At 36.5% G+C, this 144,179-nt stretch overlaps 2 protein-coding genes across 2 annotated transcripts; both read right to left on the reverse strand.

The window, feature by feature from the left end:
- Positions 1-15,771: 15,771 nt before the first annotated feature.
- Positions 15,772-111,562, reverse strand: LOC124364303 (T-box transcription factor TBX20-like). The gene is made up of 6 exons (XM_046819674.1): positions 111,349-111,562; positions 97,718-98,084; positions 42,335-42,608; positions 34,761-34,919; positions 33,066-33,142; positions 15,772-17,694 (listed from the first exon to the last, which is right to left on the reverse strand). Exons 1-6 carry the CDS (start codon positions 111,470-111,472, stop codon positions 17,247-17,249), a joined length of 1,449 nt encoding a protein of 482 aa, XP_046675630.1. The 5' UTR covers positions 111,473-111,562; the 3' UTR covers positions 15,772-17,246.
- A 3,658-nt stretch (positions 111,563-115,220) lies between these two features.
- Positions 115,221-116,194, reverse strand: LOC124365348. The gene has a single exon (XM_046821323.1). The coding sequence runs from the start codon at positions 116,103-116,105 to the stop codon at positions 115,221-115,223; it is 885 nt and encodes a 294-aa protein (XP_046677279.1). The 5' UTR covers positions 116,106-116,194.
- Between the last annotated feature and the right edge of the window lie 27,985 nt (positions 116,195-144,179).

Genomic DNA, 144,179 nt, shown 5'->3' on the forward strand with positions numbered 1-144,179 from the left:
ATTGTGCAACATGTGCAACAAAGGCTCAGCGAAAAAAGTAACCACGTGAAGTCAACGTTTAAGAAACAAAACTGAAACTTGGGGCCGTTTAACTACTAATTAAAAGTTGGGAATAAATAACTTTTGGCTTTGGTTCTTTTCTTAGAATGTCGCTCTTGTTGGTAGTGCAAATCTGTTTAACATGTTCATATCGAAAATATCATTAAAAGACTTACACACTGATTTATATAACTGAAACTACACTTATTTCCATACAAAAAGTTTGAACCAACTCAGAACTATCATGCATGAATGTGAACAGCACATTGACCTCCACAACTTCTATCAGTGACGCTACACAAATGGAATAGAACAGATAATCACTTTTAGACAGAAAAATATTCTTGAACCTAACTCTGAAACTACCATGCATGAACGTGAGAAGCAATTTGATATCTATGGCTTATATAAATGGAACAGCAGAGATAATCACTTCTAGACTGTACATTACGTTTGAACCTAACTCAGAAAATACAATACATGAAAGAGAACAACACATTAACTTCCACGTTTTCTATATCAGTAATTCTCTATCAGACACTACCAAACTTGAACGAGACCAGTACCTTAGCTTCCACTATTTATATAAATGAAACAGCACACATAATCACTTCTAGACGCAACATTACGTTTACGTTTAACACTAAATCAGAAACTACCACGCATGACCGAGACCAGCACGTTGACTTACACGACTTCTATAAATGGAACAGCACAGATAATCACTTCTAGGCGCAACATTACGTTTACGTTTAAAACTAAATCAGAAATTACCACGCATGAACGAGACCAGCACATTGACTTACACGACTTCTATAAATGGAACAGCACACATAATCACTTCTAGACTCAGCATTACGTTTACGTTTAAAACTAAATCAGAAACTACCACGCATGACCGAGACCAGCACGTTGACTTACACGACTTCTATAAATGGAACAGCAAAGATAATCACTTCTAGACGCAACATTACGTTTACGTTTAACACTAAATCAGAAACTACCACGCATGAACGAGACCAGCTCATTGACTTACACGACTTCTATAAATGGAACAGCACAGATAATCACTTCTAGATGCAACATTACGTTTACGTTTAAAACTAAATCAGAAACTACCACGCATAACCGAGACCAGCTCATTGACTTACACGACTTCTATAAATGGAACAGCAAAGATAATCACTTCTAGACGCAACATTACGTTTACGTTTAAAACTAAATCAGAAATTACCACGCATGAACGAGACCAGCACATTGACTTACACGACTTCTATAAATGGAACAGCACACATAATCACTTCTAGACTCAGCATTACGTTTACGTTTAAAACTAAATCAGAAACTACCACGCATGACCGAGACCAGCACGTTGACTTACACGACTTCTATAAATGGAACAGCACACATAATCACTTCTAGACTCAGCATTACGTTTACGTTTAAAACTAAATCAGAAACTACCACGCATGAACCGAGACCAGCACGTTGACTTACACGACTTCTATAAATGGAACAGCACAAGATAATCACTTCTAGACGCAACATTACGTTTACGTTTAACACTAAATCAGAAACTACCACGCATGAACGAGACCAGCTAATTGACTTACACGACTTCTATAAATGGAACAGCACAGATAATCACTTGTAGATGCAACATTACGTTTACGTTTAAAACTAAATCAGAAACTACAACGCATGACCGAGACCAGCACGATGACTTACACGACTTCTATAAATGGAACAGCACAGATAATCACTTCTAGATGCAACATTACGTTTACGTTAAAAACTAAATCAGAAACTACCACGCATGAACGAGACCAGCTCATTGACTTACACGACTTCTATAAATGGAACAGCACAGATAATCACTTCTAGACGCAACATTACGTTTACGTTTAAAACTAAATCAGAAACTACCACGCATGAACGAGACCAGCACATTGACTTACACGACTTCTATAAATGGAACAGCACAGATAATCACTTCTAGACGCAACATTACGTTTACGTTTAACACTAAATCAGAAACTACCACGCATGAACGAGACCAGCTCATTGACTTACACGACTTCTATAAATGGATCAGCACAGATAATTACTTCTAGACGCAACATTACGTTTACGTTTAACACTAAATCAGAAACTACCACGCATGAACGAGACCAGCTCATTGACTTACACGACTTCTATAAATGGATCAGCACAGATAATCACTTCTAGACGCAACATTACGTTTACGTTTAACACTAAATCAGAAACTACCACGCATGAACGAGACTAGCTCATTGACTTACACGACTTCTATAAATGGAACAGCACAGATAATCACTTTTAGACGCAACATTACGTTTACATTTAACACTAAAACCAGAAACTACAACGCATGAACGAGACCAGCTCATTGACTTCCACTATTTAATTCAATAAGACAGCTGAGATAATAATTTCTAAACTGAACATTACGTTTGAAACTAACACTGAAACTACAATGCATAAACGAGACCAGGACATTGACTTCCATGATCTCTGTAAATGAAACAGCACAGATAATCACTTTTAGACAAAAAATTAAGTTTGAAACTAACTAAGAAACTACAATGCATAAACGAGACCAGCACATTGACTTCTACGGCTTCTATAAATGCAACAGCACAGATAATCACTTTTATACTGAAGATTACGTTAGAACTTAACTAGAGAAATACGATTTCTCTTACTGAAAGGAGTAGATTCTGCACAAAAAACATTGAGCTTGCTGCAAAACGATTATCGTCAATAATCTACTGCTTTCTTGGTAAACCTACCACTTAATGCATGAACACTATCGTAACGGTGCCGGGTTTACGGTATCCCTCATCCGTCTCCAAGAATTGAGCTTGTGCCAAATTCCAGCTATTATCAGATAAAGCTTCTGCTATATATGACCAGCACGCGGTCTCGAGCTACAGCTGGCGGAAGAGTCGTTCTCGGTCACCTGTCACCTGCTGCATGTCCTGGCGTGTTTACAAATTGTAAAGCACTGAATTATACTTGACGATAAATACAAAGTAGAACTTGTGACCGTCTCTGCTGGCTACACTTTAAGCTTCTTCTCATCTTTGTCTGTCTTTTGCCTCTCTGGCCGACTGTATCGCATTTAAAGTTTATAGGGAAGCCCATTGTTTTATGAAAAAAAAGAAATGTAATATACAACTATACATTTGTCATGTGTACACAATAGTCTCAATTGGTCAGAAATTGAATTTTCAACGTTTTCAGAATTGTATCAATTTATACTTCGTTTACGATATGAATTTGTTATAGATGGAAGCCGTAACGTTACTCTGTTATCTCAGTTTGTTTACGATGGACGTTACAACTCTGCTCCATAGCCTCATTTTCTACAATGGAAGTTGGGGGAAGTTTTCAAAAATATATTATTGAGTACGTTTTTTTTTATAATACCATTAGGGCATCAATGAAAATATATACATTGCACCATTAATTTTGTTTTTAAGTTACGATTTAAACCATATGACTATCACTTCTGTCTGGATTATACCTTCCAATAGCATCTATACTGGGTACAGCAAACGTCTTTTTGTCACTTACATCTGGGCATCCCCATGGATATCCAAGAACGGAACATCACTTCGTTCCATTATTACTGTTTGTAAGTTATGATTTGTACTAAACTGTATGCTACAGTAATGAGATATTATGGAGTAACATTTTGTATTTAGCGATACAACAAGGCATACACTACATTATACTAAGCAGTAACTGGATGCTACAGTAATGAGATATTATGGAGTAACATTTTGTATTTAGCGATACAACAAGGCATACACTACATTATACTAAGCAGTAACTGGATGCTACAGTAATGAGATATTATGGAGTAACATTTTGTATTTAGCGATACAACAAGGCATACACTACATTATACTAAGCAGTAACTGGATGCTACAGTAATGAGATATTATGGAGTAACATTTTGTATTTAGCGATACAACAAGGCATACACTACATTATACTAAGCAGTAACTGGATGCTACAGTAATGAGATATTATGGAGTAACATTTTGTATTTAGCGATACAACAAGGCATACACTACATTATACTAAGCAGTAACTGGATGCTACAGTAATGAGATATTATGGAGTAACATTTTGTATTTAGCGATACAACAAGGCATACACTACATTATACTAAGCAGTAACTGGATGCTACAGTAATGAGATATTATGGAGTAACATTTTGTATTTAGCGATACAACAAGGCATACACTACATTATACTAAGCAGTAACTGGATGCTACAGTAATGAGATATTATGGAGTAACATTTTGTATTTAGCGATACAACAAGGCATACACTACATTATATACTAAGCAGTAACTGGATGCTACAGTAATGAGATATTATGGAGTAACATTTTGTATTTAGCGATACAACAAGGCATACACTACATTATACTAAGCAGTAACTGCATGCTACAGTAACGGATTAGGATGCAGTAACATTCTGTATTCAGCGATGCATGCAGTAGTCATGCATGTAGTGATGCAGGAATAGTACGCATCAGTTGCATGTCCAGACGTCTCAGTATTAAGCCATTCAATTTCTTGTTCGAGAAGGGTAGCCTCTCATAAAGCCTAGAGAGGGCAAGATTGGTCTGAGCTCATCATCTCTCAGATTGGTACGTTACAGCATGGAGAATCGGTCTGATGAGTAAATAAGAGCGAAAAACACTCGAGATGTAAATAGAAAAGAACTCATTGGCGATAACTTCTTTTACACAGAACTTCAAACGCGTTGGGTCGGCGGCGGCGCGGCGGGGTGGTGCTGAACGCTGAGCGGCTCTGCTCAAAATCGATTAGCTGGTGATAATGTGATGCCCTTTTGAACCCCCCCCCCGCCCCGCCACTCCACCGAGCAACACCACCACAATCCCACTCAACACCCGTGACAGTGTGAACCGGTAATATTCATTCCTGTGCTTTAGTGCTCAATTATTACCTTCCCGGCTACATTCTAAGGATGTCATTTCCCAAGCATTGCAAGACTGTATTTCAAATAAATCCAAAATCTGTTTTACTATATTTTGCTATAAAGATTGATCTTAATAGCATTATTGTCAATTAACCATTTTACAGGGTATTAGAATGTTCAATAACGATTGATACTTATTGCATTCATAAAGTCCACCAGTGCAAGAATAATTCTCAATGCTAAACATCTAAAATTTTTATATTCAAACCTTATGCCTTATGTTCCCGAAGGAAATTTTCCCTCTTCAATGGAAGCACAACACTAGAAAGAACATAGGGAACGTAGAGTAACAAGACTTTCTTCAAACATTTCTCTTTGAAGCCAGATTTAATTAGGTCCATGAAATATTACGTTCTATTCAAATTTGGGAAACTTTAAATAGGGGTCCAGTACCTTGAAACGTAAACCTTGACAGCCTCTGGTAGTTGATGAGCAGTACACCTCTGGCTATGGGTTCCTCTGGAACCCAAGGGCCTATATAAGCCATACTTTGAACTATCTCCACTTGGTTCTTTTGAATCTCTTATACTTTGGCCACTACTAGAAAGCCTTCAAGGGATCATTGAGTTAATTTGTTTCTTACAGTTCTCTGTCTCTGGGCAAATATAGCTTGCAACTAGTTCCTTTAGATCTCTAGGATCTTCTTCAACCTCTATTGTATAAACATTAAAGCAGCTTTCCTACGTCTAGAAGCTGCCAAGTTATGGCCTACGGGGTATCCAACCTTAGGAGATCCTGTCTTTGAGTTGTACGCCATATAGAATTGTTTATTATGTGTTCGATTAGTTATTTCACCTAAGGAAGATATCAGATTGCAGAATTTCTAAACGTAGTGTTACTGATGTTTTGTTTAACTGAACGATGGCAAACAATCTTTACATCTCATCAAAAACAAGCCATGTGTGGAATTGTAAGTCGATGAAAGATTTCTTAAGAGCTTCCAGAACATTGAAAACTACTGCGGCCAATAGTAATATTCTCATTTCTAGAACTTTTTTCAAAGGTAGCCTTTGAGAATCCTAGCCTAGCATAAGCCCAATGTTAGCTACCAACTCCAATGAGCTTCCTTCCTCTTGAAACATCCGATCTGAATTTTCTATGCGAGCTTTCAAGGAGACTTTACTTAGATTGTAACTCTTGGATCTTCTTGGCTTCCACAGGCTAAATTTTTAGTTAATTAGAAATAGACTGCTCGGTAACGTTTCACTATTTAAATCGTTTAAAGACTCGTATGAATGTGTAAAAAAAATTGGTAAACAAATTTAAATGGTATTCTAATAGCATTTTACAAAGCTTTATATTTCTTATTATAACCTCAGTTGTACGAAGTAATCGGTTATATATTTTTAACATTATCTAATGTAAAAATTCAACTAATTAATTGAAATTTTCTGCAGTATGTATACCATGTTATTTACACATAACTTCTAACCAAAATAAAGCGAAAAATACGTTCAATCATTCTCACGTATTATCCCGTTGTATCATAGATATTCTACAGTAATGGAACATGATGCAGTAACACTTTGTATTCAGCGATCCAACAAGACATACACTATGCTATTACGAAACAGCAACTGCATGCTACAGTAATGGAATATGAATGAATATGATGAAGTAAACATTCATTCATATTCCATGAAAATACTTAATTTGTAATGTATCTCCGGGGAATGTTGTATATTTAACACTTTCCCAGTTTTCTGGTTTAGGAATATATTTGTCTCATATGAGTTTAGTACTTCATGAATATATCTCACCTTGATCAAAGAGACGTATGTTTCAGGAATACGATTATCCAGCTTGATGAGGACAGATGCTTCAGGAATATAACTCAACTAGCTGTTTGAGTCAGTGTGTGTAGTTTAGAAATATATCTAAACGTTTTTTTAAGATTTACACTACGGTTTCTTTGCAATATGTCATCTTATCATGTATTGTTAAATTGTATTATTATTGTTTTTGACCAAATATACAGTCTTTAACAGTCTGAAATTACAGTTTTTGCTTTATACGAGATTTATGGAAACCGATATTAAAATACCAGTAACTAACGCATATTGTTAATTATTTATTATTGGTGTTGTTTATTGTTGTTGTTGTTGTTGTTCATTGCAATGTTTTAAATATATTTGCTAACTAATTAATTCTTTACAGAAATGTTTGTAATCTCTGTATCAATATGAAAATTGTGGAAATAAACTTAAATTTCATCATTTTATTGTTAGCATTATTTTAACAGTAAACCCAAAAACCATCTGAAATAAAGGGAAACTGCCTAATGGCCCGTTTTAATACAATTTTTTAGACAAATTTGTTAATTTAAATTTTTTTTTTCGAGAGGACATCTTTTTGCAAACTCATAGCAAACTATTGTCCATAAAAATTTATATTCAACGAATCTACACAGTTTCGTTCAGAACGAATCATTCAGAAGTTTCCCGCAAAACTAACTTAAGGAAGTTATTGCTACCAGCAAAATAAATATGAATAGAGAGTGCAAATTATAATAATGCGTAATAACAATATTGTGTTACAAAGTTTCTCAATAATGGAAAAATTTGGCCGCCTGCGTTTTCTGAATTGCCACCATGTTGTTCCTGCTGTGACAATCGATTTTTTGAGCAGTTCTTTGTTCTTTAGTAAAGTTTATGATATTAGTGTCATTATAAATTGTATGTTTTAAGATTATTTGCATTGAGTTGACACACATTTGCTTTGATTAGTTAGTTTAATCTAGTTTGTTGTATATATAAGGAAGTTAATTATCCACCTGAAGAAGAGATAAGATGGTAAATTTTGAAACGTTATGCCAAAATGTGTTGTATTATTTAACGATGACATATTTTCACAATTAACACTGCTACAGTGTATTACTTCAAGAATATATTTCACCCCATTCGACTAGAAAGATCCTCCAGGAATTTTTGTATTTTAGCAACATGTTTGTCCTATATCAATGAGATCGTTCAATGCTTCATGAGTATGCGTCACCCTGGGATATATGTTTCTGGGATATTTCTCCCAGCTCTGTAAGTAAGTTGTTCCAGGAATTTCGTGTTTTAGCAATGTCTGTCCTACATCAATGAGATGGTTCATGAATAAGTGTCACCCTAGACCTATGAGACAAATATTTCAAGGTTATTTTCATCCAATGTCGTTTTCAAAGACAGATGCTTCAGGAAACTGTCTGAATGAATCAGATTTGAAGTTCAGGAATATGCCTGCCCTTGCTCAATGAGACAGTGTTGCCTACCGGGGACATGTCTCACCTAGGTCGATAAGGCAGTTTGGGTCAATTGACAAGCAATTATCTCTGATACGTTGGTACAGCTGAGCAAGCAGATGGCGAGTGGCAACAATGCGTCAAACCGGAAACATAAACTGAGTTTACGGACTTCAAACTGATACTAGCGCTTCCGGTGACACCTAGCCCATCAACGGTGTCAAATCAGTCATAAACTGGACACAGCCCCCGCCCCCGCACACACCCCGCAACTCTACGCCCGAGCCGTTAAGTCATAAATAACTGTTAACGGTTGTGCCAACTTTGACAAGCTAACACTTGGTGGATCTTGACCGGACTTGTTTACTCTATAAGGGTGTAATTCATGTATACTGTACATGATTCCCATAAAATCGAAAACACTAAAAAATAATTAATTTACAATACTGATACATGATTTGTTTTATGATCTTGTATACGAGGAAACCGTTTTGAATTTGCATTTGAGATAAGAAATGTCAGTCAACACCGAGCGTGGTGTCTACTTCTCAAATCGGCTAAGACGCTGTTCTTCCAGCCTGTCTTTTGCGGTGCTTAAGATAGTAGGGAATATCACTGTGCCAAGTGATGTACCTTGCGGATACCCGAGAGAAAAAGGGGAACCATCGTACTTCCTCAACATCTCGCTATTCATAGTATAATCAAGTTCAGAGAATTAAAATAGAAAAAAGATCCAATGGAACATATGACAGTAAATGATTTCTTTTCCGTATGTCTGGTTGTACGTATTACGTTAAAATTTTCATTTATTTAAACAAGTTAAGTTGCAACATTCGTCATTGGTATACCTGTACAGTGTATCTGCATCTAAAATCATGACATGCAATTTTGTGTTATTTAAAGTTTTAGGGTTTGTAACAGCAAGAATAAAATTTTAAGGAAACTGAAGTTATTAATTATTAAAAAAAAAACTAACCTTTAGGTGTTAGTTGTTCACGAAAATATATTTATCTATTGTGTATAGATAAAAAAGGTCAGTGTCGACGATTCTGAGGCGCAAGGGTAATTTGATAGGTCTGTCTGCTGCGGAAGATGACTGATGCTGGTAGGTTTCGTTCTCTAAGAGTCATAGTTTCTTGCCAGCCTAAACATAAGGGTATGCTACCTCCTGCTTGCTTTGACTCGAGAGGATGGTTCAGAGCTGGCTTTCCCTTCTTCAGAGGGGGCATAACTTAAGATTAGTATCCTAAATCTTTCATCATGAATCTTAACAGGAGGCGTCCCTACCTACAACCTAACCCATCCAGAATATCCTGTCACTCCGGAAGCAGTGCCAAGGTCCTTATAGCACTAGGAGCAATTTTTTAAGCTTCTTGTCCTAAGAGAGCAAAAAAGATAATAATCTTCTTAAGCTTCTATTAAAATTTAATTGCAATTCGATAATGAGTTTTAAAGGAATGGGTGAACGCATTGCTACAAGAACGCTAAAGACGCTGAAGGTGTGGGAAGTGCAGACTAAGGGTGGCCTCTGGTTTCAAGTGTTCCCTAGAACAGTTTTTGAATCATCTGTCTGCAGTTGTGACGACTACACAACACTTTCGAGTGAATGTGGGTTTACGAGGATGGTAGCTTAGCCTGAAGCCTGAGGACCCATCTGGGAGTTCAGGCAACAGCGATGACAGCAGACAAAGGTTCGTTTGACAACCAGAACGATTGGAGACCTTAGTGAAAGAAGGAATGGACCTTTCTTTATCCAGTGCCACATAACCTATGGCGATTTCGAGCTAAACTGTTCTAGACAACTTTGGGAACCCGGAGTACCCTTATAGGAACTCTGAGAAGTACGAGACCCACTATGGTTACTCTCTTGCAGAAGATAGAAAGAAAAGTGCACTAGGTACGATTAGTAAATTCTTGCTGGAACTCAGGCAATCAAAAATGTTTATTTATCTGTGTCCTAAGGGTTGGCCTAGTCCCATAGATCCAAGGGAAGAAGATATACGACAGTACTAGAGATGCTAAGAGGACAGTCCTAATGTTGGAGCTTGTGTTGGCTACTGTTAACTTATTTACATTTTAACACATAAACCAATATTTAAAACTTTTATTTTTGTGAGGCCTTTCGATAGCAAGGCTATCTTCGTCAGACTCATCACAAAAGTAAATTTGATTTGTAATAGTAGTTAAACATATGTGATTTTAGTATTAATTTGTCCTGTGTGACGTAGTGTGTAAATACAATTAAATCATTACTGGAATTATACTATATACATTTGTAATGTTATTTTTGTGACCTTTGTGAAAGTAATATTGAATTTTGTATTGGTACATCTTCTTGATTTAATAAATCTTCTGTGTTTGTTTGATTTATGTAATATGACTCCCATGCATTAAATACCTGGTGTGTTAACGTGTTTTAATAGTTTTAGGGTTTCCTTTGATATAGTGTGTCCAGTATTGATACAGTGGTGTGCGATAGCCGATTTTTCTTTTCTGTTGAATTTAATGTGGGAGCAATGTTGTTTATATCTTGTATGAATATTTCTTCTTGTCTGTCCAATGTATTTTTTGTTGCAGTCATCACATTTGATTTGGTATATTTCTGATTTATTAATAATTTCTTCGTCAACTTTTGGATTTTTCAATTTATTCATCAAGTTACTTGTTGTTTTATAAGTGACATCCCTTGAGCCCAAATCTCCCACTAGAACAGTACACAAAAATGTAATTGGGTTCTGCAAAATCCTCACAGCCGAGGGTTAAATACATGTTAAGGAAGAGGTAACATTTTAGGACTTTTTGGACCCTAGACTCTTCTATCACACAGAACATTGTTGGATTTTGCCAGGCTTGGTCTAGAAAGGGTTTGCCAAAACCATAACGGCAAAAGAAACTTAACGCCACATCAACATTACCCTGTGCGTTACAACAAAAAAACCTCACTATGCATGAGTTCTTTGAAGCACTCTTTTTCAGTACCCGGGGAAGCTACCCGAGGAGATAATCAATAGCTGACTCGGGGAGACTTTTTATTGGACGAAGTTCCTAATAAACACCCGTCTACTCTGAGAGAGTACATTAGCATTTGCTTATCGTTAAAGAAACAATAAAGAAAAAACTACTTTGTAATAGTCACGCTACGGGGATTTGCATAAGCCGCTGCGTCCTACGATCTTTGTTGTTATTCATACATACACCCCAACTAATTATTCATAATCCTTCACAACATTAGCATTCAAATTTACTCGCAAGAGATTAATTAAAGGTTTCTAATTTCAAAATGATCGAGATCAGGCTTTACATCATGTTTGATGCAATCTAGAGACACGTTTTTCGACAATCTGTTTGCAAGGTATGTAATATTTTTCACACTTTATCTGTGTCCCGTTTAAGGACGTAAAAATTTAGGGTTTCCTCAGTCGCTGTTATTCGTGTGGTCTGCTAATTAATGACAATAGCTGTGGGCTAATAAGTCAAATACTGCTATTAATCAATTAAATTCATCACATACATACAGTACTTTATTCGCTCTTCGCTTAAAGGAAAAACTTGAGATAATCGGATTCGTCCGCTCTTAATATTATATTATAACTAAGAAAGCATGTGGATATGTTTCGCTACCACGCACTCCGCAGTTATGGTCCATGTGGGGATATTTCCATAACAGAGTACGTTAAAGAGTAAATATGTTGTATACTGAATTTTATTTATGCCTTTCACGGTACGCTTTGCCGTTTCATAAAGATCGCAAATGGCGTAAAAGGTTAGTAAATAATATTTAATTTATCACAAAATCTACTGACTTCCGCAATCTTTTTTTAAAGATCGCAAATGGCGTATAAGGTTAATAAATAATATTTAATCTATCACGAAATATACTGACTTCCGCAATCTTTTTTTAAAGATCGCAAATGGCGTATAGGGTTAATACGTAAATAATATTTAATCTATCACAAAATATACTGACTTCTTCCGACTGAGCTGGAAGGACCATTTTTGTAGATTTTTATTTGGTGTATCAATGGTATATATTTATTGTTATAATAATCCAGATGTAAATTATACATGTAATACTGATCAACAGATAAAGAAATTGATAGTTTTTATTAGACAGTTTTTGCGCAATCGATTGTTACATATTTTATTCGGTTGTATGAAGGACCTAAACGTATATTCGGTCGTTATGAAATTTGGACAATTTTTGAATATGTACTGATTGTAACATTCTGTTAAGCATGTATTTGAGTGATAAAAACAATTTGCGACAAAAAGAAATATTAATAGACATAATAATATGCTAAATTCGAGTGCAAAATGTTGTTATAATAATAAAGATTCTAGATCTACGTACACGTACACCCTAGATCGGTTTATTTTAGAATATTAAGAACTCAAGTTATCAAGTACCTACGCCAGGCCCGTACTCAAACCAGTTTTTTCGGACTATTTTACCGGGTTCTGGCCCCTAGGGGGCGGACCCGACCGAATATATTTCCCGGGGCCCGCCAAAGTTGAGTACGCCCCTGACCTACGCTCATTCCGTTTCTATTTTTATATCATATAAAAGTATTGTATAAAACTGTTATTACAGTATCTGGCTTAAAAATAGGCTCAATTCTAGAAACGTACTAAATACCAGAAACATATTGTAAAGCTACAGAAATAACGGGAAAACACTAATATATTATTTCACTAACCAACTGCAGTAATAGCAGCCCAAAATAATAAAATTGGAGCAATAAAAACTAATAATTTTTAATTAAACATGTTTAAACACAGACTTTTACTATTCATATTGCATTTTTTAGTTTCCTTTATGAGACGCAATTTCGCTCCTGACATCTACAGTAACAACACTAAGTTTTTCGACAAGGGTAGCCTACATGTAACTTTTGTATTATTTAAATTCCTATTTGTTATAAATTTGATTTACTTAATATTATTATCTCTTCTTTAAGAAAATAATCTTTAAGTATTATATGCATTCCAATTTGTATATACCTGTGATGGAATTAGGCATATAAGTAATATTTCAGCGTTAGAGCCAACATTTAAATGACATCAATGATTATAATACTGCTAGATAGATCAATTATTTCTGTAAAAGGTTAGTTTCATATATGGTGTGCTCCATGTTGTATGCACACTGAAGATCTTGGAGATTATAAGAGATACAGCAAAGATTAAATGGACAAAGTAGTGCGTAATAACAAGACCAACAAATTAATTAATGTGGTTGGGTCGTTCACTTGCTCCGCTCAAAAAACTGAGTTTGGTCAAAATTTTCAAACTGTTACTACGCTCTAATTAGTGCCTATATTGAAACGGTTTTTACGTAAATCTGCATGAAATTACTTATAGTTTTATTATAGTTAAAAAATATCAAGACCATCAACCAGGAGGTGTAGGGTTCCAGTAAATTTTGAATGCAACGACCCTTTTTTACCAAATCGAAAGATTTTTGCTGATTAAAAAAATACCTCATATGTTATACTTTCCGTTTTCATAATAAAATCAAATATCCTTTTTTACATGGTTGTTTTAAGCGAATTTTTATCTACTATTTGGATAGTTGGTAAACCTGACTGATATTTTACTTTACACAATGTTGGAATCAGCTGTTTAGTAAAACAGCAATTATCAGACAAGGTCTGTCTAAGAATGACTGTTACTGAAATTTGTGTAATAAGCAAAATAGCATGATGGTTTCAAATTGTAGCATAATTTATAATTTTATAAAATACGTTTACTACTAGTAGTAAAGGGTATTTTCCTTTAGAAGGTTTAAACAGTAGTCTACTTCATTATTTAAAAATAACTGGAATTGCACTATTCAAGCCCCATGCATTTAAAAATTGTTTACCACCATAAGAAAAAGTCCACGTTAAGACAATTAGTGAAGTTTAAATTTGAACGTATAAAATGGGAAAGTGGCTAGACGTTGTATTTAAAATATATAATACACTAGTATAATTAAGAATTTGTTGGTTTTGTATATTTAAATAGCTCTTTAATACTAATCTTTAACCTACTTAAATGCTGTTATTTAGTTAAAAAAATCACTTTCCAAATTAAATAAAGTTAGATTTTGGGTCTCGCAATCGACAATATTCACGTTGCACAAAAATCGCAAAATAAAACTTTGCTAGCAACTTATGCACTAAAATTCTCTTTGCTAAGTTGCTGTGACTGTTATCATAAAAACTGTTATCATAAATTAATACACATTACAAGATGACACCAATGGGTAACTGAAATAATAAAAACAAAAGTTTATAAACATTTTTTTATTTACGTCTTTTTCATTCACATGTGGTCAATAATGGATTAACTATAAACAATAAAAACCATAATCACATAAAAATCATATTATACAGCTATAGTACAAATTACCTGTATTCTCTTTAATGAATAATCACTAAGGAAATATGAAAATACCGTTTTGTTTTATTGTTCGTGGTCTATTGTAAATACATAAGATGTTGCCTAGTTAAACTTTTTTTGTTTGAAGTTCTTATTGGTGATATTTTGATCTGAAAAGAATAATACGGAAAACACATTTTTGTATTTTTGGATCTGTCCTCTTGTGTCAAAAACATTCAAGGCACAAGTATAAATATAAAAAATTAAGAGTTTCAAGATAAACAAGACCTTTGAATATTTTATAACATATTTTTTTTTATTTTTCCTTATTAATTCATCATGTTTGTATTCATTGGAAATGGATAGCCTTGTTTGGTAGCAAATAACGATTAACATTTTTTGGACCTATTTCATTGTTTTCAAAATTAAATTATACGAAAATATTAATGTTATGTAATTGTGTTATGTATTAAAAAAGATGGGTAATAATTTGCCTTTACCCCATAGTGTGTCTTTCGTGCAGGATCAATTATTTGGTGACCAGAAATCTAACTGGTATTTAGATTTCATGTTAGAGGCAGATGTTGTTTTAAAGTGGGAAATCAAATAAATAAACAAATATTAAATAAAATCAAGAAGGTCTTATCACTATCAGTGGGTTTTCATTTTGTTTTATTAAAGCTTCAACAATGATCAGTTAAATCAATTTTTGTTCTAGACAAGCTTCATCAATGATCGATTAAACCAATTTTTGTTCTAGACAAGATCATCAATGATCAATTAAATCACAATTTTTGTTCTAGACAAGCTTCATCAATGATCAATAAATTAAATTTGTTCTACTCAAGCTTCATCAATGATCAATTTTTGTTCTAGACAAGCTTCATCAATGATCAATAAATTAATTTTGTTGTAGGCAAGCTTCATAAATGATCAACCAAATTGACTTTTGATCTATTCAAGTTTTATCAACGATCAATCAAATAAACATTACTTTAATTTCCTTCATCAAAGCGTCTGCTCTAAAAATTTCTAGGTCGGTCCCCTTAATTTGATCATACACTAAACTACTAAAAGTTAGGCATTGAAGAAAACACATATTCGCATATTTCACAAATGTATATATTTAATAAATACACCACATACAGGTCGTATGTACATTACAACATTTTATATACAACTTACAACAAATAACAAAACTATTTCAGCTGTGTGAGATGGTAGACTAAATCGATTCTAGGAAAACTGTGTGAATGGTACATCGGAATAAACAACAAAAACATATTCTACGTCTACATAACTTATGTGAGTTAAGACTAAGGAAATTAATTGGCAGTCATAATTCACTAAAACATTAACGACGAACTGTGGTCGCCCGAAAATTACTTTTAACGTTAATTGATTGCTAACGGAATGCCGAATTGAATACACTGATATTAGGAATCCCTAATTTTCATCACATTCTGTATAGTTGTCACATTTTTCTTTATTAGTGGTATATTGCAAACACATATTAACAAATATTTTCCTAAAATAAATGAATGCCTTTCTTTTACATTATTTGCATATAGTTTGGTATAAAAACTAACAGATGTCGACATAAACTTGACATTTTCTCTGAAATTGACCTTGAAACTGTTACATACATTCTAAGACAAATATTAATCACTATAATGACCGGGCAATTAGATCTAAACTTATAGGAAACGACATAAAAATACCTAAACAAATTTAGATACAATATATACACTCAAATTTCTTTGGCTTTGTAGGGTTCACGATGAAATTCACACACTTCGTACACAAATAGTTGACATTAACTACAGTATATACATACACCATTCAATACACATTGATAGTAATCTAAATATGTACATTAAAGTTCTATAATGATCACGGGGAAGAGGGAGGGGGGTTTCTAATTTACGTAAACCTTTAAAGCTAAGTTTCTCTCTTAACACTTTAACTTATCATAGTAACACGTGTTTGCAAGGATGTTATTCGTATGGGAAATTCTCGGTTTTGGAACGGTAACGAATATCACTTTGAGGTTTTGTTGTAAAGTGTAACAAACCTATAAAGTAGGAAAATTGCACTCAATTTTAATCGATTTCTCTAAAATAGCTACAAAAACAATATTTTGATATAAGAATATCATTATTGTTCACTAAAATTAGAATGAATAAATTACTTTTTACTTAACATTTCACGAAAAATGATCATAGTTTAACGAGTATTCCAATTCAAGATCTGATCTTGTCACCAACATGGTTGGTCAAATTTCGACACACGATTAAATTGTGAAGTGTTGAATTTTTAGTCACAGACCGAATAAGTGTTCCTTTAAAAAGTGTAAAATACTTTTTCTGATTATGAAAAGTTAAATTTTATAAAGGGCCTGAAATGGGGAGTTTTAACATTAAAACCGTTTCTAAAATTCTTAAAGTACATTTAATTTGGAGTTTTATAGTATTGATGTTCAGTTGTAAAGATCAAATCTATGTGTTAAGATTTCACAAACACACTACTACGATAGTCTGTTTACGTCTTGCAGGTGTTATCACAACTAGGACAGCTAGTTCCTGGTAGGTACTGTCTCCCGACCCTTGGGGACGAGCTGGTATGGGCTGAAGCGATGCTGAGGGAACACTGCAGCGGGTCTGGGTAGTTTGTCGGAAGGCGAGGGCGACCCTGAGGAGCTGGAGGGCGTGGAGGCGGCGGAGACGTTAGGAGGGGGCGGCGTCTGCTGCGGAGGCGGCACGGGGGGCGGCAACAGCAGGCCTGGGTACTGGTACAGACTCGGAGTCACGTGGACTCTGGCTCCTTGTACTCCGTACGGCAACATGATCTCGCCGGGCGGGTATCCGGGGCCTCGCCCCCACAGCTGCAGCTGGGCCCGGGCCTTCTCCACCATCGCCGCCGAAAACAGACTTCCGGAGTTGTTGTTCTCCTCCATGTCCGAGTATAACCTCAGGGGAGACCGCAAGAAGTGTTGTTCCATGAACATCATGTCCATCGGATCCCTGGAACATACAATGGAGATTATTCATAACTGTCAAATACATAGGAACAACGTAATGCACTGCATGACCTGTAAAGGACAGAAAAGAATGAAAAATAATCGTGCTGATTAATCAGGTAGTGATTAAACCTTTTTTTAGTGAGGTTGGAGACATAACGAGATACGGAAATTAGTTACCGTCAGGTGTTACAATGGTAGAAACACAACGTTTTTAGGGCCAAAATCTGCTCTCTTCTTCAGGCGTAAAAGTATTACTTGGTTACTGTTCACTTTTAGAATTTGCTGTGTTGGTATGCTTACTTTTCTTCATGCCTAAACTCATATTTCAGCATTTGACGCCTGGAAAAGTGATTTCACTCCTCGAAAGTAGTTTTTTTTTCATTTGCCCATAAAATCATCTATTGTCAACAATGAATATTAAAACATAACCATAAGTTCGTCAAGGCGCTAAGACTCTTTCAATTTGATTACATGCGTTCTAATACTATACAAAAGCTATGAAACGTACGGAGTCTATACAGGTATCAGGAGAACAGAACACAACAGAGGGATCGCTAATTTGCAATCTGTCGCCGCACGCCGCCTGCCGCCCGGGTCGGGTGGGTCCTAATCCTTCAATTCGGTGCGCGGGATTACCGCCTAGTCCCGGCTGACAGGTGATTACAGTGTTGCCAACCTGCAAATTGTGTACCAACTTTGCATTCTCGCAGTTTATTGCCAACATAAGGCTTAACCGGGCTCTCTACCTAATTTCCCTCCATCATCCCGCTCGCACCCGAGCATGTGAAACCCATTTCCATAAAGCTTGTTCGTTGTCGCCTACCAATTTTATCGTGTAAAGGGCAATTTGAAGTTTTCATGCGTTTGGTGCTTGTGTACTCGCACATTTTGGACAAAATTTTAACCGATCAGGATGAAAACCTTAGATCATGAGTCAGTAAATAACGCTACATTGAAAATAAATAATCCAAATGGATTTTTGGATTATTTGAAAGTAGGCTAAGTATCTTGCACTTCATTTTTTACCCAAATCTTAAATTTCTTTTGTCATACTTAAACTACTGAAGTGGTAATGCACTCTTTATAATATATTGAACAAGAATATAGTGCATATATCTATATAGATTGAACGAATTTGTAGTTTTCAAACAGTTTAGTACTAATTGCTATTATTGCGGGCGAGGAACGAAAATATCCCTGAGTTAATGTCTATCACGAAGCAGAATAAATTTTAGAGGGTTTGAACACAAATTCTTGAGAGAGCTATCAATATAAATTCATTTCCATAGAGGTATTTTAATAGGAAAAAGTTTGAGTTCCAAGAACAGATGACCAGATTTAAGTCCGTTATCTATATAGCGATACAACTTTCGTTTAGTTTCTTAGATAACGCCGCGGTACTTCTCGGTAGTCGTTGACAATGTAGAATAATATCCAAAATTGGTTCAGCAACCGAATGGAAGAAATTCAAGATTTAGGTAACTGAGGGAATTTGACCTTGTTTTGCACGTAAGGCTACAATGGATGTACACAATTTATACAAGAAGACAACCGACAGAGTAGTGTCAATTGAACAAACTCCAGTTGCTGAACAAAATTTATCATTGGCATCCTCAACTTCTTAACATACATATTGTTTTGTCTTAGGTTTAAAGATGCTTAGGGAGCAAAGACCTCTCACTAGGAAATTTCTATAGTTTTTGCAACTTCATCATCGACTCGACGTGGTGGACCAGCCCCTACAAGGCGACTCCATCAAGAGAATTGCCCGTAATTGGCCCTAATTACCATGATATAAACTAGCAACTTGTCGTTGTAGAGGGGCTGTGAAGAAAGAGAAGTTATATAAATCAACTATCTAGAGTCTACCAATCCTAGAACCACACGCCCGGTATGATATACTTCTAATTAATATAATGCATATAGTGACCATGTGCAGAGCAAGTAATTTATTTCGCACATTAAACCTTTTATAGGCACTAAACGAAGGGTATAAAGCGCCTAGTGGACTTCCGCTGTCAGTTATAACATTAAACCCCGAGCTGTGCTGGAGTGTAAGCGATCTGTTAGACGTACGCGTAATGATTCTGTTAAGCGAGAAGATTAAACAATGAGGAATCAATCTCCAGAGTGTGCAATCATTGTTTTGAGCGACGGATGCGGATCCGCTGCAGTTTTCATTGCCGGTTACGCTCTACAAGGAAGAGACAAAAGAAACTTTCTCCCATAAGTGCGACAGGAGAACGAAATGCAGCTCTTAACCTTCGTGTTCAACCGCGAAAATTGCAAGTAGTTGTCTAGCAGATCTTCAGTGAGAACTCCCTAAGTAACCGCGATACCTAAACTTATCAAGAACTTCACGAAAAGGAGATGGAATAGCCGGTGTGGACATGGTGATGAAATATACTGAACCAAATTCAAAGACTGGTTATTCTTAAAATACCTCGCTCACCTTCTAATTATGGGTAGACCATGAAAGGCTACTCACTATACATTACCAGTGAATGACTTGTCTCTACGACAAGGTTTACTGATCTTTTCTAATCCAGAGTCTACGACGAAGACCAAATCTCCAAAGCAGAAAGGTAAGACACACTGATCCAACTGTCTTCTAATCCCGAGTTCACGACGAAGACCAAATCTCCACGGCAAGAAGTGAAGTCTGATCCCAGTCTCTGCTACTCCTAAGCCACGATGATGACCAAATCTCCACGGCAAAATGTAAGACTCACTGACCCCACTCTATTCTAATCCATTTCCGAGTCCACGATGATGCCCAATTCTGTACGACAATAAATGTAGCCTGATCCCAGTCTCTGCTACTCCCAAGCCGTGATGAAGACCAAATCTTCACGGCAGAAAGGTAAGGCCCACTGATCCCACTCTGTTCTAATCCCGAATCCACGACGAAGCCCAAATCTCTACGATAAGAAATGAAGTCTGATCCAAGACTCTGCTACTCCCATGCCGTGATGAAGGCCAAATCTTTATGGCAGAAAGCTAAGACTCACTGATCCCACTCTCTTCTAATCCCGAGTCCACGACGAAGACCAAGTCTCTACGACAAGAAATAAAGTCTGATCCAAGTCTCTGCTACTCCCAAGCCGTGATGAAGACCAAATCTTCACGGCAGGAAGGTAAGGCCCACTGATCCACTTGGACCTATAATCATCTCGCCGACGTGTTGTATTGTAGCTTCCCATCTCCATTTTAATAACACGAATTTCGACCGCCACCAGATTCGGACGGGCCACGATCGAATCAAAATGGGTCCGGAATGATCATGATCACGGTCTCGCGTCCGACGCACCTGCCATTTTATTTTGATCGCGTCCCGTCGCGCCGCCGTGCCGACCGGCCGTGCGGTGCGGAGCCGCGACAACGGTATCCGGTATTCAATTAGAGGGGTGGTCCGTGGGGGGGGGGGGAGATCGCCCCGCCCAATGGCTTTCTAATTGTGGATAAGGTTAATGGAGGATAGATGGGCGTTGGGCGCTGTCACTCTTGTCGCTCCTGTGTTGTCTACGGCCAACGACAATAAGAGCTGTTGAGTGATAAACTCCTCAATTCTTTACCCGAGTTGAATAACCGGTCACCATTGTCAAACGACAAGCTACATGGTTTTTCCGCTCTGTCACTTTGACGATCAAGCCTGACAGAATATCATAACAGATGCTACAGACATTAGGATTTAAGAAATTATGGTCGCCCATAGGGAAAAATAATCGTATTGCATATATATTTACAAAAATTTCTTAGTAGGTATACAATTTTAAATTTTACTAACCACAGAGATCAGAATGATAACTAGTGGTTGTTAAAATTATGTTATTTAAAACTCGTGAGTTTTAAGCACTTGGAGCTTGAGTTTTACTATTATTTACACGACAATTCATTTTATCCTCCTTCATATTATTTCTTCCTCTCATTCTTAAAGGATAAACTTTTTAGTATCATCATTCTCGTTAGGCTTAGCGAGTATTTTTGTCTTTGGTAAATGTAAAAAAATAGATTAATTGTATTGATATTGACCTGCAGCTGTAAAAATAAAACCATCTCAGACTGATGGCTGAGCATTAGCAAAGGCACAACTGAACAGCTGACAAAATCTCTTCTTTACGGTTGACTGTCATTCTTACAGGGTATCTCGAGAATGAATCGAACTATGCATGGATCTTCATTTCTACATAGGCAGGATTGAGTTTCAATGTGGCGCATTTCTCTTCATGGTATGGCACTCATTTCATCCTTCAGGGATCAGGGAGGGAGCCCTGTAGGACTGCTGTAGGCTATAAGTAGAGGGTGAACCTAAATTCAATCATCGTTCTTAGTCTAAAGTTTGTTATTGGTGATGGATGATTTGTAATGATAACAGAATTTAAGATATTCGTTGTGTTTTATTTCTTGTAACATAAGACGATGGTAAATGTCCGAAATGGTATTGCCATAATACCTTCCATTTGTAATTATGATAATAAAGGGAGTGTCGATTGCCGAGCGGTCTAAGACGTCGGACTCTGTACATGATTTCAAATCCTGTCTTTGACAGTAGCACCTTATATCAGTACCATCAACCATGTACTGTATCAACCCTCTCCCTTATTCTGATTGACAAGATCCTAGGACAGGCCAGTGGGCCATAAAACATTTTTTTAAAGTAATTTTATCACAATTGTGCACGGAAAGGTACGTAAAACCCGCAAAAACTGGGGTACCCAAGTGGATGTAACAATGAAGTCCGGGGTGGGAAGTTAACCCGGTGGGGAGGGTAGTGTACGGAGGGGGGGGAGAAGACAGAGTTGACTGACAAATCTGTTCCATAAGAGGCTTGGCGGCACTGAGCCATTGTTGGCCGCTTATCATAATGTTATGATCCCGTGTTAGACGCAATTTGGTCCGGTAATGACGTATGTGGCGGTGTGGCGGCCGGCTAATAACAGGGCCGGGCCCCTGGTAGCGCTGGCACCTGGCTCACCGCGCGCTGGCTACAGTGAATCCACCGTCAGATGGAACCCGGGGAGGGGGAGGACCTTTGTATGGTTCGCTGATGTAGGACGTGGTAAGAGACATTTTTATCACCTTAGGGCTAGCAGGACTTCGGACGTTATATGTTACAAAAAGTGTAACACGACGTTTCGAGGATAGAAATCCACCCTCTTCTTCGGGTGCAAAACAACAAATGATAAAAAAATAAACTAAGTTTTTATTTAAGGCATTTGCCAATGGCGCAGTTATCGCGAAATAACCGAACCTACAACGTCGAGCGTGGCTGCTGCTTGAATTGGTAACCACTGAGTGATCCTGTCCTTGCAAGAAATCCGCCTGCCTGGATATTGGTGGTGGTTTGGAAGTCACCTTTAAGCTGTTGATCCCCAGACTGATAAGTTATTCTTGACTTTACTTTGCTTTAAACTAAATAGTGCGGTAATGGACTGACATTCATAAGATGATGAAGTCCAGCCTGAAGACAATGGACTTATGCGTTGTCCCTGGAGCGAAGTGCAAAAACACGTCACACCTGAACTAATGATGGTGAGACACTGACGGAACACTGTCAAGCCAAATATACTTTGAGTGGCAGTCTATTGCCACTAAATCTCAATCCATTACAAAATGGCAGATAGAAAATTCTAGTTCTTTTCTTTTGTCAAGACCTTTCAAATGAGGTGTCACTTAATGAGTCTTTAAATTTAAAAATTATGAGCCACCCCTCTTCTTCCCCCAAAATCCCATTTTGGGAAAATGGGCAAGGCTGTAACAAGGCTATTTCCTAGAAAGGTGTCCCGAGTTCCATTCCTCCATCTTTATCCATTAAAAACCAAACACAGTGTATCCATACTTTTAACTCACACTGTATATAAACTAAAACTGTTGAACTTGTATCAGAGTAAATTATTGAACAATGCAAATGTCAACGAAAGGACACACGAATGATAAAAAGCCTATCTATCATAATAACTGTAGTAAATAACCTTGAATAATGTTTATCAAAAGCCTTTGACTAAAGCAATGGTAGTACTGTTCTTAGAACAATAAACTTAATTCTCCATAAGGACCGAAGGAAAACATTTTCTTGGGCGATTTACTGTTAAAATGTGATGATAAAGGCCAACAATTCAGCTGGCAGATTTTTGCTTGAATAGTCTCAGTATTTTGATACAGAAAAGTTAAATTTGCTTTATTAATACTCAAGTAATGGTTAAAAACAAATTCCGCTTTCTCGGAAGGAAAAAAGACACCAAGACTCGAATCAAATTGTGCAAAACCCCGGCGGAAGGACTGAAATGCAAAATAACCGCCCGTAATGGGCAAAAACCACATGGTTAAATTACATCCATCACGCGTGCAATTATAGCGAGTCCTCTGTTTTCAGCAAATGATTAACTGTTTAGTAATAACCCTGCTAGGCCGGGCCCTCCCCCCGCGAACAGCCTCTAGAGCGAAGAGCGGCGCTGCGGCAGCGGTACCTAATTACAGGGCAGTTCGTCTCCATTTTATTTACAACAAAAAATAACTGCCCGAGGCTAATTGTTAAGCAAAACTAATTCCTATTGACATTTATTTACTGTAGCGCTACCCGCGGAAGGGTCTCCGACTTGCTGAGATGTGGAGATGCGCTACACTGGCCGAGTGTCTTGGTCCGTGACAGGAAACGTACAAACAGGTCTTCCATCGTGTCACGATATGTGCCACTCGCAAACATCGTGACTTTGACCGCAACATTCCAAACTTCGCAGGATCCACTCAAAAAATATTACATCTTATGCGAAATGTTAGGCTGAACAGTTGAAGCTTTTGGAAAGACGATAAGAAACTATATTACTAATTTGGTGGAAATACTTCATAATTTTAAGAAAGTAATAAAGTAGAAATCGAGGAACAGAGTTATTCCAAAAAAATCATCATATATCTCCAAAATCACAAGTACAAATATTTGGATCTTAGAAATAATTAGCCTATAGACAATATATCAGGCAAAATTGATTAAATTACATGCCTGAGTGGAAAAACTATTTCAATTGCACGATACGATGTTCTTAAATAAAGAATAAGAATAAGTAAAAGAGTAAATTCCAATTTGATTGAATAAGGCAGTCAACGTTGTCAGTAGCAGAATCATCAATAGGGCCACTAGGCCCGGGCCTAAGGCGGGAAACTAAAAAAAAATTAGAAAATTAGAAATTAGAAAATCTGGCTTGTCAATGCAAACACAGAAATCCTATCTTACCTAAACTTGTACGACGCTATTAGTGAATATTCGTCAAAGAATTTTTCTACGTAATAACAATTTCTTCATCGTTTGATAATTTTATCATCGACTACTTTCAACGCATATTCAGAAATCCTGTATGACCTAAGGTTTTACGACGTTATTAAAGGGATATTCGTCAACGATAGTTACAAAAGATAATATTGTTTATTTTACAACGCGTTGATGATTTTCTCATCATTCTGTTGCGCAAAAGATGTGTATAAATATTTCTCGTGCTTTAAATTCTATAAAAATATCTTTGGCCTTCTTTGGTGGAATCCACAATTGTATCTAGTAGCAAAATGCAGTGAAAAATTAAAATAATGCTGAAGGACCAACTATATATACACTAGTGTATATTTTATATTGAAACAACTCATAGCTTTTATCAATGGAGAAGTGTATCGGCAACCTAAAAGGGAGAAACGTCAAATTTGAACCATAAAAATTGTTAGTACCCACTGTGGGTTTAACAATCCGCGTCATTTCGGCTCTCAATCCGCGCCATTTCGCCTCTCAAACCGCAGTGTTGTGTTACGGCAGCGTAGCGTGGTAAAAATATTAATTTTCCGCTCTGATAGAGGGGGGGGGGCGGGCGCAGTTTACGGACGCGGCGGCAGAGGGCGTGTGGTCCCAGGGCCCCGTGTCCCGCTTAAGTATTAAGACATAAAAAGTAACGCTTAACTTTGTCGTAAAAGAATAAGTGAAAACGTAAGCGGCGGGCGGCGAGATGATGACAGAGTGCGGCTGACCGCGGAAAACCAATTCCCAAGTGTAAATTTGTGTAATAAAGTGGCCGTGGGCGCTTCATTTCTCGGATATGCCTACAGATTTGAGTTTCACAACAACTGTGCAGCGACCCCTAGTGGAGATTTTCGAAAGCGACTTTCAGCCATAAACGTTTGTCACGAAGTGGGTTTTATTCCTCCGATATCCATTGAGATTTGCCAACGATGCGGTGTACCGGTAAGGTTATCGCGAGATAACAGCGTGAAGTAACGCAACGTCGAGCGTGGCTGCTGCTTGGATGGGTGACGCTGAACGATCCTGTCCTTGCAAGCAGCCTGGCTGCTTATAACGTTAGATGTTACAGCTAGAGGGGCTGCTCAGCTCTAACTTTGCCTAGTAAAATAAGACATTCTTAAACTTAAAGTTAGACAGTGATGGCACAAATTTTAAAACAAATTTCCAGCCATACATATTTTATAACGAAAAATACGTTTGTTTCAATCACCGACATCTGCACATATTTCTGACTTGCCGCTATCTTCCTAGGCGTGAAAGGAATTCTCCAGTATTTTCACATAAAATAGAGATTTTCAAAACCAATTTACAAGTGTATATGTTTATAACGAAGAATGTCAAATGAGTTTCAATGAGCCGATATTCCTACTGAATATAGGATTGCCTCTGCTTTTCAGGAATTCTGCGTCTCTAAGAAATATTTTGGAAACAAATTCCTAAAATATATTTGTGCAATGAAGTACACCCTTCTCACTTTAACTGATTCACAGAATATTGGTGTGACATTTTATTCCTAAGTATATAAGAAATGTTTTTCTCTTTGAATAAGGATGTTGGGCTTTATAATTCCAAATTGTACGATTTATGTTTATAAAGAATAAGCAGAACTTAATTTTAAGTTCTTAATAATTTGTTGATTAGTTCGAACGTGAAGATTCTATTGATTAAGACAAAGTTAGAGAATCAGTAAGATATTGGCAGTACATTGGAGCACTTTTTGATTTTTAATTGCAAGTTCATATATTAATGTTTCTTACGCCTCGAATCGTAGTGTTATAAATGGTTTAACATATAACGATGGCAAATATCCGAAATCCTGTAATCATTTCAAATCATTCATCATCAATATTTATTTTAAACAAAGAATGAATTTTTAATCCACAACAGAAATTATTTTAGTGATTTTTGCGTAGAATTTTACCGGTCGAGTAGGACATCATGCAACAGAGTGAAGCTTATTGTAATGCTTTATTTAGTGGAGACTTTTTCTTACTCTTATTTTTATTAACAAGACAAGGAAATATTTAGTAAAATGTTTATGTAAATTTGAATTATTAAAAGTATTAGATGCAAAAATAACAGTTTTACTAGGTAGACACACTACTATTTATTTATAAATTAAGTTGTGTTTGCATATAACGAGACTGGTTTTTAGAACTGTTACGAGTTTAATTCTCTCTGTAAGGTATAGAGGTATATGTGCTTTTGTTCTTAACACCAGCTTCGTTTCCTTGAGAAACGGCATAACATTTACTCCTTTAAAATTCATTAATATTTTATTTCATGTAATAAATTATTTATATAAAAATGTAATTTTGCCAGCTCCACCCAATAAACACCATACCGTTAATGATAAACTATAGAGGAACTCCTTAATTATACGGCCACTGTAATTACAACGGTAATAAATTAACAACTATCTACTTCCCCATTAAACTAATTAAACTAACAAGTCTTCACTTATATAACAACGCTACTGTCTACGGTCGACAAGTTGAAAATAAACAAATCATAAATAATTGGAACTGATTGGATTCCAAACCAATTACAAACAAAAAGATAATCTCAAACACGGTAAATGTGGTGTGAAAATTATTATGAAAATAAAATGTTTTTGTCTTTAATACCGGATTTAAGGTAATTTGGGAATATTATATGACAAAATACATTCACAAATAACATTTTATCTTCTAAGATCAATGTATCATTCGAATGGTAATTCAATAGACTAGTGAGCCAGTGGCGTACATTTTAATGTGGGTTTAGAACCACGTAATTATTAGTCTCGATGAATTAATATTTACTCATTATTATTATTATACATTTTTATACTTTGCACGTGAAGTAATACTTTACTTTATTTCGGTCACTGTTTAGGACTTGTATGAGATTTGAATTAAAACTTGTGAAATGATCGTATACTAACCACTTTTAGAAAATAAATCATGATGAATTATGTTTTAAAATTTGTTTATTGACTACTATTTAAATCTTCACGTAATAAGATATTTAGCGTTTATAACTAATAAATTCAATTTTAAAATATAAAATATCCCAACAAACCAAAATGTTATGTACACAGATAATAAGATTTGATTTCCCTTTGATAGTTACAATAGCCTACCACAACACATTTCATAGTGAAGTACAACAACCCAAGTTGCTACTGAATTGTAGAAAGTATAAGTATCAGTATAGACAACCTTATTTTTAAGCAGCAAACCCATAAAATATCCAGTCCCAAAATGTTATGTTTTCTAAAATCTTGATTAAATTAAATGAACGAGGTATTTTTACCGACACACTTTGTTACGAAGATTGCTCTCTTAGCATAGCCTACTACTGTTTGTAGGGGAACAAGGAAGAAATACATTTTCAAGTGTTGAAGTATATTGCAAGATTCAAAATCGTGTCGGAAGAAAATCTCTTGAAAACCTCTGTAAACTTCACTGTATCGGCAGGGGGTAGTGGGGGGGGGGGAGGCTAAAGAATCCCAAAACTCGCCCGCCCTGTTATTAAGGCGCCAATTATTATTTATTAGGAGTGAACACGATTTCCATAATGGTCGCGAGACAATATCGGGGAAAATTAAAAGTGTACCACGCGCCCCTACAGGGAGCCGTGCCGAGGCGCGGAGGCGGCCACAATTTGGGAACATTAGCGGCGGCGCCTTTCCACCGGCCTGTTTTTTGTCCCATTAAAAGGACGTTACTCTAAGTTATGACGGGTTTCGACACTCCAATAAATATCGCCCGTCCGTTTCAACACTATTACGGACTGGATCCGTGGTATTTGGACAAGATCGCGGCCACAAATCGATTTCTGCGCGGCCACCGGGAATGTGAGTGTGGTGGCTACGGGGCCCGTCCAATCAGCTCTTAAAGTCTTAAACAATGCAATAAAATCCTGATGAGAGATGGTTTTCAAATGGCACCATTAATTTACTTTGGCCATTCATTACAGTTCAGTCATTAAAGCGCGAAGACAGCAGTGGTGCTGAAAATACTCACCGTCAAAGATCAAATCAACAACAACAACAACAAAACAAACAACAACAACAAACAAACAAAACAAACAACAAACAACAACAACAAACAAACAAACAAACAAACAACAACAAACAAACAAAACAAAACAACAATTCAAATTCAAATAAAACGTTTATTCAGAAATGAACAATGTATTCTATAAAAAAAGAAAAAAAACACTAAGACTGAACTTCTGCGTGTAGAGAGGAGCCCAGATTAATTATTAACAGTCACAGTTAATCACTTTTATGATGAATAATTTAATTGGATATTTTAAAGGTACATTAATTAATATATCTTGCTTAATGTGAGAACATTCATGTTAATGTTTTTTCAACTGAGATACCGTAGTTATTTCACAACAGCGTATTATGGACTCGTTTAATAAGCAGAAATACGAATAAACCTTATTTTAATAGAAGTTTAATTTAAATGCTGCGATTGACTCTTAATTATTTTTCTTTCGTGATTTTGATGATGAATAATTTAACAACCGCACTAACATATTTAATCATTATAAATTTGGATGGATCACATTTAATTTTTTATTTGTTATGTAATAAGCGAGCGATATCCATACCGTCAATCCATACTAGGGAGCAAATTAACATCGTAAACAAATAGCGGACCAACAATAAGACATGAATAACGTTCCATCCTTTATTAACTTATCGTAGGAGAAATAGTAAGCATGTTTTTTATAGCATCGAGTCATGCAAGATAAATAAAAATATGTTTTGTCCAACAAAAATGTTGATCACAACTCCGCCAAATTTCTACAGGCGGAAATATGTCATGAAATCAAATAGTCTATTTGCATGAAAAACTTGTATTGATTGGTAAACGACAGAGTTAGGTCTCAAATGTATACACGCTCACCATAACCGCCACAGCCCACCAAATTACACTAATCCTTTCATTCCTTGTCAATTCTACCCAATCGCGGCACTGGAATTAATCTCCTGAACTGGAGGAATTCCAATCAAATTAATGATTGATCGTAAAATATGCCAACATTATATAATGTGTGTGTAGCCAAGGAGCATTTCTGGCGAGTATTTTTGGCGTTTGTGCAGCATTTTTTATTGAATCTGGCAGACATACGAAATGAACACCTGTATAAAAAGACAAGCAGGTCTGTCTCAATTCGGTGGATATTTCAGTCTCTATTCACATCTGTGTTATGTCCCTACTTCTGGTCAAGGAGCATTTGGACAAATAGTAGGCCTACTTGACAAGAGTTAAAAAATGCAAAGTTAGACTCTGATCTCGAGTTACTACTGACCTGCACAACTCTAAATTTCAATTTTGAGGTTCCACTCTTTTTTGAACTATAGAAGTTTGTTCATAAACAATAATTGTTTCAACATTACTCGGTAGGAATGGTGGGGGAGGTGTGTTTATCCGTAATTATCCGTTTATGTTTATCCGTTTCCTCGGGTACTATCCACCAGCAGATCTCAAGACTTGGATACCTTACGATAATTTGGCACAACATTGACAGTATGCATGTTTCATGTCAACCCTCGATCCAGGAATATTACTAGGAATTTAGAGACAAAACTTTCATTCCACAATAAAGTTCAAACTCAAAGTATGAATTAATTTGGCGAAAACTTGGTCTATGGTAATTTGTCAGAATGACGTTATGGATTAAATGAAATCCATAACGTAAAATAATTTGGCACAAGCTTGATCAATGAATGTTTCATATCAACCGTGGATTCGGGTGTAGGTATATTTCCAAGGAATTTAGAGACAAATAATTTTATCCTACAATAAATTCCAATCCCAGAGCGTGAAGTAATTTGAAAACAATTTGTCAACGTGAATATTTTATATCAACCCCCGATCCAGGTAAATTACAAAGATCTTAGAAAACATTTTTCACTAAGACAAAGCTCAGGCCTAGAGCGTGAAAAATATTGCAATATGGGATACTCGCTTGACAATTTCCACCCAATAATGGTTCGTTGAGTAAAAAAGCACATGGAAAGTCTCTGGTAACACCATTACACCGCATGGCCTGTTATAACTAACATTATTACTTTTTTGCCGTCAGAAAATGTTGTCAACGACGACCTGTTAGAAATTAAATTTAAGTTTGCTACTTGATAAAGTGTATTAAGATGCTTAAAATCATTGAAGCGCTTCTTAGTAACTAACGAAAAGCATTTAGAAAACGATGTGTAACGGATATAGGGTGTTCAGATAATGCATTTAAATAGCTTAGAATACTTGTAAAGATGAACAGTAACAGTTCCTTCAATGATTCCATATTGATTGGTTTAGTATGTTGCGGAAAACTATGTTATTTAAAATGTTGTAACTTAAACTTAGTTTGTATTAAACTTGATAAACTTGCAAGGTTACTTGTCCTATTAGTATCAGAGATAAAGTATGAAATGTTCAACTATTTATCTCTTTTAGTATTCAAATTAGAAATAAAAAGTACAGGAATATTATCAGCTATTTCAAAATGGCTTTATTGAGCTGGTTTTATAAACTTTACAAAAATAACACACAAAAATACTAAGGTTTGTTGTTTAATTTGATAGGATCAGGTATAATATATGTGGGACAACGTGATTTATTCACCTAATCTGTATCTACGTTATAGTTTATTCGCGTTTCTTTAAGAACGTTTTTCATTGACAAAGTGTCATATCCTATTTTTTGACAATCTCAGCCCCACGTGAGTATGACGGGTAGAATAAGTCCACTTATTGCAAATTTACGTAGACTGTTGGGGTTGAATAATGTACTAAACATTGTGTATAATAACCCTACTAACGCTTTAAATTCGGCTTATAGAAGACATATACAATATGTATGGAATAAAAAAGTTAATAAATTAGTGCCAAAAGAGAGCGGGTTTTTATAACTATAATGCTTCAATGGGCATACTTAATGAAGCATTAGGTATGCTTCTTACCATTTATGTTTTAAATATTTCTTTTAAACTAATTTCTTTGGACGGAACCCAAGTTCTACAAATCTACATGTCTCTCCTGACAAGGATCTTCATACTTGATGGGAGAGAGATGTATAGAGAGGTCCTTCCAACACAATGGGACATCTCCCTGAATCGCCTCATCAATAAAGTGACGTACGGAATTTGTGTCAATAGCGGCGATATATTCTGTGACGGGACCTCCCCTTGATGGGATCATAGCCGCCATTTTGTGTCCCCTCTTGTGGAGTGAGGAGGGGGCAGTCATTGTCAAGATATAGTCCGTACATTAAATTCATGTAAATATGAAGTGTGAAAATTGAAATATTTGCATTTCTGTTCTCGCTTTTTCGTCAAGATATACAAATAATCAAAGCCTGAAAGTTGAAAAAATTCAATATGAAATAACACGTCTTTTTAATTTTGTATTTTTAAATGCTAAATCTCTAAACATTAAAAAATTACTTTAAGTAAACAATGAAAGTTGAAAAAAGCAAAAAGAAACAACACGTCTTTTTTAATTTTGTATTTGCAAGTGCTAAATCTCTAAATATTAATAAATTACTTTAAGTAAACAATGAAAGTTAAAAAAATAACACGTCTTTTTTAATTTTGTATTTTCAAATGCTAAATCTCTATACATTAAAAATCACTTTAAGTCAAAATGTAATAAAAACGATATTATGTAAAACTATGTTTATCTATTGACTGTCTTCACTATATCACTATCTACAAGAAAAAGTTCTGGCCTAATTTAATGAAATGACAAATTCTTTATTTATGCAGACAAAGTTAGGGTCGCATGGCCCCTTCTTACATTTAACCTGCGACAACGTAAATTAAAAAAAAACGTGAATTAAATATTACCTGGATTCTTTTTAGTTTAAGATTTTTTTTACGTAAATGTACACTTGGATGAAGTGTGGTACAAATTTAGATATTTTATTTTATCGATCTCTTCGATTTATTGAATTGTATTGGCATTAAGATTGTCATGACAAATTCAGAACACTGAAAACAATTAGAATTATTAAAGAAATGGCGATGTAGTAAAAATTAATTCAATACTCTCTGTACTTAACTGACCTAAGGAATATTGCATAGGGATATCTTACCGGTCGAAGTCTGTCAGGCGTGAAGAGTCTCTGAAGCCCTTTGCGAACGGATTACTGTCAATTTTCAATTTGGTTATCTGAAAAAAAGCGCATACATAAGTTTCGAAGCTTGCTGAATCAGTAAATATAGTACAAACGAACAGAATTCTCAAAGACTATAACAAATGATGAAAACAATTTGACGAAATTTTGCATAAAAGTGTCACAGGAAAAGTTTCAATGGTGTGAATTAAACATAAATATAAAAAAATAATTACTATTATTTGTATTGATATTATTCATTCTTATGGTCTTCAACATTAGAATAAACTGGAAGTGATAAAAATTTTCATATTTTAAATATACATTAAAAAAATATAGATTAACAGTAATATATATATATATATATATATATATATATATATATATATATATATATATCCATTTTATTTTAATATAGCATCAATGTGAATTCTCTTGACGAAAAAATAAAATAAAAATATTGGCGAACTCATTATGGATTTTCGTACGTCCTAGCGTACTTCTTCAGACAACATTGTATGAATATTTTCAAATATAGTTATTAAACTAACTTAAAAAATCAAGTATATATGTATATACATAACTACTTACTAAATTAGCAATTGCTTAATTTGTGCTTGGAATAAAAGTAAACCCTCATTACAACGTATAGAACTATATGTTACGATTATTATATTGTATTGCAAATTATTACAAGTTACATGCTTATAAGCCTAAAATATTTAAATATCGTACTAATTTGGCTGGAGTAAATGGAGAATACTAGTATATTTTATTACTTACTTACTGGCCGTTGAACAAAAGGAAGTACGAATGTAAACAATTATTTTGAGTTTGATTTACCATTAGGTACATTCTAACAAATTTATTCCGTTCTTAGTTATCAATTTGGCAAGAAAATACGTTTTAAACCCGACCTTTTAGAGAAACAGCTGGGAGAGAGTCGGGAGAGAAGAGATTAGAGGTTTTTCCGCCCACGCACGTCCATAGATTGTCCCAAGCGCAAAACATATTTCACAGCTATCTTTAGAAGGGGCCGAGGTTTTCAGGTAAATCTAGTAATTTTTGTTAAAACGCAAGTTGTTTCTGCGTTATCTTCATGGGCCTTTCTGTGCGCCAAACTAATTGCTTTAAACCGTCTTAATTATGGGTCTTTTAAGCGGTCATAGTAATGTTACTATGTTACTGAAAAACGTAATTTCTTGATTGTTCGGTTAAAGCATTTTTCATCTACAGTTTTATTCTTTGAATAAAATATTCAACCAGAACTGAATTTTTTATTAAAACTTTTCCATGAGCATATCAAAACTAAGATTTGAACTGACAGGCCCTTCTAAAATTCGTTGTACGTCTGTTCGCCTGTAAGAAAACTCGTCATAGAAAAATCACATGTAAAGATCATGTTTATGTATATTATACCTAAAAACCACGTGAAGGGAACTTGTTTGCCTATACATTGGTTGAAGAAAATAATGTAGCAATTTTAAGAGAATAAAATAATAATTATTGAACGTGACTTGAAGGGTTAAAATATCAAGAGTGTCGACCGTATGCAATGTCAACCGGGTGAAAAAAGGCTACACAAGGCCTCTGCACTCATTTTAAATGAATTGATATTCGTCCTATATTAATACCTTTGTCTTCAGTTATTAACAAAGTATGCTGGATACTTACGAGTTGGTTCTGGTAGGCCGTGACGGCGGTGAACACAGACTCCGGGAACACGTAGGTCCTGAACTGTTCCTGCTCCAGGTCCATGATAGGACCGTTATGTTCCCTCCACTTGACCAGGTGGATGCGGGGCTGGTACCGGTGCATGGAGTTCAGCACGATCTGGTGACAAAGATTTATACTAAGAAAAAGATTTGAGGATCGACAAAAATAATGAATACAGATGCATTTCAACTATACACAAGGGTGAGAAATTGACGTTATACAGAGTGTCCCGTAACTCTCTGGACAAAGGTATAGCACGTAGTATCTCAGATCAAGACATATTCCATCTGTATGAACATAGGTCTCCGATGTTTAGTTTCGCATCTGTCTGTGTGTATGTGTTTTCTAAAAAAGATTAATATCTTAAAAAGTAATAAATTAAACAATAACAAATTTGGTTCAAATGTGTATAATAACAAGGCCAATTTCTGAAAAAGTATAATAAAATTATTTTTAGTATTTTTAAAAAGGCGGCCATTAAAACTTTTAAACTTTGAATGACTTAAAAAAAGCATTTCTTCTCAAAACAGAATAACAGACATTACAGAATTTTATCAGATCATATCACAGATCAGATCTAATGACACCAAAATGATGTATATTGAATAATAAATAACTGATTTAGAGCAGATTTACTGTGACAAGACATGGCCCAAATTGAGGTACTCAGCGAACAGCCAACAATACAAAAACTGAATAAACAGCAGCTCTCAATGTGGGCCATTAAAATGTATTAACAAAACCTATACACACATCCACTGGAAAGAAACTTCAAGGTTTGCATGACAAAACAAAATCATGAATTTAATTTCTGTGGACCAGTGAGTGTCAGATTACACTAGTGTGTGGATAATTTACTACTAACACTGCAGATAATGCTTCATAGCATCATAAAAGTAGCTTGCACATAAATTAATTTTTTCCGTATTCCATAACATTATGTTCTCTTCCGAATAGGCACAACTTCCAATGTAAAATCCCTCAAAACCTCTAAAAATCCTTATCAAACCGAAAACACTTTATATTTCCTTAGGGGGACTCTAGACTAGTAAATGAACATATAGTTATAGTTTTTTACAGATTTAAAAAATGTGCAAAATATAAAATCTGACAGTTACACTTATAAAAATTGCATGATCTAAAAAAGCTGCATATTTATCCATTTCTAGCATTTAAGTTTGTTACAGTGAAAAGTCATAATAAATTAAATAGATTACCATTTTATTACTATACCATTTTAGTGTGCTTTAGCGTAATGCCTTAGTTACATCTTTGTAAAAAAATCCCAATAATATGTTCGTTTTTACGTAATTTGTGTAGGATAGCATGTTATTGTTATTCCATCACATTTTCATCGACTATTTATAATTTGTGTTTTAATATACGACTTTATATAATTTTATATCCAAGTTATGTTCTGATATAAAAATTGTAATGTAATAACACCTTAAAATTTAATGTTCAATGGTTTAATATACTACACCTACATTGATTCCCTTTCCAAGTGTTACCTTTATGTACATGCTTTCAATTATGTTACCATATGCAATAGTAACTAATTTAACAAATTTGTTATTATCACTATTATAGTTATAAATAAACCTTATAGTTTGCTAGTAAACTCACTCTACTAATTGTGTATTTCTCTCAAGTAGGAGAGAATAAATAACAACAGACATAAGCTCGACTCTTGCGGAACGCCAAACTTTCTTGAAGAACAAACTTACGTGCATATACAGACTGATTGTAGAACGGTAGTAAGTCTTTTAAATGGCTGGAGAGAAACAAATGATGACTAAACAGACGGGATATTTGCTTAAAGCACATAGTAGCTAGCTAGAGGGAGACAGAGCTAACGCCAAGTGGCAGGCGGGAGACCACCTCTGTTTGGACGATAGGTAGCAAGCCCGTCGCCCACACCTCACCGTATGCTAATGCTAATGCTATAATCCTCGCCTGCACAATGCCAACTGTCCGGCAGAAACATTTCCAATTCCGTGCTGCCACCGAGTGGCCGGAACAAGTTTGTAAAATTGAATAATGTGTAATAATTTTCCACAATTTGTTTGGCGAGGTTGGCAGGTGTGAGGGGGCCACCTGGCTAACGATCCAGCCAAGCTCGCTTCTGGCCACTCGATAGTCTCTGCGGGCGATAAAATCCTCCCGGATCACTCATGTTGACTCTCTGTGCCATAGTCAGTGAATCTGCCCCACGAGATTGACTCTGCAGTAGCATACATACTTGTCTTCTACACATTGCGGCAAATTAATCTTAGCAATGTGTACAGTGTATTCTGAATACATAGCGAATGGGAAGAAACGGCAATGGATGAAAGATCTATACCAATCGTAGTACTAGGCCCAACCATCGAATTGCACTAAGACCATTTTTCTTGTGAGATGTATTCCACAGTTGATACTATGCACGTATCAGATATGAAATGTGGCGTTGCCCCCTCCTCTTTGAACAAAACGTTTCTTTCATGAGTGTCGTACCGGTTTTTTTGGTACAAACTTTAAATGCATGAAACGTATAATTGAATTTAATAATGCATTTTTAATACAATCATAAATGTATTAGAGGATTTTTGTAGTTTTCACACGGATTTTGGGACTACTCCCCCCCCCACACCAGAGTGGAAGGAGAAATGTACCCAACGATTATAAATCTGGTATAGTTTCACTGATCTAAATTGATTAAGCCAAACCAGCATTTTTTAATTTAATTTTATTTCTCAAAATGAAGAATTTAATCGAAGCGTATATGTAGGGTATTTTGTTTCTACAGTATTAATTATTATACAAATGTATTCAAATACATTCATTGCGTATATAACTTTAATTACTGGAAGAGGTAATTAGAGGTATGATTTATGTGCCACGGCGTATCTATGAGTTAAACAATACTTGTATCAAAGATGGAAAATGCGACTGGCCTAAATCCCTTAGCTATCCAGTCAGATTTTAAGGCTAAGAATTTCAGACACAATACGACCTTTTATACCTTTTCAGCTGATAATGCCTTAAGACAAATAGAATTGTCAATACAGGTACATAGATGAAAACATAGGACATATCGTACATCCAAAGTTCTCTAAGGGCTTTCATGATGTTCCATCAACCCAAGCAAGGGAAAGTGTCCGGTATTTTGAATGAACGATATCGCTGGAAAGAAGGAAGTGGGTTAGGCTCTGTGTGCTAATGCCCGGGATGGTTTACGGGTGTGTGGGTCGAGTGGGGACAGTCACACATACTTGGCCATACCTCACTCCAGCTCATCACCTCTCAGTGCTGACTGACGAGTAGGTTTGTATTGCGACATTTCAGAGTTGGGTGAGCCCAGCTCTTCTGCTAGTTCACCAGGAGGCTTCATTCAGGTGGAACTTCAGTGGTAATGGCAGGAATCATTCAAAGGTGAGGAAGCCTTAATTTACTCAGTGCACTTGTCATCCCACTAGTCATGCAAAAAGCCAGGATTTTCAGATAATGTAGAGTTTACACAATCTTGGGGAGTCTTTCAGACTCGGTAGGTTGAAGAACACGTCCTCACGAAACAGCCGTTCTTATTCCCTACTGGAATTGATGTACGATGATTAAAACATTAATGTCATCCATAGTTCTAAAAATTCAAACAAGTTGGATTTTTAGAGGGGTTACTATTTCTTCCTGCACAACCCGACGTGATCCTAGGGTGGCACTAACCTTAACTGCGACGGTCAGATCACCTTCAATTGGTGGAGGATTGGAACTGGGTATTAGAAACAGGATTTTATCAACGTTCTAGAGAGATAAATTAGTTACTTGGTCAAGGTAACTGGACTATTGATAGTGGCAAAATGGTTTTTAAATTTCTTGAATGAGACAAATAGGATTGATAAATTACGTAGGACAGGTTGGAGTTTGAAGAAGGGATTCTATTTCTTCCTGTACAACGCGACTTGATCACTGACTCCTAGGATGAATCTGACCTTAACAGCGCCGTTCAGATCACCTTCAATTGATGGAGGATTGGAATTGGGTATTGGAAACAGGATTTTACCAACATTTCAAAGAGTGTGAACCATGGTTACTTGGTCAAGGTAGTTGGAGTATTAAACGCTGCAAAATGTTTGTTGACTTTCCTTGAATGGGACTTAAATAGGATTGATAAGTGATGTAGTCATTACTAACCAGTCACAAATCTACACCTCACTCTCCCTTTTATTCAAATCACCTGAATGCTCATGAACGTCTTCTGAAATCGACACATCTCTAGACTACCGCCATTACTGTCGACTCATTACGAACATAACAGCGCGACAAAGACGTACGGCACGTCGAATGATATTTACCAGTGTCATTGTCGCCCACTAACCTTCCGCGGCATAAAGCACACTTGTAATAATTGTTTTACGGCCGGATGGATACGACTAATGATAGGTCGGTCAAAGCGCCGACCGACCACACCACCGATAATTAAACATGACGTACATAAAGCACGCGAATTTATCGCGAGTCGCCTCCCAGCGTTTTGCACACAACACTAGAGCGCTTTGCGACCCGTCAACATCCATCAGGACGGCCGTTGGCAACAAAAGTCAAGGCTCGCGGCGTTTGCGTGGGAGTTTGCGATATTTCCATGTCATCTACATTCTGACACGGTGTGTTGTGTTGAACACAGCCTACTCGGTCCAAGTGAGTGGATTCGCTTGAGGAGTCTGAGCAAAAAAGTCTCAAAACAGTTCGTGGAGGTGGTGGAAGGTCTTCATTGGTCCAACAGCGCTAAATAGACAGTGAAGAAAATTATAATTCTTGCATCTATATTAATTTAGACGTCCATAATCAAATGTGAGATTCCAATTTAAAAATCAGAAACCCAAAACGCTAACTTACTTAATAGTATCACTAACTTACATGAGTATCACGCTTTAGCGTAAAATAAGATTTTGGACTTTGGATATTAGAGGCATATCTTAAATTCCAAGATATTGCACGTTCCTCAAAATGCGAGTCTAAACTAGAATTAAATTTCTTATTTGGTGTCTACCCCTCACACTTTGAAAAGAACGCCCATAATCAAATGTCAGATTCCAACTTCAAAATCAGAAACCCAAAACGCTAACTTACTTAACCAAGTACCTCGCTCTAGCGTAAAACACGATCTTGGACTTTGAATATTAGAGGCATATTTTAAATTTCAAGACATTCCACGTTCCTCAAAAAATGAGTCCAAACTAGAATTACACTTCTTATCTGGTGTCTACCCCTCAGACTTTGGGAACTTGATTACATATTTGAAAAGAAGCAAATATTTGGTTATCAGTTTCGATATCATTGACGGTAATCATTCAAGGTAAAGTTTAACAATGATACAAGCAATCTCCAAACATAACCGATTGTGCAGAGCAAATAGAATAGCCAACTACGGGAACAAAAACAGGAGTAGACTGTATGAATAAACTGAACCCGCATTAGGAAGGGAGTGTCATCAACATAATCGGAGTTGAAGTGAGAGGAGTGCTGAGCAACACGGGGTGAGTTCCCGCTCCTTGTCTGTTAGCCCACTGGGGTAAACAGTTTATTGCCGGCATCAGCTGCAGGGAGAAGATGGGTTGGGCGTGTCAACATGCCGTTACCATGGCAACCCTAGGTAAACACATCTACAGCTCCGCCTTTCCCTTGTTACTCTGACACCTTCCTTCTGTAATTAATTACCAGATGCACCTGCGGTCGGGTAGATAGCATCGCTGCTGATTGCCCCCCCCCCGCTCCCACCACCCTTAGAGAGTCGATTTGCAGTCCTATCAACGGCTTTCTTCTTATCGGCCGAGCAACTTGATCAGTGGTGTGGTTTTTAATCCCTTGAAGAGTTGGGATCCATGGTTGGAATTGTAGAATTGAAAGACCCTACCTTTTGTGTTGGTTTCTAAACCCCTCGTTGAGCAGATTGTTTATAGAACTTTACATGTATACTCGACTTAAAAGTAAACATTCAAGGCTGTTTTTTCCAAATCCTTTTGTATAATTTTTATGACTTGATCGCAAATAGAGTCTGCTATCGGGATGGTCTTGCATCGAATTATCGAGGTACGGAGGACTTCGAGAGGCACCACTAAGTATTATAGCATAAAAAATGCTTAATGAGAGATGTATATATTCAACATTAGAGTACCACCAAGCTAACTAGCATCAATCTTATTGGAAGTAATGGGCCATTACACCATACAAATTACGCAATGTGGTAAGACGAACATTACGCAGCCGGTGTGTGGACTTTTATTGGTGATTTTATTAAATATTTAAATCTCTCAATTTACTATGGAAGGCGTGAGAATGACCGGAATGGCAGGGTACGGGAGGTGTTCGGCCCCCCAGGGAGCAGCGACGTGGCGCGCCGTTGGTGGCTGACAGCTGGGTAAATTTACAGTTACGTGGGCTCTCCGTATCAACACTAGAAACAGAACTTTATGTGTTGGTACCAAGTACACAATGGACACGCTACCGACTCTCTCGGGCACAATGGCCCGTGGTAGATTGTAGCCGTGGTCCTCATCCCACTTTGAGTGTTGCTGCTGAATAAATTGGCCGTGAAAATGATTGTGAGGTCCCACTGTATAGCCTCTAAGTGTTCAGTGTAACTTGGGTGGATGGGTTAAAATTATGCTCACAACAAAGATAAGCCATGTACGATGGCGATTCAATTAATCTGAAAACTATCGACCAATTTCGTGTTTACAGCAATTTGCGAAATTTCTAAAAAAAACTGCCACTACCGTGAAACTTGATGCACTTAACTGATCATTATACTAATTACAGTAATCAATTAAAGGCTACGTTAAATTTCACCTTTAACGAATACAATTGTCAACGTTTTAACAGCACTTAAAACGTTTCAGTCGGCAGATAGCATTACCTCAATGATACCACCAGCCCACATGTTGTTCATTATGTAGCTAACAACTACGTCATTAGTTTCCCTCGCGGATAGTAATTATACGTGACAATAACTCATTCGTGTTAAACTCTCGAGTGTGTGTTCTTATCCTTCCGTTAGGTGAGGATAAATCATCCGCTCTAACGAGTGAGGCGACAGAAATAATCCCGCTGTCAACGTGTGGAAATGTGGGTCATTAAGTAGGTACTTGAAAACAAACCGTCTGCTATGGGAGTAGAATAGATGAGCTTGTCGGACACGCTGACGAGTGACGTTGTCGCATTTAGCAGCAGGAGCGGTTTCTGAGACGCCGATGACAGATTCGAACTCGAGGCTGGCAGGGTTCCTGGTGTCGGGTGTCTGCCAGAGCTATTGGCAGCTGCATCTCTCGTTCAGATGCCAGCTGATATCGCAACGCCACGGGGAACCGGGCACAAGTCAGGTCGAATAGAGTTGTAAAATGTTAACCGGCCGCAGTATCCTTGACTTTTCTACAGGACCGCTTCAAAGTCACACATAACTTAAAACCGCCAAATTTGTGGTCTTCGCGTAACAGGTCAGTAACATGGTGGGACCTCTATGATGGAACTTTGGACTAATATTTGGTTGACACACTCACCTGGCCATTCTTGTCCATCTCGTTGTTGGTGAGTTTGACCTTCTCGAAGGAGACGACTTGCTTCCGGAGCTGCTCCCCGGTGAAGGGAGAGTCAGGGTGCATGTAGAGTCTGCAGGGTGCGGGAGGATCAGCTTTCCCCGCTACCAACCACGAGGACCTGTGGTAGGCGTACCGGTACCTCTTGTTGTCCACGGGGACGATGTCCATGAGCACAGCATACCTCTGCTCGGGTCGCAACCCCGTGAAGGACACCCTCAGGGTTGGGAACATCCGCCTGCAAGAAGAAAACTTGTGTAAAATTTTGACAGGTCAACAACACCTCTTCAATTTTGGCCACAAGAAAATAGGCCCTTCACAATGTGGTAGAAACTGATATTTTCTCCAAGATGGAACTTATAAAATTGATTACAATAAAATTATTTTCTGCTATTGTGATTTTAATTTCTAAGACATTCATCGCGCTGGAGTCTCCATCGCATGTGGGCTCCCAATAGCTCATCCCGAAGAGCCAAGGTCTTACAGGGCTTTGTTAAGGGCCATGTCCCCACCACAAAAAGTCCACAAGGTGTTATTTACTACCCATTAGCAATGTCCACTGTAAAGAACCGTCCAGGGACAATTGTTGAAACTGTGTAAATTTAACGCAGTGATTCCGAATTATCATATGTCACAGCCGGGAGCAGGCCCTACAATAATGGGGGGGAGGGGGAGTGAGGGGGCATTCAAAAGCGACAGTAAAGTTTTGATTTTGTGTGGACACACTAAACCAGTTGTGGTGAGGTAGCCGATGCCCCGCTGAGCCGTCATTAAACCGAGGCCTCCAGCACATAAAAGTAAATCCTGGAGAATGGAGCGTCGACGGCGTCCGTGTCGAGATTTAGGAGTGGTCACCGGAGTATATCACAGCAGTGAGTGTCATATCACAGTATATCACACCGGCATACAGTGTATCACAACGGCTAGCCGAACAACGCATACTGATCGAGTGTTAATGTCGTGACCGTAAATGTTTATTTCACCAGTTGGAGTTAATGACGCGATAAGGCATTTTCCGGACCATATAGGCAGGCTCTTTGTGTAAGAATGCTATAACTCACTGTGTAATACGTTACATCAAGAAAATGGTTCTCAATCAAAATCCCAACAAAATTTGAGGAAATCTAGAGCCAAAATTAAATTTATTTTCATACAATCTTGTTATCAATGAAATAAAAATATTTAAAAACACCAAGAACATCAACAGAAAATATTGTTAGTGAACAAAAAAGCTTTAGCACTAACTTAATTATAGTACAACTGCTCATTGTTTTATAAAATATTTATATTCAAAAGAACATAGAATTAATTTCTTTTATAATCTTGAGCGGAGTACAATAAATTTATGCACAGTTTTCGGCTGATAATGTACTGTACAACAGTGTACAGTGATATTTATTTATATAATTATTTAAAAACGTTACTTTAAATAAAATCTTAAAACATAACCACAAAAAACCAGTAATATCACTGTTATTAACAGGATTTTTGTATACGGCTGGAATGGCTGGAATGTTTGGCCTACGTATGATAAAAGGACATAATCAACATTATCAGAAGGTTTTAAAAATTTAACATTTATTTACTTGTCTATTATCATTATTATAATTTTAATACTTTTGATACCTCCCATTTCAACTTCGACCAAAACTAGTGGTTGGTTACTTGGGTGAATTTTATCTATCGACAAGGACGTAGCCAGCGATGGGGTCCAAGGGAGTCGGACCCCCAAAAATTTTCAAATTTTTCAATTCATTTTTAATAATCGATTATTATTATTGAAACAATTTAGTGTTACTGGAATATAATGCTGAAATATCTTTTTCAACCTAGAAACGGGTCAAGGAACAAAAAGGTGCCTTTCTCTCTTTCCAAAACGGGAAAATATTAGTTGCCTGGATCCTTCCCCTCCCATTTTTTTCCTGTCAACGTTCTTGCCTATCGAGTTAAAAAAAAGTCGTATGCAAATTAGATCTCGGCTACTGGACTAACACAAAAACCCTCAGGTGTGTAACACAACTTTCTGTTATCTTGTATTCAGATCCGTAAAAAAGGTTTTACACCGTGAACAGCGCTAGAACCAGGAGCTGGTGGTCGACAAGCGACCGAGCATCCGCGATTACACCTGGACTGGTGACGGGGCAGGTGGTGGTGGAGGAAGCCCGATAATTATCTATATTAATAATTATTTGACCTGTGCTAATAACGAGTTATGAAAAATAGTTCTCACTCACGGGTTATTAATTGTCATGTCATTTCCTGGGGACGTTAAACTTCTCTTATGAGTTAGTGTAGAGAGCGGCACAGTCCGGCCCGCATGCCTGCGCGGTATCAACTGACAGATCGTCATAAATTGGATCTCCTCCGAGACATATGTAAACACTGTTGGAGTGTCTGTCCGTCACCGTCACCTGGCCCTCTATCCTTCATGGCCCGTCCGTCCGCGGGGCCGTTCCTCCACGAGTTTACGCCGACTTTACGCCGTACCTTGTATTTAATTATTGCACGACGGCAGCCCCGACTGTAAAGTCCTCGGTGGATTGGGCAGACGTCGCCTCGCGTCAGGCACGAGTCGCCAGACTAATTGCCGGTTCTTTATTCCTCCCGGACAGGAATGCCGGGTTTGGAAACTTTCGTAAGGAATTTGACATTTCCTCTCCCCCGAGCGCTTTTAAAATCCCAAATGCCCTTTCGTTTTGTACGAGTTGCTGCGGTGTTTTCATCGAAAAATCTCCGGCGGACCCTAGGAGCTTTTGGGTTGACCTCATATTGTTCACAAATTGAGATCAAACCTTCCTTTCTGATCATTAAAAAAATTTAATTTATTGATCCCTTAGTTAGGAAAGATGATTTTGGACTTTTTCAATTTCAAAAGTTTTTGCCCTTAGTGAAAAAAATCCAAAACTTGTCTTTATAAATAACATTGTACAGTAGCAAAGATGAAATTAGTGTGATATTCTATAAAATGTAGAAACACAAAAAGCTGTTATAGTACTAATTCATTAATTACATTAGCTTTCAAAGAACTGCTCTTTTGGAACAATACAATAAATCTTCAGATCCAACATGGCTTAATGGCTTATGTGTCTTATGATTCCTTGCAACAACATCAACGGTATTGAGCAACGAAACATATCATTCTATGTTTGAAGTTAGTTTTGACGATGGAAGGATTGTGAAGGAAACCGGATTTTCCCTTAGTGTTGTTTTTAGTTTTTTATTAAGTGCTTGTTTTATAGTTAATGAAGTTGACACACACGCTCTGGTATGATTTGTTTATTTTAACCTAGTTTGTAATTATGTGTTAGGTTAGTTATTTACCTGAAGAAGAGATCAGTTTGCAGTTCTCGAAACGTAGTGTTACTGGTTTTTTTTGTACTACTGATCGATGCCAAATATCATTCTACAATTATTAAAATAGCCACAGCGCATTAATGATGATAAAACCCAGTACAAACAGACGGTTTCACTTTAGTGTTGCTTTTGTTGTCTTCAATGTGGCAGGACTTAATTTAAATTGCAAAGAGGGGGAAATCCACCGTTGAAAAACGACCAAATACGGGAAAGGGTGACAACGCTGTACGAACTTTCAGCACGGTTGGTGTACATATTCCTTATCTCACGACAGAAGAACATTTTTCACTAGACAATATCACCCCGCGCCGCTGTTAAAGTAAGGGTGGTGTGTGTATGTGTGCGTGCGCGCACGTGTGTGTATGTGGGAGTTGTACGCGTGCTACTAGAACATTAAGAAGAAAGCTGTCTGCTAGAGGGGACATCTCCATTGTGGGGACACGCCCAGACAATGCCCACCCTTAACTGTAAGACAATAAAGTTCCTTTTTATGACGTTTTATGAAACAAAATCGATTACTATATTTTCATATACATTACAACTGTATATTATTTTAATAACTTAAAAGTCCTGAACGTTACTCACTTGCAGTGAATCAAAAACGTAAAAGTAAAAAAAATGTTTTGTTTTATCAGGCGAAGTTACGTGTAAAAGGCTATCTCTAACATGTAACCTGGCAAATAATGGCTTAAATGTGACTTCCAAACCACCAGCAATGGCCAGGCAGACGGGCTGCTTGCAAGGATAGAAATGCTCAGCAGTCACCCATCCAAGCAGCAGCCACGCTCTACGTTGTTTGATTTGGTTATCTCGCGATAACCGCGATACCCACTACACTGCGGCATTGGATAACACATTAAACTCTTTTCAAATTTTAACCTGGGGTCAGCAGTTTGAGCACGAATTTGTTAACCCAAATTGTTCGGTTAAAATTGTGTGCACTGTTAATTTTTATAGATTCAGTTCATCAGTACGTCGTTGTGAACAACCGAGTGTGTCCTTGTTTCTCCAAAAGGACGTCAAAAACATTCACGAAGGTGAATTATTACTATACTAAAACTGAATAATTAATTAAGGCACAGAACGAGAAAGCTTAACTTTAATCGGCATATTCCATTCTGAATACGAAATCGACCTAATACTCGATTAAACGAGCAGAGTGCTGTCAAGAGTTATGAACTACTTCCTCGCCGAACACTCGGCACACATAAATAATATCGGTAATTGTTTTATTAACGTCGGCAACAGCCCGCATTATCGGGGATCTGATGGCATTGTCAGTGGGTTTATACGCCGAGGACGTTTGTAATTAGCGGGTACGCGTTAACGTTGATTGCTCCACATTAGTCAGTCGATAGTTTGATTGACTAGACTCCTGTGGCAGGTGCTCCCACGATGACGTCACTTACCATCCACTGTTTATTGGCGAACAAAACCCGATAGGAGATTGATCATTATGAACATTTCATCGTTTTGGTATGCTTATGTAATGATAACTGCAATATTTCCTTCTTTAAAGTTTTGTTTGGAAAGGAACAACTATAAATTGTAAATTCATTTTGGTTATTGTTACAAAATATTATACACATGAAAGAAGGCATTTCTTCTTCATTGTTCTTCGAGTTCTGCCAAAAATTAATGAAAAGCTATCCTTAAATAACATTTTATTATTTAAAACAACAAAAACAGTATGTTGGTTTTTAAAGCTGTTATGAAATAAATACGATGGAATTTTTTTGTTATCCAACATTCCCCATTAAGATTTTCGCCCCTTAATTACATTCTCACCTTTTATAGTCCATTATTTGAAAAAAAAACCAGTTAGACAAAGTGCAACTCCCACAAACAATTTTTTATTTTGGCAGTGTATACACAAATGAAAGTTGCTACAGGACCTTGACTTTAAAAAACAGATTTTTTCAGGGAAGACCTAGATTTGTTTAGATTAATATCATCAACACAGTTTTAATATGTAGTTCTTGAAAAGCCAGACATATGAATAAAAAACATGAGTTGAATAATAATTAAAATGAGTGTAAATTCTCACTGTAGATTACTCTGAGACGTCAAGGTATGAGTGAGCAACATGAGATGAACAATTAAAATGAGTAAAAATGCCCAGTGTGGTCTCGTTAAACGAGTAGTCAGTACCTAAGGCCGATCGTTCTCTACATAGGTCAATGATAAATATAAGTGATAGGAGAAACTAAAGGCGTACAGTTAAAGTAGCACCCGATCAATTTAAGGTCAGGCTTTCCTTGCAGCCACCTTGATTTTGGCCTCACGAGAACAATTTTAAACAGTAAAATATGTCAAGGTTTGTAAGGAATAACGACAAAATGTGCTATAAATAACTATATCTGTCACGGATGGAATGCAGATGAGAAAACATAACGTTCTAATCAAACATGCATTGGAGGCGTAAAAGTGAATGAGTTTAAAGTTGTGAATATTGAGCTCAGCTTCAGTTCACCTTCCTCTTAGTGCAGCGCCTAAATTCGGAGTTGTCATAGGATTGACTTCTAGAATCAGAGTCATATTAGTCTGAAGAGATTCGAAAAACGGCGAGGATGAAGTTCAAAATGAACTCCTTATATCGTTTCGACATCAAAAATACCTAGACTACAAATTAGAGTGTAATCTAGGTGAAGAGTTATTCTCCTTGTCTTATCGAGTGCACAATTGTGTGTACTACGATGTTTCAAACACGATTTCTAAGCACGGCGGAGCAACCGAGTTTTGTACACATACTGTGACGTAGCTTGGTGGGAAGGGTTGACTCAAAGTGGATGTTAAGTTTAGTTCCAGTTCACCTTCCTCTTAGTGCTGCGTCTGGAATCTGACGCTGTCATAGACGTGAATCCTGGAATCTGGTAGCTGAATGGTTAATGTTTCATTCTATACTCCCAGGGGCTCGTATTCGAATCCCAATCCGGGCATAGTATTTTTAGTAGGTATGAACCTACACTGAAGTAATGTGATAAACGATTCCGTGTTAGACCTTTAGACCTCCAAACAAAAAAAAGAGGAAAAACCACCCCACGGGATCTAACCACAATCTCTGCCTGAATCTTCAAGTGTATCACATTAATGTGATACGAGAGAACTTGTCTGTGGTAAATGGGCGGATAGCTATAAATCAGGCGACACTAAATGGTGACAAATGTTAATGAAGTGTTAACGCGGAGCCGGGTATATCACATAGCGTTTATGTGTCCGCTGCATACTGAAGTGGGGCGGCGAGAAACGGGCGGTCCGGCGCATCACGGCCCGGCTTGTCACTCCTTGTCACGGGAACTTCTCGCTATAATATACGTGATAACACCAACAGTTATTTATAACATTGTAATGTCAATGTAGGTATGCCTACATATTATCATCAATGTTTTAATTAAGTATTAAAATTACACTAAATAAAAATGAAATGTACGGTTATATTTCACCCAAAAGGCTTGTAAAACGTATCATAATCTACAACAATCAACGAAGGGAAAAGTTTAAAAATTAACTAAATTGGATTCACTAAACTAGCTAGCCTCTCCGCAGATGACTGTGGTAGCCTCACTCTGTCGAGGAATGTATCTAGTTTAGAAACTTGGACTTGGCGTGGGTTCACTAAACAGTGAAATGTACTTGTTCATCTAGCTAGCCTCTCAGCAGGTGCCTGTGGTAGCCCTGCTCTTATCACGAGGAATGTAAATAGTTGAGTAACTTGTGCACGAGTTGGTTCACTAAACAGTACAATGTACTTGTTCCTGTAGCTAGCCTCTCAGCAGGTGCCTGTGGTAGCCCTGCTCTTATCACGAGGAATGTAAATAGTTGAGTAACTTGTGCACGAGTTGGTTCACTAAACAGTACAATGTACTTGTTCCTGTAGCTAGCCTCTCCGCAGGTGCCTGCGGTAGCCCCGCTCTTGTCACGAAGAATGTAAAGGCTACGATGGCATAATTACAGAAAAACGTGTGAGAGGTCGATGCGGGCTATTTGTTTGACCTGGATAGTGGTATCATTGACAATTACATTATCCTCGTTGAACACTCACGTTCGTTTTTTTCTGTTTATCGTGGTAATACAAGGATTAATCCTGAGTAGCTACACCCATTAAAATGCTTTAATTACATTAATAATCCTGAGGACACACTTGTCAATTTTGTATTCCTTAATTTAATTACTAACTTAATCCTTTATAGAAACCGAAAAGGGTTTGTGTGTCAAAACACCTGAAATTACATAGTATGGAGGGATATGCCAAATATATTCTTAACTCTAGGATAATGTATTAAAAATTGAGTAAAATTATGCGGTAGAAGGACTTTTTACGTAAATTTTACTAATTGTTCTATTATGGGTTTTGAATTTATTTTTTGAGTAAAATGATACCACATACATCTTAAGGCTAAGTGTTAGAGAGGGTTTCTTAGCTTCGTCGTGGTAAAATAAGACATTCTTTACTTTTTACATCTGGTTTACGTGATATTCCGTATTACCTATAATGCATTTTGCAGTTCACTTTTCTGGTTTTTTGTAGATATTTCACTACTAGTACAAGACCATCATTCATTAAATTGGTATTTGTGTACTTGATATGAAAAAATAAAGTAATAATATGGTACCGAGCTACATTCATAAAAACAATAAAGTAAGTCTGTTATCAATTTCACGTGGACGATGCAGGAACGTGACTGTCTAAATATTTGTTAACTAGGAAAATAGCTGGTTGTGGATACATGACATTCTAGACGTAATTCACAAACTAGTTCAGCGTTCTGGGGGTTCGCCAAATCGTTACATTTACTGACAACGATCACAGAAAATACACCAGAAAAGAGACGTCATTACTAAAATTTCATTCCTAAACTGATTTACGACCCCGTATCATTCCTTATTAAGTAGAACACGTTAAAGTCCCGGCGACCACGTGCAGGCCCACCTGCCCGGCGAGCGATAAACCAACTCATTACGTACCTACACATTGTACGGATATATCCGTCCAGACAATAACTCATCATTAAGTATTTCGGATAATATTCAAATGGTTTTCCTCGAGTGATAAGGGTCGTAACTGCAGTAGGAAACTACACCAGCGAATTCTGGAGTAGTAATCAACAGAACATGACCGCTCAGGATTATACACGGCCTGCATGATCAAAGCGCTGATGACGTATCACCTCTGCGCCGACACCTGCTCGGTCGGTTCTAGTATCACCTGTTTCTTCTGCTGGTGGCTACTGTTTACTCTTGTTCTCAGCTGTTTACACTAGTTTTTTCTCTTCTTACAAATTTCTTTACTCAGTGGCGTATTCATTACGAATGAAGGGGGGTCTTATGGAATTTTTTTAATCATTAAGTTAATGCCGTTGTAATTACTGGAATATACTAATAAGATATTTATGAATGCAATTAACAGTTTTAACATATATCTCCTACCAGTGGAAAATGATTTCATGGATTTTCCCCCTAACGTAAGTCCTAGATACGGCAATGTACTCACTGCCATCATGATCAAATTCCTGTAAGGAAAATAAACTAATGCCCTTGCAGAAAACTCCAAACTCGACAGAGTGGAATTTGTTACCTTCTTGGACTAACCACTTTTTAACAAGAATGTTTTTCATGTGTCGTTTTATACCACTAACGATATTTAGAATTTAAATAAAATTTAAAAAGTCAAGTATTGTTAAGGGTATTAGTTATTAAATTATAAGCAAGGATTTATAAAATGGCCATTTATTTATTAAAATGTGCTTAATATTAAAACACTGATTGGCTTACTGTCTTTATATTCAAACTAATAATGATACAATGTGCAAGTATAAAGAAATTGATTCTAATAGAATTTCTCTCTATTAAACGATATTCAATATACGTGTTTAGTCATCTACAATAAGGCAATACGTTGTCTTTTAGGTAATTAAATTAGGGAATGAATATTCCAGGATTCTTTGATGATAAGTCCTCCCAATTTCAATTCTGCCGTAGACTGCAATCCCCCTCGCACCCCTACAGAGTCACACCCCTGAGCCTCCCCTGCCCCACCATACTCTGATTAATGGCAGTCCCCCGACAATGGTTTTATTAGCCAGCTACCTGTCCAGCCAGTTCTGTTCATCCCTTTGTCCACTGTTTACATTTTTCACCCCACGACCGAGGGGTCTAATGATTGCCATTCTCTCCATAACGAATGTGACGATACGGACGGAATGGATAACACACCCCTAACACCACTATAGTGACAAATAAATAGTAACGTTATTTGGAATGTCCTGTGAATTCCACACTCCTCTTAACGCTCTTTGTTGAATATTAGACAAGAAATGGGTTGATAAAAAATATCATTTGGAACCAATTGCATTCGTCCGTTATTTAATTACAGTTCCACACAAACGGCACCTTTTAAAGCAAAGGTACTGCCATAAATTTTTATTATTTTTAAACATGAAATTAATTAAAAATACTTAATGTATGTGTATAAAACTCGGATGTGAAAATTCCTTAATCATTTATATGATAGTAATCACCATTGTTGGTCATGACTGTACTAATAAATAACAATAGTGTAATAACTAACGAAAATGAGGCTGTACATTACGTTTAACAAACAGAGAATCGTGGATTGTAAATATTTATATAAACTATTATAACAAACTTTACAGTGTACAGAATTATGAAATATTAATTCTAACAATGATTAGCGACGAGAAGACACTCCATAGTGCAATAAAACATAACCGTGCACGCACGCAATCACGTCTGCTTGAATAATTCAAAGCTGGAAAATTATTATTCATTCATAGTAGTTTTTTGTTGGAGCGTAATGACTTCACCCCGGAATATGTCATGGTAAAGGTAAAGTAAATGTAAAGTAAAGGTAAAGTACAGCTAAAGTAAAGGTACAAAAGGTAAAGTAAAGTAGTGTCTTATTTTACCAAGCGAAGTTAGGTCTAAAAAGCCCTCTCTAACACTTAACCTGAGGACCAACGACTTAAAGGTGACTTCCGAACAACCGCCAATGGCCAGGCAGGCGGGCTGCTGCAAGGAAAGGATCACTCAGCGGTCACCCATCCTAGCAGCAGCCACGGTCAACGTTGCTTGATTCGGTTATCTCGCGATAACCGCCGTACCCGCTATACTGCGCCAATGCCAAAGACCTCATGTCACTTTTTAAAGTTCTTCTAAAGTATGAAAGAAAATGTGACGAAAACGTTGAATCATTTTACTCTCGCTGAAAACACCAAAGAGAACCCTCTTATAAGGTCATCAAATGCCATTTCCAAGTAAGAACATCCCCTTTTGAGTTCAAATGTCATGTTCAAAAAGACCTAGAGCATTTAAGTTTGAAAAAGATACGAGGTTTTGGAGGAAGATATATGTCAGCAAAGGACGTGCTAATGCCTTATATTACATGATCAAAGCTGAGAAGGAAGGAGATCTGCCAGTAAAACCAAGGACGAAGACGAGGATGGAGATAGTCTTGTTGGTTATCTGTTGTAAACGACCTCCAAAGTGCGAGGTTGTTTTTTATTCCAAACACTTCATTTTACTATTCCTCGTTACACATGGTTTGTGTTTTTTACAGTATAATTACAGGTCTAACTTTGTGACCAACCATTTATGATTCATTAATCAAGTTGCGCGTTGTTAAAACGGTCCACTTTAAAGAGTACTTTATGTCGTAAGAATAAAAAAGGTTCAAGAATGTAATGCTCTATCTCGCGTCCTTTGGAGCTTTTCTGTCCATGTTTTTATTTATAAACCGTAAAAGACCGAGTAAAGTATAGTGTTGCAACTTTACACAGATATCTTTCTTGTTAACACCTAACTTAGTTACTAAATATGATTATAACCACCAAAAGATTTTACTTTACGCATGGAATAAGTCAAGAGATGCAACGGCACAACAAAACATGGTGCATATTACAAAAAAATTAGAAAATCGATGTCTTCATTATACTAAACAATAATTAGTTGTAATTTAACACAAATTACTAATACAAAAGTAGCCGTTAAGTCTTTTTTATTATAGGTCTGATTCCAACAAATATGCTATCAAATATTTTACATCTTTGATTTGTTAGATACATCTTGAAATCCATTCTTCCTACTGTAGTTATCTTAAGATTTGTGTCACAATTTTAAGTAGGCTCACTTTTTACATATGAAATGTCTAATTTCTAGAAGGTTTTTCAAATAACAAGTGCGAATTATACATGCCAATCTTGAAAAAGAGAGTCTGTGTGTTACACGTTGCCTAATGACAAGGTTCAGTTAGAGAGACTTTGTTACACTCAGTTGGATGACAAGGTTCAGTTAGAGAGACTTTGTTACACTCAGTTGGATGACAAGGTTCAGTTAGAGAGACTTTGTTACACACAGTTAGATGACTGACAAAACCAAGCACGAGCTTTTTCTAGTTGTTCTCAATTCCGATGTTATCTTCCATAATTTCTATCCCGAGCGAGAATCGCTCAGACAATTAGCACAATTAGCCCGCTATCAGAGCCCACGATCGCGGACTGTCCCGGTATGACTTGCCATTGCACTTCCGGTGTACTGGACACGTTTCCGGTCCTGCAAGCTGGCCACTTACTGCAGATAACACGAATGTTAACACCATGTTTAGTGGCCACCACACCACTCTGGCTCTCGCCCGTGCTATCCGACAGCCACTTAATTTGTATCATTCATTGGGTTTTAAGTGACTGTTTCCTTTCCTTCAATATGTTACGTTGAAAACAAGCACTTGGTAATCGTAATACCTACAGGCGACAGGCTGTTGAGACTATATGGCCCAGGATAGTGACAAAGAACATAAGCAATTTATGTGGTTTATCTAGAAACAAACACAAAAAATAAAAATATTTCACACAGTATTTGAACTAATTACATTTACTTAAAACTTGAAACATTCACACTTAGGAGGTATTTCATTCAAATAATGATCGATAAAATACTATAATGAAATTTTTTCAAGCCACAGTGATTTTGTAAAATATGTAATTTGTTTAGATGTACAACTCCTGGTATCGATAAGATACCAAGCGACAGTCTACAGATCCTGTATAAGCATGGAGAGAGGTTGAGAGGGTGGCTGGGTTGAAGGACGGGGGGCAATGTTGTGGGGGAGGGGGGTGGAGAGCGCACTATAGAGCGACGATAGCAGCTAGATTATAACACAGAAGTTAATAGTGAGGGTTACAATGTCACCAATTTGCAGGGCGAGCGTGTCAACAAAGGAGCATGTTGCGAGTGGTCGATATAACCACCCCCGCCGCCGCCCCCACCCACGCCACCACTTCCACCCCCGAGTCTGCGCACCTCCGACCACTCTCCGCCATCTCTCCTATACCATTATCATATGATTAAAGGTGTCCACACTCTCCCCCACCCCGCACACGGCTGCTGGCGTGCCAGGCTTGTCGATTCTGATAACCGATAAGAAGGTGTTGAGACGCCCTTAATGGCCGGGCACCCTCTTGTATTCAGGGAAAATCAACTCATACTCATACATACCCCTCCAGGTAGGGTATGTTTGAATCCACTTCGATCAAATATCACCGTCCGCTCACGAATAATGTGGATGCTGAAGGATGCACACTATTGTGGATAATATCTGATCACAACTGTTGAGGATAACGTATGATCATGACTGCTGCGGATGCTGAGGGATGCACACTGTTGTGGATAACGTCCCATCACGAATGTTGTGAATGCCGAAGGATGCAGACTCTGTGACTAATCGCATTTTGGCAACGTTCTTATTTAATTAGTTTCAAAATTGTTAAGTAGTCTCCGAATGTGTTAGGCAACATTGGACTTCATCCCCTCAGCCATTTAGAGTGCAACTAGGCCACTCCGAAATTGTGGTAGCCTATAAACTTCAGTAGGTTTTGTGCGATTTCTGCAGAGTTTCCCTGACAAGTATCGTTCAAGACTGCCCATTGTATGTTCTCTTATGTTAGAAAAATATTAATGCAAAATAAATGTAAATTTCCTCTTAATTCCGTGTATCAAGTTCCCAAGCTGAATTCTTATACTCAGTGTTCTATATCAGATAAGATAATATATAGATACGATCATATCGGTTTAGATAAGGAGAAGTATAGATGTATGGCGTTATCAGAAACGTGCACGTGCGCACGTGCGTGTCGTGTACGTGCGTGTGTCCGTGCGTACGTGCGTGTGTCCGTGCGTACGTGCGTGGTGCTGTCCTGTAACCTCTGCTTAGACAGACAGTTTTACACCTGCTAAATTTTTATTTTTTTCAATCTCTAACCTAAGTAACTACCTTGAAAGTTACTAAATCAAAAGTTTTAAACTAAAGTAATATTTCCATAATTATTGTCGTTATTTGTGGTTAATCTTGTTTGCAATATTTATTAGCGGTACTCTTTCGTTTAAAAAAGTACCACAAAAGATCGCACGAAAAGAGAGGAATGATATTGAACAACCCAGGAATAAATAAAAGGATAGTTATTCGTAAAATAGAAATACGGCAGTGAAGTATGTGTGTGTACGTACCCGATTTTTTGCCAACATCAAAGGCGGACTACTGAGTTTTTCAGTGACATTACTATGATTAATAAAAGAAAAAACTGGAAAAATATAATAGCTCCTTTTGAACTAGTTTCAATTGTGTGTCCTCTAATTCATAATCCATTTAAACTTTTCATTTGGAATTTTGACGAAATCGTCAAGTTGTATCTGGAAGTAAGTAGGCTATATGCGTTGTAGAGTGGATGGTGAAAGTAAAAAGCTAAGGCGGAAATACAATTTTACAGCAACCCCTATATTGCCTACCTGCGCCTTGCAAGACCGTAAGAGATATAGTTAATTTTACCCTATAAGAACAATCTTAAAAATAAGTTTTTTGTCCTTATTTTTTGCCGAGGAACCATGGGAAATTTCAACGTATCCAAACGCTGTTTTAGTAATTATAAGTGTACGTTTTGTTTAATTAATTTAACATTTACAAAAATAGTTGAGATATGTCCAGGTAAGTAATAAAAATACGAAAGGACTAAAAAGCTTTTATACAAACTTAAAATTAAGTATTATTGAGTAATTATTATTATGATTATATACCGTGGTAATAGGTTTATACTACAATACTTATTGTCTCTTATCTACTCCTTTTCTCTCATTTGTCTACATAATAACTTCCTTAACGTACTAGATTAACTTCATCACCTGTGTAGACTAAAACTGTGCTGCTAGTGAGAGAAAAGTGTAAAATGTAAACAAAATGGAATATAGTGAGTAAATTGTTCTGATCAATATCATCTACAGTGACAAATACCTCAGCTGACTTATGACCCATCCTTCACACACTCAAACTATATCGTCTTGCAGTAGCAAATGCAAAATTATTGTAAAGAACAAATTTTTTACGCGTAGTGGTGCAAAGGTTTGCCCTGCAACTCATTCTGATTTTAATATTGGCTGATAAAAAGCTGTTAATAAAAGCAAGACGTATAATTAATTTAAATAAATCGTCATCCGTGAAATACAGGTATGATAGTCCTGTTTTTGGCCAAACGCTTGGCTGTTGCCTCTGTCACTACGGTATTCTTCAAGTGAAGGGAACATAACGTTGCAGCAGATCGAGTAAGCTTGAGGGGAAGAAGATACATTATTTACGTCGGGGATGGTGGTCTGGAGGGGGGGGGGGGGAGGGGGCGCCATTGTGTTGGTGAGCCAGACGCCCGGCGTCACGACGGCGATCGATGCCGCACGCGCACGCACACACACGCACGCCGCACGCACGCACAGGAGCTCTCCTCCATCTTGTCAAGGTGCGGGAGAGAGGCAATCGATTGTTCCCCTGTCGTCGTGGATACCTCCGCACCCCCCCTCCACCCCCAGAGCACTCTTAAATACACCAAAAGTACAACTATGGAGTTTTAACTTATATTCGGGAAGTATCCCCTAATCATCGTAGTGTCCTATGTGCAACAACATAATAAATAAACAAAAACAAATTTTGAATATAAAATTTAACATACAGGCCTATATTCGAATAATAGGCCAAAATGTATTTTCTTTTTTGATACTAAACACACTAGTCAAAGTCAAATCATTACATGTATTGTTTGAGCCTCTAAGATTTCAGGTAGCCCTTTACACGAAATCAAAGTTCAAAATTTTAAGATAGTTTTTTAGTCTGAGGTGATCCATGAAATTGTGTTTGTGTGTGTGGGGGGGGGGAGTAGGCCGCTGGGATAATCAGCAATTAACCCTCACCCCTATATTTTCGTGTGTGTAAATGTGGGTATGACTGTTAACGTAGTCTGAATGTGCTTAAGTGTGTATGTGTGTTGATTGACATGATGGGTTGAAAGGATAATAGCTAGGTTAGGTTAGAAAATACTTAGAATATACGATTCGCCTTACTTTAGCGAAACATAACTGAACGTTTCAACAACTAAAATCTGATACCTTCCTCACGTGAAATTACTAACTAACGCAGAGATTAGGTGAAAGGGAACATTGGGTTAATGGCCACTGTAACTAAGTAAATATTATGTTAGCTAACCACCGGAGAAAGAGATCAGATTGCAGGTCCGAAACGTTGTGATTTGTTTTTGTTAAAAACGATGACGCAACAAAATTTTAATTGTATTATTGCAATATTTAAATTATTATTATTACATTAAAGCGAGTTTAACCTGCACATTCGCCCTCAATCACGGTCCTCAACACCTCGCGAGGCGTCCGGCGCGTCCTCTTGTGACTTACGATCGGCTCGGGATGGAAACAATTTCGGCGATTGGTCTCGCTCGGAGAGGCCGCCGCGGCCAGTTCAGAGGCCGTATTACCATATACAATGGGTGTTCACACCCAGCCGCCACAATTATCGACTAACTGCGCTATTAGTGCCCACCGCTACCGATCGCTACACACAACCGCTAATTTAGAGCCCCACATCCTCAATTATGGCGCATTAATATTGTTTAAACCGCACTGAGTTTAATTCATTTTACCCCACAAAAACGCCCGCGCTTGAAAATAAGACCGGCGAAATTGCCCGGCTCCGCGTCCCCCGACCATGTGACCCGACTCCGCCCACTCCCTCGGGGGTGGGGACTTCGTGTTTTACATTCCTGAATTCCGAAACGTTAAGTTAAGCGTGTCTTAGAGTAACAGAAGTGGGCGATTCATCTTTATCCCGACCCCTGAACACACTGGCTAGGCTCTAATTTAGTTTTAGGTTCCGAAACTGGAAACGATTATATTTTTGCTCAAAAAATTTCATAATTTGCAAAAAAGATTATTCTTTACAGATTTCCTGAGTTGAAAATGGGGGCTGGTAAAAAGTGGGTAATGTTAAACGTATTTAAGCTTTTTTTTAAGTTCACAGCAAACAAATTTAGAAAATATTTTACATTACAACACGCAAAATACCAGTTATTGAAATAGTAATTGATCCCTTTCATGTATACATATAAAGAAAAAAGATAATAAATTTGTAACAAACTTACATTCTTTCCTTAGAGCATGTTTTGAAAAGTTTTTATGACATCAACACGATTTTGTGAATTATTTGCCTTTTTTTAATTAAAAAAATAAATAAAAACGTTTCAACAACTAAGATCTGATCACTTCCTCATGTGAATTACTAACTAACGCCGAGATTAGAAACTAGGCGAAAGGAAACATTAGGTTAACGATTGTTTTGTAAAAGTTATGTTAGTTATCCACCGGAGGAAGAGATAAGATTGCAGATTTCGAAACGTTGTGCTACTGTTTTTTTACTTCAACGATAGCACATATACTTATGCGTCAACTGGTGTCAACCCTCCTATTTCGCTACAGCGATACTATAGGTGCCTTAGCATTCCGGGTCAATCCTGTCCTGGACGGTCCATCAAACCTTATCAGCGTATCTGTACTCCCCCTCCCCCTCCCACACACCCTACGGTATCAAACAACCCATCTCGCGAGACAGCGTGTTTGTTTAGCCACAATAGGCCAATCAGCGTTAGGGGCGGAGGATACAATATGCCATAACGAGCCTAGCACGACTCTATACGTTACCTCGGATTACGGATTAATTTAATACGTGTCAGCGGGGTGGTCCGGGCCCGGTCACCCGGTACGGCCGTGCATCACCCGGCAGCAGGACATGCTAGCCGTCACCCGGTCACCCGCTGTAAATATCCGGCAGTGAAATGGAGAACAAGGTGAGGTTAGGTCACAACGTCCTGGCGGAGTAATTGGCATCAACTTGATACTGCTGCATATTAATATAAGTAATGTTTAATACCTGGACAATTAATGTCTTGGTAGAGACCTACGCCGTGGCGTAGCGGTAACGCTGCGGCTCTCCAACCGAGAGGTTCCGGGTTCAAATCCAGAGTAGGGCATTATAAATTTGCCAGAGCTAAATGCCCCTAACGTGCAAAGAACGCCTTTAAATTGCAACCCCGATGGTCAGAACACGCTAGAGTTAACGGCTAAGATACTTAAGCAGTCGGAAAATTTAAAAAGATGTCCTGGAAATTATACTAGGTGACACTCCTGCGTGCTACACAAGCATACCCTGACTTGCTTATCTCGCCTGTTGCACGTCTTCATGATTACCCGAAATCCAATGAAAGGTAGTAGACAAGTCACTACTCTATTGAAGTGTCATAGACACTACAGATATTTTAAATATCAAGTTAATAATTAAATACCTAAAAATGAATGGATAAATTAAGTAGATTAATTAACAGGTGTTTGGCCAGACATAAATCTAATCTTAAATTTTCAACTATACAGTACTTTAAGAACAATTTTCGTTATTTAAAGAATAAACATATATGGGCTTTTAGAAGCGTTAAGGTCACAACTACTGCATCTTTAATAACTAACTTGGAACTGGTTCTCATTTTACAACATCAATTATAGTGTAGAGGTTTTATTATGATGATTTGGAACATATCCACAAGTGTTAAAGCTTTATTAGTAATAAATAGTAAAATATTGCAATAATTAAAACCCTTATTTAACATTTATTAAGCTGGATTAACGGGATAATTGTGTTCTTTATATCTTCTAACTGTTATGTCACCTAGTTCTACATTTCAAAAATATATGCTTCGATCAAAATATTTCACTTTAATTTTTGGTACTACTTTCATCCCCCCCCCAAGGGCTGTTTTCAGATTGTTGATAGTTATTTGCTGGTAGTTTATTATATCCCTGTGATACTCCTCGAATGATCTGTACAAAAAATATATAATACACATCTGACGAAAAATGCAGGAGGAAATATAAAACCGTTTTTTAGGTACCACTTAAAACAGTGTTGAATTATAGTGAATAAATTAAACTAAAAAAGAATTAATGTGTCCTATTTGAGTATCACAGGTTCAAAAGGTAAGAAAAAGAAAATATTACGTTATTAACCATGGACTAATGTCATTATAATTTATTCATATTGGATTAGTTTTGTCTTTATTACTCTTTAAAATCCAAAAGCATTTTAGGATAAAAGGTAAAGCTTTTAAAAGGTAAAGCTTTTCGGGAACTTTCTTTTGCACACTGCCTGTGACGTAAACAGGATAGTAAAAAAGTAGGAAACAGAAGATAATATAAAAAAGGAAGGAGTGCATTATTAAAAATAATATAACCCTTTCAATTCACGCGATTTTCACAAGCGGTATTAATGACATAAACCTACTGCAGCCCTTGCAGCCCTGGCGATCATATCGTCCCACCATCGTGTATCTCGGAAAACCTTAGCAGTAAAGTCATCAATCAAGGCTCAACATGAAAATACTCAAGAGATAAAAATTGTGTAAATATATGGGGGGTCGTGTATGAGTAAAAATATAATGTGCAAAATTATCGGACAAGGTAAGAGGACCGTTGTATGAGAATATCGTCAAAACTGTTTAAAATATTCTAATAAGTTGATCTAACCGTCTTGGCATAAAAGTATTTAATCACAACCTACTATACAATTCAAAAATTATGTCCACATGAAATGCCTACTTTGCCTCTGATCAAGCAGCTCTACAATAATACAAGGAATGCACATCTTTCTCTAGTGAAACCACTTGAAATTGAACGACCCTTTTTAGAGGATTATGGATATTTGCCATCGTTATATGTTACAAAATGTGTTATACGTTTTGTAACTTATAACAATGGCAAATGTTCGAAATCTTACATCCTATCAAATCTTCCATCAATAAACAAAGGTCCATTTCTAATGTCAACTCAAGTTGAACAACACCTTGGCCCCGGTACTTTTCACACCTTGTGGTGGACACAACAGTTCTTCGGTCACTCACAACTGAACCGTTCATTAAACGTTTTGCAATGTCCACCCGCATGGGAAGCGACTCATCACGTGCTAAAAAACGTTCCAGAACAACGTAAAACCACGTCGACTCCTTTAATTGAAAGGCCAGCTGCGTTTAGTCAAAACAACCGGAACCGGCCCATAATTAATTGTCACACAAATCATTGTTTAAGTGCCCACAGCTATTTACAAGGGAACAGTAATAATCCGGTTGGTTACACGAAATGCCTTAATCCGACGTGGCTTCGGGGGGGGGGGGTCTCGGGGGGGAGGGGGCAGGTGGGGAGCGTCTACTACTCGCAGGTGTCGGGCTAAAAGCAGAACATTGTCTTCTGCTGGAGATTTGGGGGCCGCGCGGTAAGCTGACACATATCAGATGATCAGATGGTCCCAGGATAAACGGGCGGGCAGCCGCTGTCAACATGATATTAAAATGAAAGAAAACTGAATCCCGTCTGAAAGGATTTTACGCATAAACAAGGATTTGAATGAGTTAGCCCGGACAGGACAAACGAGGTTGCTGATTTTATTTCCTTCTTGGTTTTTTATTGCCTTCCTTCTCGAACCGTGGAGAAATCATCGGCGGCTGAGGTGTTTTTTTACTAATGTTTGAGGAAAATCCCGTTAAACCCCTAGAATTGACTCCGAATCGAATTCCAGTTTTATTACAATTTTTAATGACTTACTGCCGATCGCGCAGTGTAGTGGGTACAGCGGTTATCGCAAGATAACCGAATCAAGCAACGTCGAGCGTGGCTGCTGCTTGGATCGGTGATCGCTGAGCGATCCTGTCCTTGCAAGCAGTTCGTCTGCCCGGCCGTTGATTGTCGGGAAGTCACTTATAAGCCGTTGGACTCAGGTTAATTGTTATAGAGGGCTCCTTAGTCCTAACTTCGCCTGATACAATAAGACGTTCTTTACTTTACGGTTACATTTTAATCACACTTATTTTAACATTAGACGAATTGACTCTTGTTTATTCAGGAAACTAAACGTTTTTGACAGGTTCAATAGTAATACCTGGAATAACTTCCAATCATTACTACAAAACATTACAAAAATACTATGCTGTCATTAATACGATTAATGAGCTAATTAACGGACATACGGACAACTACACAAACAATGGAGTTACATCTCATTTTTCCAGTAAAGAATATTTATAAGGAAGTAAGTAATCTAGAAAATTAATACGCATTACTAGATAAAGCATATACATAAACCGTGTTTTAGCATTTCGTTTTTCATCTTAATATAATTCTGGACCCAGGATCTCAAAATGCAAGATCCTAGATATAACTAATGGGTTAAGCAATTTAATTCATAGTCTAATATATTTCTGTAGCCTGCATGTAAAAGTGTATGCAAACATATTCTGAATAAATTAGCAGCCCACCTAGCCTCCCGGTTCATTAAGAGGCCATCACTGAAATTAATGAATAGCACCCAAAAGTATAAAATTCAATTTCCCGTTTATAAATTGGACACATTTGCCGCAGTATCAAGTGAGCAGCGTATCACATGACGCCGCGCGTAAAAAAATCGTCTACGGTGATTTGCCCGCAATTACTTCCACCCGCGGTCTATATTTAGCTCGAGGCCCTGTAATTAAATAAACATCACTTTGATAGTAAACCACCGATAGCGTAAAATTAATTACCGGCCTTCACCGACCGGCCCATGCTAATTCCCCACCGAAAGATCGTGTCGAGTCGAAAAACGTGAAAATTAATGTTCGCCCCTTTGTTAAATTAAGGATCGCCGAGCGGAGACGGACTTGGCGCGGGGTGCGATTGGGCGGCCGATAACAGAAGTGGTCCGTGAGAGTTTAATTTTGGAGCGGACTTTCATTAAGGTCCGAGTACCCTCGGTGGCGATGGACATCCGATATCTCAACATTAGCGAGATTTGCTACTCCATAAATTGGCTGTCCCGTGAATTAACTCATTTAAATAGGATTAATTATGTAGATGACCGGTAGCTTATCGGCGGGCGGCGGCGGCGGCAGCACGGTGACGGTGGCGCGGTGGCGCGGCGGCGCGCACAGGCTGCGGCATGGAGACCTATAATCAGCTCCAGGTATTTACGACATAATTGGCTTCAAATTGTGCTAATTCGACCAATTACGACGGCACGGTTGACTTATGGAGTATAGATGGTATCGTGACTCTTGATGTATGGTGACACGGGACAGCAACCTTTTACGGTGTGAAGGGGGAGGGGGGAGCTAAGTTCGTTTTATAAGGGGCCAAGTTTACAGCAGACGAGTTATCTTCCAGAGACATATTTCAAAAGACGATTAAAAGACCGAACAATAACACCATAAAGTAACCCAAACAACTGGCTTCGAAGATAGGGACAAGGGCGCCCCCAGCGCTGCCGACCGATAACCCCGTTGTTACACCAATTATCTGGTTCGTCAATGATTGGTTTGCCTTAACGATTAAATAATCCTAACTGTGTCCATAGCCACGTTACATCACTCAATATTTTAAGCTCGAGTAGTTTAAAGTGTAATAAACACATTGTATCTAAGACGACAGTGACTAATAATTCGGTTTGGAGTCCTACAAGGTGCTGCATTAGCATTTTTTCTTTCTAATTATTTATGTTATTAAAATTCAGAGATGCAATTACGCAGAATTTATTCGGCAACAAGTGGTACGTGAAGTATACAAACTTTTACCGAGTGTTCCATATAGAAGATTTAAAATAACAAAAATACATCCATTATTGGGTATAATGGGAATCTCAAGTATGTTTGAAAAAGAAGGTTAGAATATCAAAATACTATGTTTCGAAACACATCTGCAAAATTTCAAAATACACCAGGCCCAAGGAATTAATCATTACTTTGTTGTACACTTGATAGTCAAGTGATAAATAAAGTAACAATTATTTTCCAACCAAAGACACGTATGAAGGGAAAATATGGAACTTCTTTTAATGTTTGTAAGGAAAGGGTTAAATTTGAATTAAAAAAGCGTTGCGTTGGTGATTTGAATCTGATTCGCAGGTTGAAGAACATGTCTGCTGTTGCGTTCAAGGAAATTTAATATATTTTTTATTTTTTAATAAATTTTCAGAAAGATCGGAATATTTACTATTAGACTGGAATACGGACCAGCAGTCGCTACTATAGTCTGAGACAGGGGCAGTCAGTCGAGTCGGTAGCTCATCTCGGCTCCCAGAGGTTTTCAATCTTCTTCGGTGTTCGGAGACCGGCAGCGCGTAGATAAATTGAGCCGATAGTGGGAGAGAATCAGTTAGTAGTTCGCGTGTCGGAAACTCGAGGTGTTATTATGTTGACCACACGTTTGGGCCCTTTAATACACTCTAACGTAGCGCTTATTGTGCTCGCCGCGCCGCGTGATAATAGCACGGTTCCCGCGATAACACCTACTCTTCACCGCATATGGTAGATCCTCCTCTCGCCCAGGTGCGTGCGTGCGCGCGCCTCTTCTCTCTTCATCAGAGTTTTAGTCCCAATTGTTGGGAATTTCCCATTAAATTACATGTGTCAAACTCTCAGCGAACGAGTCCAAAAAGTGGTGATCAAATGTCACTCAAAACTATCGACCAATTTCACTATGACTCATATTTTGAAAATATTTCAATTTTTTTTATCGGCTAAGGAACAAACATTTCTAGCCAAACGGTACTTAATAATCCTGGCTTCAAAGAGAATGTAAATGTTTTACAAAAAATTCCAATTTCATTAGCTCAACAAAAATAATAATGATAGATTTGATTTTAATAGTTTTAAATCATCTATTTCTGAACTCCCTTTTTTACTGTACTCTAAACAATTCGGCTATTTAATGTCTATCACACATTTTCCGTGCATAAAATACGCGTTGCTTTCATTAACATGTGTTATGACTCGTCATCAAGTAATCAAACAACAAAGTAGTTTCTCAAAGACTCCAATAAAGCCGAGAGATTTGACAAGTGAGAGACTAGCTGCAATACAAAGAGCCAATTATAACGCGAGTGCGTGAGAACGGGTCACAATCGCACAATCGTGGTTCGCAGGCGGACAAAGACATTATATTGTTAGCTGATAATCACAGAGCCTTGCGTAGATATCCATGTCCACCCGAGGACGGATGACCTGCAAAACTTGACATGGGAATGACAACGATTCTAATGATAATAATTACGGCGATTTTCACCGATACAAATTTCAAAAAGACACTCGCGTGGATGTATAATTGGTATTAATGGTCAACAATTATGTTGTACATAACTGACATTTGCGGTTTCAGAAAAGCGAGACAGGCCGCGTTCAGTTCGCCTCCTAAATGAAAGGTGCAATGCTGAGCACGAGTTACGGAGCACGTTCACATCCGTAAAAATTAGAAAGTGACTCGCAATTGATATTCAGCGCGATAACCATTGTAATTGTTCGATTAATAACAATAAAGGTACACCCAAACACCACATTAAACATAGTTAGGATTCACGCGAGACAATGGGCTGTGGGTCTATTATGTAAAAACGGTCCATAAACCTCTCCTGAAGAGTTCCTCGAAGAAAGGCACGGGCTCGGCGCGTCCAATCGCGCTCAAAGCAGTGTTTACAAAATATTGGCCCGGCCGAGATATACGACTCCGACCAAAACTAACCCGGTTATCGATGGTTGACAGCCCTTACTACGTCCACCACAAGGACAACGCACGTGGGAAACACGCGAGTATTGTTGTTGGCCACTCGAATTTCTCTGAACCACAGAAAATAAGAGGTTACAAAAAATGTCTGGGAGTGACATTTGACAACATTTGTTCTTGTTTGCTTTACATTTACCCTGAATGATGGCTTGCTCACCAACCCTTAGAGTCAAACGTGTTACAAAAGCTTAAAGAATGGGATCATTCCAAACTCAATCAGAAATGTAGTAAGAGAGCGTTAATCAGACGGGAGACGAAGGGGTTTCGTCTAGGAGAATGAGAATTTTATTCTACTACATTTAGAATAAAACTTACACTATGTAACATTTAATTAGCAAAAAATTGTTTTTTAAAGTTTATTATTGACGATAAAATGGAACTTTACCGTCGTTATATGTTAGGCCTACAAAACATATTACACAACGTTTCGAGAATATAAATCTATTCTCTTCTTCATGTGAAGAAATAATTAGCAAATAAAAAAGTAATTTTCATTATTTATCTACGTACTAATTATTTCCTCACCTGAAAAAGGGGGTAGATTTTAATACTCGAAACGTTGTTATAAATCTTGTAACGTATAACAATTCCAAAATCATTTTATCCTATATTAATTATTTTTATTCGTCCTAGAAAATCTGTCTCCAACGAAGGATGTACCTGGAGTAGTGAAATAACCATATATTTTACATCTAAAAATATTTTAGCTTACGATCATCTGTATTGCAAATTTCATTTCTAATTTGTAATCAGATATACAAGAACAAATAAAAATTGAATTACTTGATAAAAAAATCGCATTTTTGATACATTCGAAAATAAAATAAAATGCTAAGCACTAAATGTTAATATAAAAACTGAACCAATGATTAAACACTATAAATAACAGCAAGTTTTAACTGTAATAATATACGTGTTAATTTAAAAGTTTTTCTGAAAGGAAATGACTTTCTTTTCTCTGGAAATCACGTTTCTTCAAGTGTAATTTAAGAGCATCAGTAAAGTGGATTAATAAAGTATTAATGTTTGGTGTATTTTAATGCGCGTTTCCTGACCACTCGTCTGCGATGTTGATAGTTAATGTTATTACTGTACTTTTTATGATCCTACTCTTAATAAATTATGTTGAAGACTCTGTGAAGGAACATAACAATATTACTCTTACTGTGCTTAGAGATACATGAATCGTGCTTTTCAGACTTGAAGCAATGTGGATGGACACTTTGGGTGCTACGCGCTCCTCGGTGAAAGCAAGTGTAAGTAGTCATCAATATCAATGCATAAGTGGTTCAGATCCTACATAAATCCCTTGGATTCCAAAACTGTTTCTATAATCAAGCTTGACAGCGCCAAAACTTGTTTGGATTATTCCCGATCATTTTACTTATGCATAATTTATCTGATATAGTTTGATTGGACTTTTAATTTTTTTAATCAACATTTATTTTTAACATTACTTATGTTTTAACAGCGTAGGAATCTACGATTCAAATGTAATTGGCAGAATCTCATGAACAGGATAGATTGTAAAGAAGTCAATAAGGGGTACAATTGCTAGACAAAGTAGGTATAATTGCTGTGGTCAGAATAGATAAGAGACATTTTATAGGTGGTGATATAGATTGTCGGACTGTAGGTCCACGCCTAGTCTTGACGAGGGTGGCGGACGTCACTTTTCTCCAGGGAAGGACAATTAGTCCATGCCGATACCCGTGGACTAACTGTCCTACTTTTCAAACCTGACCTGGCCGTGCATTAGTTCATCTACCTGCATTCATTCTTCATTTTGATCAGTGATGCTTCCACTACATTTACACAACGTACTGCTAAAGCAGTAAATATCAACAACAGTTTACTCAAACCAAAACACAAGCTATCACTTATGAAGTAGATTACTAATTGTGATAGACCCAGGTGTTTTTGGATATATTCGTGCTTTTTGCAGTCACGAGAGTGACAAAAACTTCAAAATCTTAAATAGTCTTATTAGTATCAACGCATTTCTCAAAGCTGAGCCAAGAAATCAACCACGACAAGAATTTGTTTTGTGAATAACGAACGAGCACCGCCGTGTGGTAGCGAACGTTGCCGTTGAAGTGTCAAAAGGCTCGGCTCTGTTAGGTGGGCAGGCCCGCCCAGCGGAGTAGGAGGACAGCACAGTCGTTGTGAACAAATGTTTGTAAAAGCGGGCCTGAAAGTTGGGTCCAACAATGAGGTGAAACCGCGCCATAAATCTGCCCGACACCGCGACTTGGGAGGTGCCAGGCGGGACAAATTATCAGCTGGCAACATGTGTCTAGGCCCACCCCGAGCTCGATCTGCTACACTGCTCCCTCATTTCGCTCTCACTCAATCAGCGAGCCCTGGGGACCTGTTGGGCTGTTAATTGAGCCAAATGAAAAATCACTTCATTGAAACAGCTAGAATCGGAGGAGTACATTACTCGCTCTCGCTCTAGTTCGGAATTGAGTTTCCAGCTTCGTCACTCTTGGCCATTTGCAATTCTCAATCCAGAATCCCAAAACCGTTGTCAATAGTATTAAGACCATTATACAAATAGACTGTACAGTCCAATCTTGATAATCCGACAGATAATATGGGACCGGCACACTGTCGGATTACCAAGGGTGCCATTTACACAATGCATAAACATCAGTAAGAAACGTGAAAATAAGCAAACACTATACTGTAAGAACAAACCTTTTTATTGTACGTACCTAATTATCGGTGAATGAACTACCTGTGCATACATAATACATAAGTGAAAACTCTTAAAATACAATCTTTACACTAAAACAAATCAAAAACAGTTTTTTGATTCTTCTTCCTTAAAGTTTCTACATTTGTACAGTACTACAGTGGCCTGGGCGGTCAGCGCCGGCTGCCGATAGCCTTTTTCGAGCGTGTCGGACTGGCAAATGTCGGATTATCAAGATAATTTGACAAGGAAAAGTTCCAAATTTTTCAATTTAACTGGTATGGTACCTACGTAATTTGACTGGTGTACTGTATTACTACTACAAGAAACTTTCAATCTCACGATTTCATTATCCGGAACACTTTGTTTAAGATGAAGGTTTCAAAAGATCACTCAAAACTCCAGCACAAACATCCCGGGTGCAAGGCAACTCACCGTAACAAACACATCTTGAGATTTACGAGGTGTGTTGTCTCCTTGATGGCCTTTGCAACGAGTCTTTAGTAGGACATTCCTCCAGCGCGGCGCGTTATCCCGGGAGAGACAAAGCCTCGGAAATTAATAAACTCGTGGTCTCAAAGGAGCGGAGAAATGCCCCGATGAATCACCATGGCGTGTCACTGTTTGTGATTTAGCTTGCGGCGCTAGAGCGATGGCGGGCAGGTGAGCTCGGAATTTGTCCAAGCCCGCACTTCATCACACCGCTGCAGCCTCCCACTCGCTTAATGGGCTTGCTCGGCGCAGTTTCACACATTCATGAATATGTCACCATGACGTTAATTAGGTGGTTAACGGGCGACGTGGGTGGCCGCTGCCAAAACACCGTGTTCAACACATGTCACCCTCCCGGCCCTAGGCTTCCGTCCGACCGTCCATTCCACTCCACTGAGATCTATGTTTACAAACAATGCATGTCGAACTAGGTTTAATCGCCGCCCATTTGGAATCCTTTGAGTGGACTACCACAGGGATCAGTTTTGGCGCCTTCAATTTTCTTGTCAAAATAGTTTTATCGCTCCCATCCCGGTTCACTACAGTAATTTCTATTCCCAGGGAGGACGTAATATCCGATTTCAGACCATTACTGTTTTGTTCTCTGTACACAGTGCAATAAAATCAATAAAACATTATCATAATTGCATATATGAATAGAAGGAAATACTTCAACATGTACACAATAATCACGTCTGCTATATTTTTTACAACAATTCAATACGGATGGATATTGTTGCATACATGCACAGATATTTCGCGAATAAATATAAATAAACGGATTTATTTTATTTCAATAAGTATTTTTGATTATTTAGTTTTAAGATTTAATTTAAATGAGAGTTGATGAAACACTATTTTTTTAGAAAAGACTTTCGAAGTAAGAAATCGGTCGTCAGCTATGCAAACTTTGGTGTAGGTCGAAAGGTGAGGGTATGAAAAGCGTTAACAATATGAAATCATAATTTCTGCTCAGATCATATTTTTTAGCTTTACGCGGTTAAAACTAACCGTCAGACAAGGAAATAAATGTTAATCATCCTCAACAATGCAGACTCTTTACCTAGGTGTCTGGCTGTAGCTTTTAAGTGTACTAAAACTTATAGCAAAAATACAATCAGAGAAACTTATTTTCATATGTTTTACCATTTTTTATACTCTCTCATTTCGACCTCCAGCAAAATACGCGCGGCTGACAATCCATTTCTTTCTTAAGAGAAAGTTCTCAATCGATTACAAGAAGAACTAGGTGTTTGCGTATACAGCGGTTCGAACCAATTGTAGAAAATAATAAGAGCTAAGCTTAAGATTATACAGTTTAAATTTAATGTTTAAAAATTAACACACGTCAAATTGCTGCATCACATGCATCAAGGGAGATAACCAGAGGTCCAAACATTTCAAAATGGACCTCTGCCAAGTACAATTATTATTAAATCTCCCAGTAGAACTTTGACATGAGAAGACGACAAACGCATTGATAATCGAAGAAGATTTTCACAAAGTATACGATTAGACAATGCAAACCGACGATAGATACTTGCAGCTCGCTTGGCTCGCGTTCTCACACAGAGCAGCGCGGTCCGGGCCCATCCATCATCCCCACAAGCGCCGGGTGTCAAAATTAATTTAGAGAGTGGCCCCACTATTCATCAAGCACTGCAAGTCAAACATCAAACGATTACCACAAGACCAGTAAATCACGGAACCGTACAGTCGGAATTTACGATGTTCCGGTCATCTCCCCGCCGGTAGAGGAGCGCAATCGCTTCGCAGAAGTCGGCCGCCACAGCAGCACCGCGGCCTCGGCGTTATTTATTGAAATTGCAAAACCGATAGGTTCGACCGGCCGTCAAATAAAAATTAAATATTATGTTAACCCATGAACACCTTCTTGTAGTCTACATCCCCACTCGGTGCTCGCAGTGACGGCGGTTATCGTAGCCTCCCCTGGGCATCGGGAGTAATCATCGTGTTTAGCTGCAGTTCGCCTTCCTCTTATTGCAACGTCTGGAATATTGATCCGGCTAGACTACAAAATATAGTATAATCGTGGTGAATGGTAAGGGGCTGAATTATAACACTATATTTACGTAGATCACAATATATTTTGTAGCCTATTCAAGAACGTAGCCAAGAAAAACTTTTGGGGGGTCTAGACGACTGATGTTCTTCGTGGAGTAGTTGTGTAGTAGTTTATTAACAAAAAAGATGCTATTATCTGCAAAACACAGTGCATACTATGCAAATGAACAATGAGAAATGATAATATGTAAAGGAGATTTTACAAAAATTAAATTCTTCTTGAGTTTTGACCCATCGTATCTAGTACTTGCTGTGGAGGAACTGATATTATCCAGTAGTGGATAGAAATTAAGACAAATTCAGTCAATCGCTCGTTTCCCATTTTTTCCCTTAAAAAGTTCTTGACCCTTTTCAAAGTTGAGAACGATCTTTCAGCAGTACATGTTGCTAATACTGAATTAAGTAAATAATAATAATCGTTTGCTAAAAAAGTTAGTAAAAATTGGGGGGGAGGTACTCCGGACCCCTTGGACTTCCTCACTAGCTACGACATTGAGTCTAGGATGTCTGATCTTGAAGCGACCTCGGTTACCATTAGCATATTGAATAACTAAAAGTGTTTTGGGGTGTATTGTAAAATGAAACATTCCCATAATCCCACAACGAAATGTAGATGGTACAAGTTTTTCATTTCACATTGAGCTAAAATCAAGGTGATCGTTAGTACAATCCGCTCTTGGAAATTCATCCATCACATCGTAAATTTTACCTTATCTTCGGATAAGTAAACAAAATAAAATTCTGTACAATTTTGAACTACTTTGTTCCAAAATTTATGGCGTTGAACAAAAGGAAAGGAACGAGGTGTGACCGAACTTCGCGATCTCAGGTTCGCGGCTTACGCGATATCGCTGTACCGGCATCTACAACGAAGATGTATTGTGAGACCAAGGGGTGACTTATTACTCTGACGATAAGGATAAATGTTATGATGAATGGGGATCGAGCCGCAGTCACGTGACTGTCAGGGCTTGACACTTGAGAAATGGCGCGCCCTTGAAATTTACACTTGTCAGAAAACGTGTTGCAAGTAAGCACACGACCTTAACGTCTTTAACCTTTATTTATACTGTATACTAATTAGTATATAGGAGTGTTGGTCTCTGACGTCGTAGATTTCTTTACTTACCCTGATCAAACCGCTCTATTAGGAAGACGGGGTCTGGATTGTGTGTGTATGTGTGTGTGGGGGGGGGGAGAGGGAGTGAATACCTTACCTTTTGGAATAAACCAACAATTCCAGGATGTAAAAACGTGAATGATTTTTTTCTCGTATACTCTTAAAATACATATTTATTTTTTTAAATCGCATGTAGTACTTAAAATGATTTAGCTGAAGAAATGTTGTATAAGGAGGGACCTTTGGTTAATAGCAACTATTTATTTTAATACATAGAGTGATATAAGTTAAGTGTACTCTGTTAGAATATCCAAAATTTTGTGAAAATCCATTTATTGCAATAAGAGCGGGGCTGGGGTGGTGGGACAAGCGAGGCTCTGTTTTGTATTACAATGTGGTTCAAAAATTAGTTACAGTCATTTTAAATTTGATCAAACGTGGAAAAGTTTATATTATTACGATTTACATTGAAACGAATTCGTATTTCAATACAATTGCTAAGAATTCACTCGCGTGTTTCTATTCCTTTAAGATAAATCTTAAGCTTTATAACCCAGTAATAAGATTGTTATTTTGCAAGATTACTAGGAACAATCTAAATTTTATAAATTAAAAATACTTTTTACTCATTTAAAGACTGGTACCAATTTCTTATTACGTCAAAACTCGATTAAATGTACAAGTCAATAAATACGAATTTTATTACATAAATGGCGCGACGTTTAAAACTGAGTTAATTAATTGAGAACGAATAATAAATGACTCATACAGTTTCTATATGCTGTTGTATGCAATATGGTTAAACTTATCAGCCTTTTGGTTTGGTCATATGCAAGATCACTAGAATTTGACGTAATTTTAAATGGTTTACCAAAGAATTGGCGTTTCTTTCATCTTTCCTAAATTACCTAAATTTCTATCTCAGTTGGACAAATTAGCGTTATGTGGGGGATTTCATCCTGACCATTTCCCAGAAACGATGCTGGGACCACAATCGATGATCATAGCAGGAGCGTTTGATCAAGACGGGAGATAGGATTAGATGGATATAAAGATGTATTACGTGGGTAGGGTAGAAAGCGTGAGACACACACACACATACACACAGAAGCGATGGTCACGCACTACATCGCGTGAGTAAGCGGCCACTTTGTTAGGCCTAATGGGCGACGTTTACTGTACTCTGGACTTCTCGAGGTGCTTTTACTTTCTTGACACTCACGCCACAGCAACGACTCGGACTGAGGGAGGATTCAGTTGCAGTTGCAGCTGACACAGTCACTGCATGCGGTCACTTTGTTAGGCCTAATCGGCGACGTTTACTGTACTCTGGACTTCTCGAGGTGCTTTTACTTTTTGACACTCACGCCACAGTAACGACTCGGACTGAGGGAGGATTCAGTTGCAGTTGCAGCTGACACAGTCACTGCATGCGGCCACTTTGTTAGGCCTAATCGGCGACGTTTACTGTACTCTGGACTTCTCGAGGTGCTTTTACTTCTTGACACTCTCGCCACAGTAACGACTCGGCCTACGGGAGGATTCAGTTGCAGTTGCAGCTGACACAGTCACTGCATGCGGTCACTTTGTTAGGCCTAATCGGCGACATTTACTGTACTCTGGACTTCTCGAGGTGCTTTTACTTCTTGACACTCACGCCACAGCAACGACTCGGACTAAAGTAGGATTCAGTTACAGTTGCAGCTGACACAGTCACTGCATGTGTTATCAGCATGCATTTTAAAGAGGTCAAGATTAGGTGATTAAAGATCGTGCTGCATTTTAGATCGTGGTACGATTACTGTTTACATTGCTTGTGACAATAATGTGCTGTTTCATGCGATGTTTCGTGGCGACAAAACTGTTACGTCGGAATGGACAATTTAACAAATGTGTAGCCTAGCTCTTCAACATTGCTGGAATCGCTGTCACATGCCATGTTCTTGTTCAGTCGTTTGCACAAATCCTCATAATAATAATCGTCATAATATTTGTAAAAAAACCCCATTTATATTTTTTCAATGGATCTTTCGACACCAATGCCATTTTTAGTTGAGTTTAAAGAAAACGATCTTTAACACAAATACTATTAACACATTTTTTTAACCTACCCGAGAATCGAACCTGTGACCTCTGTCACAGAAGCACAACATTACCCTCAGGTTACGTTTTTTAGTTTTTTTTTACATACATTTTATAAATCCACAATAAGCCTTAATGTTGGCACATTTTAATCAGAGGAAATGCTAAATCTTATGCACGAAGTACAACATTGTATACGAGTATAAATTATCCCGATGCGTGTAAAGTGATGAATGCTACTAACAAGTGACGGGACATCGAGTGCACGTAGGTGTTTAAATGTGTAAGGGTTGTTACGTGTGGGTCTCGTCCAGTCACCCCGCGAGGCGGAGTTGCTGCACGATCTGGCAACACCGCTATCGACCTGTTCACATTGCCAAACACACGGCTATCTCTCCCTTCCATCTGCTACAACAGCTATGCTCCATACAGTGTTGTCGATACAGATACAGATGTTGACGTGCGGGGGTGGACATTCGTTCCTATCGGGTGGACGCTTGTTTTGGCACAAATTCATGAAAAGCACATTGCAGACCTAGCTTTGGGACACTGCGGAGATAATGAGATGAAAAAGAAAGGAAAATTGAAGATGGAAGGAAAACTGTGAATTACAGTGTTGAATAAAGGGCTTGGAAAAGCTCAGTACACCAACTGAAATATACCGTCAGGATAATGGCTGATAAAGGAAAAGAAATAATTAAATATGGAAGGAAACTTGTTAATTAGAATGTTGAACAAAAAGCTTGGAAAAGCTCAGTATACCAACTGAAATACCGTCAGGATAATGGCTGATAAAGGAAGAGAAAATAATTAAATGGGAAGGAAAATTGCTAAGTATAGTGTTGAATAAAGGGCTTGATAAAGCTGAGTGCCTCAATTGAAACATTGTCTCGATAAAGGAGGAGAAATGATTGAACGGGGAAGGAAAATTGCTAATTATAGCTTTGAGGAAAGGAAAGGAAATAACTGAAGATGGAAATGATATTGCAAATTATAATACTGTATAAAGGGTTGGAAACGTTTGGTTCATCAATAACGTTAAGGATGTTATCTCTAATTGATGAGATTACTTGTTAGTTAGGTTTTCATCATAAAACTTTTCCACATGAAGCCCTTACAATATTATTAGGAATTGTAACACGTTTAAACAATTGTAAAGATAGCACATTATCCCGATAGAGCACCGATGCCGTGTAGAGAGCTGTTTGCAGAGTGGCTGGTGTGAGGTAGTGGTTCACAAATTACGAGATGTCAAGAGTGTTTGTGAGCTGTCAGACCTAGTTAGAGGAGAGAGAGGCCGATGACTTGCACCTTCCTATCCCCAGAGACCGAGGCCCCATCTAGGAGATGTCCGCTGGGATCTTGCTCGACGTTTGCCAACAGATCCACCAAGCTTGTTCCACGAAGAAATGAACCATGAGTCTGTATTTGCCTTTGTAATCGTCTGAATCGCCCTCTAACATCTGTAAGTGTTTGAAGTAAAATTCGGCTTAGAATATTAAAGCTGCTATTTTGCAAGTGCAAAGTGTCGGAAATTATTATCCTTTTTCACTTAAATAGTTTTTTTACTACGTCTATAAACACAAGATATGCTATATCATATGTGACTTCAGTAACGAAACTTAAAAATATCAAAATTGTTCAATGCTCTGCAAAAGACTAATTTAATTTAATTTATAATTTTTGAACCCCAACACTATAGGATAAATAACTTCTTTATAGCCACATTGAGTTGAATTCGTTATCACTTTGTGAATAATTATAATAGTATTTATGGCTATATCGTTCCTTAAATTTAACTTCAAAGAATGAAATGGTTTTAAGGATTAATAATTTAAAGAAAATAAGATATTTTCACCTAAACACAATTAAAGAAATTACAATGAGTTTTACTGAAATTGTACTTAAAATAGAATTTTTATAAAAAAAACGTTAGCTTTGTTAGGTATCTTTGATTTATGAATTGAAGAAATCCACGTATAATTTGTATTTTTAAGCCGTTTGTTGTAAGTTTGATTACAAGATACTCTGTAGACATTCCTGAAAAAGTCATAAACTATGATGTTCTATCTTCTTAAACATAGCTTTAAAGCGTTATGGCCATGTTTTTCATTAATTCAAAAATATTATCCAAACCGTACACCAATTTATTACGAAATATTATACAAAACCAAAGCAGAGATAGGAAACAAACGCAAGGTATCAAGGAAAGAACAAAATGCCTACAATTTTGATGGGCTTATTGAAATTATAACACTCTATTACACGCTCTGTTCGAGGAATTTCTGTGACTCCCAGAGTTGAATAGATTCTTGGGAGTTGTTGGGACGATCCCGCTCGCCCCGAGTGGAGATCCCAAATCGATTAGCGCTAACAGAGCGTTACATCCCGCTCAAATTGGAGAAGTCAACATGTCAAAGCCGCACCAAATTTTATAATGGCTCTACCTGGCAATTTCACAGCCGCCTCCTCCCTCCCCTCACCCCCGCAGAGACAGGTGTCACTGACGGCTCTAACAGCCTATAAAAATGAGACTGTCATTATCTTCCCATCAATGATCTCGTAACACTTCATACGGCTAATTTGGCCCCCGGTTTTTGTGCAGCCGCCGACTGCCTCAGCACGCAGACGGACAGTCCTCAGCAGTTTGATTTACCGCCGGCCTAAATTATCAGCGCGACTTCCTGGAGGCTAAAGTGTCCCCCGCGACGGCGGGAGAATGACCACGTGTTAATCATTCCCTTATCAAGATCGCCCCCGTTACTGCCTGGATGGGTGGACGCGCTACCTGCACTACCTTTAATGCCACCGCTCTCGAGGGAAAATTGATATAATAAAAAGCTTGTGTTGTTTTATCACTCGGAACATCAACCAACCGGTGTGGGGTTGTAATGGCGCGATAGTGTGATGTGAGGCGGGTAATTACCGGGTGACTGGAAACTACAGACCCATTTCAGTAATAACCCTTTTTACAAAATTTATGGCTGCTAGGGTTCCATTGAATTACGGCCGTGGATATCAACTCGGAAAAGTAAAAGACGTCTTTACCAATATGTACACAACTTTTTTCCAAAAATATTCACATATTTAATAAGCACAGAATATTTTCAAATTAAACTTTTGGACCCATTAAAATATTTTCAACCACCTTTTCTTTAAATCGGATGAAATTATTTTAAATGGATTCCCTGTATGTGATTTTGGGGTTTGCATTTTGTTTATTTGTTATAGCTCTAACCGTTCTCTAATAACCATTCGCGATCTCTTATTTGACTCACGATGTACACTCTAATTCTACCTTTACAGCCTGAATTATTCTTAAAAAGCCAGCCTGAAATTTTCTTTTTTTAATTACCATTTATTTAATTAAAATATTGCCTGTTTTTGTTGATTTCTCGTTTTTTAACAATGAAATTATTGATTAGTTTATACACAAACACTCTAATAATTATGAAATTTTATTTTTCTGAGACCTTTCATGTTCAATAAACACATTTTTTTGTCCATTGAACAAGAAAGGCCTTACAAAAATAAAATGTCCTAATTATTGGAGTGTTTGTTTATAAGCTAAGTATTTGATTCCAATAAGAAGAAACTGGTAGAATGTAAAGAAATTATTGTTTAAACAGAGAAAAGGTTGCATTTTTATTATATATAATTTTGTAAATGTACAATTTTGTCTCATAATTACATTACAATTGCTTTAGTTTAGATTAAGTAAACTTTCATCCATTATGTGTGGTATTTTAGTATTTTACCTATTTATTTAGGCCTACTCGTAAATGAGACCTACGTTGTTTTGTAGACTATGGAATCTTAATGACGCCCAACCTTTAATCAAAATCCAAAGGTAGACGGCTCTTAGTATCGCGTTGAACGAACAGAAAGGTGAGTCTAAAATAGAGGAGCGGGACCGTAACAGAACGATGTGCCGGGAGGAGAGGCAGGGCACCGGGCGAGAGAAGAGCAGCTCCCCGGCGATCCGTCAGCGGCACAGCCACAAATCTTGGCCAGGCGTTAATGTTGTGGTGTGATGTAAATCTGGGCCCGCCTCGTATCGTGGTTTATGCCGGCAGCATTCATAATATACCCCATCAAATCTCCCACCCTCACGACACGCATGCCGTCTTCCTCTTACTGCAACTGAATCGTAAACCCGGCCGTATTTATTACATATTAGACATTCATTCTGATGACTCGCCGTCTATAAACATCTCACCCGCCATCACTACGGTGATGCTCGATATTGGATAGTGGTTTGCGATAGGGTTTCTCCGACTGTATAATTCGCCGCAATACCGCACTTCGACTGCGATCATGGGCACTTCGTAATACAAGTCGGTATAGAGTGATCGTGGAACTTTATCAGGTTTTATCTGTCCCTATCTACTACTTGTTATAGATTTTGGTGTAGGTTATAGGTGTTAGTAATAAATAGTAGATAGGGACAGAGTGGCCACCAAATCCTTTTATTGCGTTTTTGATTTTTCCAGCAACATAATCAAAACATTGGTGAGCAAAGTACTGGCTTCTTCTTATTCTTCCAACCAATATTTCCTACGGTACAATTGGATGGAGCATTAAATCCTGGGGATCTGGACGATTTGCTCAATATGGTAATTGATGTTCATTATGTAAATCGCATTAAATACAATCCTATGTTAGATGAAGGAATTGGAAATATTGACCACTAAATCATTAATTAAAAAAATAACTATAGTACAAATGTATTTTATTTTGTACGTGAGTACTTTAAAAAAAATGGCACACCTTCTTATAGAGATTTAAGGATTACACGGGAAGCCCTTGAGATGAAGAAAGGACCATTTTCGGCGTCCTGCTTTTGCCCCCAAGATGATAATTTTAATTTTTACTTTCGTTTCAGAGTTTTTAGTTTCGTGTTAAATAACTTAATACATTTGTTACAGTTTAATTCTTTTTTTGTTTTTAATCATGTATAACTGATATATATTTTAAATCTGCCTACGTAGTCCTTAAATTTGTTAAGAATTTAACTTTTAATTTAATTGGTTTTGTTTGATTTATTTACTTATAATATCTAACAATTTTGAAACATGTTATTTATTAAACGTGTCACCCTCTGCCAAAATAATTACTGGATAGGCTTCGAATATACAATGCCAACTTATAGTATAAAATGCCAATATATTAAAACAGATTTTTTTTAGTTTTTCTATTTCACGCGTGCTTTGTATAGAACATGGAATTACATTTTTTGGAAAATAAAGTTTCTTGTGACCTGTGTCAGAGCTTATTTCACCAGTACAACTTGATGATTTCAAAGTGCAGTGTTGAGGGACGGCCGTGTAAGTTCAAGTTGAGGGAACTTGAGTGAGGACGATGCGCGATGCAGATATGCGACAGTCGCCCGGTGTTTAATGAGGGGTACCACGCCGCGCCGCTCTGGGGACAAGGTGATGAAGAACAATGGCTTACAGGAAGTTTGATAAGAGAGGAAGCCTGCTCTACACGGTTGGGAGTACCCGAATTATTAATTATTCGCGAGCGACGAGGGGCGGGGCGGGTTCTCAGCGGCGGCGATGGCGGGCGGCGGTAGTGTCCTATTGTCTGCGGACCCCTCTGGGTGTAGAACTAGTCTACCCATGTGCAAAGCTTAGTGCGATGCTCCATCTCTGGCATTATCCGAAAACCACTCTGCCCCTATCTACTACTCGTTGTTTTCTTCCATAGCTAGATTTACGTGGTGGCGCCAAAGGCGCCACTGAAACCCTCAATTACTGGCAAAGGCATTCCCAATCGGTACTTTTCCGACCTCAGATCACGTACTAGATCGTCTAACGTGAAAAGTGTCGATCGGAAATACCGACATCAGTATGATCTACGGTGAAACTTTCGGTGAAAGAAGAACATCCCTCGAGATAGTACCCAAATTCAAGCTCACCACACTTGAGCGCTCGTATAGATTTACAATACGTAAGTATATCTACTTATTCCGCGTAATACCATATAGTATATAGGAAAGAGTATGATAGTGGTCTCCGTCTAATATCAAAGTACCGTATTAGTTAGTTACACCACAGAAAGCTCATTCAATGCTATACAGTGAGTTACGGGAAAAGTAACCTTAGGTAGTATTTTTGAGTGTAATAAAGTTACGAGGACCTCAGAACTGATTGAAATAATCCCGCGAATCTTAGCACACCTCGTCCGTATGAATGACATCTCCTGTGTAACTAATGCTATCAAAGCTACCACTCAGTAAACATAGTCTTGGACAACACTTCAGTGCAAGTAAGCGTTAAAAGACAAATAAATAGATACATTTTATCGATAATTTATTGACACACTTTGCGCCAAGAAACGATGATCTGGAAGACTATGAATGAATGTTGCAAACTACGAGAAACACATTTTCTTAAAATAATCAAACAAATCTCTTCCTGTAATATAAATTTTCATTAATCCAGGAGGATCAAAACCTTCACCTGCAATAAGATTGTACTGGATATTAATATATTTTTAAGTTTACACTGGTATTTGAGAAATTAACAACATAAACCGAATAGAACTTTGATTTTCTTCTAATAACGTTAGTCTAAAAGTGAAAATTATAAAACAAGTAGGGTAGATTTGTTTAAAAATCAAGAACATAAATAATAAGGCCTTTTGATAAGAACCTCGAAAATATCACTCTTGATCTTGCGTTCTGTATCTTTTCGTTCTCTATTGGTTTCGGACTATACCCAAACATGAGATAAAACTATCCCATAATAATCACAATTTGATCGATTTAACAAATAACTTTTAGAACGGTGTTGAATGAATATTGCACGCAGATCAGAACGTTATCTCATTAATACGGTTTTACGAGAAGGGTTGTGGAGAAAACACCGGGTGAAAGGTCAGAATGGGTCGGTGTAGGAGATGTGGAAAGTGCGAGTGATGTGACTGAGGATATAATGACCGTTATATCATTTACAGGCAGCGCGGCGGTCACACCTGCTCGCAATGGATTTATAATTATGTCATCTCCCGGAGTCTCCATCTGTCAAACTTATGTTCCTCCCATTATATAATGAGGGGCATCAATCCTACTCTGACTCACCCTTGCATCTCATCTGGCTTCCTGTCAATTCGTGTTTGGGCGTTAAACAACCTAAGTATGATGATCTGGTGTGTTGTGAGCTTTTTCAATTGTGCATCTTCAGCAAAAACGATCCAACCACGGACGTTTCACTGAAGTTAATCACTTAAGCACAGAACTCGTCAGTGTAGTTAGTAGTGGTACTATGACTGGTCGTTGGGTTGCGCTGTCAACAGTGAGCTTTATCATTTAAACAGGCTTTTAACCCACCCAAGATGATTAAGACTGGTGCACATGGAAGAGGAAATTTTAACATTTTCAGTCATTTGTTAAACCAATCCAGGTAACCACTTACATGTTTTTGTTTATGCCCTGGCTGATCAATAATCATGCTCTACTTCAAATCAAAAATAATTTACGATATTCAAGATATTTTTCATAAGATACAAAAGTTTCACTAGTAAAATTTCCATTGATCTTGAAGTCGTAACAGGAGAATATCTAGAAAGTGGTAAAACACCAAACTGTCTAGTGATGATTCAGCTCAGGACAAAGTGATGTCAATGGAAAAAGGTTTATGGACTAACAACACATAATATAAATGTGTGATAATAATTATACAAAAGTCAAGAGCCACAGTGATAAAAACATTTCGATTTTTATAATAGTGATTTACTTTGTTATTATCGCCGATCCGTAAAGAAATCCAAGACAAATGTTAGATCTTCAAACCTGGACGGTGTTGACACGAAGCTTGGGTTCCAAAATCTTTCAATGATGCTCTACACTTTGTGAAAGGCACTCCAACCAAAAACACGAAACGCTTCTACAAAGCAGTGGCGATAAGAACTAATGCCTCTGGTTTTCAAGACGGTCACCTTCATGAGAGTATTGAAGCAGGTGAAGTTATCACTTATTACAGTTTAATTTATTGCAACATTGATAAGCATATCAGTACTTTTGTATCCGGAGTCCACTCTGTTCGTAATACATGCGTAAGTAGTATTAATAGAAAAAGTTTGAGTTAACATTTAAGAGCGCTCACGTGATCTGAGCTTGAATTGAAGGATGTTTTTCTTTTCTTGCCAGAAGTACGTGAAGGCACCACCGAAGCCCGCACTTTCAGATCACGTCCAACTTTTCCAACGCCAGATCACGTTGAATTTGATTCTGCAAATAATGTTTGCAATTGTTCATTTTCTGCTTTTTGGTCACTTCCGACACTGGTTGGGATAGAGCAATTCCGGGAGTGAGAAAAGAGATGACGCACAAGTCAGGACAATTCATCCAAAAATGGCGTCACCGGCAGGCGTTGGCAGGGAAGGGAGTTGTCAGTGGCAGTGGCAGTGCCACCTATCTCCAACGACAGCCGGAAGTGGCGGAGATAGAAGAGCACGCAATGCAGTGATCATGGCGGCCGCTAACAAGGCTCGGTACGCCCACCGCGATGATTTATACATAACACCTCCAGACCATCCGGGCCGGAAATTGAGACGCAGATCCAGCCCTGATAAACCGCTCATTAGTACTTCGGTCATTTGTAATCCTGGAAATGAAGTGAATTTTTCGCCCGCCAGACAGACGGGCAAATTAAAATCGTCGCCTCACCACCGCGAGCTGCACGAACCTCCGTGGGAATTGAGTCAACAGCATGTCTAAGCATGTAGTGAGCTTCACTGATGAGCAAGACAGAAGCTTAAGTATTAATTGGAGACTTCGATTCATTTATCATAGGCGAGTAGTTTGAAATAAGTGTTTTGTTCAGTTATTTCTTGTTTACTTAAAAAGTGTTTGTCACAGTTGTTGAAGAGGGAGGTTTAAAACTAAATTGTTTTGTTATTCCATAAACAATTTTATGTTTTTTAAGTTGTTTATAGGAACATTTTATGATCAGATCAAAATAACAATTTCTGTAATTAAGGATACGATGTGTATACAATAGTATTTAGGGAAATGAAACATTTTTAATATACAACTATTATTTTAAAAACTTGTAATTTTCTTTCATTTCATTTAGTTTTAAGAATATAATCTACTTACAGTAAGTCATAGGTCATCAAAACACGATGTTCACAAAATAATTGCACATGTTTTGTTTGAGACTGATTTGAAATAACTCCGAATTCCTAGTTTTAGTGCCTATAACTAATTGTGGAAAGTTCCAAAATACTTTCTACTTTTTTTGCCTTTAGAGAAGTTTAATCATTGAAAAAATATGAACAAATTTAACCTAACGTAACTTAGCGCAGCCTACCCGAAAACACCGATTTCAAAACCTTAAATATTCGACTAGGCCAACTAGTAGTTCTAATACTTTTTATATGAATTCCTAATTTTAGATCTTACATAATTCGTTAAGGAAAGCTGTAAAAATATTCAACTTTTTTCTGCCTTCAGAGAAGTTAAACTATTGAAAAAGATTAATATAACCTAACCTAACCAAAAACCGATTTCTAACGTTAAATATTCAAGTAGGCTTACTACTCGTTCTAGCCAATTTTATATGAATTCCGAATTCCTAATTTTAATGCTTACATAATTCATTGTGTAAAGCTCCAAAACATTTTCCCAGTTTTTCTGCCTTCAGAGAGGTTAAAGCATTGAAAAAAGATTAACATAATCTAACCTAACCTGAGTTAGCGTAGCCTACCCAAAATACCGGTTTCATAACCTTAAGAACTCGAGTAGGCTTACTAGCCGTTCTAGTCAATTTTATATGAAACACAACCCAAATCGATAAGCTCAGCCGTTTCGGCAATTCCCATCATACTTACCTCCTCATTACACCGTACCTTATCGGACGGGTCGGGTAGCACACAGGTTAACAAGTGTTTTAATTTACCCACACCCATTTCCGTCCTGGGAGGCGAGGGGGTGAATTACCACAACAATGGCGCTAACAAGGCGCTTCTGCAGTTTTCCGAATACCGTTAGGTCCTGAAGGGTGGGAACCTGTCAGTGCGGAGTCAACTCTGAGTGACGTCTGACGGACGCGAGTCGGCGACCCCGAGCTATGTCTCCTGGATTGGCAACAATTGTGGATATCGAATTACCAACGGTGTCGGCCGGGTCAATTAGATCTGGGGGACAAAAGTAACTCTAGCCGGATCACGGGGCCACACGCAGTATCGAGGTAAGCGGCTTACCGTGGAGCAGCAGCCTGTCGCACATTTCAACACGGTCGGATCGGGTATCAGCGAGGTCCTACATGCGCGAGGCACTCACTACGTCCGACACAATTCTTTACGCTACACTTGGCCGTGTCCTGCACAATGATTCAGTAACACTGGAGGCTTATTCGCTACTCGTTCTGCATACTGATGGTCCGTACGTAGGTGGCAAGGGTGGATCCTACTGCAGCTCACCTTCCTCTCACATTCCAGACGCTGCACTAGGAATAATGTTCAGTTTAGCTCCAATTCACCTTCCTCTTACATTCCAGACGCTGCACTAAGAGTAATGTTGAGTTTAGCTCAAATTCACCTTCCTCTTACATTCCAGACGCTGTACTAGGAATAATGTTGAGTTTAGCTCCAATTCACCTTCCTCTTACATTCCAGACGCTGCACTAGGAGTAATGTTGAGTTTAGCTCCAATTCACCTTCCTCTTACATTCCAGACGCTGCACTAGGAGTAATGTTGAGTTTAGCTCTAATTCACCTTCCTCTTGGTGTAGCGTTTGTGCAATACGATGTTTTAGAAATGATTTCTAAGCACGGCGGTGCAACTGAGTATTCTGAATATAGCGTAACTATGTTGAGCAGGGTTGATCAGGGCCGCATTTACAAATTCGGCGCCCCTAGGCCTACAGACCAAAGAGCGCCCCCCCCCCCAGAGGACTCTGATTACACTGACGTAGAAATCCAGTAAATTTCTTAATTACGTAATTTTGATGAACGATAATTACAATAGTATATATATATATAGGAGTGTTTTGAATAAATAAAAGCAATGAACCAATGAATGAGTCAACGTCGCACCCCGGACCTAGTTGACCTTGGCCACCCGCCCCGCCGAGCGCCAACACCACCCGCCGCCGCAACTTTTTTCTTTTGTGTACTTTAAAATTTATGCGCCCCCTAAAATTTTGCGCCCTAGGCTGGGCCTGAGTATTGGGCCTATAGGGAAATGCGGCACTGGGGTTGATTCAATGTGAATTCACTCTTCCTCTTAGATTTCATACGTTGCACTATGAGTAAGGTGAGTTAAAGCTAAACTCAACATTCACATTGAAACAACACCTCTCAGATATTACATATTTTGAGGATTTGCATTTAATAATGGCGGAAAACTGTTGCCAACCTCCTGCCACAATGCCAGCCAGTGACGAAAGGGCGCGAGCAAGAACCGTAAATTCTGTTTCAACAAGCGCAATCAATGATTACAGTATCTTCGACGATAGATTAGCCACGTTACGCTCGACCGGTCCAACAATCTACTGGCTTGGTATTTCGTAAACCAGCTCTTCTCACAGTTGGACCATTTTGTTGTATATCTTCCCAGAGGTGCAGTTCAAGTCCTATACACCGTTCTAAAGACCGGACATTCAGATTCCAGACGTTGCACTAAGAAAAACTTGAAATGGACCTAAACTCAATATTCATGTTGTTAGTATGTTAATTTTTATTGGCTGACCATTATAAAATCGTTCACCTTATACCGTCGAGTAAAAATATTGTTTTTGTGGCCACACGAACTCTAGCTTTCTAAAACCTAGCCTGTGTCAATGTAGGAATTACTCGACAAGAATATTGTAATTTACTGGCTGAGCATTAGCGAAGCCTAAAATCACCGACTAGAAAATTTCCATTTCTGTCTACTCGTCTTGTTTAAATCACTGTGGCTATTATTTCTATCATGATTGGACTTCCCTAGGATTTGAACCCGTGATCTCTCAGTTAGAGAGCCGTGACTATATCCACTAGTCTACGGAGGAGGTCAATTATACTTTTATTGGTACTAATATCGTGTTAAGTACTATTCAGCTGATAATTGTTTTTAAATTTTAAACTGTTTACACTGTTTGAATTCACGCTTGACGATGGCATCTTTGATATTTAAAGGCCCCGTACAAAGCCTTTAAAATTATTAGACAATTGTGTGTTTTAATTTACAGCAATAACATTTTTTCAATACAAAGATCTCATACTTCACGAATAAAATATTATTTTAGAAAAAAATTATCATCTTTTTGTATTTTAACCCTTTTGTTGCATTCATATTTCGACCTCCACCGTAACGAGACTAAAAATTGATTTTTGAACATTTCTTTATCGATTTCGAAAAACTCCAAGTGTGTACTTATGCAGTGCATATTGTCTTCTATATAAGAAATTGTACCTGATACTCATGCGGCACTCACATATTAAATTTTTTTACAAAGTTCTCGTTGGGGAGTTTTTAAAAACCCGTTATAAAAACCACGTAGTGTGTTGTACAATGCAAACTGGCTCTGGACACCTGGACTACAAAGACAAAGGACAAATTAAACAATTTCCCGCGGACATATAGTGCGACATGTGAGGTACTAATGAAGGTGGTAACCCGAGCGGGGAAGGTGCCAGGCTTGCCAACGTTGCCAACTGAGGCCGCTTGCTAAAGTGAGAAAATTAACACACAACTTAATGATTCATCGGGCGAGCAGTTGCAGCTAAGCAAACACACATTAGTGGGGACACTGAGAAATATCTTCGGCAGAGAAATAGCGCTCGTTCCCGGACTAATAACAATTAATGAAACTGCTCTAATCAATCATCAGGTGGCGTGTTCCTCAGTTTAAGTACTCCTAATGTGGAGTTAAAAGATGATTTCTGCACCCGTAGTACGGTGTAACGTTTATAGTGTTCTGGAATTTTTATAGACAGCTCTTCTTAAAAACACAAATTTATGTTATTTATGTTTTGACATTGTACTTTTGCACATAACTATGGTGGGAAGGGTTGATTGAATTTGAATGTTGAGTTTCGATCCAGTTCACCTTCCTCTTAGAGCAGCGTCTGGAATCTGACGCTGTCTCAAACTTTTTGTGCAGGACAGTATGTCCCGGAAGACTTAAGTGGTTTCATGAATGCGATGCTATCTAATTAATGAAAGGTTAAATATAAAATACACATCTTAAATTAATACAAAGATGATTACGAACTCTAATACAATAAAACATTGATGCGTGTGTTTGCGCGTGTTAAATACCCGCTCATTACACTTTGCGTTTGCAGTGGATAAATTAACCTATACGTTAAATTTACTATTTATATGTATTTTAACAACTTTATTAACTAAGCGAAATTAATTTTTTGCTGTGTATTTGAGGGGATCCGTTCCACTTCCCAAATTTTCAATTTTTTCAATTAATCTGATAGTAAACGATTGTGGTTATTTAATTAATTCATTATTACTGACATGTACTGTTGAAAGATCTTTCTCAACACTGAAACGGGTCAAGAACTTTTTAAGTACAAAATGGGCAATGAGCGGTTGACTGCAGTTTCTTTCTATCCGCTACGGGAAAATATCAGTTTCTGCAGAGCAAGTACTAGATACAATGGCTCAGAACTCAAGAAAAATTTTATTTTTGTAAAAACTCTTTTACATATTATCATTTCTCAGTATTTATTTGTTTAGTATGTGCTGTGTTTTGCAGACAATAAAGTAACTTTTTTGTAATTAAACTACTATACAAGTCTAATCAATATCAATTATTAATAAGGCAGTGCCTCCACAATTATGAATATCAATCGTCAATACAACCTACTCAAAGACATAATATCTTAGTGCAAAATTGACTATTCAGGGGGAGGCCTCCCCAATCTCGTCTTGATCTCCCACGATTTTTTTGCTACGTTCTTGATTGCTGGGGAAATATGTTAATAAAAGTAGATTCGAAAAATATAAGAACTGAGTTGGCAAAAAGATCAATTCAGTTAAGTGACTACTTCTCTGCAAGAGCTCGCAGACTGCAGAAGCCGTCTCACGACCATTGTCTGGCCGCTATCATGACCATTGTCTAGCCGCTATCACGACTATTGTCTAGCCGCGTGCGCCGCACCGTGCACAGAGTATCGGCGGTAACGACCGGAATGTAAGATGGCGGCCGATTCCTGCAATAAATCCACTGAGCAGAGCGCCGCGTTAATGACAGAATCTTCTTTCTATCACACGCAGATGGTGTAGAAGGCCAATAATGCCTGTATAACCACATTAAAGCAACCCTAAACACAGCGAAAAGTTTAAATAGTTCAGGTATATTATAGAATACGAGTAGATGCCAAATTTTGTATACTTTTACGTCTTTTAGAAAAATACGTTTTTTTTTTGTATTAGGAGATGGTTGAATCCAATAAACAACTTGAAAAAGATATTTAGTTTTCACCAGGAAATACGCTATTCACCACAACCTCTGTATATGAAAAAGTTAAAACTCTATGAGCCAAACTAACTGAGCCAAATATACATGAAAACAAATGGCAAAACAGTCAAGTGGGAAAATACCAACAATGTCAACAGTATTGTAATTTTACATGTAACAAGTCATATGATATATACTAAACACAGAGAGAAAATCACACACGTTATGGTCAAAATAACCAAAGGCTAATGTTAATAACAGTAAAACATAAATAAAAGTTATTTAAAATCAAAAACTCAAACAAATTAAAGATCTTAATAATAAAAACCAACGTCATTTTCGAAAAATAACTACTATGATTGAAAAAAACCTGACTGCAGATAATTCTACTAACTGTCAGATTATACAATTTTATTATTGGGTAAAAAATTGTGAAAAAATTAACTTTTATTTTTATAGATAGTGATTTTGAAAGATGAGTATGATGAGAATAAATAAAAAGTCTTTGGAGTCACTGGACAATTGCTTCAAAAACATTTCTTCAGCAATAATATTTTTCACAGACCCTAATTCGACCTTCTTCACACATTACAGTCGTCTACAGATAAATGCAGTACGTTGACGAGATTTCGTTTATTCTTTAAGGCTTGTTGTTGCTAGGGTCTTGAGGTGGGTGAGTACCCTATAAGGAAATATGTGTTTAAATCTTTCACATTGTTCAATCCGAGATCTTATCAAGCTAAAAAGGTGGAGAGACGGTAGATAACAAGGTATAATAATCGTGCAACTAAAAAGTGTTAAGGCTCCAGAGTTTCATGCAGAATTTTCTCTGACTCAAATTTAAAGTTCGGTGTTCAGACCTAATGACCCAACAACATTATGGCATGCCACAATAATGTTTGTAGAAACACCTCGTCAAGACCACCGGGTAGTTTAGGCTCTTGGGAAATTAAAAGACCCTAAAGAGACAATTAACTTTTGTCCAGAGCGCTACGGAGTGAGGTCTAAGACCGCGAGACCCAGACCCATCCTGGGCTGTCCTCACCACACAATAGTCCCTATAAATCTCTAGAGGCCATTGTTTAACCTGTTTACACGAAATTAGGCTTGTTTATCTGTTTAAACTCGGATTTACATCACAAAGCGGCTCGCTGTGTGAATTGCGTGCACGGATCCCCCACGTGTCTTCACACCTCGAATACCAATTTGAATTCTACGGGCGAATTATCGCTTGTTTTCCATAATGATATGTCTGCGAGGAGTTACGACAAGGTGTGGATTTGGCGGGGAGCGTACTCTGACTTTACGATCGGAATTCAGCGTACATCATTGACGACGTATGTGACGGCGATATGTATTGTGAGTGCATCATTCTTCCGCCCAGTGACGCAAAGTGATTTCTTTTCCTAGAGTTTGAGACGCAAGGCAGGACCTGCTACGCGTAGGTCTCGCGGTTGCGTCACTGGGAGGAGACGAGGGGGTTCGTACTTTAACAGCTCATAAGATGTGTAATAATGAAAATGTCAATGGATTTATCACTGGAAAAGATGCACGTTAAGGTCTAGATGTAACTTGCCAAATTACTCTTGATATAAATATAAATTTTGGTATAAAAATGTATGGAAGGTGTTTAGAACTGATTTTTAAATCCATTAATAAAAAATAGAGGATCCTTTGATATATTTTCCGAATAATCGCTGACGCAACAATAGAACCCGCGAAGAGCCATAATTTGACAAGAAATATTCTTGGATTGGAACTTTTATATTTTAAAATATTTTTAATACATTTCTTAATTTTCTCCAAAACTATTTATAGATTGAACAACACAAAAAAACTTAAAATATAAATATTTTAAATTAGCCATTTTAAAATTCAAACACGTAATCGTTAATGTTCTTGGCCTCCATAACGGGGGTTTTTAAATTATATTTTCTAAAAAACATTTTTTTATATTTATTTTGTAAATGTCTGCAGTTTTGAACAAAATATTTCGACGAACGCTGATTTCTCTTTCAAAATGTATAAACTACATTTTGCGTTTAAATACCTTTAGATCCATAACAGAGGCCGTAGTGTTTATGTGGTTTTTAAGACATTAGAGGCTACTCATGTATGTCCCCGGAATACTTCAACGTGTTAAAACATTTAACTTAATAAATGACAATTTTTTATCCAAAACATTATTTTTTTAAATTGAACTTTTCTCATTAAGTTTCTAAAATTTGTATAAATAGAGGATCAAAGATATTACTACAATAACAAAAACTCTCTAATATCAGTTTCGATTTTTTGTGTAAAATTGAATGTCCTTTAGTTTATCAGAATACACCCAATTTTAAGCACTAAATTATGGCCCAAGTCCTGCACATAAATCACATTCCAATTTTATAAAGAGTTTTGGAATTTTCAAAACCTACTTCAACTGACAAAGGAGGTACGGATTTGTGGTTGCAGAGAATAATCATTGACGAATTTAGAAGTGGAGTTTGTAAACAGATTTCCACACATATACAGTAGGAAATTTTCAGAAAATAATCAAACATGGAATTGGGAGTAAGTAGCAATAAAAGACCATTATTAGCAATGGGTGTTTTCGTTGAAGATTCAACAATCGAGAAGGCAGACTCCTCGGAACCTTCCTGGAACGAGGAAATTCCAAACTCCTTGGAATTGTTGGAACGCAGGGAATAAGTGGTTATGATGTATTATCAATCATAAGCGTGCGGCTGGAGACAAACTGCGGCGCCAACGTCGATGAAAGTATTCAATTTGGCGTTGGCGATAATTAAGATTCCAGCGACGGTCGTGGAGCCCGCGGTCTCGGCCGATGATGAGGGGACAATCGCCACATGTCAGCGATAGAGATAGAGGCGGCGCTGTCTCAGCAGAATAATATCGAGACGATTTGCAGCGATTATAATGTGAACGATGTCACTGATGGGTCGAGAGTGAGTTATCGGCGCCTTGACTGTCGCTGACCCCCGGTTATCTTCTATCACTGCCGACATGTCATACGTCGCTGCCGACGTCGCCACTTCTCTTCAACACCTTCCTTCCGGCACCACGAATTAGACTTAATAGAGAGATCGCAACACAAAAAGAACAAAATTTGTTTTAATCCTTCAGCAGCAAAGGAATTTCAATTTTGTACTTTTGTATGCATTCATTGTCCAAGCATTGTCCAAATAAGTCCACTCAAAAAAATGTTAGTTGACGATGAAATTATTTTTAATGTTGACATGAAAGTAATGCTTCGAGCACTGTTTTGATATTTTAATTGTGGCTCCCACTTGTGCTGCAACACAAAAAAATTTATGCCTCTCAACTGTAGCATCTTTGTTACTCCTCGGCTTGTGCAAGCGTACCTTTAAAGTGATTGTGTTCGCTTCTGCGTTAACGTATTTCAATGAAAAAAGTACCGTTGGAATTTTTAGAAAAATTGCAATACAATGAGTATCTTGTACATTTGTTATAACTAATGCAAAACAGCTGGTACCTTTCAACTGATAAAATGTTTGTTACTTCTGGCTTGTACAACCGTACCTTTAAAGTGGTTGTGCTCGCTTATGCGTTGACGTATTTCAATGAAGTACCGTTGGAATTTTTATAAACATTTTATATATTTAGTATATTGTAGATTTTATTATAACCATACCGGCTTTTTGAATTGGTTTTCAACATTTTCATCAACAAGCACCGTTTCGTTAATATTAAACAATTCACACAATTATTTTTTTTTACTTTTCCTATTATTTGTCATAACCTATGTGCAAAGTGTGGTATATGTAGCCTTACTATTTTTAGAGATAATAATTTGTTTTAAAAAATATATAAAAAATACAAAATGGCAGCTAGCGGCTAAACGACACCTTTCTCGACCTATGTTTACAAAACATTTTTAGACTGCCACCATGAGTAATATCAGCAAAAGAAGGTTGTGACACCCTTTTGCGTACACCTATAAAAAGAAATGCATACACTAGATCAGTTTTTAAAGGCATACACTAAGTGTAGGTCTGAAGTTGTCAAATCAACTAAGGAATGCTTAGACGATGTAGATTTTGTAGTTGGTAAAAATCAAGTTTAGAGATTCCGAAGGTAAGTTGAAAAAGTTCTTGCTTGCTCCAGGGTGTATAAGTGGAAGTCCGAAGCGCCTAGCGGCAGCGGGATCGCGGCTCCTAGGCAGCCATGACGAGTGTTGATGAAACGCTGTCGTCAAACTACTGTCAGACAGGTTTGGACAGACAGTGAGGTTGGCTTATCAACTGGCCGTCATCCACTCTACTTTTTACCTTGAATATTCAACATTCATCAACAGTCCAAATTATATCTGACAATCTGTCTGGAGAAAATCTTCATCCAGCATGGGCTTTGTATGTATTAGAATGAATCGTCTACACTTGTTCCGTGATGAAAATGTCTTCCGGAAGTGATCTTCAACAGTTTTACCTTTGATTGTATTAGTTTCTTTCACTAAGAAGAGCAATAAATTGTTTCTTTGAATAAAGTCTTCTTGAATTCAAAGTCAGTTCCTTGTTTCTGTGTGAAACACCTTCAACCAGCAATGATCATTTAGTGTACAATATTATAGAAGAGCAATAGCTTGATTCTTTGAAGAAAGTCTTCAGTCATTAAGATCATGCGATCTTTTTGAATTCAAAGTCAATCTCTTATTTCTGGTGTGAAACGCCATCTTTCAGCGATGATCGTTCAGTGTACAATATTATAGAAGAGATTCATTGAAGAAAGTCTTCAGTCATTAAGACTATTTCAATCTTTTAGAATTCAAAGTCACTCTTTTGTTTCTGTGTGGACACCTTTACCCAGCAATTATAATTCAGTGTAGAATTCCATAGAATTCAAGGTTAGTTCTTTGTATTGGATCTTCACCACGTTCATAGTAGTTGAGAACAAGGTAAATCCATGACATGATAGTGAAGGAAGATGAATGGAGACTTGCAATAGTTGAGGAAATTTGCAAGAATCTCTGAACATACCGCAAATTTAAATCGAATAATTTCAATGAAAAGTCGGCCCAACAAAACATAAAAGCGAGCTAGTAAGCATATGTACTTCCATGAAATGTTCCTTCTGGATTTGATAACGATGCAGAATAATTCAATAAACACGTAATTTTGACTTTAACAACTGAATTGTATTGTTCCCTGGAAGGATTCGCCTACAGAAACAGCAGGCAAGAAATCTCCTTAGTATGGAGTTGACAATGAATATGAATGAGTCAAACCAGACCTCAAAATCACTTATTCCCTTGGAGGAGAATAAAAAAGCCGGGCGAGCCATTAAAAGGGTGGTAGTCTGACACGTGTAGGCAGCAGTGGGCAATGGGTTAAATTAGTGTTATCTCGACCGAGGAATGTCGGATCTGGTTTTTGTGACCGAATCGTTCTTCCAGGTATCTGGAGACGCGGAGCTCCGGCGACCACCGCGGCTACAAATTGAGCCATCCAACTCCTATCGGGACACCTGTTCTGTCCTGGGCCCGCTGTTTTATCAATCAATCTCCTGATTAGCTCTGACTGCCTAGAGTCATTGCCGACAGATTTACAAGTCATCCGCCCCATCCGGCTCACAGATAGCGTCTCGATCGGAGTTTGCATGTTTAAATACGTTATAAATCTATCTGCTGTTGAGCAATTTCAAGCCGTTTAGGGCTAATCCGGTAGCAGTTTACTTCACGGAATTGGGTCTGGGCGTATTCTACGTAATAACGTTGGCATCAGACAATGCGACCCTTTTGCGTTTCCTTGTTTGTCCCTTTTAGAAATAGCACGTTAACACACAGAAAGATCAGTATGTTAACCCTTACTTAGGGTTCATTGGCCCTTTCGCAAGTTTCCTTGTTTATTCATTTTAGAAATAGCATGTTAACATACAGAAAGGTCAGTAGTTTCCTTACTTAGGTTTGCTGCATCATCCCATGCAAAGATTCTAGAATTCTCAAGTTCTAGCTGTTTTCATTTTAAGTTTTGAGCGGCAATGCGTAGTCGGCACAGATGTTTTTCAGAATACAGAAGGCTGCAACGTTTGGAAACGAGGCATCCTTCCTAGTACTGGACAGAAGATGTGGTGTTAATTGACGGACTTTTAAACTTGTCAACAGCCGCTAAAGATGTGGTATAGAACCGAGTGGTATAGAACCGTTAGAAGTTCTCGGAGTAGAGGAGTAGAGAGAGGAGGAGGTATAATCGCCAGCGAGGTTTGGATTGCAGAAGAAAGACTCGTGGAGAGGGGCTGACAGCACCACAAAGCCTGGACCACCAACCTTGCAGTCACGATACTTTAATTGCATTAGCCCGTGTTGTGCCTAGCTTAACAAGATTTTCTGCGGGCCCGGACCGACACAATGGTCTACCAGGAAGTGTTACCCCCTGGACAAGTGGGCTCGGCGACAATGGGTGCCCTTGGTGCAGCACCCCGTGCACCGGCCACGCAGAACACCCTCCGAGACTTTGGCGCAGTCGGTGAAAAGGGGTTCCTAAGACAATAGCTGACCTAGTGGTCGAACAATAGGAACAATAAAGCAATCGCCCGCAATGCTATTCGTGTGCGCTCAGCAGGAATTTACAATTTGTTTGTTTGCACCCAAGAAAATTAGTTCTGTCCTTCCCAAAACATAAACAAAGTACAAAGCGATGGGCATTTTAATTGTTTCCCTCACTGCAAATACTCAAAAAATATTCGGAAAATTCACAAGAACCGAGGGAAGTCTACACTCAAATTAACAAACTTCAGCAAGTCTTCACACCTAATGATGACAGCAGGTAATCCCGGGCAGGAATTAACACAAGGAAGTAATCAACAAACGGTTGTCTAACAAGGGACTTAATTACGCGCTGATGAAAAACCAACAAGACTAAGCTGATTATGACCATTGGCTGACACGTCGTCCTTAACCTCGCACGGACTACATTGTGCGTAATGAAATCCAAATAAATGATTAGGTGCCATATTTTACACTATTGTCGGCCCGCGGTGCTATGCGCAATAAATTGTCCGTTTCTGTAGCTCAACAGTTGGCAAAGCAAATAACTCAAAGTGTAATAATTTTCCAGTGGGACCAAGATCTCACAGTTCGTCTGCCGTGACGATATAAATCCCACCGCCATTACCACAGCTGATTAATGTCTTGCTTTAATCAACCCGATTTATACACTTTCAATTTTCTGTTGTGACCTCATTTAAAGCTTGTTTGTTATAATATATCTACGATACGGCGAACCGGTATTCAATTTCAACTTTAATTTATTGCACCAACTGTTTTGACAGTCTCTGAAAGCGTCAGGAACTCATCTTCTTCGCAGATCCATTCGAAATGAATGGGTTTAGTTGGAAAATCTCAAAAACATAGTTGTTTATATCTCCAGGAAGTCAGTACACAATTACGTATCCTTAACACAATTTAAGATGGTTGAGGAATAGGTGATTAAATTCTCTGTTATTCATTGTGGTTAAATAAACTCCACCATGGTATCGAGGAATGGTAGAAATTATTCGTGGGATTCGAGGGCCATTTTTAACAATTTTACGATTTCGACATGGCATCTTTATATAAGCTGTTTGGCATTAACTCACAGGCATTACGGAGAAAGTTCTAATGATATTCAATCTTCATTACAACTTCGTCAGAAGATCTCTAAGTGTTAAGTCATCAAGACCGTGTTGAGTTTTGATCGCCTCTAAACATTTCACAATATTAATAACGAATGCAGGAATGGAAATTTCCCAAGTCTTTAAATAATGATTTTTGTAATTCTGAACTAAAAAGATCTGTATTGTGCATGGTTGATTATAAAGACATGTCCGAAAATACGCCTGAAATACCTGTGCAATACGCCTTATTCAGGGTTTCAGACATCGAAGGATCAAATGTGAAGAAGTAACTCTCCTAACGATGAAGCAAAATCATTTCAAAGAGACGCTGAGTTATAGAGACATAATTATACTATATCATTTTTACATTTTCTTTAATCTTTGCAGAATTTAGTTGAAGCTCTTAGGTGGCACTGATCATATTTATTGGTCTGAATCCTCTACGCTGTAAGAATACTAATCCTAGAAGCTGAGTACAAACAGGTGATGAAAGAGTTCCTCACGACTCTAGGTATCTACTGGTAACTGACCTGCCGGTCTTGGTGATGATCATCTCTGTCCCCAGGTCGTGGAACTTGTCCCAGAGTTCCTTGGTCTCCAGGTGGCACTCCGCCCCCAGCAGTTCTTGGCAGTTACACCGCCTCCTCACCTTCAGCCTCCCCCCGAGTCCCGCCCCCGATCCCGGTCCCGGAGACTCTCTTTCTCGGTCCTCCTCTTCACTAGCACACTCCGAGACCGTCCGCTTCCTCAGTCGGGCCTCGCCCTCGCTCTCCGAACACTCCTCAACGTCCACCTCCACGTCTTCTTCCTCTTCTTCGTAGTCACTCTCTGGCGCGCTTCTGTCGCTGTCCCCGCGACTGCTCGGTACCCTCCGACTTCCCCCCAGGGAGAGCCGGCCTGCAACAAGACACCTGAGTTTTAGTCGCAAGTGGTTATCTACTTCCATAGTCAATGATCACTCTGCTGTTTAACTTCACCAGGAAGATCTCGAAATTCATTCGTTGCCCCCTTTTTGGATTAAATTGATAAATTAACTATGAACTAATGGCAACACTTCATCGGTAGCTTTTAGATTTGAAGGAAGTAGGCATACCTAATTAATCTAAGTGAACTAACCTAAGTGAAGATCTTTAACGTTCCAATACTTTAATATTTAGGATCTTTTTAAGAACTCCTCGTTCCTTAGTGCGCATTTGTCACTAAAAATTGTACTTCATAACTATGAGATTGTTTTTCTTAGTTTAAACTTGCTACCTTTCAAAATCTATATATATATATATATATATATATATATATATATATATATATATATATATATATATATATATATATAAGGTACACATATCTTACGTGGGTGAAACTACCTAGCGAAAAGGCTAAGTGCACTGAAATAACTCAGCATTTAAAAAAATTTTCTATACGTAAATTGTTTTATTTTTATAAAAAAAGGTTTATTATTAAGTGGATTCACATGTTCTCATTTTATATGAAGTCAGAAATCTATATATAACTTTTATCTGTTACAAAATAAATCATGATAAAATGAAACATTTATTATCATCTCAAAAAGTTCAAAACCATTTATTCATTCTTTTTTTGTTTTATAAATGCAAAAGTATCCTTAAAACTCAAAATTGAAGGTTGTAACTCACAATTCTTAACAAAAACGGTAAATTCTTGTGGATTAGTTGCAAATATAGCAAATAGATTAATAATTTTAATTTTAATTACCTTCTGTGAAGTATTTAGGAAACAAATTTATTAAAACAATTCATAGGTGGCTAAACATGAACTGATATTGTTTCTTTTACAAACAAATTGATAAAAACACATGTTTGGTGCTTGCTGTGCTTAGGGTTATTGCGAAATGAAGTTTTTGCTTTCAATTAAGTCTAGTAAAATCAGAGTTAATAGTGACGGGTTTCCAAAATTGTTTATTCTCAAAAACCCTTATTCGGACTGTGATAAAATGTACCGTAGAACTCACATTCACATATTTCATCCAAGACTTTTTGCAGTTTTGATTATTATTGCACAAAACGTATGTTTATAGGAAAACTTTATTATTTTATTACTCTATTTATTTAATACACATACAAAGCGTTGGGACATTATTGGTTTGTTCATAATTTATGTCCTTGGTAATGATTTACAATGAATTGATGTACACAAAATTTTAATCATTGATTGAAAGTCCCTAAAAGATAAAGATGTCGTATCACACTGATATTGATTAATTGGAAGCGATCATAAAAGTGGCATTGGTTCCACCTTATTCCTGCACTCTCCTAATTGGAAATCAGTTAATTGTTTACTACCCTATTGTTACTGCCACAATTAAACATTATACACAGCAACGAGCTGTAACACCCGCATCGGGACAACACTACAGCTGTGCTAGAAATAAAAACTAGCGGTACAGTTTGATTCAATTACCTTCAAGCAACTTATTTACCAACTGCGTCACGCCAATCGTTAAAATTACAAAATCGAATCAAAAATATCACATAGGGGACAAAACTAAGGCGGGTAATTGACAGTAATTTTTGTTTGTCCCGGGTCTAGTTAATTCGGAACAGCTTCCAATTATTTCACACGTAATTGACACGTTTAGTCTATTTCTGAGTAGTCCTTGTGTATTGTTACCATTAGCTTTGTGAATACCTGTCATATTGTATTGTATAATATACAACTGGAGGAAGCTCTTTTCACAATGCAAGTCTTTCAATGCATAGAAATATTCGTATGTGAATATTAATCTGTGAAGAACAGCAGTGGAAGAAGACCTCACTTTTAAAAATAAATCTAAAAAGCAACATTAAAGTCTTAAAAAAGCTCTATCAAAGTTTGATAGTAGAGATAAAAATAAAAATAAATTTTTAACGTTTTTTTAAATCGTCCGCTTGCCTAAAAATAACGATTTTCAACTCATTTTCATATTTTAAAAATTATAACTATTCAATTTTAAATCGTTGTCATGATTCTCAAGAGAGATCAACGCCAAAAGGATTGTCAAATATACAAAAACAATTGTTGAAAGTCCAAAAGTGGTCCATAATATTCTGGTTTAAATATCCTTCATAAATGCAATGTTTAGACTATAATTAATTAGTAACATAGAAATCGTACTATAATGAAGGATAAGTGTCCAAACAATTAATTTCGTTCTACAATGTTTCATTATATATTTATAATGTTTTCCATACTATTTAAAAAATAAAAGTTTTGAAAAAGTTGTTTTAATACTACTAAACACTTAATATTTTATCACGTCTTTCAACAACAAGGCTGTCTTCATCAAACATTGCAAAAAAATAAATACAGCACGCAAGCTCCATCTTCAAAATTAAAAAATTCATGGTTTTTCTTAATTAAATAAAAAAAAAAAAACACTAATCGAATCCTGATATTTTTGAGTGTAACAAAATAATGACGCAACTGGGGAATCAAATTTTTTATCTTTTAATACTTAATACTTCGTAATATGGTTACCACTAAAAGTTTCTTAGACATCCTTAACTCAAAATTCTTTTGTACGCCACCCGAGAAAATAGGTCATTTCCCAATAAAAGAATAAAACCACTCCTATGTAAATTTTGACTCAGTGTGTAATACACATTTTACAACATACATGTACCTTCCACATAATTTATTTTAAATTAATTAAACAATACGGTACTTCTTCTAGCTTTACAACAAAATTTCCTTATTCTTACTTCCTTCCGGAGCCTTTTTGCCAATAGCGCAGTGTAGCGGGTACGGCGGTTATCGCGAGATAACCTAATCAAGCAACGTCGATCGTGGCTGCTGCTTGGATCGGTTACCGCTAAGCGATCCTGTTCTTGCAAGCAGCCTGCCCTCCCGACCATTGATGGTTCGGAAATCATCTATAAGTCGTTGGTCTTCAGGTTGAGTGTTAGAGAGGACTCCTAACCCCTAACTGTACTTTGATTTTTGTTGGGATTTCTACGTCTTAAGAAGACTATTGTGGAGAGCTAACTGAACTACCCGACTAGAAGCTCGGCGAGCAAGCCTGTGTGCGCCTGGCACCTGTCTACCCACTACAAGCCTACCCACCACTTTCCATACAATTACCATTTATACACTACTGATTTATTAGCTTTTAATTTCACGACGATCTTGTCTTTCTCTGCTTCGACGGACGCTTCACCTGCTCACCGGTTTGCTTAATGACGGTCCGCGCCAACTGAAAGTACACGCTGGGCAAACGGTTCATCATCATAGGAGAGCGTTAGGGAGGAAGCCGTGTCGTGGGTACAATTTAATACAACTGCTATTATAACTGGTAATATAGAACACTAACGGTTGTTGACCTTATAAGTATCCAAAGTATGTTCTGGATGTATACAAACATCACAAACTATTATCATAACTACGATGCTATAGCTGGTAATATAGAACACTAAAGGTTTTTGACCTTATAAGTATCCAAAGTATGTTCTGGTTGTATACGAACATCACAAACTATTATCATAACTACGATGCTATAACTGGTAATATAGAACACTAAAGGTTTTTGACCTTATAAGTATCCAAAGTATGTTCTGGATGTATACAAACATCACAAACTATTATCATAACTACGATGCTATAACTGGTAATGTAGAACACTAAAGGTTTTTGACCTTATAAGTATCCAAAGTATGTTCTGGATGTATACAAACATCACAAATTATTATCATAACTACGATGCTATAACTGGTAATATAGAACACTAAAGGTTTTTGACCTTATAAGTATCCAAAGTATGTTCTGGATGTATACAAACATCACAAACTATTATCATAACTACGATGATAGTGTAGTTTTTTGAAATTCTTACCCTACAAATTGTGGATGGTTAATTATTAATAGCGGGCTATTGATTGATTGTTATTAATTTCTTACACATTTCAAAAATAATTGTGCGCCCTTTGACGCTAAAAAATATAACGAAAGTGTTTATTTAGTTTGTTTAATAATTTTAAACTATAATAAACTCAGTTTTATTCAAGTTTCCAAGAAGAAAATAGTATGAATAACATTTTATTTAATAGTGTTAGAGGAGATTTTATTTAATATCTAAAACAGAGAAGTGCGTTAATACCTCTCTCGAAAAACGTTCTAATTTCCCATAACCAACCCTAATAATATTTATTACATACAAAGCGCGTTCCAAACCCTTACAAAATGCTACCGACAGGATCTTCGTAACGATTTTATCTAATAGTTGTAACGGATTTTTTTATCATAAATGTTGAACCCGGATTCAAACACTATAGTTTGATAGCAATGGTACCCGGCATAAATATGTATAGTTTGTAAATTAATTCAGAGAACGTTGAAAATCATATACTTTCATGGCGATAAATTATTACTTTTGTCTCTTCCGGCCAAGAAAGCAAACTTTTAGAGAAAGGATGAGAAAGAGACCGTTTGTTAAACAAACCGATAATTGAAAAAATACTGCCTTTCAAAATTAAACTAAAACTAGCCAACTTACTTGACTGATAGATTTTTAGCACACACCGATTGTAAGAACGATGATATACACGGTAGTGTGTAAAGGGGATATGTTTGCAATTTTACACACTATTTAGCCTATCCAATTTAACAATACTTGCTTGTGTTAAAAATTAAACGTTGTAACTAGTGGGTCATGTATTTGTCGCCGGGTCAAGAATAAAAGTTAAAATGGTAATTTAATAACAAAGTTTTACATATAATTATAAAATACATACTAAAAACAGTACATATTGTATAGTAATCAATTTTGTATTTATGGGATCAAAAGTTTTCAAGTTTTTAGTTTAATTGAATAGTAGCAAAATAGTTATTCCTTTTAAACTATTAGTTTTTTGACCTATAACTAACGCAGAACAAACAAGCTAACTTTTGATGTGATTCTTTTTATTGTAGCTCTACTAGTTAGTTTGTGGTTACCTTTAAACTCGGGAATGTATTGTTTTTGGCCCGAGAGTAGAAAAATGTAACCACTCTAGAACAAATCTGTTTAAACTAAAAGGCTTTAGATTTCTCTTCAAACTGTTCGAAGCTGCTTCTGTTAGTAGAAATTATCATATTATAAATACTGTAGACTGTTAGTAACACAGTTTACGAAAAGTTGAAAATGAACAGATATTACCTTATAGACCTGCAATCTTGATTTAAGGTTTACAACGAGTTCAACACTGGCAGCTGTAAAAACTATAAGTTGCTTTAGTGGAGTATTGTTGTAATATAGTGCTGAATAACTCATTATATGTACGCAATGTACGGTACCCTCTAAAATCGTGTTCAAAAGTCTTCTTCAGTTTGATGTAGTAGCTACTATGTTCGTGTTATCTCGGAAATTATCTCGGAAACGTATTGTGTATCTATAATAAGGCATTTTTTACAAGAAGAACGGCACCCGAAGAGTTTTAGTACAGAATAGGACAAAATTTAAAAATCCCTATAGTTAACGCTAAACGTACTACAAATATAGCTAAAATCTACCGGTATTTTTTTAATTTTGACTGCTCCTTTAGTAAAAACCTTCTTCACTATTGCAGGTAAAGAATGATCTAATTTTATAGAGCAATGCGTTAACATTGAAACATACTCTCAACTGAGAATAAAAAATGCTAACGGTTTCTTTTTTAAGAAATAAATCAAACCTAAGTAATACAACAAAATATTATTATATTGTATATTAACTGTTTTATACTTGTTCAAATGTTTACAATAGAGGAATATGTTAAAACGATTTAGCAAAATATTGAAAAAGGAACGTGAATTATGATATTTAAACTTCTTAAAAATAAATCAAGAAAATGGAATAAATTAGGCACTTAATTATCAAATACTATAAATTTAACATTTATATGTTAAATGTTTTCCCATAATATTCCACCTGAGTCTATTTTGTTTCCACATTAACACCTCGTTTTGGCAATCTTGAAAATTATTTTGAACTAGTTGTTTCCCGCGGCTCCACACACAGTTTCTAAAATTGATGTCCATAACACGAACTTATGATGGAGCCATATGATACTTTTCAAGCGTAAGTAGGCATATATCATGTCCAGAGTTACGGAACTAACTCTTGTAAGTTTTTGCGTCTGTATGAGCATTTATGGTTCGTATAAATTATATTTCCAACTCCATAGCTGATTTAGCCTTGTGGGCTCGATCAAGAAATAGAAATACATAGGTTTTGAAACCCTGCCTCGTTCAAAACGTACTCCGGATCACAACTAGCGATTTATTTGTATTGCCTGTTTTCATTGGCATGAAACACGGATTCTTCCTTTAAACATTATTTTATTGGTTTAAATTTTCGGCTGTTATTTGTTGAAATTATATAGATATTATGTTTTAGTTACATCTTGAAATCAATATATTTTCATAAATCGCATAAATTAAAAACAGTTTCTTTTTGTTATCGATTGAAATAAACCATGTAAATTAGAGTTCGCTCTTGCTTGGGTTATAATTGTTTGTTTTTTGTTATAATAACAAACAAGCAACACACAATTTCCATTTCGGAACTTCCATAATTTGGAACGTTTAACAACATCGGGCCAACATCAAATTAATGACAGCCAACAGGCACTTTCAAATTACATTCCATTAATATCTCACTATATCTGGACCAATGTTAATTATATTCCCTGGAGAATTACTTGTCTTATTGGCCTTTTGAAGTGATTCTGAAAAATGTATAATTGGTATTCGTGGAATTCGATCATGGAGGCGCTGAATAATATTCCAATTTTGTTCTTTTTATTTTTTTATAATTTAAATTGAGTCTCCCAATCGGAAACCCGATTGCAGTCATAAACTAAATTAAACATTTCCTTAACTAGCCTTATGTAAACATATTTAGTTTGGTTTAGGTCTTTATTTAAACCTAACCGTTCATATGTTTCGTTCGTTGCAATTTTCAAACAGCCAACCCAATGCATTGTCTTGCGCGGGGTCAAATTCGCAACAATTGCATGCAATTTACTTGTTGCTTGCCAACATGTTGGGCTGGAGCTCCGCCCCGCCCAACCAACTGGTTGACGCCGCCATGCGGGCCGCTGGCTGGGAGCAATTACTTGCGATGCCATCCCCTGTAAAACGTACCCACTTGGCAGGCACTTCCGCGGGTATCACCTCTGTCACCTCATTAGCCTGGCAGCCTTCCTGCAGCTGATGACTGGGGTACACGGGAACATCGGCCTCCGATAGGAACCTCTGCAGGAAACCCGGGAGCGACTCTCTATGGGGACTATAAAATGCAAAGGGCATCTTTGGAATTCGTGAGGGGCTTCTTTGATCCAATTCCTTTAGACCCATTTAGACATTTCAAGTAACCCATGAGAATTTACTCCTGGTGATAGAATTAATATTGGATTGTGATAGGAACCTCTGCAGGAAACCCGGGAACGACTATATATGAGGATCCTAAAATCCAAAGAGTATCATTGGAAGTCGGAAGGGGTCCAGTTCTATAGAATCATTTAGACATTTCAAATAACCCATGAGAATTTACTCCTGGTGACATAATTAATATTGGATTGTGATAAGAACCTCTGCAGGAAACCCTGGAACAACTCTCTATGGGGACTATAAAATCCAAAGAGCATCTTTGGAAGTCGTGAGGGGCTTCTCTGATCCAACTCCTTTAGACCCTTTTAGACATTTCAAGTAACCCATGAAAATTTACTCTTGGTAACAGAAATAATATTGGACTGTGAACTACAGACGTAATTTAAAAACATTTCATGTTGGGCCGATGTTGTTGGACGCTACTTAACGTTGAGCAGTAGGCCTAATTCATACATCCGTAAATAGGTTGTCATTATGTCTTCTACAACCAGTTTGATGGAATATTTTTCGTGATAAATTTAACTAGTATACAGTACTATTTAAGGATCGGAGATGTTTTAATGTTTTACTTACTGTGACAAAATATAAATAAAAAATTGTTTAGAACAGACCAATAATATTTTACACCTAACGATCCAGTGTGTATTAGAAAAGTAGGGGCCTAAGGAAAATAATTACTAACATTGGTAACGATTCTTGAAAGTTAACTGGACTTCTAATAAAGTTTGTATTTGGTAATTATATGACAACTTATGAAAATTGTTTTACTGAACTGCGTTATTTGTATTAGAATCGCTAACACTTTACCATCCAATAATAGCAGTCCTTAAATATTTAATTTTGTTTGCGAGAACTTTTAAAATTATAGTCAATATTACTTGAAGACAAATAGAGAAAATTATTGAAAAAATTTGAAAATTGTGTTCAAAAATTTTAATCAATCAATAATTAATGATATGTGAAATTAGAAATTAGATGTGGGGTACTTTAACACAAAATGTTCATCATCACTTTCCCAATCTCCTGATAATTAGTTCCCGAAAAAATGATATCAGAGTATGAGCAGAATACTTTAATTGGAACGATCTTTCATAAACCCACTTCAGTTTCAGGAACCGTTATTTCTCATAAAACGTTGTTAGAATAACGCAGTGGATACAGCTCTTCTAAAATTCTCAATTGAAACTTGATTGAGTTTAATTCATAGTAAAATAATACTACTAAAAAGGAATAATATTACATGGATATTTTGGTTTATATGAAATGAAAGTTTTAGCGTACCTTAAGTTTCAAACGCTCCAATTTATCGCTATTTTGATTCAAATAATCCTGTATTAAATCTTGAAAGAAACGTTTTTCTAACCACTCTAGCTATTTTAAACAAACAAAATAATTTGTTAATAAATAAATAAAATATGTTTACATAAGAAAATATTTCATTTCGTTTATGACTGCGATCGGATTTCTGATTGGGAGACTGAATAGGCGTGATTATAAAATAAAAACAAAAAGAACAGCATTGGAAAGTTATTTATCGCCTTCATGATCGAATTCCATGAATATCAATTATACATTTTTAAGAATCATTCCAGTTGACCCATGAGACAAGTATTCCTCCAGGGAATATAATTAACATTGGTCCAGATATAGTGATATATTAATAGAATGTAATTTGGAAATGCCTACTGGCAGTCATTTGATGTTGGCCCGATGTTGTTAAACGTAATAGATTATGCAGGTTCCGAAATGAGAGAATTTGGCGGTTATTTGCTATGGATTTCCTTATTGTTTACTTCTTGTTGGTTTTAGAGCCTAAGCAAAATAAATTGGAGTACAGAGAGAGAGAGAGAGCAAGTAAGATGCCAATATCCCTAAGGATGGAATACCTTAAGGTCCATTTGTCAAGTTCCCACCTGTGTGCTTTCTACCGCTGAAGCCAATATTCAAACAGTTCGTTATTTTTTGTTTGAATTTCAAAATATTTTAAAAATTTACGGTCTAGATCTGTAGATGTACAAGTTTTTTTTTTTAAGAGTTACAAGCGTGCATACATACACTAATAATTATATAGACTTTGATCGGATAAGGCGGTTGCACTCCTATCGTAAAAGGTCTCCTTAGATGCTTTATTTCAATTGAGTAGCATTCTTAAAACGGTGTTTCTAAGCTCCAATTCACCTTCCTTTTAGTGCAGCGTTTGTGCTCTATGATGTTTTAGACACGATCTCTAAGCACGGTGGAGCAACCGTCATTTCTGCACATAACTGTAGGAAGGTTTGATTTAATGTGAATGTTGATTTTACCCCCAATTCACCTTCCTCGTACATTCCAGACGCTGCACTAAGAGTAAGGTGAGTTCGAGCTAAACTCAACATTCACATTGAATCAACACTTCTTAGATCTGGAATACTTTGAGGATTCACATTAAATTTAATAATGGCGGGAAACTGTTGCCAACCTCCCGCCACAATGCCAGCCAGTGACGAAAGGCGCGAGCAAGAACCGTAAATTCAGTTTCAACAAGCGCAATCAATGATTACAGTATCTACGACAATAGATTAGCCACGTTACGCTCGACCGGCCCAACAATCGACTGGCTTGGTATTTCGTAAAACAGCTCTTCTCACAGTTGGGCCATTTTGTTTTATCGGAGGCACAGTTCAAAACACGCTTTAATATCTACACCGTTGTAAACAGCGGATGATCAGACTCTACTGGTACAATTATCTTCTTAATTTAAGGAGTTTAAATGTTAAATCCATACTAAAGTTTAGTTTATGTATATAAGTTATATATATTAATAGTTGAAATAAGATACAAACAATAAATCCTACTTTTTGCTATAACATAGTAACAAAATGACCACCCTCTTTGCACTGAACTCTACGGAAGTGCGCTTGTGATTGAAACATAATCTGAACTATCTTGATTAAAAACTTGAGTGCATTAACCACGTTCACATATTAAAACAGTTTAGCTATTTATACTTATTACTTAAAAATCTGAGCTACTAATTTCAAAACAATTGGCAAAATATAATTTTTAGATTGTGATAAATGCGTTTAACCATGACTACAATGGAAAAAGCGTAAATTAATTGCTACAATATTGTATTTATTTGACGCTGTAGTAGTTGATATTTTGTTTTTTATTTATCAATGGACAAACCACGTTAAATTGATATTTTTAAATCGGTTGTTGTAGAATTATATATCTATATTTAACGTATAATATGAAATTAACTAATTATAAACAATATATTTATAATTTTCTTGCGCTTCAGTATAATTGATTGATTATAATACACATTAAAATTGATTACTTGACATTACTAAAAAAAAAACCTTCAATAAAAGTCGCCGATGATATGATTACCCAGCCGTTAATTACAAAAGTAGGCTACAATTGGCAAAGTCATTGAAGAAGGATAAATCAAAACTTAAAGAACTAAACCAACCAATTATTTCTGTGACGAAAGATTGAATTCGTACCTCCTACGTATCTTTCGTTAGTAAGTTAACATTATTTCTTATTTTCTAACTGTTCTAAGTAAAATAATCTGTTTTTTATGCTAATTTAGTGTAGACGAACCAGATTTAACCCGAAATATGGCAGGTAAACTACAATGGAAAATAGCCAAAACTGTCGACCGTTAGAAATAAACTAACCGAATCAGGAAAAAAATTAAAACGTTTATAGTGCATCAAAACGTAAGAAATTAAATTATCAGAATGTATATATATATATATATATATATATATATATATATATATATACACACATATTTATCTTACTGTCACCGACAAAGAAAGTATTTATCAATAATTTCGGGCAGGCGAGAACATTGACTGTGATATTTTACCATTAATTCTAGTAAATTTCCATTACAATATTGTTGTCACATTAATATCATCTTTAGTCCATAACAGCATCACAATAACCACATACAAAAGTGTAATTAAATAACACTCTAACTACAATTACCGAAATAGACCTACGCAATGTAAAATCTCGCTGAATCATATATTTATATCGCTATATCTATTAGACCTACATTCGTAATAATTACCCGATTTCCATTGAAATTGCGCAAACAAGTAAATATTCTACCGTAGAAATGTATATAAAATTACAATATTAAATGTTAATTAGGAATTAATTCACACATTACATAAATAAGTCCAAAAATATTAAAGGAAACCATGTTATTTTTCACGTTCCATTCGTTAAAATTTGTTATATACAATCCTAATTGGACCTATTTCTACAAATTTCCTCTCGAGTTATTTATAATTTATATATTTAAGTCTTGGAAGACCAAATGTATTAATTTTATTTCGATAACAGAGCTTATCTTATCTCATGATCATAAGGAAATTTTTTTTTGAATTAGAAATAATCTGTTAGGACCCGAGATAAGAAAATAAATTCATGGCCCAACTACTGCAGCTTATTTTGCAATATCCAGGGGTTAAATTATCAAATCATCCTTTCCACATTAATACATTAAGACACATTTTAAAAGGTTTCAAAGGTTTTTGTAATTTGACAGTGAATTCAAGATGCCAAAAATTATTTATCGCCATAATTTTTTTAATTGACCTTAAAAAATGAGCAAATATAACGATTTAATGATTTAAATAAATTACTCTGTATTTGCGCTGTTTACTGAAGAAAACATTACGGAAATTTCCCTAATTATTAAACTACGTTGACCGTTTTAGATATAAAAAAGTAACTACATGCATTTCAGTAATATAAGCTACATAAAATTAAACTAAAATAACATATTAACAACTTCGATATACATAGACTAAACATGTTTAACATTAGTTATGAAAGAGTTTTGTTACTTTATGGATTTTGAATACAAATGAAGCGGCAGTATAGTAATTATTAATAAATAGCCTATAACGCACATTTTAAATTAAAACACAAATTACATTATTGTGCGTTATTGTAAAGGCTAATTTAGATTACATGTAATAATGAAATATCTTTAGCTATAGTTTTATATAGTAAAGAGAAATATTTAAATACAATAAAGAAACTGTTATTTTTTTATCAACTTTCTTATAATTACAAATAATTATCACAAAAATAACCGTTATACAGACAATGATGCTTATTATGACATTTAGACATTTATAGCCTAAAATGAAGCTAACGACATTGTTCTTTTTACACATCTAACATTTATATATCTTTTTATAGTAATCAAATACTATATACACTTTAAACATAACATTTAACATTGCAATACGTTTTTCGTATGAAATTCTGTCCAAATTTAAATTATTTAAGAGTTTATCAGTTATTATAACAGTTTTTAAAGGTTATAACAGACCAACATTACTTTTAAACGTTAATATAAAATGTTAAAAATTAATTAGGTTGTAATACCTATATATTCAACAATTAATATAGATATTAAATCACAAACCAATTAGAAATATATTTTTAATCATGTGAGATGCATTACTTATGTGAGTATATTCTTTAAAAACAGTCCATTTGTACGGTTGAATTGAACAGGCACAAAAAGCTTATGAAAAGATATTCTATTTGTCAAATGAGGTTGAATTACACTATGAAATGCAAGTTCTTCGATAGATTTTACTATAATGTGTTGTTTTTATATACAGTCTATTATCAATTTAGAGGAACAAAAATTTCCCCTGATGGAGAACATCAATGAGATGTTCAACAGTAGGCTAATCTCCAAAAGTACTGAAACTTCACGAGTTTACGGCTAAGGTATAATTTATAGGTTATGGTTATTGTTGGAATGGTGTAAACTTACCAACAAGAGGTTGCTGACGCACCACAGGCCGAGGAGCTTCGCGAGCCATGATCGCCGCTATCGAGAAGTCGGTCGCCCTAGGCTTCGACACGAGCCCGTCTTCCTGCATAGTCCCTAGAAGCATCTCGACACTGACAGTTAACACATTTTACAACAGATGCGACGATTATGACGTATTTGGCAGATGTTGACAGGGCAGGAATCACGCACTGACTGGCGGGTCGTGTGGTGGTGCGCGCGTCGACCGGTAGACGGCAGGACGGTAGGTCCCGCCCAGGGGCGTGGCCACCGAGTGGCGGGGAGGGGGCGTGGCCGGGCGACAACATAACCTCTATGTGTGGTCCGTATCGTGTCGCCAGCTTTTCCCTTTTGTTCTCCCGTGGTCACCCTGTCAAAAGTCATTTCTTGCTCTGTTTAATTGCACATTAGCGGTTTATAGCGTACACATTCGGCGGAGAAGTAAGCGACGCGACGTAACGAGAGAAAGTCACGCGCCCCCGGTGATTAGTGTGCTGAAAGTGGCCAGAAAAACGGTTTGTGGTCTTTACAGACGTCCCGGCTATTGCCGAAACTCGTCCCTTTTTGTTTTGGGCGAGATGTTGGCGACAAACAGCTGCCCCCACATGTGGAACGACATAACCGATCTGAATTATACTGCCCAGCACGTAATGGATTGTCGGCTTCTCGAAAGAGAAGTTTAAGCGACTATAAACTAACCACAAACCGATGCCGTTTAGTGGAGCATGAAATGATGTATGCTTTACTTTCCACTTAAAAATCGGTTTGACTTCCTTGCGTAATACCCATGACACAGTGTATCGGATACGGCGGTTGTAGCAAGATAACCGTATCAAGCATGTGGAGCGCGGCTACTACTTGGGTGGGTGACCCACTTAGCGATCCTGTCCTTGCGAGCAGACCGCCCGCCTGGCCTTTCGTGGTGGTTCGGAAGTCATCATTAAGTCGTTGGTCCCCAGGTTAAGTGTTAGAGAGGGCTTATTAGTCCTTACTTTGCCTGGTACAATACAACGTTCTTTGGCTTGTTAATATTACTAAAGGAGAAAGCCCAAATTTCGACTAGGTACCTTAATTTACTTATGAACTGTCAACTATCAATGTAAAGGTGGTTTAATGACTCACACAATATAACTGTAAAAATAGTACAGCAAACATAATAAATTATAATTTTTTATTGTATAGGCCTGCTCTTTTCCCGAAAAGCTGTAACATTGCAATTTTAAAAATTTAATTATTTTTTTTTAATACTAGCCTATGGTTTACATTTTCACCTTTTGAAAAATGCAAGAAGATAAAAAAACAGAAAATTTATAAAATGTGTATATACTATATTATTACACGACAACTATGTTGTAAAAAGATAATTTTCAATATATTGTTATTACATTAATAGGCTACAAAATCCATTAAGGATACACGTTAATTTATTATTAGCACTAACACAAATTTTGCGTAAATAATGATGGCACATAAGGATTAGTGTAGTTTTTCTTGGTAGTTGTCGGAAAACAGTCTGACAGAAGATGTTTTACTGTCTGGTTTTATCCCTGGAAAAAATGTATTCACTAATGTTATCATCAGTAATATTTTTATCTCCACCAGAATCTTCATAATGGTTGTCCTTTTAAATGTTATTCATTGGTTTTTATTTAAATTATTTCATATTTTCATGTATAGGTATCAAGTCGTATTTATATTTAAAAAATACATTTTCGATTTGAGTCTAATTTTTTGCTATATTTTTGCTATTGCCTATTTGATGGGGGATTTAATGCAATCATTGGCATTAAAAGAGTGAATATTGTTCTTATAGGACTGAAATAAATACAACTACCAATACAGCCGACTCTTAAGAGTCTCTTACAACGGAGGTTTGTTATTCCCAACATATCCGTTAATTACTTTTATAACCAAACAAATCATGTCAAAGATTAGGAACCAAACAAAAAACAAACAAACAAACAAAATAAGCAGTCCTAAACGTTTGAGACACCATATTTCCAACACTTATATTGTATTTGTGCACACATTTTATTTGCCAATCATTGCCCTCCAGTTCATTCCTGAACAGAATGGGACTTTCTCTGCTCTTCACCCTATGGAATGCAATCTCTGCAGATATTGAATAGGTAGTTCGAATATAGTAGGTAAGAACAATGCTAAACCACATATACTTGTATGCCCTTATTTTGATTATATGTAGTTTATGGGAGATATATAATTTTAATGATGAGTTATAATCAATAAACATTCTTATACTTTTAGTTTTCTTATAAAGTTTATGTACTTATTGAGAATATAATTGATGAAGTATAAATTTTAAGATTTCTTCTGAATAACCCGCAAAATATCGAATAATAAAAAAGCGTTTGGATGAGAAGTGATCATATCTTTAAAATGAGACATCTCTGTGACATTTATATGACTAAAAACAAGGTCGTAAAGGTGCGTGAGGTTCAACGTAGTTCTTATGGGGCTACAATCAAGATGGCTGCCAGTAAAATCGGCTCTTAAGAGGACATGCCACTCAGCTGCCGGCCGCGCATCTGAGTCTCCGCTTTTAACATGGGGATAAAGTTAAAATCTCTGTTATAAATAGGAACTCATCTCAAATATAGGCTATAAACGTTTCACTCAAAAACCTAGTAGGCTATCTCAATGCTAATGAATTGTAAAAGTACGAATATCTGTTAATACTAATGGTTATCATTTATGTCCAAAATATAGTTTCATATGGGAAAATTTATACTGCTAATATGACAATAAATGTAGTTAGGATTAAGAAGACTAAACATGTTAGCCTAAAAATGTGATAGTGAATCTGTTATGGTGTAAGCTACTATCAGTCAAAGATCATAAGACATAATCAGATTTGTTCTGAAGACCACGCAATTCTCGTTCAAGTAGTGAGTTCCACCTCTATTGATAGATGTTAGTGATAATACCTCATCGTATTTATTCCGAAAACATCTTTTTGTAACATAATTAGAAAATGTCCGAATTCATATCGCCCTTTCAAATCTTCCATCGACAATAACAAATTTAAATAAAGAACTAACAGCTGTTTTTCATGGATGTGTTGTATGGTAACATTATTTTGTAATCATATTAGTATGTAAGAACATGTAGCCATGATTGTATGTATTATTTAATGTGTATCAATAACTGGAATAGTGTTAGCGTGAGAAGAGTAGACGTTAGATAAGTAATAGATATACAACATTATCATTAACAAATTGTCACTGCTCACACAACCCATTAAGAGCGATTATCGCTCTGTACATATCATTGTCCAAATTGCTAATGATCTGTAGATTGCTGTGTGAGCAGTGACAATTTGTTAATGATAATGTTGTATATCTATTACTTATCTAACGTCTACTCTTCTCACGCTAACACTAGGGCCTATTCCAGTTATTGATACACATTAAATAATACATACAATCATGGCTACCTGTTCTTACATACTAATATGATTACAAAATAATGTTACTATACAACACCTCCCCCCTTAAAAAATAATGAGGTGTCATTCCTATGATACATCGTTCTTTAGTTTTTGGTTTTATTTCTTTTTGATATCTTTATCCTATCTTCTAATGGTAGATCATCTAATTCAACCTCGACATCAACTGTTTTGTTTTCTTCAGGTTTTCTAAAACTTATAGGCAAATACTGTTTCTTACTTTTTAGACAAAATGTACAAAGTTTACAACGCCATATCACTAAAATTGCAATTATGAACAAGGCAAAGAGAGGAATAGAATTTTTTACATAATCCACATCATTGTTCGGCTCATATTTGTGTAAGAGTGAATCCAATTCATCTAATCTAATGCTCACTGTTTTTCAGATCATTTAGGGTAGTGGATACAAATCTGACGTGTGCTGTAACGTTCTTTAGTTTTTTGGATATATTTTTTATAAGAGCTATCATCTAAAACTACTAAACGATCATTTTTCTTAGGAATCCTAATTACGCTACTAACATTACTATCTATTTTACTTTTATATACAATTTTGCTATATATTCTAAATGATGATCCAAACATTTCACATTTAGTGGGTAGAGTCAGAAGTCCGGTCCCTTGGACATATTCCGTTCCTTCGTGCTCCGGGAGACCGTCGGTCCCTGGACACGTAAATGTCATCACCTCTTCTCTTGGTAAGACAAATATCCATCGGTCAGTTCCTGGTATCTCCGTCCATATTGAGGTTGCTACGTAAGATAGACGAGTGTCGCACAACTCTTTGGGCGGTGTAATCTGCCTGAAGTACGCAGATTCACAGGTGTCTTGACCACTGGCAAGGTTGTTTACTACGTTTGGTCCTACACACATCTTAACAGTTTTACCTTTACAATCATTAACTTGGCATCGAGTCATGGGGATATACCTCTGTTCATCCGTTGAGACAGCTATGTAGTCCGTATGTGGCTGGACATACGTGTACAGATGGTTCTTCTCTGCTCCAGGCGTTCCAGTTGGCACAGGTAATACTTTATACAGGTTGTAAAGTCTGTCATTGTTTTTCAAGGGGATATTCAAAAAGAATCTTATCACGTGGTTATCGACTAACCATGCACTCACTCTAATTAAACTATAGTACTCATGAATGGTGTGCTCAGTGACAACAAGTGGAAGTGTGGAACCAGTTTTCAATTGCGAGTTAATATCTTTCAAGTACTTAATCAATTCATCAGGTGCAACTAAAAGTGAACTCAATTGATTGTTTCTCATTCCATCTATACCTAAGTATAAATCAGTAACTACACTGTCAACATCTTTACATATCAAATCTATTATTTGTAAAGCTCCGAGAACTCTGAAATGCAATTTCATCCGTTCGTCTATACTAAATACTTTACGCTTGGTAAGCTTCTGCAACTGTTCTAGATAGTTTTGAGTCTTAATTATTGTACGTATCTTGATTTGTTCTAAGGTCCTTAAAAGTATGTGTTATGTCTGAAATAGCATGTCTAACTACTGTAAGCTGGTCTCTTTCTAGCTGGTAAACCCTGTGCTGATTTAAGTCCATTGTGGCAATTTTTTCATTGTAGTACTCTGCGTCGTCGTTGTCCATGGTTCCAAACAAAGTCTTCATTCCAATTCCTATTGTGTTAAACAGTCCTCGTTTTCGTCTGTTTGTCGTCACAGGTTCAGTGCCTATGACTTCGTACAGTCTCTTGATCTTCAGTCCGGTATTCTTCATATTGTCTCTAGTCTGCTGAAAATGTGCTTCTGTCCATGTAGATCCCAAGGAAGCATTCTTTAACGCCATAGTTTCATTCCATATCGCTTCCAGTTGTGTCAGTTTTTCTTCTAAGTGCTCTAAATTTGTGTCAATTGCAATGGTCCAAAATTCTGTGGCTAACAAAAAGGAAAATTCCTTCGAGAAATACAATCCTGGTCGGTCATCTAGTCCTTCAATTCGGTAGCGTTTGGTGCTCCCTTCAGGTAAGGTCAAGAGGAACACTCCCACCAAAAACTTGTTTTAGTTCCTGTCTCTGAAGTGTTTTATTCTGTTTATGTGAACTTTATATTCCTGCCTCCTTTTCTTGATAGTTACATTCACATCGCTATTTATCTCTATAATTTTGTAAGGTCCTATCCATGGCATACTTAATTTTTTGCTTCTTCCTCTCTTCACTTGTGGTGAGTGTAACAACACCAAATCATTGACTTCATTGAATTCTTTTCTTTCGCCTTCTTATCGTACTGAGCCTTACTATTTTCTTTAGACTTCTCTATGTGCTGGTTAGCATTGTGATAAGCTATTTGTAGTCTTCTCTTTATTTCGTTTACGAAGTCATCTTCAGATAGATCAGGTTGAAGTTCCTTTCTCATCCAATCAGTGGGTAATCTCATTTCCCTACCGTGTTGTAAGTAATACGGAGAGTACCTAGTAGTACCATGAGGTGTGCTCCTGTATACCATCATGACATACGGTAGCCTAGTATCCCAATCCTTTTGATCCTTTTCTACAAAACATTTTAGATGTGACATAATTGATTGGTGACTTCTCTCTAATATCCCATTAGACTGTGGATGGTAAGCAGTTGTTTGGATTTTTTCTATTTTTAATAGTTTACACGTTTCTTTTAAAACTTCACTTGTGAAATTTGATCCTAAATCTGTTAAGAGTTTTTCTGGTGTACCGTGCCTGCAAATTACTTCTTCTACGAATACTCTAGCAATGGGTTCGGCTTTCTGATCTGGAATAGCAAATGCTTCTGGATATTTAGTAAAATGATCCTGAAATGTAAGTATGTACTGATTCCCTGCATGTGTTTTAGTGAGTGGACCGACTACATCTAGAGCTACTTTCTGAAAAGGTCGTGTAACTGGTGTAGTTAATTGCATGGGAACAGGTGCCTTCTCATCTCTCGTGGCTGTCTTCAGATTACATTTTACACACGTCTTTACATAATTCTCGATATCAACATCCATATTCTCTTATCAGTCTCCGCAGACTGCACAGTGAGGAACGGTCACGGTGTTGGGATCAGTCTCCGCAGACTGCACAGCGAGGAACCGGTCGCGGTAGTAGGCAGAATAGTTAGATGTTGGAATTGTGAAACCTAAGTACCACAAAGTATGATGTTAATAGTTTATTCTCAGTAGTAATTTTATACAGGTGTTCTCATTTTACATGTTGTGAACAGAGTTGTGCCAAGTGACTATTTTCAATAAACTTATTTTTAACCCGATGTACCGAGTCATCTCTTGAGTTCCTACTCTTCAAGGTGAACATTGTTACGGGTTATCTTGCCCGCACTTGATACACTCGGGTAGCCCGCTAACCGTCCCCGCAACAGATGTGAACTATATATAATAGGAACGTTAGACTGCTACTTTAGTCCTACAACTAGAAAAGTTTCTAATTAAAACTTATTGTAATATAAAATATTTACATGTTTCAAATTAAACATACAAAATTTTGTATTTGATATAAAACCATTTTCAAGTAAATATACGTTAATAAAATTGCATTACTTCCTTAATTCATGCACTACTAGCTCACTAGTTGAACAAAAATTAATTTTGCCTTTGTAAAGTATCTGATGAGGTATTATACCATTGATTGGTCAATATTGACTGATCAAGGGTGATAATATCTCCTCGATTTGTTCCGAAGGCCATACAACTCTTGTTCAAGTAAAGAGTTCCATCTCTATTGACTGAACAAGGGTGATAATACCTCATCAGATTTGTTCCGAAGGCCATACAACTCTTGTTCAAGTAAAGAGTTCCATCTCTATTGACTGAACAAGGGTGATAATACCTCATCAGATTTGTTCCGAAGGCCATACAACTCTTGTTCAAGTAAAGAGTTCCATCTCTATTGACTGAACAAGGGTGATAATACCTCATCGGGTTTGTACCGAGGGCCATACAACTCTTGTTCAAGTAAAGAGTTCCATCTCTATTGACTGACAAGGGTGATAATACCTCATCAGGGTTTGTTCCGAAGGGCCATACAACTCTTGTTCAAGTAAAGAGTTCCATCTCTATTGACTGAACAAGGGTGATAATACCTCATCAGATTTGTTCCGAAGGCCATACAACTCTTGTTCAAGTAAAGAGTTCCATCTCTATTGACTGAACAAGGGTGATAATACCTCATCAGATTTGTTCCGAAGGCCATACAACTCTTGTTCAAGTAAAGAGTTCCATCTCTATTGACTGAACAAGGGTGATAATACCTCATCGGGTTTGTACCGAGGGCCATACAACTCTTGTTCCAGTAAAGAGTTCCATCTCTATTGACTGACAAGGATGATAATAACTCGTCGGGTTTGTACCGAGGGCCATACAACTCTTGTTCCAGTAAAGAGTTCCATCTCTATTGACTGACAAGGATGATAATAACCTCGTCGGGTTTGTACCGAGGGCCATACAACTCTTGTTCCAGTAAAGAGTTCCATCTCTATTGACTGACAAGGATGATAATAACCTCGTCGGGTTTGTACTGAAGGGCCATACAACTCTTGTTCCAAGTAAAGAGTTCCATCTCTATTGACTGACAAGGATGATAATAACTCGTCGTGTCTGTACCGAGGGCCATACAACTCTTGTTCAAGTAAAGAGTTCCATCTCTATTGACTGAACAAGGGTGATAATACCTCATCAGATTTGTTCCGAAGGCCATACAACTCTTGTTCAAGTAAAGAGTTCCATCTCTATTGACTGACAAGGGTGATAATATCTCGTTCGGGTTTGTACCGTGGGCCATACAACTCTTGTTCAAGTAAAGAGTTCCATCTCTATTGACTGACAATGGTGATAATACCTCGTCGGGTTTGTACCGAGGGCCATACAACTCTTGTTCAGTAAAGAGTTCCATCTCTATTGACTGACAAGGGTGATAATACCTCATCATCGGGTTTGTACCGAAGTGCCATACAACTCTTCGTTCAGTAAAGAGTTCCATCTATATTGATTGACAATGGTGATAATACCTCGTCGGGTTTGTACCGAGGGCCATACAACTCTTGTTCCAGTAAAGAGTTCCATCTCTATTGACTGACAAGGGTGATAATACCTCGTCGGGGTTTGTACCGAGGACTATAAAACTCTTGTTCAAGTAAAGATTTCCATCTCTATTGACTGACAAGGGTGATAATACCTCATCGGGTTTGTACCGAGGGCCATACAACTCTTGTTCAAGTAAAGAGTTCCATCTCTATTGACTGACAAGGGTGATAATACCTCATCGGGTTTTGTACCGAGGGCCATACAACTCTTGTTCCAGTAAAGAGTTCCATCTCTATGACAATGGACTGACAATGGTAATACCTCGTCGGGTTTGTACCGAGGGCCATACAACTCTTGTTCAAGTAAAGAGTTCCATCTCTATTGACTGACAAGGGTGATAATACCTCATCAGATTTGTACCGAAGGCCATACAACTCTTGTTCAAGTAAAGAGTTCCATCTCTATTGACTGAACAATGGTGATAATACCTCATCAGATTTGTACCGAAGGCCATACAACTCTTGTTCAAGTAAAGAGTTCCATCTCTATTGACTGAACAATGGTGATAATACCTCATCAGATTTGTACCGAAGGCCATACAACTCTTGTTCAAGTAAAGAGTTCCATCTCTATTGACTGAACAAGGGTGATAATACCTCATCAGATTTGTACCGAAGGCCATACAACTCTTGTTCAAGTAAAGAGTTCCATCTCTATTGACTGACAATGGTGATAATACCTCATCAGATTTGTACCGAAGGCCATACAACTCTTGTTCAAGTAAAGAGTTCCATCTCTATTGACTGAACAAGGGTGATAATACCTCATCAGATTTGTACCGAAGGCCATACAACTCTTGTTCAAGTAAAGAGTTCCATCTCTATTGACTGACAAGGGTGATAATACCTCATCGGGTTTGTACCGAAGGCCATACAACTCTTGTTCAAGTAAAGAGTTCCATCTCTATTGACTGACAAGGGTGATAATACCTCATCGGGTTTGTACCGAGGGCCATACAACTCTTGTTCAAGTAAAGAGTTCCATCTCTATTGACTGACAATGGTGATAATACCTCATCGGGTTTGTACCGAGGGCCATACAACTCTTGTTCAAGTAAAGAGTTCCATCTCTATTGACTGACAAGGGTGATAATACCTCATCGGGTTTGTACCGAGGGCCATACAACTCTTGTTCAAGTAAAGAGTTCCATCTCTATTGACTGACAAGGGTGATAATACCTCATCGGGTTTGTACCGAGGGCCATACAACTCTTGTTCAAGTAAAGAGTTCCATCTCTATTGACTGACAAGGGTGATAATACCTCATCGGGTTTGTACCGAGGGCCATACAACTCTTGTTCAAGTAAAGAGTTCCATCTCTATTGACTGACAAGGGTGATAATACCTCATCGGGTTTGTACCGAGGGCCATACAACTCTTGTTCCAGTAAAGAGTTCCATATCTATTGACTGACAATGGTGATAATACCTCATCGGGTTTGTACCGAAGTGCCATACAACTCTCGTTCCAGTAAAGAGTTCCATCTCTATTGATTGACAATGGTGATAATACCTCGTCGGGTTTGTACCGAGAGGGCCATACAACTCTTGTTCCAGTAAAGATTTCCATCTCTATTGACTGACAATGGTGATAATACCTCGTCGGGTTTGTACCGAGGGCCATACAACTCTTGTTCCAGTAAAGAGTTCCATTTCTATTGACTGACAAGGGTGATAATACCTCATCGGGTTTGTACCGAGGGCCATACAACTCTTGTTCCAGTAAAGAGTTCCATCTCTATTGACTGACAAGGGTGATAATACCTCATCGGGTTTGTACCGAGGGCCATACAACTCTTGTTCCAGTAAAGAGTTCCATCTCTATTGACTGACAAGGGTGATAATACCTCATCGGGTTTGTACCGAGGGCCATACAACTCTTGTTCAAGTAAAGAGTTCCATCTCTATTGACTGACAAGGGTGATAATACCTCATCGGGTTTGTACCGAGGGCCATACAACTCTTGTTCCAGTAAAGAGTTCCATATCTATTGACTGACAATGGTGATAATACCTCATCGGGTTTGTACCGAGTGCCATACAACTCTCGTTCCAGTAAAGAGTTCCATCTATATTGATTGACAATGGTGATAATACCTCGTCGGGTTTGTACCGAGGGCCATACAACTCTTGTTCCAGTAAAGATTTCCATCTCTATTGACTGACAATGGTGATAATACCTCGTCGGGTTTTGTACCGAGGGCCATATAACTCTTGTTCCAGTAAAGAGTTCCATCTCTATTGACTGACAATGGTGATAATACCTCGTCGGGTTTGTACCGAGGGCCATACAACTCTTGTTCAAGTAAAGAGTTCCATCTCTATTGACTGACAATGGTGATAATACCTCGTCGGGTTTGTACCGAGGGCCATACAACTCTTGTTCAAGTAAAGAGTTCCATCTCTATTGACTGACAATGGTGATAATACCTCGTCGGGTTTGTACCGAGGGCCATACAACTCTTGTTCACGTAAAGAGTTCCATCTCTATTGACTGACAAGGGTGATAATACCTCGTCGGGTTTGTACCGAGGGCCATACAACTCTTGTTCAAGTAAAGAGTTCCATCTCTATTGACTGACAAGGGTGATAATACCTCATCGGGTTTGTACCGAGGGCCATACAACTCTTGTTCCAGTAAAGAGTTCCATCTCTATTGACTGACAAGGGTGATAATACCTCATCAGATTTGTTCCGAAGGCTATACAACTCTTGTTCAAGTAAAGAGTTCCATCTCTATTGACTGACAATGGTGATAATACCTCGTCGGGTTTGTACCAAGGGCCATACAACTCTTGTTCCAGTAAAGAGTTCCATCTCTATTGACTGACAAGGATGATAATACCTCGTCGGGTTTGTACCGAGGGCCATACAACTCTTGTTCAAGTAAAGAGTTCCATCTCTATTGACTGATAAAGAGTGATAATACCGCATCAGATTGGCTCCAAAGACAAATCAGTCTAAAGTTTTTATAATATATAGTTCACATCTATGAAGGACAGCTACCAAATCTTTGTTTAAAGTTTGTGATTGTCGATGGAAGATTTGAAAGGGCAATATGAATTCGGACATTTGTCTTTAATTATGTTACAAAAAGATTAACACTACGTTTCAAGGTTTAAAATCTACCCTCTTATTCAGTTGCTTCACCTCGTCAGTTCGGTCGTGACGTGTTTGTGCCCTAGGCTACTTGGTTCATTCTATCCAGTCTGGACTTCACGCAGTTCGTCAGACATCACTTAATTAATTAAGCTTTGAGCGGCAGTGCATTGCTTCATTTTTTAGATTTTTAATATCTTAGGGTCCATTTTCCACCTGAATAAGATGATGGATTTCAATAATTGAAACGAAGTGTAGGACTACTTTTTTGTAACACGTAGCGAAGGCAAGGCGTAGCTATCACTTGCTTTACTTCAGACTTCTAACTTCTTTATCAACAAAATAGAACTCTGATCAGATTTTGTGTCTCAAATATAATACGTCAATAAGCAATAAACATCAAAACATTACATCAGTGGAAAATGAATAGATAAAGAGTAACAAGATTTATATAATATTAAATAAAATTCATAGGAGAGCCCGTCTGTACTATAGGGGCTTCTAACCCGCAGACCTTAGGTCGTCAGTTCATCAAGGGCCTCCCAAAGGCTATTGAAAGCTCTCTCGACCAAGTAGCTTTTTAAGTGTTTTTCAGAGATTTTAAATTAAGTTTCTTTAAACTATTTGGTACCGAATTAAACAATATAGGTCCAAAAAAGAAAACTGACTTCAAAGTTAACGACAGTCGATATCTGTCCACTACAAGATTGTCTTTGTGTCTTGTATTATTATTGTGTCAAGAACTGAAAAATATGTTTATTTTGAAAGACAAAAATTACTGTGAGGTAAACTAGCAGGATGGCAAGAGTGAGGGTGCCACTTGATCGAAAATCTCCCCACAACTGTCCCGTTGGTCCAACCCTCAGACGATCCTCAGTGCCCTCTTTTGGATGCAGAAAATTCTGTTAAATATTTTTGCACTACAGAAAATAATGCAGTAACCAATCTGTGACTGAAAAAAGCCAGTTACCCAGTCTGAGAGTCTCCCTAGATGTAAAGGTCGATAACAACCTCAGGAAAAATGTTGCTGAGTTGGGATGTTTAGCCAACCTATTTATGTGGGAATCCCATTTTACATAGACCAATGAACCCCTACATACGTAGTGCAGAGTGAATTGTTAAGGGTGAGAGAGTTCAAAGTAAAGTGGTACGGAAGACTTAGTTTTTTTTTTTTTTTTTTTTTTTTTTTTTTTTTTTTTTTTTTTTTTTGAGTGAAATTCTATGAGATTAGGGAAATATTTAGCGTTTCTAAGGTAATGCCACTGGACAAGCCTTGTAACATTAATACGTAATAAATGAATTCTTATTATTCTCAATTAGAAAAATAACTTAGCAATTTCTTAAATACAATCATCATATCTAAATAAAACCTTTTGACATGAAAAACGTAGATAAATAAAATGTCTTTGTCCGAGTCTGACCAAAAAGTAAAAAGCAACACTCTAAATACATATGACTAAAAATTAATCCTAAATACACAGAATAACCAGACATAATAAATTACTTAATAATTAAGCCATTTATGGCTTATTGGTCAGCTTCACTGCTTTTACTTTTTGGTTGGACTCGGTAAGGACATTTTATTTATCTAAGTTTTTCATGAAAAAAAGTTTTATTTAGATATGATGCATTGTGAAGCTGACCAATTTTTCTAAGACACACACACACACACACACACACACACACACACACACACACACACACACACACACACACACACACACACACACACACACACACACACACACACACACACACACACACACACACACACTTAAACGTATTACTTAATTATTAATGCTTTTTCAATAATAAAACATAAATTATTAAGTAATTTATTATTTTTTGTTATTCTATGTATTTAAGATGAATTTTTAGTTTGTATGTATTTAGAGTTTTGCTTTTACTTTTTGTTTATATTTTAACGAATTTTGTGGCATGTTAACACTTTTACAAAAACATATTTTTAAAACTTTATAAACAAAAGTGTACTTAACTGGCAAAATTTTAGTTTTACAAAAAGTGGACGAGAACGCTGAATCTTTTTTTTATTTAAAAGTAATCTGATTACATGTTTCTGTGATAATATATTATGTTTAAGTAAGTTTCTCCAGTGCTGTCCCAAAATGTGATTCCATGTTCAATTCGGCTCTGTATTAGAGAAAAAAATAACATACGTAAATCCCTTTCATTGCATAATGTTGTACGGTATTATTGATTTTATTTTTTAAATTATTGACATGAACTTTCCAATTTATGTCTCTGTCAACATGAATTCCAAAATACTTAATACTTGAGGATCTTTCCTCTAGAGAACACTTATTTGTCGTACATACTGTTTGAAAACCAAGATAATCTGAACATTTATAATATATTTGAGCATCAAACGTGGTTCGAGCGTAAGAGTTGCTGGGGGCAAGTAAAAGAACACACGAACTAACAGCCCGCAAAACACCCCGCTGTCGTCGGGAGGAGGCCAAGAAAGGGAAAGTGGATTCCCTCTCGGCCTGTTGTCACAACAATGGACACTAACCGTGGGGTAGCTTGCACTTTCGGTTGGGATGGCCATAAAAGTACCAACAAGTAAAATAGTGATGGAATGGGCAATAGTTTAGAACAGTATCCTCAATAAAGTCATGTGTCGAACTGAGATCACTCCACATCACCATTTCGGAGGAAATCTATCCTCTCCCTCAGGTTTAAAGTGGACCCTAAGTCCGGACTGGAGAGGATAAACCCAAGCGATATCACTGCACAGGAGCCTAGAGCACAAATACCTCACACCTGAACTGACGAGGTGAAGCACCTGAAGACTCATCTTTGGTTGGTGCTCTTTATTTATTTATTTATTCACGGTAAACCCATTACATACACAGATTGCATAGATAGAAAAAAGCTGATTACAATAATAAATAGTAAAGCAGTTGAAAAAAGTGATGATTATAGTACCAGAATAACTTGAATTAATAGCATAGTAATAATAATAATAATAATTTGAATGTAGATATAGTTATAACATGTCAACAACGTTATAAAAATAAATAATATATAGCAACAATATATTAATAAATAATATAATAAAAACGATATAAATTAAATAATTCGAATAGCAATAACAGCAATGAATAATTTGAAAAATTATAACTTAATAATAAATACTTTGATAACAATAACATAACAACAGTTAAATATGAAGCAATAACATAGCAATATAAAAATATATATAACTATAAAAATACAGTATTTTTTACAAAATAAATTAATAAATAATAGCATGCTATGTTGCGAAAATGAGAGTGAGAAAGGGTAACGCTGTTCTAGGATGGCCAAAGAAGTTCTTTTAAAGGAGGCGATGCTATCAAGGAAGAAGTCAACGTCTCCAGCAACAAGATTCCCAAAGTCTCTGCATTCGGTTAATCGTGGAGTTCATATCGTAGTTAGCGGCATGATGTAGACGTCCAAACAGGTCCTGTGATCTAGTGTTAGACGGTACACGAAGATTTATCGAACCAAGGATTTCTGGACAGTCGACCAACACGTTCAAAATTCGATACAGGTAATTTGGTACAGGTACAAATCCTGAGCCATACGCCTGACATCAAGAGTCCTCAGTCCGAACAGAACAGCAATGTCATTGAGCGGAGATGCCGGTATCCAAACCCAAGTTTCAGTCCAACCAGATGAAGGAATCTCCTCTGGATACGGTCCATATCGTCAATAAGATATTCTTGATGGGCTGACCAGACAGTACTGCAGTAAGCTCAAGGTGGGGCCTGACAAAAGCACAACACAGAGATCTTAGACAGGGACATAGGGACAATGTAGATTCTTTAGATGTGTCTTTTATCTGAAGATTCTATCGAACTTTCTTGAATACGGTGACACATTAAAAATTGACCACGATCTCAGTTGGTGCATCTTTGGCCATTGGAAATTCACCATTGCCAGTGCAATATTGTGCTACGACTGGCAAAGAAGAGTGTTACAAGTAAGAGAGGAAAGTAGCAGGGAAAGGTTTTGAATAATTAATGTAATAGGCCTATTTCAAAGTAAAACAGTTAATTACTGTTTTTCAAACTATTTTGTTACCTGTTGAAAGATGTATTATTTATTTTTAGGACACTACTGGAGGGATCCATTCTTTCAACGCCCCCAGCAAGGACGTAGCCCGCGAGAGGGTTAAGGGGTCTGAACCCCCCCCTTTTGCAATGTTTTCAATTACTTTTCTAGTAGAAAATTATTATTATTTAAATTATTCAGTATTACTGTCATGTGCTGCTGAAAGATCGTTCTCAATAAAGAAACTTTTTAAGGAACAAAGTAGAGCCTTACTCTCTGTCCACTACGTGAAAATAACAGTTACCTGGATCCCCCCTCCCAAAGAAAGTTTTCCTAGCTACGTTCTTGGCCTCCAGTAGGTACGCCCCTGGCAACTGCCTAATACTTTTGATTGTATTAGGTACACAAGAGATAATTCATCCATTGCTGAATATCGGGACACGGAATATTGAGCGTTCGGACTGCCATCTGTGGAGTGAGAGGCTAAAGTAATGTTTGAACAATCGAAGTTATGTGGCGCAGCTCTAGCGTCGGATCTCAGAACTAACAGGAACAATAACCCGGAACTGACCACACCTCGCTGTATGATTTATATCCTGTGTAACTAATACAATCAAATCTAATACCAACAAATCAAATTAAATACCAACACGCTGGAGAGGTCAGAAATACAACCCTATAACGCTGCAGGAAGCGCTCGCTCCGACCCCGATGTCAACAGCCAGCAGTGTCACTACACTCGTCGCAGAGCCCTCATCGTTACTATGCTAATAGCTCTCATTAATGGTCCCCCTTTGTCTCAACTTAATGTTGCTTAGCCTTTGATAAACTATCACCATAACTGTACACGGCTCGTGTACGGGTAAATTGGATAATAACGTCTACTTGGATATTGTAGCCTACTTCACTCTCGCGCATTTCAGGTTCAGGTGATTTCGTCTAATAATTCTGAAGCGGAATTTTCTAGTGAATATATACACCGTGGGCTGAGCGATCCAAATCACTATGGAAGGGTCGGTATCAAATTCGCCAAGGGTTTTACATTAGCTAGGAAACCTTTGTCCACTGCTTTCATTTCGACAAAAAATGAAGAATTAGGTTGGTTTACCTATAGTTTCGGTTTACCTACTTATCTCTATCTTTATTTAAAATCCAGTAGGGCCTAAAGAAATAACATTTTTGTATTCTCGAATATGGTGTTCCACAGGGTACCATTCTTGGACCCTCTCTCTTCATTACATATTCAAATGAATAATTTATGAACAAACACTCCAATAATTAAGAATTTTATTTCTGTAAAAAAAATTAAATCTTAATTATTGGAGTGTTTGTTCATAAATTAAGCATTTGATTCCAATAAGAAGAAGCTGGTAGAATATATTCAAATGAGTTGGTTGATTGAACACAAATGGAGGTTCACCAGTATGCTGATGACACAACATTGATTTGCAAGGCTAGAGCTCTGCCTTTATGAAACACATTGTAGAGACAGAACTCGAATGTTTGAGAGATTGGTTCTCTGTAAATTGTCTAGTCCTCCATGAATGTTTCAAAATCCCAACTTATTAAACTAAAAACACGAATTTTAACAGTATCTTAAGATCCATACACTTTAATGCAATTGATATATATATATCAGTCCAAGAATCTGCAAAATTCCTTGGTATTGAAATAGATTATAAATTAAATGGTATTCACACATTTAAATAAAAAATCTCTCTTCCTTAATTTTTCTTTAAAAATGCCTTACGAATATACAACATTAAAAACCAAGCTTTACCGTACTTATTGTATCTCCTCCCATATGGTTTATTAGAATTAGGGGGGGGGTGTCTCTAGATATGCTGATATATCTTTATTCTTTAAAAGGCATTATGGCTATGAGAGTTCTAGCAGCTACATCTCCACGGCCCATTGCAAAACCAATTTCTTTAATCTAAAAATATAACACTTAACAGCCACTATATCTAGGAGACAGCATGTTCAGTAAAATCAAAACTTAACACATCTATGGAGAAACAAACAGTCCACAGTCATAACACAAGACATAAACATGTCATAAAACCTGTACTGTATAGAATAACTTTGAACGTTTGCCTATGTACGTGGAGTCGAAGGTGTATAGTTTGTTACGTATGCATCTCCGAGACATCACTTGCCCAGGTAAATTCAGAAAAATTCTACGTCAGTGGATTGAGCAAAAGGCATTCTATTATTTAACAGGATAATTAAAATGCCAATAAGAAGTCTTATACTGTATATCATTAATAGAACAATATGTTTAATTTGCTATTTCATTTATTATATTTGTTGTTATTTATTTACATATTTTTATTTTTATTCTGAAGTATATAGAGTTTTTTTTATAAATTTATAATTCATGTAGGGCTTTGGCATATTCATGGAGGGCTAGCCCATTGACAGAGAACCAATCTCGCAAATATTCAATTTATTTAATTGTAAAAATATAACTTGTATTATATGATGTATTTTTAAATATTTCAATTTATTAATCTATTATATTATATATACTATTTATTATAACTCAAGAAATAAAATTATTGAACGTATAAACCTTAATATAATTCATACATTTTTAATGTATCATATTTTAAAATTAATGTTCATTTATTATATATTTGATTTCAATCTATATTTTATGTCTTTTTATGTAATTTAGACTTTTAAGGTTCATGAAAAGTCACCTGTCGTACGATTCTGATGCTAACATTAAATTACACAAAATAAACTACAAACAGTCCTTTTTCTGCCGCGTGTAATATCGATAATTTCACAGATTCCTGAAAGGAACTGTATGTTTACCGTTCTTAATTTATTCGGTTTCTGTGTAAACGACAACATTAATTCAAAATTTTAAACTTTTTGAGACCAGGTGTGCAGCATACAAGCGAACATGAGTTGACTTCCGGCGTATCAGTAATTAATAAATAAACGTAACTTGTGTGTTATTAATGATAACCTTTAATTTTGTATTTGTAAATTTGTTCTGTTACCGTTGTGTTTGCACTTCACAGATAGTACAAAACTAACACACGAGCTGATATATTATATCTTATATGTATCTGTAAAAAAGTTTAAAAAAAGATTTTTTAGTATCCTTTTGAGGTCGGGTTTGCGACACAATTCTGCTCGACCATATGTTTTTTTTAACGTTATGTGCTTTTTATCCCGACCGTTGAAGCTTTTTCTAGAACTCCTTTCGAGCTGTCCCCCTAGGCACGTAGACTAACTGTCCAATGAATTGGTACGTCTGCACGGACGTGTGTTTATCACGTACTATAAGAACTACATAGCTCTATTTTAATGGTTTAAATGGTTGAAAAGTCACCTTAAAAGCATTTTTATTAGGTTATAAGTATATCATTAATATTTAATAAATGGTAATCCACCAACCTTATAGAACAAAATACCATAAAAAGCATTGCAAGTAATTTATTTTTATTGAATGAATAAATAAAAGAGAATGAACAGTGCATAGTGAAATTCTGAGAAATGATAGCGTAATAGACGAAATTAACTAGTAAAATGCTACTGTCATAGATGGAACCATGAACGTAACATCACCATAGAATTTTATAAAGCAGTATTTTCACCATAGTGTATTAATGTTTGTCAACTGGCCTACATTTCAATGACGAATTTCTAATGTACTTTGTAAATGCAATTAGTAGAGTACATGTTTGAAGATAAAAATTCGCCCACTCTTGCTATAAATCATGTAATGATTAGTCACCTTCAGATACTATCTGTATAATTACATAACCTAGTTTTCCTTAAAATAGACAGAGGGAGACGAAATGGGAAGTTATGAAAATTGTTAGTAATATAAAACGATAATTGTTATCTAATTATTTATGTTTCCTAGCATGATATAATTAAAACCAACAGTTGGCACAAAATAATAGTTACATGATCATAAAACTACTAGATAAAGTAATAGTCGTCACTGTAAGGTTCTGTATATGGTTATCGCTCGTACTTAAGCGGTTGAAATGTGTCAAGCCAAGAGAAATATAATCTGAGAAAAAATTATAATTTGATTTGTCTCTTTTTATACCTTCCCGTTTCGAATTCTATCAAACAAACCCAAAAAGGCGGCTGACAATCGATTTCTGACTCAACCGACAAGAACGTAGCCAGTGAAAGAATATAGGGGAAGGGGGGGGGGGGGTCAAAACAACTGATATTTTTCTAAAGTAGACAGAAACTAACGTCTTATTTTGTTCCTTAAAAAGTTCTTTCAGCAGTACATGTCAGTAATACTTAATTATTTAATTAATAATAATAATCGTTTACTAAAAAAAGTAATTGAAACAATTAAAAATTTGGGGGATCCAGACCCCTTGAATCCCTCGCTGGCTACGTCCCTGCTGAGGGCGTTGAGAGAGTGGATCACCCCTAAAGTGTCTTAAAAATAAAAAAAATCGTACTGCAGCTATCCAAATAGTTTGAAATACAGTATTTAAATGTTTTACTTTGAAATAGGCTTATAAAATATATTTTATTGAAAGCCAATGTGGTTAAATTTAAATATGTATACCAAAACTGTAAGTTCTGTAGTAACTATAGTAAGCCAATGTAATAGGTTTCTAGAGAAAACTGTCGAACATTTTCGTACCAGATGTCTTAAAAGTCCCCAACCCCCCATTATCTTTCTTATGATCAGAGGTGAAGATATTTGCTTTGGGGATGTTTAAATAACTAACTGAGGAGTTGTTTGATATGTACAAATGTTTTACTCCCCTCCCCCCATAAAAACGTACTACACATACTAACTGGTAACCAATTAAGAGATGATATGGGAAAACCAGTTATTGGTATTGGTATAAAACCTAACAAATAATAAATGTTATGTTAATCGTATTTGATAATTCTTGATCCTTGTAATAACTTGTTTTATGATTTCGTTTCGTAAGTTCTGAAAATAACTAGTGAGTGAATGTTTGGTCTGCCTTACAATAACTTTAAATGTAACTTAAACTGTGGGGGTTCTATAAAACAATTCAAATGTTAACTTGACCACCAAATTAGATAGAGTAACATTATAGACCTCTAGTTTACGCCATTCATTCTTCTTTTTATAATACCGTTAAAATGAGGTGTCACTTACTAGGAGTTCCTATTAAAAAACGCTGACATTCCCAAAATAACATTGGGAGTGGCTGGAGAAATTAAAAATTGAAAATCAGAAGTTGAAAACTAAGATCAATATAAAAAACACCAACACATTTCAATATCTACATTATGACAGTTGTCATCCGTCCCATGTCAAAAAAGCCATTCCAAAGAGTTTAGCTAAAAGAGCCCAAAATTTATGCAGTGACAAATATCACTTAGAAATAATATATTGATAATTTATTATCAGCATTTTCCAAAAAGGGGTTATCCACGCAAACTTTTAAACAACAAACTGAACACTAAATCACTATCAATTGGAACAAATAAATCTAAATTTGACAATAATGGTCCAAAGTTTTAACAAAATACCACCCAGGACTTTATAAATTATAAAATCAACAACATACTTCGAGTAGCATACAGTTTATTGGACAGCTCTGATTCAACTAAAACATTTTCAAATACATTCCAAAAATAAGATTTATAAAACCACCAGTTTTGAAAGATATTTTAGTCCATCCAAAATTACCTAAGCACAAAGACCAAGAAAACGTGACAGTTGGGTCACATCCTTGCAATAAGCCCAGGTGTTTATTGTAGGTTGTAACATGTGCTCTACTTCAAAAACATTTACAAGTAGTTCTACACAAAAATCATACAGTATATTTGAAGACTTAACATGTGAATCAAATAATATTGTTTACCAAATTCAGTGCAAGTTATGCCCTAAAGATTATATTGGCTCAACGATAAATTCTCTTAGAACAAGGATGACAGGGCACAGGTATGCATATAAACATAAAAAGACAGAGCAACCTGTAGAGACACATGGCTTAATACATAATTTAAATTTTGAAGAAACATATTCAATGAAACCGATTAGAAAAATATCAGAAAATTTAAGTAAAAACAGAACCATGGAACAAGCCCATCAACTCGTCACTAAATCAAAATTTCCAAGTGGAAAAAATTTAAGGCGACTTAGTCAAAAAAGTGAATTTATAAAATTAAATCATATATTTACCATTCTACATAATTCATTCTTAATTTTAATTTTCTGTGTTGATGTTTTATGTTTATTTTGTTCTTATAGCCCTATTTATATTTTTTGTAATTTCCTGAAGAAGGCTTAAGCCAAAATATAGAAACTGTTTAATTTAAACATTTGAAGATTTTTTATTGAATATACAAATTATATATATATATATATAATTTTTATAAGTCGCAATAGCCTTATTTAATTTCAATAAACATTGACTCACAAAAAGACTTGCTCCGCCACGACTCGAACCCGGATCTCTCACTTGCCGGGTGATTGTCCTACCACTACACCACAGTGGCCTTACTTTTTCCGATTCAATTATTTTGTATTCGGCCGTATCTGTCACATATATATACGACCAAATACCTGTCAAACGACTTTAATTTACATTAAATTATATAAATGGCAATAGCCTTATTTAATTTCAATAAACATTGAATCACAAAAGTAATTAAATAATTATTATACATATATATACTAATTATTTATTCTTTAGTGTATAATTAATGCACTACATTGCCTTGTTCTATGACTACGAACCCAATTTCTCGCTATATCGCGGTCAACTAATTAATTAATTCCTCATTAAAAATAGCGTGATAATCTTAATCTCTAGAAGGTTTATTTTTCAAGGATTAAGAACTTAGCCTTTGAATTTCTGCATTATTCCAAGATTTTATTATTTTGTCTAGGCCATTATTTAAGGAAATACTTCGGTAGTATTAATCGTATGTAATAAATACTATCCTAAAATTTATTTCAAAGATAAGCTGTAACGTAACTAATAGTTAAGTCAGCCTAGCTGGTGTGAACCTCTCACTTACGGAACTAAAATCAATCGGTTGCTCTCGCTTGGCTAATAAAAATTAATTTTTACTGACTAGCAGCGGGTTGATTGAAACCCTCTTTTAACCAGGCCGTAGCTAGGAGACCCCTGGGAATGGGGATTTTCTCCAGGGTCCTGGGCGATTCTCTTGTTGAGAAATCTTAACTTTTTTATTTATTAATCATTTAAAATAAAATAATTGTAAATGGCTAAAAAGTTTAAAAAAGCGAATTCACGAAGGGAACAAAAATTCTATTGGAGCAGGTATTTCGTTCACGTTTTTGCTCCACTTGAGATTTTGAACTAAGCGGAATTCAATTTCCCTACCTCAACAAAAAGGATAAAGTTTACTATAATGTTAATTAACTAAAGCGTTTCTATTTTCTGCCATAAAATTCCTCTGTTCTTCAACCTCTCTTGGGCATTTTCCAAGTAACTTGACATCGCTCCATCTTTACAGGATAAAAAGGTGTCATTGAAACTCAAAACTATAGAAAATATGTATTTTTAACATAGCTTTACTCGTAATGGTTGTTGCCACATTACCATTAGTGTAGGCTAACGCTTGCAGGTTTTATTCCCTTGAAAAGGATGTTTCCAAAACATTTGAAAATTAAAAAACTATTTATATATTAAGCTGGAGAAGTATCGCCATTTGAGTTTTCAACCATGGTTTTATTTTTTACCACAAAAAGTGATAAAATAATTATTTTTAAGTTATCACGTCTCAAAACAAGTTTTTCTTTTACAAAAACGATCATTTATAATTTCATCTTTGGTGGATCTTCTTAAACAAGGGACACAATCAGCGGAATAGAAGACTAGGATTAACTCATAGAAGTGGTTTCATTTTGAAGAATCCAGCGGGAAAAGGGCGCGCTATATTTTAGCTACCAATCCCTTCCTAAACCGCGAGCTCTACAAATACATTACAACTGGTTGTGCTCGGATTAGTTACAAAAACTTATTATGTAATGAGTTACAATAACTTTGCTGGTTACGTTTTAACTAGTTAGTTTGCTATAAAAATTCTAATCCTAACTCTGATCCTAATAATATTTAAATGCGAAAGTTTCTTGTTTCATGATTTTGCTTTTACGCGTAAACTATTTAACCGATTGTACTAAAATATTACATGGGCGTTCTTACGGTTCGAGGGATGAATATAGACCTATTCTTATTTCGAAAATCCCTGCGGGCTACGCCCCTCTGGTCTTTGAAGCAGCAAAACTTCCCATCTCTGTCTCTAAGTTGTGTAATTGAATTCAAAGAGCCCGTTTCGAGATAGCCTGCAATCTTAATCTCTTCAATATTTTGTTCATATTTATAGGTAAATATAACAAAAGTAACGAAGGAAAAAGGATTTTTCCGGACATTTATCGTTCAGTGAAACAATCAGTAACACTACGTTTCGAGATCTGCAATCTTATCTCTTCTTCAGGTAAATAGCTAACCTAATACAAAAATTAACGACACATTATTTACATTGTGGCAAGAAGACAAACCAATTTGTTTACTATGGATCACAAAGCAATACGCGATACAGTAAATGCAATTTTTATGACAGAAAATCGTTGAGGTGCCATAGCATCTATTTATCACTGATAAGGTATACGATACTGATTAGTATACAGGATAAATACTGATATAATTCCTAGACTGGACTGAGACTAGATGAATGGCAACTGTCATAATGTAAGTATTGAAACGTGTTAGTATTATTGATGTTGATTTTAGTTTTATATATAATATAAATAAAAATATATATACATATTATATTATATTTTTATATACAATTTAGAAAACCATACTGTTTTTAATCCAACCTCATTACAAAATTATATATAGCTCTATTTCTGTTGTTTCTCAGTGCAAAATAGCAAACTCCAATTATGAGTTGAAAATATAATTAATTTGAAGTAGAAGTGCAAAACTTAAAATAAGAATTACTCGCATTTTTGCTTAAATTATGGTTCTCAGAATCATGACCACTGTAAGATGGGTACCTAATACACTAATTCCATATGACTAACTACACTTTAAAAATATCATAAGGCCCTATCATATTACATCATAGTGCTTTCACTAAGAAACCTATGAACTTCCACTTTGAAGTTCTTCTACATTGATATAAAATAGTTTAAGTGTAACTGAAATTGTGGGAGCTATTCAAACATATACACGGAATGTTGCATAGAAATTGCGGGCGGTGCCGCGAGTAATACGCTAGCAATATTTAAATGCCTTTGTTGGTTTTGATTTTATGCGTAAACTATTTTTCAGATTGTACTGAAATACTATTTGGGCATTATTACGTCCCAGGGATTAATATAGGCCTATTCTTATTTAGAAAATCCCTCCGGGTCCCACTGGTCTTTAGAGTAGCAAGAAATCCCAAGTTGTAAAATATTAATTGAATTTCTCAAACGAGTCTTTCGAATGTAATCAACTGTTATTTATGTATAAATACTGTTTTATGAGTATACATCCATAAGTTGAGTCAATTTAACCACTGTTTTCTATTTGTTTACATTTATAGTTTGTAAATACCTTAAGGAATAACCATTAGTTTCCATGCTGTTTTTAGATTTCAATGATAAGGTAAGTATAATTTACTTTGGAAAATGTCCCAAAACAAGATGGTCAGAATTTGACTCTGAAAATTCCCTTTGAAGCAGTCGGCATCAACTATGCTAGATGCAAGTTCGCTGAACTGTGCTTTTTTGAACTAACGTACTAATTTCAGCTAGTAATTTTCTAAAAGATTTAAAATATTTTATAGTTCATAAAGAAACAAATACGTCAATACTGTTATTGTTAATGTACTTTTAACTGCATTTTTTTAGCAAATATTAAGAATTAGATATAAAAGACAAAGTTTCCATCTAACTTTTACTATAAACTTAAAGACTTTTAAATCCATCTTAGTAGTATTTTTAACAGAAGTAGGCTCAGATCTGAGTATGTATATGTATTTTGTGATCGAGGAAAACTATGTAACAAAACAATACTGGTTTAAATTAAACTCACCGTAAATATACACTTTTTAACAGATTTTTTTGATCTTGGCAAGATGGCAAAGTCAACATTGGCGTCGGAAATATAATTCACTCGAACCAGAAATGCTCATCCAACGCAAAACGCATTTTTATACGCAAATAACACTTCGCCCAGCTTAAGTCTTTACATTTAGAAACAAATAATGTCTAATAAGAAACCATAATTATAATAATAACCATAATTATGTGGTTAATTAGGCACGCGCTAAAATCGGTCTTGCTATTCGACCTTCGGGCGCCACCTAAAGGCCTTAACATTTTTGTCCTAAAATGTTGTTGGTAAATGGGAGTACCACAAGTGACGTTATTAACTACAAAATTCTTCTTGAACATCTTTTTAACAAACTATACCCTTTTCTTTCCATCAATATCTCAATTACATTTTGTATGACAGGATTTCAGACATTTGTCATCGTTATATGTTATAAAAAAAAGTATAAGAATACTTTCGAGGAATGAAATCTATCATCTTCTCTAGGAGTATGATTAAGTAACATCTGATGTACTACATGAAGTACAGACGCAGAGACACGTCACAACCGAACTAACATTGCTTCACCTTCGCTAGTTCGTTTGTGACGTGATGTTTGTGCTTTTAGCTCCTGTGCAATGACATAGTTTGGGCATAAGTTCCTATTATATATAGTTCACATTTATGAAGAACAGCTATCAGTTCTTTGTTTAAAGTTTGTTATTGTCGGTGGAAGATTTGAAAGGACAATGAATTCGGACATTTGCCATTATTTATGTTACAAATAAAATAGCACTACGTTTCAAGGATTAAAATCTACTCTCTTCTTCAGTTGCTTCACCTCGTCAGTTCGTGTGTGACGTATTTGTGCTCTTGGCTTCTGTCCAGTGACATCGCTTGGGTTCATTCCCTGCAGTCTGGCTATGTAGTTCGTCAGACATCACTTAATTATTTTAACTTTAAGTAGCACACCATTGCCATATTTTTTAGTTTTTAAGGTCTTGGGGTCTTCTTTTTTAAGGTATTTTGTACACCTGAAGAAAAAGATTCATTTTAATTTTAGAAACATAGTTTTGTACATTTTTGTTATATACAACGATGGAATATGTCCAAAATCCTATTAGCCTTTCAAAGCTTCATCGTCAATAAGAAACCTCTAACAATGTACGGTTGTATGCATTAGCAATTTGGGTTTTGAGTCAATTTGGAAGTATGGTATTAAAATTGAATGTTCCACCTACACAACTGCTATTGTAATAACTGCTTATTGTCACCACGGACAATAGCTATGAATTGTAAACCCCTTTTTATGACACTATGAGAAGTTACTAATGTCTCATAAATTACTCGACTTACTCGAATCTCATGGACGTTATTGATACTCTTCGGATGTCTGGATTTTATATGCACGAAAGAGAAGTTTTTCCGAGGGTATACCTTCCAATGACCATCTTAGGATTATTTGAGACTCCAATTAAAAACAGAATGGCTAAGGTGGAAGGAAAACAGAAAGGCTTTCTTATTTCTGTTGGAAGAGCGTGTGAAGCCCTGGGCAAGCTAGTTTTTTAATAAAGAAGAAACGTGGCAAACGTATGTTCATGCAAGACATCGATCATCGCAAATGATATATATCATCGAGAGGATGATATATATAATTTATAACTGTTTTTAATCTTTGGGGTTACGTGGTCATTTTCATGATTTATCATCTTTGATTTCCAGCTCCCACGGTGTCAAAACATTTTTAACACAATTACGTTTTGAAATATTTCGGTCTCACTGTGTAGAGTCAGATACAGTCAACAGAGTTGTCAATAAAGCTGTTTAAACTAAAAATCCCAGTACGTATGTAATTAGTAACATATAATAATTGAATAAGACATACTTACCTTATAAGACCATATTTGATTTTCCTCCTATAAATAAAGCGAATGATTCAAACTATTTATGTTCACAATACTCTGCAAGGAATGATCATGTTATTTTTGTTACATGAGTACAACACTTTAAGTATAATCTTAAGGGGAATCTTGAGTAAGAAAAGCAAAAAAAATTGTTTCGTTTTCTTTTTTATTAAATTCTATACTTCTTTCCAAGAATTTGTATATATAACACATAGATATTTAATGCATATTTTCTTAAAAAAAAATATTTACAAAGTGATTTACCTGCTTACTTTTTTGCACCTCCCTACAGACCACTACGTAAGCACCTTTCTATGATCATATATAATGATAATGTTTTGTTACTTTGGTAAAATTAGATCTTCTGCTCTGTTACAACAGATTGCTAGATTCTGCCGAATCTTTGCATTTTTGGCGAGTTTCGTTGTTTTATGTTTACCTCAAACTTATGATTAGTATTTTTTTTTTTTTTATATTTTGTAACTTTTAAAGCTGTGCCAGCATAATGCCTGAAATTAAAAAAAGGCAAGAACAAGTTTAAAGGAAACATATTAACTAATGTACAAGTAATCAAAAGACGTTTCTTCTGATGAATGTAACCCTGCTGAAGCTAACTGTGTATGGCTTAAAACATATCGACCAACATAGGATTTTAGATGCCAACAGAGCAGCTTTAGAATGTTCGAAGAACAAAAGAAAAAAACGCAAAAGAAATGCTAAAAGAAAAGACAAGGGAGAATAAACAGCTAATGAATATGGTGCAATTTCTCCCTGTTGTGTATAAAAGTATAACCTACAATATTAACTATTTTTTGTATAAAAGTTAGAAATAAATTTTAAAAATATTTGTGATTGACAACAAATTAAAATTGATGAGCGTTTTATATAAAAAATACTGTAAAAATAGTAATTATTGTTTTTGATTAGAAATAAGTAAACATAGCTTCTAAAGGGTAAATAAACAGCCTACAAAGTTTTATGTATGTAAACCTACTGGTTATTTTTTCTAAGTATACCTGAACATTGTCTTTTTGTATTATGTAGTCTCTGTCTGTTAGCATGTTTTGACAAGTTTTGTATTATTTGTCTTTAAGGCATTTATCAGGTGTCTAAAAAACTTTCTGTAGCGAACACGTTAGGGTTTTCAGTCCATTTCACCTTCAAAGATTAAATAAAATACATAATTCTATTCCAACATTTGTAGGGTACACACGTTTTACATATCCCATCAAGGTCAACCTCAACCTTAATTTATTTTCAAACCTATTACCCATAACTGTATTTCACCGTAACTTTTTATTTCAATATGTTACTGAAATAGACGCAATCAAACGAGAATTAACTCTGAAAAACCCCTATTTCGAAGCGTACAGTTGCGTTTTTTGTTGACTCAATATGTCACAAAAAAGCTAATCTTTAATTAGTCAAGTTTATTCACAAATTAAGATTTAAAGCTATACATTTATTAATACAATTTTAGGAACCCAAATTTTAGTCTGACGTTTACCTAAGAATGGATTTCAAATCCCTAACTCCGTGTTCTAGTATAATGACCTCGCAAGTCCAAAGAAATGTAAATATTATATTTATAAATTTTTTGCGAATAATTATAAAGCTTCATTATAATATTTTCATAGTGACTTACCTGTAAAATATCCATGAAGGAAAACAGACGGCGCTCATGAGTCCTTCCCAAGAAAACGGAATAATTAAAGTGACACTTCAAATATTTTAAATTAGCTCTTGCCCTTTCATTTCGCTTGTTTATACTTAGAAAACTACTTATTAAATGACGTAGTAATAATCTCTGAGCATATGAATCATTAACAAACAGTTTCCACGACTCTTGGTTTTGAAAACTCATATTTTAAAATGTTTGTTATACTGTTCAGTTACGAAAACTGTTTGAAATTTTGAAACAATTTATTTATTCACCTTGTTGACAGTAAAATTTGAAAATATTTTAAACATTTCGGGATTAAATGGAAAATGTCATAACAATTTATGTAATATACTCTGGATAGTTCAGTCTATTATGCATATTCCCGCTGGGAACAAGCACAATGTTAAGAGAATCATTAATTGAGATTCCACATGACGAAACTTAATAATTATTCAATCTTCTTAAATTTTTGAGAGCTTTTTTGAAATACTTCACTTTTGGTACATGAGAATATTGAAATAATACATTGTTTATTTATTCAAACTTTAAATCATTACACAAATTCATTAATTTATAAGATACGTAAGAAGTCAAACCACATAATATATATTTTGTTTAACTTACCTTATGATTTGTCTTATTTAGTCAAGCCTTTTCCTTTTACAACATAAATTATATAAAACTACACTAATTTTTTGAACGAAAAGAATCAAAGTTTAATTTTTCATTATTTTCTTATGTGAAAGGTACTTTTGAAAATTATATAGTTTAATTTTTAAAATCTATTTTCTCATTACAACTTCTCGTTATATAACTTTATTTTCCGAATTCACTTTTTACCGAATGGACGAAACACATGGGATTGGAGATCTCTGAGGTCACAGTAATAAATACTCGATTTGCAAAGTTTACTTATAAATTTAATTGTGGCAAATAAAACTCACAAGTACCACTTTAAGATGTTAAAGTAAAAAACGTCTAGTCCCGTTGCTGCCGAAATAGAATAATACCGAACTAAAATTATATATTGGGGGTGGTCCTAATGGTTAAAATGTTCTATGGAATTTTGCCTCGAACTTAATCATTTACTACACTTTAAAATGACTTCTCATCACATTGATATCGACTCACACACCGCGGCGTCAGCATCTTGACTCGACATTGCAGCTGTAGTTAAAACATAAAATGGAAATAAGAATACTAGCAGTCAAGTCAAGTTAAAGTCAAATTAAATCGTGTATTGCGAACAAAATCTACCTAAAACAAGAAAAGGTTCTCCATTTAAAGTTCTCTGTCAAATTTATATTTTCAAAGTTGACAATGGTGGCACATGTAAAAGAGACACTGTGTACATACCTTATATACTTACAGAAACACGACGTTTTGAAAACTGAAATTTCCTCTCTTATTCAAGTTCTAAAAAACTTCAGTTGTGCAAATGATCCTAATAGAACTGTTATCTTTAAATTTTCAGAAATTCTACCTCACTTACTCCACAGGGCTAACATGTTTTTGTTATAAATTTTAATAAACTAAGAGCAAGTAAAGTGTCCCATGGTGTTGTCGAGGTTATCGGGGAGAATTTTGTACTGATGCTTTGAGACACACGTACAAAATTGTCGCGCCACACACCGCAGTGTGGGGTGTGTGTGGGGGTGGGAGGGTGTAGACATCGGGAAGATGTCTTTATTTCCCTAGGGCGAGACTGAGCGACCTTCTAGATATTGCTTCGGTACAGGCAGCTCAAAAACTCGCTTACAGCGAAGCAACACGTGTACGGAACAGGAATATTATGAAAATACGGCAACTTGAGTACTCAGCGTAAACGATCTGCAAGTCTCCGAAACATTTCTTGGAACTATTTTTGGCTGAGCGTCAGCCAAGCCAATAACTCTTGGGACTGGAAGAAATGCACTTCTGTATGTCTGTCTGTTTTTCCGCACGATATCTTGTGAACAAACCGATAGATTTGAAATTTTGCACGACATTTTCAACGATTCAATTAACATAAAGTTTGGCTATTTAATATATAACAGAAAATCAAACATTTTATACCAATTATGTTAGCCTGCTCGATGTTGACGCAAGCTTCTTTAGTTTCATTTTTCATTTACCCCCAATTAACTCTCTAAGGGCGTTTATATTGCCTATATATCACTGTTGATTAAATTTAATAACATGAAATATTTACATAAAATGAACATTCAACTCATAACTTTAAATATATTAAGAAAAAATCTACAAATGAATATTGTGATGGTGATAAAGAAAACAAATGAAAACTTACAGGAATTATGTATAGTTTTGCGTAATGCTCGTATATAGGGTATACCATATAATCTAATATCTAACAGATATTAGATAGATATGCCACCCCTCTTGTCGTAACTGGCTTCGCTGAGGTTACATGCAAAATTTCATATTTATAGCTCATTTCACTCTCTAGATGTCCTGCTGACTGAAACTTAATTGGATGAAATATGAATATTAGTACGCATATTGCACAAATTTATTTCCAACGGAAGAAAACAAAAAAAAATATCTCAATTTAGTAACAGCGGTTATCGCGAGATACCCGAATCAAGCAACGTCGAGCGTGGCTGCTGCTTGGATGAGTGACCGCTGAGCTTTTCGTCCTTGCAAGCAGCCCGCCTGCCCTGTCGTTGGTGCTGGTTCGGAAGTTACCTATAAGCCGTTGGTCCCCATGTCAAGTGTTAGAGAGGGCTTCTTAGCTCTAACTGCGCCTGGTAAAATAAAACATTCTTTACTTTTACTTTACTTCATATTATTCCTTAAATTTATAATTGTATCAATGTATTGTTTTAAACAGAGCCTATATTAAACAGTCAATATAAGTTTTTCTTATGCATAATGAGTTTTGGAGTTTAAAATTATAATTTTTGATTCATGAATGAAATGTTACATTGATAAATTGCCATTCTGCAGTAGAATCAATTAGTAAATATAGAAAATAAGCGGTGTAGAATGTAAAAATTTAGAACATCAACTTTAGTCTCATTAGTTTATCAAGATAAAAAAAAACTTAATTAATGACACTTGTTGCTGCGTATCAAATCCAAATTGTTTACATTGCCTTTAAACTGGTTCCTAGTTGGGATCTCAGCAGCTTATGTACTTCATAGATCTACATGTTTATGACTCTCGTTTGGGTAGATGCTGATCCCTTAGTAAAATTCTGACAAAGGTCGAATTCTTTTTACGTTGAGGACTACGTTAATGGGTGCGAGGACTGAACATGAAGTTTAAAGCAATATTCTGATTTTGTTTCCAACACAATATATGACTGCAATACCTGACCAGGTTAAAAATCTAAATGCCCACTTTTTATTGGTCCCATAAAGAAACTTTGTTATTCAAGAATCATGAATTTATTGTAAAGAAATATAATTTGCTATTGTCACTTATGTAAATTTAATGAATGCAAATAAAAGGATTTTTACAGATATTTAGTCTTTCAGTCATATGTTAGTGTGGTTATTTAAACGGATATGTGACA

The sequence above is a fragment of the Homalodisca vitripennis genome, chromosome 6, assembly GCF_021130785.1.
Source record: "Homalodisca vitripennis isolate AUS2020 chromosome 6, UT_GWSS_2.1, whole genome shotgun sequence".
Lineage (NCBI taxonomy): Eukaryota > Metazoa > Arthropoda > Insecta > Hemiptera > Cicadellidae > Homalodisca > Homalodisca vitripennis.

Excerpts from the sequence above, each read along its gene's own strand:
- LOC124364303 (XM_046819674.1), bottom strand. The coding sequence starts at position 111,472 with ATGCTTCTAGGGACTATGCAGGAAGACGGGCTCGTGTCGAAGCCTAGG. Across the intron at positions 98,085-111,348 it reads GCGTCAGCAACCTCTTGTTG|GCCGGCTCTCCCTGGGGGGA; the intron begins GTAAGTTTACAC and ends GTCTTGTTGCAG. Across the intron at positions 34,920-42,334 it reads AGATGGACAAGAATGGCCAG|ATCGTGCTGAACTCCATGCA; the intron begins GTGAGTGTGTCA and ends CTTTGTCACCAG.
- LOC124365348 (XM_046821323.1), bottom strand. The coding sequence starts at position 116,105 with ATGAGAAACAATCAATTGAGTTCACTTTTAGTTGCACCTGATGAATTG.